The 110127-nt window shown below is 47.3% G+C and overlaps 1 protein-coding gene across 3 annotated transcripts; it reads left to right on the forward strand.

Moving 5' to 3' along the window:
- Positions 1-14581: 14581 nt before the first annotated feature.
- On the forward strand, positions 14582-87229 carry CEP350 (centrosomal protein 350). Of its 3 annotated transcripts, XM_040408473.1 has the most exons (39): positions 14582-14667; positions 22397-22479; positions 28545-28588; positions 29781-29895; positions 30169-30334; positions 37409-37854; positions 43266-43379; positions 43592-43699; positions 43788-44096; positions 45600-46210; positions 47672-47793; positions 49292-50214; positions 50292-50439; positions 59840-59979; positions 60098-60281; positions 60386-60519; positions 60644-60807; positions 61299-61409; positions 61529-61606; positions 62956-63047; positions 63180-63257; positions 63344-63495; positions 63580-63728; positions 63818-64002; positions 65328-65415; positions 65494-65640; positions 65836-65993; positions 66523-66645; positions 66882-67072; positions 68542-68735; positions 69931-70078; positions 72370-72530; positions 73362-73489; positions 73613-73680; positions 79942-81203; positions 82539-82949; positions 83042-83188; positions 83287-83409; positions 86804-87229. In XM_040408473.1, the coding sequence occupies exons 2-39, from the start codon at positions 22401-22403 to the stop codon at positions 86966-86968; spliced, it is 8166 nt and encodes a 2721-aa protein (XP_040264407.1). In that variant the 5' UTR covers positions 14582-14667; positions 22397-22400; the 3' UTR covers positions 86969-87229. The 3 variants fall into 3 exon arrangements, with proteins under 3 accessions (XP_040264407.1, XP_040264409.1, XP_040264408.1); XM_040408475.1 differs by lacking the exon at positions 66523-66645 and having other exon boundaries at positions 86804-86988; XM_040408474.1 differs by lacking the exon at positions 43266-43379 and having other exon boundaries at positions 86804-86988.
- The last annotated feature ends 22898 nt before the right edge of the window (positions 87230-110127 follow it).

Raw genomic sequence — 110127 nt, forward strand, 5'->3', positions numbered from 1 at the left:
CCGAGGCTACCACAGTGATGTTCCTGTGGAGCCCTGCCCATAGGGACATATTTATTAAGACCAGCGTTTTAGATGCCAATCTTAAAAATGCCCTAGGGGTACTTTCACACTAGCGTTATTTTTTTACGGTATTGAAATCCAGTAAAGGGTCTCAATACCGGAAAAAAATGCATCAGTTTTGTCCCTTATGCATTCTGAATGGAAAGCAATGCGTTCAGTATGCATCAGGATGTCTTCCATTCTGTCCCTTGTACGGTATTTGACTGGACAAAATACCGCAGCAAGTATTTTTTCCGGCCATAATCCCGGAACAATAAAACACTTACAGGATCAGGCAATCATTTCCATAGAGATGTATTAATGCCGGATGCGGTACCAAGTGTTCCGGAAATTGCCTGATCCGGTTTTCCGGTCTGCGCATGCACCGGGATATAGGAGGCGCTGGTTTCGCTTTTGATCTTTGAAAAAATGAGATTTTTGTTAAACTTACCAGTAAAATCTTTCTCGCTCTTCATTGGGGGACATAGAAACCGTGGTATAGCTATGTCCTCTAGGAGGCGTTGACACTAGTAAAGGCTGTTAGCTCCTCCCCTGGCAGCTATACCCCCTCCAGCCTGGAGAGAGACCTTCAGTTTGTGTACAAGCAGTAGGAGAAGCAAGTAAACCAACGAAAAAATAACGTGGAACACCAACAATGCCAAGAACCCAACTAGGTTCTAACCAGCAACTGCCGCAGAACAACAATACTGGGTGGGTGTTGTGTCCCCCAATGAAGAGCGAGAAAGAGATTTTACTGGTAAGTTTGACAAAAATCTAGTTTTCTCGCCCATATTAACTGGGGGACAGAAACCGCGGGACATCCAAAACCAGTCCATGGGAAAAACCACAGACCCATGGAGCAAGCGTCTCTGCAGGCAACTAAGAAACTTCTGCCTGCAAGACCATGCGGCCCAAGGCAGCACCCGCCGATGCATAAGTATGCACCTGGCAAAATTTTGTAAATGTGTGTAAGGAGGACAGTAGCCGCCTTGCACAACTGCGTGGCCGAACCTTGAATCCTCCGAGCCCAAGAGCGCCCACCGCTCTGGTGGAGTGACCCTTGACACCGAAGGGCGGAACCCTGCCCCAGGTGCAATATGTTTCAGCAATTGCAGACGTGCAATTGCCACCCTGGAGGCTGCCAATCCCTTGGGAGGACCCTCCGGGGTGACAAAAAAGGGAGTCCGTACGCCGGAAGGAACTGGATGCTGGCAAATAAATCTCCAGAGCCCTGACAACGTCCAAATGGTGTAACTCCCTTTCCCTAGGGTGTGAAGGGGAGGGACAAGAGAGCGCCCCGACTCGGAAACCCGTCTGATGGATGTGATAGCCACAAGAAAAAACTACCTTCCAGGACAGGAGTCGGAGTGACATCTCCCGCAAGGGTTCAAGGGGAGAAGTCCGGAGCGCTGAAAGAACTAAGTTCAGATCCCAAGGCGGTAAAGGAGGACGGTACGGGGGAACCGTATGTGCCATTCCCTGAAGAAAGGTTATGGGCCCCGGGTGAGTCGGAGGACGCTGGAAAAGGATAGAAAGCACCGAACCTGACCCTTCAAGGAACCAAGGGCTAAACCAAAAACCCAGGACCGCAGTATCCACCTCTGCTAAAGGGAAGCGCTCCACGGAAACGGTAATTGGTCCACCAATGTCCCCAGAGCCGAAGAGGCTTGTGGGGAGACTGAGAAGCTGGCTGATAAACTACCGAGAAAAAAACGCCTGAATGTGGGGACTTATTCAGATTATCTGGGCTAGGGGTAGCCCGAGACTAGCTAGATCTCTCTTACACATCCCGAGGGACAAAGGAGGGTTAGGAGTACCTGACTTACATAAATATTACTCAGCCTCCTTGCTTCAAAGGATAGTGGACTGGTGCCGACACATACTGTTCAAACAGCGGGTCTCGATCGAACTGTGCTCGAGCTCTCCTCTGGCCTCCTTGCCCTGGGTAGATATGAAACTCCCTTCAGCTCTTTCTAACCACCCTACAATCGGTCCCACCATTGCACAATTTCATAAGGTCAAAGAAAATCCCTTGATCTCACCCTCTCCCTCACCGTTGTTCCCCGTTATAGGAAATCCCAGTTTCCCGGCGAGTTGTCGGGGAGGAGCGTTTTTGCAATGGCGGGTAAATGGTAGGTCCCGCGCTCCCTTTTTTTTAGAACCTCGGGCAGATGGCTTACATATGACGAGATATTGAAATTGACAGATCCCTGCCCCCTGGGATTTTGGAGATCCAGACAACTGGCACATTTTCTATCCTCTATTCCGGCTTCCGCAGGGTATGGCAGGTCACTTACCTTTTTTGAGAAAGCATGTGTTGGGTCGGGCGCATATAGACATTCCCTATCTGAGTGTTACCAGTCCTTGGTTCCTCCTCGACAGGACTACCTGCCCCCATATGTGACGAAGTGGTCTCAAGACCTGGGAGTAGACGTCCCCCCTGACCAATGGTCAAAACCATTCTGTCTTCTCTACAGGTCATCCATGGCAAGTAGGTTCCAGGAAGCGGCATATAAAATAATGTCCAGATGGTACTATGTTCCGGTCAGATTACAGAAAATGTTCCCGTCCACGTCCCCTGTTTGCTGGCGCTGTGACTCAGCCATGGGTTCAATGCTACACATTTTTTGGGAATGCCCAAAAATCAGCCCTTTTTGGCAGTCGTCAAAGCGCTGTAAAGCGCAGTCCTCAATTTTTCAGATTACGGTACCAAATACACCTGGTTTCTATTTATTATTCTTATCGGATCTGCCAATGAGTGTATTTCGTAAGTCTTGTCTGTGCTCCTTGGTGATAGCGGCTAGGTCGTGCATCCCTGCGAGGTTGAAGCTCTCTTTGCCTCCGACAATTGGCTGCTGGATCCAAAAGGTGGAGGAGATCCGGAGAATGGAGGAACTTACTTCGCAGTTACGAGCTAAGCATAAAGCTTTCCTTGATGCTTGGGCCCCGTGGTTTTCCTTCCAGGAATCCCAGGAATTTTGGAGCCTGTCGTGAGAAGCTGGGCGTTTCAATCTTTGTATTCTTCTGTGCCCCCCCCCCCCCCCCCCTCGCTCTTGTGTTCATTATCCGTCAGTTTTGTTTTGCCAGTTTCCCCATATGTTTGTTGAATGCACCTTTCAATATGTTTACGAGTGTGTCAATACATTCTTCCTGGTCATTTTCGTTTCTGGTGCAAGGATTACATATCAATCAGTATCTCCCTGCAGGGTACTTGTTTAGGCAAATCCGATCCGTTTTCAATGTGGTACTTCACCCCACACTGCAGTTACCATTATACTTTATTAGGATGACTGTAACATGATGACCTCTCATTGTAGTGCATTGTCTTTGAAGTACGCAATGTATTTTGTCTACTTTGCTGATGCACGGTTTGTTATTCGTATATACTTAAATTATTAAAGAATTTAAAAAAAAAAACGCCTGAATGAGGCATGTCCAACCGCAATCCAAGGAATCAATACATTGGATAGGTAAAAGTAGAGAAGATTATGAGAATCACCGGCGGTGAGGAGTTCCGTCAGCGACCGTGTATGGACGGTGTAGCAACGCTGCTCGACGGAAATTTCGACCAGACCAAGATGGGAGAAAACCGGAATTAGTACTCACCGGTAATTCTTTTTCCATGAGATCACCACGACGGCAACACAAGGAGATTGACCCCTGACCTCTGTAGGGGCAGGAAGCAGAGAAAGGTTTAAATACCCACCACCAACACCAGTGATTCCAAAATACAAGAGTAGAAGGGTGGTGGAAACCCCGTGATTTTATAACATCCGAATAAAACCAAAACAAGGGAAAGTATTACTCCATAACCATCCCAAAAAACAAGAAGAACATAATGGGAGGGAATTTATATGCCGTCGTGATCTCATGGAAAAAGAATTACCGGTTTTCCATAGCATCACCACGACGGCAACACAAGAAGATATACAAAATATGATCAAGGGGGGAGCCTGAAGGACTTTTTGTCCAAAAGACATGTCTGATTCTTTGAAAAGGTCTAGTCTATAGTGTTTTTAATGAAGGTATGGATACTAGACCAAGTAGCGGCTTTACAAATTTCCTCTAAGGAAACACCCGCTCTCTCCGCTTGGGAGGAAGACATCGCTCTGGTAGAGTGAGTCTTCAGATTATCTGGGCAAGAGAGATTCTGAATAGTATAGCAAGTAGTGATAGCGTTCTTAATCCATCTAGCGATTGAGTATTTGGAAATTTTCTGTCCTCTGTTTTTGCCCCCAAACTGAACAAAGAGACAGTCGGACCTCCTAATCTCTTTGGTAGAGTCTATGTAGTCCAGTATAGCTCGTCTAACGTCTAGGGAATGGAAGGATAGTTCTGTCGCCGGAAGGGTTATCGTAAAAGGAGGGGAGCGTAATTTCCTGATCTTTGTGGAATTTAGACACTACCTTTGGCATGAATTCTGGGTCTAGCCACAGGATTAATCTATTGTTTTTGACCTGTAGGTAAGGTTCCCTTGTGGATAATGCTTGTAGTTCACTAATTCTTCTGGCGGAAGTGATGGCCACTAGGAAAGCTGTCTTGAACGATTTTAGTTTCAAAGAGCATTCACTCAACGGTTCGAAGGGGGGACGTGATAATCCTGTGAGAACTATGTTTAGGTCCCAAGTAGGGATACGAGATTTTAACGTTGGACGTATTCTGGTAACCGCTCTCATAAATCTTTTGATCCATTTATGGTTCGCTAATTCAGTTTCGTAGAAGCTACTTAAAGCGGATTTTTGAACCCTGAGGGTAGCAGGTCTTAACCCCATATCGAAACCATTTTGTAAGAAATCTAGAATTGATTGTATATTAGGAGCGGATTTGTTAGGAGAGGGTGATCCTGACCAAGAACAAAATTTCTTCCAGATCTTTAAATAAATGGTGAAGGTGACTTTCTTCCTGGAGGCCTTTAGAGTAGAGATCACTGGATCCGAAAGACCCTGTGATTTCAGGATTTGGGTTTCAGGATACAAGCTGTCAAATTTAGAAAGACCGGGTCCGGATGAAGAATTGGACCTTGATGTAGAAGGTCCCTCCTCCTTGGAAGGGGCCAAGGACCTTCGATGGCCACCTTCCGAATAATGGGAAACCAGCTCTTTTTCGGCCAACAAGGTGTTATCAGTATGACATTTGCTCCGTCCTGATGGATCTTCTGTACCACTTTTGGTATTATTGGAAGTGGCGGGAAGGCATAGTACAGCCCTTGGTCCCACGTGAAAGAGAAGGCGTCTAGGATCCACGGATTGTCCCTGGGGTATAGGGAACAAAATGTTGGGACTTTTGAATTTTTCCCGAGAGGCGAACAGGTCCACTTCCGGTGTGCCCCATTTGTCTGTTTATCATCTGGAAGATTTCTTTGTTCAAGGACCATTCCGATTGGTCTATCTTTTCCCTGCTTAAGTAGTCGGCTTCTATATTCAGGGATCCTTTTAGGTGAACCGCTGAAATGGATTTTATGTTTATTTCTGCCCAACTGAATATTTCCGAGGATAGTTTTAGCAGACTCATAGATTTTGTACCTCCTTGATGGTTTAGGTATTTTATTGTCGTTGTGTTGTCTGATAGTATTTTTAAATGACGACCCCGGAGCTGTGATTCTGCAATTCTTAGTTTCCCAAACCGCTCTCAGCGCTCGGTAATTCGACGAGTGACCCCTGATTGAACTTGGCCAAGGTCCCTGGTAATACATTTTTCCGACTTTCGACCCCCAGCCCCACTGGCTTGCATCTGTGGTGATTTGGGTGTGAGGTGTCTTCTTCCAAGTTTTCCTGAATCCTTCACCACTGAAGTGAGGATTTTATCCTCTGAGGTATGGTAACCATGTGATCTAACGAGAAAACTTTTTTGTCCCATACTCTGAGTACCCACATTTGAAGAGGTCTGAAGTGAATTTGACACCATTGAACTGCTGGGATGCAGGAAGTGAGGACACCTAGAAGACTCAGAGTTTCTGATGGAATAGGTTCGTTTGGATGAAAATACCTTGATCTTCCGTTGGATGTTGGATATCTTGTCCCGAGGTAGACTGGTCAGCTGTTTTTGAGAGTCCAGGATAACTCCTAGGAACCTGATCTTAGTTGATGGTACAAGGTTTGATTTTTTTCCTGTTGACCATCCATCCCAGTCTGTCCAATGTTAATAGAAACACTTCCAGGTCTTTCTGTAGTTGGGAAGGAGAATTGTTGGTTATTAAGAAATCGTCCAGATACGGAAAGATTGTTAATCCTTTTTTCCTCAGATATGCTACAACTTCTATTATCAGTTTTGTGAACACCCGAGGTGCTGAGGATATGCCGAAAGGGAGAGAGGTAAATTTGTAGCGGAGAACAACTTTCCTGTGATCCTTTATTGCAAACTTAAGAAATTGCTGGGAATTGTGGTATATTGGGACATGGTAGTAAGCGTCGCTTAAATCCACCGTGCACGTCACTGATTCTCTTTGTAAGAGGGGAATGATTGAGTTTAATGTCTCCATACGAAACCTCTGATAAGAAATAAATCTGTTTAGGAGCTTTTAAGTTTATAATGGTTTGAAAGGAACCCTCTTTCTTTTTCACCAGAAAGAGAGTCGAATAGAAACTTATCCCTCTTTCCAATGGGGGTACCTCTGTTATTACGTGTTTGGATAATAATTCCTGAACCCCTTCCCAAATTGGACTTGGATATGCTGGAGAAGGGAGTTTTGAGACTACAAATCTTTTTGGGGGGAGGGAAAAAAAGTGAATTCTGTAGCCTGTTTTGATGATCTTTAGCGCCCATGGGTTTGAAGAGATTTCCTCCCAGAAGGGAAAAAATTCCTTCAATCTTCCCCCCACTCTGGCGTCACTGATTTTCGTTACCTTTCTGGGATGGGGCGAGGAACCCTCTTCCCCTTCCTCCCTTGGGGTAACTATAACACCCCGTTTTTCCTTTACCGCTGTAAGGACTGCTCTGATTAGTGGGGGCACGAAAGGGGTATTTCCTTTTGTAGGACTTTTCTTCTGGGAAACCTTCTTATTTTTCTAAGTATTTTATCCAACTCTGGCCCGAATATATATACTCCCCCGAGAAAGGTATAGAACAAAGTCTCGATTTAGATACCTTGTCTCCAGACCAACTTTTGACCCATAGGGCTCTCCGAGCCGCATTTAAGAGTCCTGCGTCTTTAGCCGCAAACCGAACAGACTCTGCTGAGGCATCAGCAAGAAATGCCGTGGCAGATTTTAAGAGTGGGAGCGCACTTAGGAGCTCCTCATCATCTGATGCATGATTTTCAAACTCTGAAAGCCATACAAACATGGATCTGGCTACAGAGGTAGCAGCTATGTTAGATTTCAAATTGTACATAGCTGCCTCCCAGGACCTTCGTAATAGACCATCGGCCTTCCTGTCCATAGGGTCTTTTAGTTGTGATGCGTCTTCAAAGGGTAGAGAGGTTTTTTTTGTTGACTTTCGCTACCTGAGCATCTATTTTAGGAATCATATTAAATATTTTGGCCTCCTCTTGATCAAAGAGTAGACTGCTCGGATATGCTCTGGAGATTCCTAGGCGTTTTTCGGATCAGACCATTCATCTAATATCAAACTTATAGATGTGTGTGTGTGTGTGTGTGTATATATATATGTATGTATATATATGTATGTATATATATATATATATATATATATATATATATATATAGAGCAAAAAAGTTCAGTGGCAGCACCGTCAAAGAAAAAGAAAAAAATACGGGTGCAGCTGGCCCAGCGTGGATGAAAGCCAATCCAAATAGACAGAAATAACAAAAAGGGCAGCACTCCAAAAAGTAAAAGAAGAAAAAATCTTTAATTACCCATGCGGGACAAGCGACGTTTCGGCTCAATGTGTGAGCCTTTCTCAAGCTAAGTGTACAGACAAAATACTGGGTATATATACCAGTGAGAGTGAATACAATCAATGTGCAATCCAGGTGTGTTCAATCATAACAATTGAGATAATCAAAATACAGTACATATGACATAATCGCAATGGGTCACATGATAAAAATCAGTGCATAATCATATGGTGAATAATCAATTAAAAAATTCATATAACATACAATAAAAATGTGCAAATACATAAGAATACTGCATGATTATCAATCATACAGTAAGTGGTGTCAGCTGTATATGCTGATAAAGTGCTAAGTGCTTACTGCGTGGGTCAGGCAAACGGAGGGTGAAGGAGGATTCAGGACACAGACGGCTGTCATAGAACATGCGGTTTCGGCGTGCCTGTAGTGTGACTGCGCATGTCACAATGACGTATGTAACATACTTCCGGGTTACGATGTGCTTGTGGTACCGCAAATGCGCATTGGCCTTCTGATGTCTCTTGTGCCATCTTGAATCAGGGCATATTGCCTGCAATGCCAGGGACCTCTGTTGGTAACAGCCGATGTATAACAAATAAGGTGAGGGCACATCATAGTGCTCCTATAGCCTATAATGGTGGCTGAGTGAGTGCAGAAACAGGACGCAACAAAATCAAAGCTGCAGCCCCCATCTGTGATCCCAGATCCATTGCGCACCCACACGTTAGTGTGAGGTCACACAGTATCTGCGAACAATGCCCACTCATTACCACCCCATAGGGGAGGGATCTCCTCATATACACCTCTAGTGTAAACAACAGACTGTGGTCACAGAGGCACCAAAAAGCATCTACAAGCATAAGAATGCACTGACAAAGAAAGACTATCCTTGATATACAAGGATAGTCTTTCTTTGTCAGTGCATTCTTATGCTTTTTAGAAATCTAAGGGCAGAGGAAAAGCTCCATTAGAAAGATAAAGAAACCCAATATACTCCACAAAAGGCCAGAGCCAGAAAAAAATAACATAGGATTAAATCTCCCCCACAGGGGCACTTACGGAAGGCGGCGCAGGGGCTTCTGAGTGCTCTGGTGCGGACATTCTGGAGGGATAGAGAACACACAACTCACCGCAACCAGGAACGCTAGGGGAAGGAGAGAAATTCAAATTCACTTCCGGTCCCGCCGAATATGCGCCGCCTTCGCCACTTCCGGTGATGTAATCCCGGTGCCGGAAGTGACCTAACTTATATAGCGCCCAGCTGGAACTACCGGAGCCCAGGCGGGAGACAGCAGCCCCGGGAGCAGGCCCCAGATAAGACCGGAGCGAGGCCTCCCAATCCGCTCCCTGCCCAGCATTTGTACGGGGACTGCGGGAGGGCAGGGATCCACCATGTGGAAATGGTGTTCCAGGTGCGTATTATCTTCATCTCCCCGGCGCGAGGCACACAAGGAGACCTTTCTCCACCCCTGTCCTCTGTAGGGACAGGAAACACTGGTGTTGGGAGGGGGGTATTTAAACCTTTCTCTGCTTCCTGCCCCTACAGAGGTCAGGGGTCAATCTCCTTGTGTTGCCGTCGTGGTGATGCTATGGAAAAACTCCTGCCTCGAGGAGGAAGAAGAATAGAAGGGGTGTTCCGTTCCAGGAATGAAACTCCATCAACGGTGGTGAGGCGTGACAGCACCCCCACTCCGCCTGGTGTGGTGAGTCTCATAGTCTAGCCACGGAATGTGCAGTGAAAAGGCATGACTACCATCAGACTGACATGGCAGTCATTAGTAAAGTCTTAAGAGAGGTAGTTGTAGATACTGGTAGTACACCCAGAACCAACGGGTAGGATTCACCTGTAGAAGGAGAATATGGAAAACGTCACAGCCCAACAGTCGGTCTGGAACAAGACTGGAAGGAAAAAAAAAACCACAGAAGCAATACCCTACATCAACGTAGATGAGGGGAAGTAGTAACGTAGGAGCTACCAAGGTTTGCGGAGTGGCCGTGAACCCTGAGCCAGAGAAGGAAAAGACGGAAGGAAAAACGAGCAGGGCGAAGCCCATTCCCCATCTGAGACTGGCACTACACAGAAGTAGCCATCGGATGATGGTGGCGGTGTCATAGTCCGCCTAAGAAGGAGGCCATGCCGCGTACACCACCGAATTCGGCTTTAGAAGAATCCGTCACCTGACGAAGGAGCTGTGCAGGAGGAGCCAGAGTATGTAATGGCTACTGGCGTGCCCCGCCAGCACAAACTGAGGGGGAGGCTAGAGGAATCCGGTAGAAGCCATGGTACCATACTGCCCCAGGGAAGGAGAGCTAACCTTAAACACTCCACCTGGGAAGGGCGTTGAACAGGAACAACCGCCAAAGCCAGCGTCAGGGTAGAACCCCTACCTGAGGGAATGCCCCCACTGTAGCAACTGTGAACGCTAGTAACAGCGTAAAATCCGCACCAGCGGAGGAGAACACGCTGCAAAAGCTAAACCAGAGTGCCAGCACAACCACATCAGGAATGGTGGATACAAAAAATAGAGTCAGTGTAACACTCGACTTGCTGGTACGTAATCACAATATTATGTGCCATGGTGTACGCACTACATATTGTTGAAGACACATATTGGAACAGTGGAAGACCATGGAGATGGGGGACGCTAGGACACATGTGTGACGCTGGGCAACCCCCTGAGGAGAGAGGTTGTCATATTCATGCCCCAAACCGGCACCGAAGGAAAAGAACACAATGTGGAAACAGCCACAGTATCTACTGGCGGCACCAAAATACCGCAAGAAGAAGAGTACAGGGCACCAGCGTGTATCGATACTCACTAGGCTCCACTTGTAGAAGAAGCTAAGGCATCTATAGCCGTGGCGTAGTTGAAGTGCAGCATCCAAGATGTGTACTCATTCCCCACGGTAGTGGATCACTTGTGGAAGGGGCAATGTTGCAATTATCCCACCAATGAAAGGGGGTAATGCTTACGGCAAGCACTGCCCTCAGTAGTAGTGCAAGTACTCCACCATGAAGGGTGGCAATGCATTAATGCATCTAGCAGGAACTGAATCCAAGTAGAGAGAATACGCTTCTTACGGAAAAGGCAAGGCATATGGAGAGTCCCGTATCAATACCCCACCTACGTAAGGGGGTAAGACATATAGTAAACACTGAACCAGGGATAATGCCATAGCGCCACCTATAGAAGAGGTTAATGCATACAGTAAGTACTGTCCCCAGTGGGAATACAGTTCCGCCACCTACAAAAGGGAGACGCCTACTGCCGGCAGTGAAACAGTTCTAGTGCGGTTAGACCCCAATGGAGGGAGGTAATATCCAAGGGAAGTACTGCATCCAGTAGTAGTGCAAATACTCAGCCTAAGGAAGGGGGCAATGCATACTACAAGTACTGCTGTCTACCTTGGACGCCATTTTGGAAGATCGCATCGGAATCATGGCAAAGACCGAACCACTGATCCCCCCCCTTCGGACCGAACCTCTCCAGGGAGGGAGGGTGCGTCTGAGCTTGACCCTAGGGAGGAAGGGTGGGGGTGTGGAGGTGACCGAGGAGGAATATATGCTGCTCTAGCCCGCTGTGTGCAGTCTTACCTCTCAGAATCTTGCCCATGGCAGTCGCAGGCTCGTCGGTGGGAGTTATCAACCAAACTATCCGGGGGTGGAATGGGAACTTCTAGAGGTTCACTCACCGGATTGCGCAGGCGGTGCTTTATCAACCAAACGACCCCGGAGGGTGATCGGGAAGGTCCAGAGGTCCACCATTGCATTTCGCAGGTGGAAAATATCAATCAAACGACCCCGGAGGGTGATTGGGAAGGTCCAGAGGTCCATCAGTGGATTTTGCAGGTAGTGTTTTATCAACCAAACAACCCCGGAGGGTGATTGGGAAGGTCCAGAGGTCCACCAGTGGATTGCGCAGGTAGTGCTTTATCAACCAAACGACCCCGGAAGGTGATTGGAAAGGTCCAGAGGTCCACCAGTGGATTGCGCAGGTAGTGCCATATCACCCAACGACCCCAGAGGGTGATTGGTATTCTCCACCTGCGTAATCCAATGGTGGACCTCCGGACCTTCCCAATCAAGCGACCCCGGAGGGTGGCTTGGGAACTGAGAGGTCCTCCTCTGTCCGTGCTAGGACACGGGCCCAGTCTGACACAGACAGGGCAGTCCTGCGGCGATGAGCCTGAGGGGGCAGGACCCGAATGGACTTTTTAAAAAAAATAAAACTGGGATGCCCAGCCTCAGGTGACAAGAGGCAGGAAGGGGTTAAATTAGCAGCAATAAAACCCATTGCCTTGCAGATAGACATAATCCTGTGCCAGCCTCAAGAGATGGCTGGCCAGGAAGGGTTCACTGCCTTGAGAACCGGGGGCGGGGCTCTGCAGGCTACTGGGGAGTAAGGCGGGAAGAATTTGCGCCAGACTGAAGCCCCCCTTCCTCATACCCGGGGATGAAAGTTATGGAAGCCGGGGCCTAAGTTATGGACACGGCCGACTGGAATGCACCCCTGCTCTACTGTCAGGCCGGCCGGGGCACAGAGGGGTGTGAAGTGACATTAGAATGCTCCCCCCCCGACCGTGGAGAACGCCGCGCGGGCCAGAGGAAGAAAGGAATGGGTAGGCCCAAAGTGAAACCATGGCCTAAATTTGACGGCGCCCGGACACAGTGCTGGCGTTACACTTCTGGAGCAGCGGGCTTGGCGCCCGCTCCCTAGAAGGGCAGATTATGGCGCTGGGGAGCGGGAGCCTCCTCCGCTCCCCTCCTGTAGTGATGTAAAAAAACTCAGAGCACAGCGGTGCGCTTGGCCGCCCGCTGTGCTTAACAATGCCTGCGGGAGATAAGGTCATTAACCCCCTATGTGCCCGTGTAGTGTTGGTACAGAGGGAGAGGGGAGGGAATCCACCAGAGGTCCAGGGCTAGGATAAATGAAGCCCTGTCTGGCCCAGGGGGAAGCAGGGAGCTCAGTGCTTTGCCAAATAGGGAGGGAGAGGGTTAACATACTTACCTAGTCCCGTGTACTCACCTATCTTCCTCCTCTTCTCTTCACCCTCCCTAAGTGGGCCCTTCTCCAGCAGGGTCACCTCCTCAGCAGCTGGCATCGGAGTGGCAGGAGTCTGGTATGGCGGGAGGGTCTTCTCTTTGGTGGACCTAGGTGACCCCTTGGCTGGCGAGATGCAGGGGAGCGAGGCTGCCCTGGTCCACCTTGTCTTCTTGTGGGGGGGAGGCAGCGTGGCGAACTAACGCTGGCATGCTCCCCCAGGAGAACAGGGAGGCTAGGCGACCACTGTTTCCCACCTGAAAGAAGAAAGGGAGGTCTTGCCTCCTATTGACACAAAAAAAAACTGAAGCTCTCTCTCCAGGCTGGAGGGGGTATAGCTGCCAGGGGAGGAGCTAACAGCTTTATCTAGTGTCAGCGCCTCCTAGAGGACATAGCTATACCCACGGTTTCTGTGTCCCCCAATGAATATGGGCGAGAAAATGTAAATACCGGATCCGTTATTCTGGATGAGATGGATCCGGTATTTCACCGGATCCGTCTAACGGATCTGGAAAAACAGGATATCAGTTTACATACTGTTTGCCAGCAACGGAACTGCCTGCCGAATTCTAACAACGCTAGTCTGAAAGCAGCCTAAGCTGGCGGAGGATCCGCTGAAGTTATGAAAAGGCGCCGACCTCTCCATAACTTCGGCACATCCAGTGCCAGTCTAAATGAAAGCCAGCTTCCTAGACCCTGTTAAGCCACGCCCCCACAACCACACCCCTCTTTGGGGTGTGGCTTAACTTTGCTGCATTTTTTGTTGGGAAAGGTGGCAACCAGGACGAGCGAATTTACTTCGGATAGTACATCCGAAGTTGATTCGCAAAAGTCTTTGTAATACTGTACAGAGTTCTCGCTCCATACCGTATTAGAATGTATTGGCTTCGATTGGGCCGAAGTTATTACTTTGCGCAGTCGCGCCAGACTTCGTGTAGTAACTTTGAGAATTAATACTGTAAAAAAACCTTGGTACCGAACTCTGGTTCCATTTCAAGGTACCACTAGGAACCAAACCCAAGTTTTTTTACAGTAATTATTAATAACCAAAGTTATTACACGAAGTCTCGCGCTACTACACAACGTAATCACTTCGGCTCATCGGAGCCAATGCATTCTAATACTGTACGGAGCGGGAACTGCATACAGAATTACAGCAAAGCTTTTTTACAAATCAACTTCGGATGTTCTATCCCTAGTGGCAACCCTACCTTTACATCGTACGCTACGTAAAATGGTGCCATCACAAAGTGCAACTTGTCCTGCAGAAACAAGCCCTCATACTTCTATGTAAAGGGGGAGGGGAGTTATAGCTCTGGGAAGGCAGGGAGTAAAAACGAAAACGGAAAACGGCTGGGTCCTGAAGTGGTTAACCTGTCAAAAAATCCCTTTAAGGAATTCTGCTGCAAAAGATAGAAAGTAAATAAAAATTTCAGCATAGAAAAGGTCATAAATACTTTCAATTAGCAAAACATTCTAGTTTTGAAATACTGGCATGCGCATTCTGAAACAGGACGGCGGCCTGCCTCAACCAAAATGGCGCCCTCAGCCGTGACGTCAACGAGACGTCTGCGTTCTCGCGAGAATTGTACACCCTCCCGCTTGCTGTGGCGCTCCTGGAATGTCTGTTGTAACTGCGTCCTGACGTCCTTTCCCTGCCGACCAATGAGAGCGCAGGACGCGACCCCGGAAGCGGAAGTAGTCAGTTTACCTGGAGCCGACGAGAGCTAGACTAGAAGTGGAACGGAGACGCTTGCGGACCGAGGGATGAGGTCAGTGTGTGAATGGGCGCTGTGCGCGGTTCTGGAGCTCTCCAGCTTCCCTGCTGCGGTGTCACTGCTCCCTGCGCCTCGTTCTGTGGTGGGACTATAAGTACCAGCATGCCTGGCATCCGCAGCCCGTATAAGAAGCCCTGCTCGTTGTCAGGCGGTGGCTGTCTTCTCCCATTAGTCAGTATGGTCCCCGGTGACAGCTCCTTTACCGCAGGAGGCGCTGGTCTGGTGGCTGCAGGGTCTGTTATCTGTTACCATGGAGACGCCTGGCTCTGCATAGGAGCTGCAGGGTAGACCGGTTGGCTAGCTCTATGCATTCTCTTTGCTTTATTATTTATTTTATGTTGATACTTTTGTTGCTCTTGTGGAAGTAACACTTTCTATTTCCAATACTCCTATGTAATAAGCAGTGAAACTCTCCGGAGATGCTGCTTGACCGCCATAGGATGTCTAGGGGGCATGTTTACGGTCGCACATTTCGCCATGGATTTGCATGCAGGATTTTTTTGTGTTCTAAAAAAGCAGACACTTGAACGGGAACCAAACCGACCTCCGTTATAGTCAGAGAGGTCTGTCCAGCTCCGTTGGTTTACGTTCTCTGCGGCTCTTCTAATGAAAATGACTAGCACACCTGTGCATGTGGCCTTTAGTGAGGCACAGTATTCCCTCCTAGACTTGCCTGTGCCTCTCCCTAATATCTGAGGTACAGTATGGGCTCATGGTAGGCTATGCTGTTCTAATATGAATCCTTAATGCTGCTGTGTGCATGAGACTTTAGGAAAATTAGGCAAAATGTATTAGGGAGCTGCCTGCTGACTGTTTCCCATCCCTGGAGACTGTCGCTAGTAGTTTTTGTGAGATCCGTTCAGGGCTCTCACACACGGTCCAAAACTGATCAGTTTTGCCTTAATGCATTCTGAATGGATAAGGATCCGCTCAGAATGCATCAGTTTGCCTCCGATCAGTCGCCATTCCGCTCTGGAGGCGGACACCAAAACACTGCATGCAGCATTTTGCTGTCCGTCTAACGAAACTGAGGCAAACGGATCTGTCCTGACACACGATGTAAGTCAATGGGGACGGATCCATTTTCTCTGACACAATCTGGCACAATAGAAAACGGATCCGTCCTGACACACAATGTTAGGCTATTTTCACACTTGTAGCAGTGTGATCCGGCAAGCAGTTCCGTCGTCGGAACTCCCTGCCGGATCCGACGATCTGGATGTGACTGAAAGCATTTGTGAGACGCATCTGGATGTGGATCCATCTCACAAATGCATTGTAAGAACGGATCCGTCTCTCCGCTTGTCATGCGGACAGACGGATCCGTCTTGTATCTTTTTTCACATTTTTACCGGTCTGCGCAGACCGGAAGGATCTGGTATTCCGGTATTTTGAATTCCGGATCCGGCATTCAGGCAAGTCTTCAGTTTTTTTTAGCCGGAGATAAAATCGTAGCATGCTACGGTTTTATCTTTTGCCTGATCAGTCAAAAAGAGCGAACTGAAGACATCCTGATGCAAACTGAACGGATTACTCTCCATTCAGAATGCATGGGGATAAAACTGATCAGTTCTTTTCCGCTATAGAGCCCCTGTGACAGAACTCTATGCCGGAATAGAAAAACACTTGTGTGAAAGTACAAGTCAATGGGGATGGATCCGTTTTTTATGACACAATCTGGCACAATAGAAAACAGATCCGTCCCCCATTGACTTTCAATCTGTCTTGGCTATGTTAATGATAATACAACGGATCCATTCTGAACGGATGCAGACTGTTGTATTATCTGAACAGATCCGTCTGTGCAGATCCATGACGTATCCGCACCAAACGCGAGTGTGACAGTCGCCTAAGGGCCTGCGTTCAGTGTCCTTATCAAGGTAGTGTCGCTTCCCGGATGGCATGGTTGGGATTGCGGACATCCAGGAAGCTAAGCAGCTTGATAGGTGGAGCACATATGTAACTAAAGCACACGGGTGGTGGTTGAAAATCAAGAATAAAACAATTGCATGACATTCACAGAGGGCTGGTCTTTTAATATATGAAGTTTTGGAATTCTGACCCTATGGCTGAAAGGGTTAATTTGGATACGCCCCAATCTCCTCTATCTAGACGGTGTCGTTGCCCTTCTTTTTGAAGGTGGCTTATAGCAGATCAGGGGGCACCTGACTACAGGGTGCCGCAACATTGGCAGTCTACAGTTGGGAAACAAGGGTAGAGGTGGAATTTTTCGCAACATTAAAGGATCACTGGACTTTCACAAATCTTTTGATACGTCAAAGGTATTGATCATGGTCTGAGCGCTGAGACCCCCAGCAAGGAGAGAGAAGGGCTCACGCAGTGGGCTCTCTATGCTTGCTGCAGGAGACTGAATCGAGATGGGTCTGGAGACTTTCTGTTGAGCCTGTCTCCTGCCACGAGGATTTTTTATTTATTTATTTTTTCCCCTGAGACTTTTATACTGATGCTCACCTGGATAAGGCATCAATATCTGATTGGTGGGGGCCTGGGACCCCCGCTGATCAGCTGTTTGAGAAGGCATCGGTGCTGTGGCCTTCTCCCTCCTCACCAGCGCCGTCCATTTGGTAGTGGCTGTGCTTGTGACCGATGAACATGGCTTCACATTCATTCCACAGGCTAGGTCATCCATATTAAAGTCTTGGAAAACCACTTTAAGGCCTCATGCACACGACCGTTGTTTTGGTCCGCATCCGAGCGGCAGTTTTTGCGGCTCGGGTGCGGACCCATTCACTTCAATGGCTGCCGCAAACAATGTGGACAGCACTCCGTGTGCTGTCCACATCCGTTGCTCCGTTCCGTGGTCCGCCAAAAAAATATAACCTGTCCTATTCTTGTTCGTTTTGTGGACAAGAATAGGCAGTTATATCAATGACTGTCCGTGCCATTCCGCAAATTGCGGAACACAAACGGCCGCCATCTGTGTTTTGCGGATCTGCAATTTGCAGACCGCAAAACACACAACAGTCGTGTGCATGAGGCCTAAAGCTGTAGGAATCCTGTGATTTTTGCCATGACTCGCCTGTGACTGCATGTCGCCCTGGAGCCCATAAAAACTGTTTGACAGTTGGACCGAAGTATTTGTTTGCTAGCAACTTAAGCTTATACAGTAGATTGCATTAGATTGACCACGAGGCTACCACAACCCCTTTCTATATACCTTTTATTATCATCGTCATGTTAGCCCCTCTATTAGCCAGGGAGAAGGAAGGAATAATGCAAGTCACCCGTACATACTAAATGGAAAAGGACCTAGGCATTTTAGCTGGGGCTGGGCTGCATCAAAAGGGGCATAGATGCCCGTGATGAGAACATAGTCCTACCACTTTACAAATCACTAGTCAGACCACACACGGAGGACTGTGTACAGTTCTGGGCTCCTGTGAACAAGGCAGACATAGCAGAGCTGGAGAGGGTACAGAGGAGGGCAACTAAAGTAATAACTGGAATGGGGCAACTACAGTACCCTGAAAGATTATCAACATTAGGGTTATTCACTTTAGAAAAAAGACGACTAAGGGAGATCTAATAACTATGTATAAATATATCAGGGGTCAGTACAGAGATCTCTCCCATCATCTATTTATCCTATTTATCCCCGTGACTGTGACGAGGGGACATCCTCTGCGTCTGGAGGAAAGAAGGTTTGTACACAAACATAGAAGAGGATTCTTTACGGTAAGGCCTCTTTCACACGGGTGTTGCGGGAAAATGTGCGGGTGCGTTCTGGGAACACCCGTGATTTTTCCGCGCGAGTGCAAAACATTGTAATGCGTTTTGCACTCGCGTGAGAAAAATCGCGCATGTTTGGTACCCAAACCTGAACTTCTTCACAGAAGTTCGGGTTTGGGTTAGGTGTTGTGTAGATGTTATTATTTTCCCTTATAACATGGTTATAAGGGAAAATAATAGCATTCTGAATACAGAATGTTTAGTAGGTGATCAATTGAGGGTTAAAAAAATAAATAAAAATTAACTCGCCTTCTCCTCTTGTTCGCGTAGTTCCCGGTCTCTTCTTTACTTCTTTAATGATGAGCTGTGGGCTAAAGGACCTGTGGTGACGTCAGATCACATGCTCCATCACCGTGCTGATGGACCATGTGATTGGAGCATGTGATCTGACGTCACCACAGGTCCTAGCCGGTAGTTCATCTTTTAAGAAGTAAAGAAGAGACCAGGAACTATGCGAACAAGAGGAGAAGGCGAGTTAATTATTTTTATTTTTTTACCCTCAATTGATCACCTACTAAGCATTCTGTATTCAGAATGCTATTATTTTCCCTTATAACCATGTTATAAGGGAAAATAATACAGTGAATAGACTGTCACCTAGCAACCATGCGTGAAAATCGCACCGCATCCGCATTTGCTTGCGGATGCTTGCGATTTTCACGCAACCCCATTCACTTCTATGGGGCCTGCGTTCCGTGAAAAACGCAGAATATAGAGCATGCTGCGATTTTCACGCAACGCACAAGTGATGCGTGAAAATCACCGCTCATGTGCACAGCCCCATAGAAATGAATGGGTCGGTATTCAGTGCGGGTGCAATGCGTTCACCTCACGCATCACATCCGCGCGGAATACTCGCCCGTGTGAAAGGGGCATAAGGGCAGTGAGACTATGGAACTCTCTGCCTGAGGAGGTGGTGATGGGAAGGATTTTTCCCCCTAAAATTAGGAAAATTGGCTTCTACCTCCGTTTTTTTTTTTTTTTTACTTCCTCTGGATCAACTTGCAGGATAACAGGCCGAACTGGATGGACAAATGTCTTTCTTCAGCCTTATAAACAGTTACTAGAAGAGGTGCTCACACCGACCTGGTCTGTCCATGTATTACACAGCTGTTCATTTCTATGGCCGTAGTCCTAAATTTCTGCTGCGCTGTTAAGCCAATCGCTGGGCTGGCTTTAGTTTAAAAGGGGCTTTTATGAAGAGAACCCTGCTTTCTATCACAGTGTCAGCAGGGAAATTAAACAGATATGTTGTTGCCCCGCTTGAGGTGTGACTACAGTATAAACTGTAGTCATTTCAGGCCCTTTCATGTGCAGCAGGATGAGGCTGATCTGTTAAAATATAATTGCGCGTCCTTTCATTTGCTCATCATTGTGATCGGCTTCTTCTTCTCCTGTCTGTCAACATCACAGATCCGTTGTCCTCTGCCGCTGTGAATTATACAGGATCAATGGCTCGCACTGCTTGTTTGTTGTGGATTCATTTTATAATATCCGTAGATTTTAGAGCCCGCCTGTGTAATAACTCAGATTCTAGAACTTATTATGCTGTTTTCTTGCACTTTTTAAAGTGTTGTCCCAAAATTTGCGCATGCTTCTCCTGACGAAGAAAAACTGCTACAAGACGTAACCTAGGATAGAATGGTAAAAACAAACCAATAGGAGAGGGATTTTTTTATTTTTTAGGGGGGGGGGGGGGCTGATAACTTCAGACACACTCATTTCCATTTATTAGTCTTAATTGCCAACGTTGATTTTTAAACATTGACACAATGGGCTATATATGGCTTAGGCTATTTTCACACTTGCGTTGTTAATTCCGGTATTGACATGCGGCAGAAGATCTCGGTACCAGAATTTAACTGATCTGTTTTGATTTTGCACATCAGGATGCATTTGTTCCGTTAAAACGTGTTTGTTTGAAATCAAAACGGGTAAAAAAAAAGGATCTGGCACTAAATACATTGAAAGTCAATGGGCGACGGATCAGTTTGTTTTTTTTTGACTGGACACAAAACGGAATGCTGCCCGAACGGAAGACATCCTTAACGGATATCTTTCCATTCAGAATGCATGAGGACCAAACGGAAAAGTTTTTTTCCGGTATTGAGATCCGCTGCCGGATTTCAATACCGGAATATAACAGGGCAAGTTCTCCTGACAGGTCTGTTTTAGCAAATACTTGTATTCCTCTGGAAACAGTAGTGCTGGAATATTTTTTCTGACATCTGATACTAAGGGTACTTTCACACTTGCGGCAGAGGATTCCGGCAGACAGTTCCACTGTCGGAACGTCCTGCAAGTTCCAGCAATCCGGATGCGGATTCGTCTGACAAATGCATTGCAATACCGGATCCGTCTTTCTGGTTGTCATCCGGATTTCCGGAACACTTAGTACCAGATTTTTGTTTTGCGGACAAGAATAGGCAGTTATATCAATGGCTATCCGTGGCGTTCCGCAAATTGCGGAATGCACGCGGATGCCATCCACGTTTTGCGGACATACCCTTAAAGGTGTTGTCTAGAACTAAAAACACCCCCACAGCCATCCATGGGTTTTGCCTGGTATTGCAGCTCAGCTCTGCTGAAGTGAATGAGGCTGGGCTGTAATACCACACCTGTGGTCAAGTGTGGTGCTGTTTTTGGAAGAAAGCAGCCATCTTTAGTTGTGGACAACCCCCTTTAATCTGTTTACTTGCATTGAGATGAGAGCAGGGACTGTCTCAATGCACAATGGCGCCAGTCGACTTCGTACTTCTCTAGGACAGCCCTAGTGACCCTCTCTATGGTAGCTCTTACTGGCCATATTGGTTTCCCTGCAACTTTCTCAAAAACATAGGGGGCGCATTTATCATTTATCATTTACGTTTTTTGTCGCAGTTATTTTTTTAATTACACACATGGTAAAGAAATTTGCTGAAGGAGCAATGTGGTTTTGACTTTGTCACTAAAAGTACAGCATGGGGGGGGCCTAGCGTGGAGTTATGACTTTTTATGCAACTTCTGCAGAAGTCACAAATAGTAAATGCCCCAGAAAACATTTCTAAACTCAAAATTTGCGCTAAAACAAAGGACTTTGAAAAGTAGTGTGAAGTGACGTAGGGGGACAAAAATCACAGGGTTTACAAAACATGCAATTTTTTTACTGCCAAAAAACAGGCATACACGGAAAGATAAGTTAGGCTACTTTCACACTGGTGTTTGGTGCGGATCCGTCATGGATCTGCACAGACGTATCCGTTCAGAACGGATCTGTTTGTATCATCTTTAACATAGCCAAGACGGATCCGTCTTGAACACCATTGTAAGTCAATAGAGGACGGATCCGTTTTCTATTGTGCCAGATTGTGTCAGTGAAAACGGATCCCGTCCCCATTGACTTACATTGTGTGTCAGGACGGATCCGTTTGGCTCAGTTTCGTCAGACGGACAGCAAAACGCTGCAGGCAGCGTTTTGGTGTCCGCCTCCAAAGCGGAATGGAGACTGAACGGAGGCAAACAGATACATTCTGAGCGGATCCTTTTCCATTCAGAATGCATTAGGGCAAAACTGATCCGTTTTGGACCGCTTGTGAGAGCCCTGAACGGATCTCACAAACTGAAACCAAAATGCCAGTGTGAAAGTATCCTTACCCCCCAATATACTTTAGTTTAGTAGGAAATGCTCTTCCTCTTCACTGCTTAAATGTCAGTGGTGCCATTTATATTTTTGCATGCTGGCATAAGCATAGCCCTCAGCCTGTTATGTTACCCAGTTGCTGGCTGCTGTCCCTCACTAACCCTCCTGCATCTGATCCATGGCTGTCGCAGCTGTCACCTAGAGCCTCGAACCCCATGGATCTTATGACAAATTGGCCAGGGCTCTGCTTTTGAAGTGTGGGGGTTGTGTGGCTGGACGGCAAATTATAACTCTCACTTTCTGCCATTAGAAGTTTGTTCATTTGCCTGCGGTTTTTTATTCTGTCCCTTGTAGATGAATGGCTGAGAAGACTTTGTGGAGGACATCAACCTTTTACCAGGATCCACCACATCAGCCGTCTTGGGAGACTGTTCAAGGTAAGCGGTAATGCAGTCGTCGTATCCCTTCTGACGCCTACAGTGCTCTACAGAGATTTTTAGGACTTCTTCTATAGATGCAGAATATTAAATCTGCAGGTAGGTAATGTCTGATCACGTTTCTACCAGCTACAGATTGGATGCAGGATTATAATCAGCGGGCAGACACGGTAGTGTATTTCTTAGCTCTATGCACTCCTACTCAGATGTACAAGTTGCAATGAACATTGGATGTATAATGCCTATTTCTCGTGCATGGCATTGGGGGACACAGCACCATGGGTATATGTCCAACTACCACTAGGAGGCACTAGACACAAAAAGTGTTGGCTCCTCCCCGTTGGGCTATACCCTCTCCACAGGCACAAGGCTATTCAGTTTTTGTCTAGTGTCCGTAGGAGGCAGACCTGTCCTGCTTTTTTTGCAGGTCCTGCTGTTTATTTTTTTTTTTTTTTTTTTTTCTCTCTTCTGCAGGTCTAGGTGATCTCCACCGTTATACCTGCTGCAGGCTGGGGCTCCATCGTGTTCCACTTTAGTTGCCCCCCCTGCGGGCGCGTACTTCTGTACCATCGCCGGTCACTGAGTCCCCACAGACTGCATCTGCAGTGGCTTGCCGGCATTCCCACGGTTCCCGTGTTGAGTCTGCCGAAGGGGTGACCCTGCGGCGCCCGAAGACATCAGATGGTGAGTAGCCCTGTCCCTACCTGCCCCAGGGTTAGGTTCCCTCCTGTGGCCAGGGGGGTGGGATCCACCTTAGCTGGGGGTCCTGGGAAGCTTCCATCTTCCTCCACCTTTCTCTTCCCCCTTGGTTGGTTTTTTTTCTCTCCTCCCTGGCCACACAGTCTTCTCCTGGGCCTTCCCCGCTACTTTAGTCCCCGGCTTTTGCAGGGACTAGGCCTCATCTTCCATGGCCCGTTCCCGGCTCCCAAGTGCTCTGTTTGCCCTGTTCCGCCCACCCCCAGGCGTCGCTCCCCCCCTCCTACCCTCCTCACCTAGTTTTGTGGGTCCGGAAGCCCCCTCGGTCGGCCGCGATTCGCCCCGCCCCCCTTGCTCCATTCCCGGCCGCCTCATAAATCGAGGCCCCGGCTTTTGGGCCTGCTAGGCCGCGATCTTCCCGGCCCCTCCTCCTTGCTTCCCGGGCTTTTCTGACCCCGCCCGGCCCTCGGGAGGGGCTATCTCCTCCACCCTTTACTGGTCTCTTGTGGGTTATCTATCCAGTGGATAGATCCTCAGTTTTAAAGGAACTGCAGACCCCCTAATTGTCCTATGTACTGTGTGAAGGCAGCTAAAGCTGTACATAGGGATCACTCAAGTCGTTCCCCCCCCCCCCACCCCTCCTCAATTGCTTCATTTCTCCTGCAGCCTCTATAGCTGCTGCAGCACCTCTTTGGGGAACATGGCATCCGGGTCCAGAATGACAGCCTCTGCTGGCTGCTCTATGAGGGTCTCCTCGGATCGCCACGTGTTGTCACGTGCGTCCGCTGTCTACGAAGCCTGCCATACGGTCGGCCTGTCCCTGCTTGTGTGCAGTACCTCTTCCCAGACCCCTTTGTGTCCCCTGACCAAATCCTTTTGTGTAGGTCCCTTCTGAATGGTCTCCCTCTTTGTCAACATGGGAACCTTGTCCGACTCTCCCAATCTCTGGCGGAGTCGCTGGACCGCTACCTATCCAATTGCGGCCACCTATGCCCTCCCAGGGTCCTCCCTGCAGATGAGGAATGCTCAGATACCGGGTCCGGCAAGGGGTAGCTCACAGTACAACCTCGGGTGGTCTCAACAGGATTCCACCCCTCCTCGGCATCCTCGGGTCCTCCCCAGGACAGGCCTGAGGCTGGTGACGAATCCTTTCCTGTCACCCCATCCGTTGCCTCTGGGGACACCTCTGCACCGATTCCCTCGGAACAGAGCATCAGGCGGTCTTCCTCCATACAGAAGCCCTCTGGGAGGTCAAGACTAACGTGCACGGAGGAACCTCTCCTACCCAGGGTTGGTATCCCCTCTAGTGGATTTTCGGATGGCGCTCCCCTGACTGCACAGGTATTCAACCGCACAGGTAAGGCAGCCGTCCCCGTGTTTAGCATAATGAGTCACCTACTTGGTGTCTCTGGTACGTACGCCTTCTCCTTAACAGGGGGGTACCTGCACCACTGCCATAGGCTGTACCTGACAAGCCTTCCTGGTTCCCCTATACCAGGGGCTATGCTCTACACATTTGAGTGTGTTTCCACCGGATCCCCATCCTGGTGCTGGTGTTCGCCACTCTACCTCATAACAGGGAGTCCCTGTTCTAGGCAAGCGCCTCCTGTAGGTTGGTAAGGAAAAGCAATTACATCTGGCTGTTTCCATCCGCCTTGCTCCTTTTCATAGGTAGAGTACCTACACCTACTCCAGATGCTGAAGCCATTACTCCTGGCTGGCTCTATGGTGTTCCATGCGGCACTATTTCTCCCTTCCGGGCGAGATACACAGGCCGCCTTCAATTGCCGTGGCGATTGCACCTGTCTGTTCCCAGCCACTGTGCTCCTTTCATAGGTAGAGTACCTACACCATCTCCTGATGCTGTAGCCGATACATCTGGCTGGCGCTATGGTGTTCCATGCGGCACTATTTCTCCCTTCTGGGCGGGATATACAGGCCTCCTTTAATTGCCGTAGCAATTGCTCCTGTCTGTTCCCAGACTTTTTTGCTCCTTTTCATGGGGAGTACCTACACCATCTCCGATGCTGTAGCCAATACCCCTGGCGGGCTCTATTGTGTTCCATGCGGCAACATTTCTCCCTACGGGCGAGATATAGAGGCCACTTTCTATTGCCGTAGAATTGCCTCTGTCTGGTTCTAGTCGGCACCAAGCTGCCACCTTGGTCCCTTCATGGGTAGAGTACCTGCACCATCTCCTGATGCTGTTGCTCCTGTCTGGCTTTATGGTGTACCATGTGGCATTTTGTCTCCCTTACCGGACGAGATATTGAGGCCTCCTCCAATTGCCGTGGTCATTGCACCTACCTCATCATAGTGTGCACCAAACAGCCATCTTACTCCCTTCATAGGTAGAGTTCCTGCACCGCCTCTGATGCTGCAGCCGTTACACCTGTCCGGCTCTATGGTGTACTATGCGGCCCTGTTTCCCTTTTTTTTTTTTTTTCAGGCGAAATAGAGGGCCTCCTTCAGTTGCCATTTCACCTACCTGATTGTAGTGTGCACCTGTCTTGTTCTTTGTGGTACCGTGCGGCCCTATTTTCCGCTTCCCGGGCGGAATATAGGTACCATTGCTAACGCGGTAGCTGTTGCACCTCCCTGGTTCTAGGGTGCACCATGTGGCCACATTGCTCCGATCTTAAAGGTAGTACCTCTACCATCTCAGATGCTGTAACCATTACACCTTTCTGGTCATATCTGCACTACGCAGCCATATTTCTACTTTACAGGTTGAGTACCTGTACCCTCCAAATGCTGTTGCATTCCCAGATTCTGTGGCTATGTTTCCACTCTCCTTAGACATGCAGCCACTTTCCCTATATTTTAGGCGTGTGGTTGTATTACTCAAAGTGCTGGGCCCTATGGTGCAATCTGTGGCCCATACAGTTTCTGTATTACTGGGTGTTTTCTGCCCCAGGTTCTGATCTGTGCTGCGGATGTTGGTTTCACCCTTTTGGTTCTTCCATACATCTCCACTCCGTTATCTGTCGTGCTCAATGGTCTCCTTGTACTTCTCAGGGCACTGTCTACAACAGGCCATCCTGGTTCTGCATATGCATGGTTACCATATCTGGCAGGGGTGGGCCAGCCCAACCCCCACCTTGTCGGTCTAGTGCCACTTATTGTAGCTCCAGTATATGGCTGATCTGTTCTGATCTGCATGGTGGTCCACATACAACCATGCTCCCTACACCATGGCCATGTGGTTGTTGGCATTTGTGCTCTTGCCATCTCTATAGGGTACTACGGTATGCTGCGCTTCGCGTTACCCCATGTTATAGAGGAGTACTCGCGTTGTTTCCTATTACAGAGTGGCCCATTCCTGGTGGAGTACAGGGATCTCCACTGGATCTTCTACCTTGTTGGGGCACGTCGCTGGTGAGCATCGGCTGCTGCAGCAGTTTTTCGGTCATCGCTGGATGTCCTCCGCCACATGGAATCCTTCCGGGGTCATCGGCATTTTTCGTCGCTGGACGTCCTCCCTGACGGGTCAGGGACAGGACCACTGAGCGCCACACACCTGCCTGGCAGGTAACTTTTCAGCTGATTGCTCTGGCATCGGACAGGGTCCCGTAGTTCCTTCTGGGTCCAGGTGTTCTCGGTATTCCCTTATATTCTCTGCTTAGTTGTACTACATGTCAGAGGGGCAGTCCCCTTGGACCTTGCCGTCGTTTGCACCTGTCAGGTACTTTCTCCCCCCTGGGAGTTTTCAGTATGCCGGTCGCAGCTGGTTTCTACATTTCTGTGTAGTCTCTCCCGGCTTTTTCATGGCGACTTCTGCATTCCTTATGCATATGGATGTCTGTCAATTTAGTGGTACATCCCGAGCTGCTGTACTTGCCCTCTCCATGGCCAATGTCCCTTCCCCTATGGAAGTTTCATTTCGCCTTTCCTGGATATTCTGGCTTGTGTTGTCTTCTGGTGGTTCAGCTCCTGGTTCCTTGTGAGCCCATTCCGGGTACTCCTTTCTGGAGTCCCTGTCCCCGTTCATTTGACCACTCAGGTTCTGCATGACAATCGTTTTTTTTTTTTTTGGAGGGGTCGGGGCCTGGGTTGATTGTTCCCTTTTTGGGTCCCAATAGCCTTGTGGTCTTCTTGGGATTCGTGTCTCTTTTCCCATCCTCCCACGTCAAGTACCTGGTATTGAGTGGTTTAGCGCTACGGTTTGCAATTCCGCCGTATAGTCTCCTTCGGGAGGGACCTCCGCCTGTTGTAGAACCTTTCCTCCTTAGGCTGTTGGGAGTACTCTCCTTCTAGTTCCATGTCTTTCAGTCCAGTGTGTCCTGCTGAGATTTCCTGGGCCTGTATCTGGTTCCTTTTTTCCCTGATGCGTCACATGCCCAGAGTTTCCTCTGGTCTTACGCTTCACAGTGATATCTTGTTTTCAGAGGCTCGTGCCTCGTCTCCTGTTTTTGGAACGCAGGTCTTACTCTTTTTTCCTGGCTTTTTACCTACAACCCCCTCCTTCTCCAAGGGTTGGCGGTTTGCCTTTTTAATAGGGCACTTAACTTCATCACCTGCCTTGCGGTGAGGGGAGACCTGCTCCCTTCACATGTGAGCCTTGCTATGGCTTCACTCACTCATTTGGCTTCCAGTACTTCCTTGTTAGCTTTCTCCCCTGGCCTATCAGGGGTTGGCCACAGGTTTTTTTCGCTCTTTGGGTCTGAGACAATTTAGAGCGTTAGGTAGTCCCAACACGCGGTGCTGTCCTAATTTTTTCTCCAGCCCTTGGCTGAGCTCGGTGTTCCCTTTTGCCGCCTTCTTGCATTTGGGATTTTCTTCCAGGCTTTTCTCCTGGGGTGCTGACAGTCTTCACTGACTCTTCCTTGAGGTTTCTTCCTTGTTATGGAACCTCTTGCCCATTCCGTGTTTTCTCCTGTTGGGTCACGTGGTTCTCTTGCACCTGTTTACCCAACCGGTGGCATGGCTGTTCTTTTCCCACCCTCGGGGACTGCTTTGGGACGTCCCATGGTGCTGTGTCCCCCAATGCCATGCACGAGAAAATTGGATTTTTTGTACTCACCGTAAAATCCTTTTCTCGTAGTAGGCATTGGGGGACACAGATCCCACCCTATGTTTTTACTTCCGATTTTCCGGGCTGGTTTCTTGATCTTTCCCGGTACGGGAGTTGTTGGTTCCTTGCTTTTTTTCTCTCTCCTACTGCTTTTGGTACAAACTGAATAGCCTTGTGCCTGTGGAGAGGGTATAGCCCAACGGGGAGGAGCCAACACTTTTTGTGTCTAGTGCCTCCTAGTGGTAGTTGGACATATACCCATGGTGCTGTGTCCCCCAATGCCTACTACGAGAAAAGGATTTTACGGTGAGTACAAAAAATCCAATTTTTTATATATTTTTTTATTTCATCACAGAAATAAGCAAAGTCTGGAAGACGATATCTAATACAAAAGCCGCTGTGAGTATGACGTTTGATTGCCGCTGCTGCAGTGGTTCTCGGTATGAAGTGTTCGGTCACAGGTCCTGCAACTTTGTCATATATTTTGTATTTCAATTCACTTGCTGTCAGAGAAAGGAAAGCTGAAAACTCGTACAGACCTAAGACTTCTCTTGGGTGGAGGTTTGCTAGAATTATATTTAGTCTAAGCAATCCTCTGTGCTTTTTCTCCATTGTAGCTCCCAGAGGACTTGAGAGAGAGAAATACTGCAAGTGGATTTGAAACCCTTCCAAATGACTGAGGGGCACGGACCATTATAAAAGAGATGCACTTAAAGGGAGCCTGTCACCATATAAATGCAATGTAAGCAGCAGGCAGCATGTGATAGAGCAGGAGGAGCTGAGCAGATTGATCTATAGTTTTGCAGGTTAAGATTCTGTAAAACTTGCATTTTACTCATTTAAATCCCTGCTCCTTCTGGGCTTTAAAGTCCAGGAGGCGGTCCTATTAGTGATGGACAGCCTTCCCTTTATGACTGTGTATACAGAGATAGCTGTCAATCACTGATAGCACCGCCTCCTGGACTTTAAAGCCCAGAAGGAGCAGGAATTTATATGACTAAAATACAAGTTTTACAGAATCTTTACCAACAAAACTATAGATCTATCACCTGCTGCCAGTAGCTTATGTTGCATTTTCATGGTGACGAGTTCCCTTTAACAAGCCCTGCCCATATGTCAGTTGGAAAAGATCTGTAGGGGGAAGGGTTAGCCTCTGCATATTAACTAGAGGGTTTCCGTGTTGAAATGGTGGGGAATTGAAAAGTTGCACAAATATATTAGCAAGTTTCAGAACATATTTACCCCCTAACACGGCTGTTCAGGCTGAATTCATTCTGCATTTGCTGTATCCTTTTGACTTATGCACCTGTACAGCTCCTGGCAGAGACTAAAAGTGTGTTCTTATTCACATTTATATTTTTGAGGATGGTGTATGTTGGTATAACTTCCTTCAGCTCTAAGGAATAGCACATCCCTTTTTTTTTTTTTTTTAAAGCATGGGGCACTATATAGGCATACAGTGGCATGCTTTGCTTATAGGTTCCTGGAATCATGTGTCGACATTTCCTCTAACCTGCACTGCAGTCTGAATAGACCCTTAGATGTTCATTGCTGCGGTGTTGATTCTGAGTTTGCACTTGTCATCCCTCAGCTTAGGCACACTGAATATAAGCTGGATGTGGCCCCCACGAGCAGTGCAACGTTGGACCCCATCATGGATACCAAAAGAGCAGGAAGCAGTGCTACCCGGAAGATAAGCAGAAAGGGTAGGTGCACGCATCTTGTCAGAAGATTATCACATTTGGGAGCACATTTATTAAGACTAGCATCTTGGATGTCAGTCTTAATAAAGCCCCATAGCTGGCGTGGATCCAGAGGAGTTATGAAGAGGCAAGGTGCATCCTGCGCCAGTTCTAAATGTAAGACCGCTTCCGAGCTGCCTTACATTTAGACCACTTTCTACGCCTAAAATAGGTCAGCTGAACTACTATGTTGTAGCTAGGGAAAAGTGTAATTTTTTTATTGTTGCATTTCTATAGATGGTCGATACCACGAGGATTCAAATGCTCACCACGGAAAACATTCCCACCCAGCCAAATCTGGCAGAGAGGGGTCTTCTCGTAGTCCATTACGTGCCACTACACTGGACAGCAATGTTAAAAGCTCCTGTCGTGTGGGTTTCCGGGAACCTCTGGCCTCATATAGGTAAGGACAGCATACTGTAGAATGCTGTAATGCAATGTTTCTGCAGGTTCATGTTGTATGAATTTTCTTTATGGCTCTATGAACTACTAAAGTGATGAAAATATGTGAAACTATGCAAAATATAGAGGAAATGAATGTAACAAAACTCAAGGGAGCATCACTTCAGTTACCAACTCTGTCCACTGCACAGTGGACGGCGCTGGAGCTACCTTAAAGCAGGTGATATTGGGTCTGGGGTGTTGGACCCCTGCTGCTGTGACCTCTCCAGAGAAATATCCTTTTAAAGCATAGCACCGTAATTTTACGGTGCAGTGAAGATGTGAGTTCAGGAGCTGTTCCCACGCCATCCCTTGTGGGTGTGAGCTGGGTTATACGCCTGGCACCCTGCTGTAACCAATTCCAGTAGTTTAACGCCTCATATGCCTGTCAGTCAGTCTGTGCCCAAGCCATGTGACCAATGAACGTGACCACTGGCCAGAGCGCCACAGCCTCTTCAAACAGTTGATCAGTGTTGGTCACAACAGTTAAACCCTGCCAATTTCATATTGATGACCTTTCCTAATGATAGGTCATCAATATGATAATCCTGAAAAACCTCCAGGTATAGTTTCCCGTTCTTAGACCCTGCATGGCAAGAGGCAACTGCTCGCCGAGTGTGATACATGGCGGGTGTTGTTCGGCTTCCCTGCCAGCAGTCCAGCTCAGCAAGAGTATGCATAGAGGGACACTTTATATGTAGTGCAACTCTGTAAAAAAAAAATAAAATCTTTTTTGTTAATTTTTGTCTTCCAAGTCTTGACAGGAGAATTTTGGCATTGTCTTTTTTTTTTACAGCATGCAGTGGATTTTGTCCGGCCGCCTCTCGGCATGTTTGCCCTGCTGCAGCCGGATCTCCGACCGGTCCCTATTATAGTGAATGGGGCCAGCGGACATCTGGCAGCACACGTGTGCAAAAGGTAGTACGGCTTAACGCCAGTGTGAAAGTAGGCCTAAGGTGATGCTTACTGGTTATTTGGTGACATTAACTCAGTCCCTTCTTCTAGTGTTTCTTTGTTATTACCTCACACGACAAGGATACTACTTAGTACGTTCACTATATATATTATTGTCACACTGCCTGAAGAACGTACTTAAAAGAAAATAATAAAGTGTTTATTAATATCTGGTTAAAACGGGAAATAACTGTACATCACTTTCGTGACTATCAGGCTCCAGACTCAGGTGATGTAGTTCAGGAAATAAATATACCCACTACGTAACATAAAGTCTGGACTAAATCCTTATCCTGCTGACACGTTGGTGCCAATATACGCTGGAGAAGGAATCAGGACACGGTTCTTATATTTGAACCCGGCACAGGTGCGTTTAGTAGCAGTCCTACCTAGCGTAAATTGCAGAGCAGCTGCAAGTGAAACAAAAGCTGGAAGCGATATTATCTTCCAATCTCATAATCTAGTCGTGTGTGAAACACGTCACACACCATATCAGGGCATTCCAGCATAAAGCATCCACACAGTATTGTTTGATTCTATAGACGCTCACTCGGCTGCCTACATCTGCCTACCCATTCATGCAAGACAGCACTGGGTCTCGGTATCAGACCGCATTCACACTACCAGGTCAGCTGTTGCGCTGCCTGACACTTAGGACACGGCTCCATAGGCAGGGTGCAGACTAAGTGGAGATCACCGGCTCAACGCGTTTCAACATGACATGGTCTGCCACGTATCATCAGGAGCATAAGTCTCTCAATAGAGGTAAGCCTGTAGAGCAAAGAATGCCTCACACTTTTGCGTGTCAAGGCTCCAGCGCTATGATGGCCGTACGCAGCCGCACGAACGCCGAAAAGATATCCGACAAGCCCCGCCTATAGGGGAGGTGTGTGCTAGTCCTCCGCGAATCATGGAGAGGCAAGTCATCCGACGTTCGCCTCCTGATCCGCCCAGCACTCTCGTCACTACACACGCCTCCTCATACTTGCGCAACCTGCGCTAATGTATTAGGGGAACCGAAAGTTGCGGCTACACATATGTCATATAAACGCCTCGTTCCGATGTGGGCATAGTAGAGAACCTTTACAGGTGACAGATCAGTGTCCATATACATCAGTTCTAGAACCATTATATAAAGGATACACAAACCGGACCTACAACACTGTGTCACCTATCGTCCCTGCGTGTCAATCACCATACCTGTTCTCTGCAATTACATACCTGTCGCAGTGAAAAGGGTAAGGCTTTAAGGGAGACAAGCAGGGGAGAGCAACAACACACTTCTGTGTCTGTCTGTCTACTTAGTAAACAACAGTGGAAGAAACCTTAGTTGTGTCAAGCGGTTGGATTAAATGAAGCAAGCATATGAAATAGCTTCATTCAGACCTCTTGGGTGGATAGTTTGTAACTTAAAAATCCACATTGCTTCTTTCCGGAGTAACAATGTATCAATATCTCCACCACATATGGATCTATTGATCAGAACGATCCCCTGAACCCGCAAAACATCTGGATTACCGTCATGTGCTTCACGTACATGACGTGACACAGTTGTGTCCCATGAGTTGCAGATATCTGATAGGTGTTCACCTATTCTCCTCCTAAGCTCGCGCTTTGGTCTTGCCTACGTACTGTAGGCCGCATTTACAGGTGATCAGGTACACTAAACCCACTGAGGTACATCTAATGAAGGACCGGATATTATATCTCTCCCCAGTTGAAAAACTGGCAAAGGAGTCTCCTTTCATGATGTGTTTGCATATAATACAGGAACCACAGGGGAAGTTACCTTTCGCTGTATTTTTAAGCCATGTCCCAGGCGTAGGACGTGTATAGAGGCTTGCACCAATCGATCACGTAAGTTGGAGCCACGTCGATACGTAACAGATGGACGATCAGATATAGATGATCCAATGTCTGGATCAGACTGGAGGATAGACCAACTATTCTGCAGAATCTCACGGACCTGTTGATGGGCCTTGTCAAAAGTAGCTAGGATACGAGGGGTGGAATCAATATTGGTCCTACTTTTTGGGACCAGCAATTCACTCTGATTCGCACTCACGGCATGATGGTATGCCTTTTTCAGAGTGTGCTGTGGGTACCCTCGATTTTTTTTTTTTTTTTTTTTAAACCTAGATCTCCGATCCGAGGCCGCTGCCTTGAACTCACCAACCTCAGAACAATTCCTCCTGGCCCTGAGGTACTGTCCTTTCAGAATGCCACTTCTTCTCAGGGCCAGGGGATGTCCACTCTCCCAATGCAGGAGACTATTGGTGGAAGTTTGTTTTCTTAATAATTTGATGGTAATTCTCCTGTCCCTACCTATTAAAATTGTAAGGTCCAGGAATGTAATTTGGCTCTCTTGCATTTCAGATGTAAAGAATAGACCTACTTGGTTCGTGTTCAAGGTTTCCACAAAGTGCACGAAGCTAGTTCTAGTGCCATTCCACAGTATCAGCACATCATCTATATATATAATCCATAATTGGATACAAGATGTGTATTGTTCCATCATGTCAGTAAACACCACCTCCTTCTCCCACCAGCCCAGGAAGAGGTTTGCGAACGTTGGGGCACAGGGACTGCCCATCGCAATCCCCCTGAGCTAGTGGTAGATACGTGGTCATCTTCCTCTTTGACCAACGTATCTACCACCAACTCAGGGGGGTTGCGATGGGCAGTCCCTGTGCCCCGACGTTCGCAAACCTCTTCCTGGGCTGGTGGGAGAAGGAGGTGGTGTTTACTGACATGATGGAACAATACACATCTTGTATCCAATTATGGATTATATATATATAGATGATGTGCTGATACTGTGAAATGGCACTAGAACTAGCTTCGTGCACTTTGTGGAAACCTTGAACACGAACCAAGTAGGTCTATTCTTTACATCTGAAATGCAAGAGAGCCAAATTACCTTACCATTTTAATAGGTAGGGACAGGAGAATTACCACCAAATTATTCGGAAAACAAACTTCCACCAATAGTATCCTGCATTGGGAGAGTGGACATCCCCTGGCCCTGAGAAGTGGCATTCTGAAAGGACAGTACCTCAGGGCCAGGAGGAATTGTTCTGAGGTTGGTGAGTTCAAGGCAGCGGCCTCGGATCTGAGATCTAGGTTTAAAAAAAAATCGAGGGTACCCACAGCACACTCTGAAAAAGGCATACCATCATGCCATGAGTGCGAATCGGAGTGAATTACTGGTCCTATCGACAGGTCCGTGAGATTCTGCAGAATCATTGGTCTATCCTCCAGTCTGATCCAGACATTGGATCTTCTATATCTGATCGTCCATCTGTTACGTATCAACGTGGCTCCAACTTACGTGATCGATTGGTGCACAGCCTCTATACACGTCCTACGCCTGGGACATGGCTTAAAAATACAGCGAAAGGTAAAGGGTTTCTATCACTTCGTTTGACATATTTAGCTGTCAGACACTAGCGATCCGCAAGTGTCTGCTCTAACAAACCATCCTAATATAACAGTTTATTGTCCTGCCGTTTCGCTAAAAAAAAGAACTTATATCTATATGCTAATGAGCCTCTAGGTGCTATGGGGCCGTCATTAGCACCTAGAGGCTCGGTCTACCTTCACAAAATACCGCCACCCAGCGCGTCCCTGCAGCCCGTCCCTCCAGCCCGCCCATCTCCTGCTGAATGCGATCCTCCCCGTGCTCGTCTTTATTCTGCGCATGCGCAGTGAATGTCTGACCGCTTCCCTGCTTAGACATCTCCACTGCGCCTGCGACGATGACATCATAGTGCTCCGAGGAACAGGCGCAGTGGAGATGTCTGTGCAGGGAAGCGGTCAGACATTCACTGCGCATGCGCAGAATAGAGACGCGCACGGGGAGGATCGCATTCAGCAGGAGATGGGCGGGCTGGAGGGACGCGCTGGGCGGCGGTATTTTGTGAAGGTAGACCGAGCCTCTAGGTGCTAATGACGCCCCCATAGCACCTAGAGGCTCATTAGCATATAGATATAAGTTCTTTTTTTAGCGAAACGGCAGGACAATAAACTGTTATATTAGGATGGTTTGTTAGAGCAGACACTAGCGGATCGCTAGTGTCTGACAGCTAAATATGTCAAACGAAGCGATAGAAACCCTTAACTTCCCCTGTGGTTCCTGTATTATATGCAAACGCATCATGAAAGGAGACTCCTTTGCCAGTTTTTCAACTGGGGAGAGATATAATATCCGGTCCTTCATTAGATGTACCTCAGTGGGTTTAGTGTACCTGATCACCTGTAAATGCGGCCTACAGTACGTAGGCAAGACCAGGCGCGAGCTTAGGAGGAGAATAGGTGAACACCTATCAGATATCTGCAACTCATGGGACACAACTGTGTCACGTCATGTACATGAAGCACATGACGGTAATCCAGATGTTTTGCGGGTTCAGGGGATTGTTCTGATCAATAGATCCATACGTGGTGGAGATATTGATACATTGTTACTCCGGAAAGAAGCAATGTGGATTTTTAAGTTACAAACTATCCACCCAAGAGTTCTGAATGAAGCTATTTCATATGCTTGCTTCATTTAATCCAACCGCTTGACACAACTAAGGTTTCTTCCACTGTTGTTTACTAAGTAGACAGACAGACACAGAAGTGTGTTGTTGCTCTCCCCTGCTTGTCTCCCTTAAAGCCTTACCCTTTTCACTGCGACAGGTATGTAATTGCAGAGAACAGGTATGGTGATTGACACGCAGGGACGATAGGTGACACAGTGTTGTAGGTCCGGTTTGGGTATCCTTTATATAATGGTTCTAGAACTGATGTATATGGACACTGATCTGTCACCTGTGACGGTTCTCTACTATGCCCACATCGGAACGAGGCGTTTATATGACATATGTGTAGCCGCAACTTTCGGTTCCCCTAATACATTAGCGCAGGTTGCGCAAGTATGAGGAGGCGTGTGTAGTGACGAGAGTGCTGGGCGGATCAGGAGGCGAACGTCGGATGACTCGCCTCTCCATGATTCGCGGAGGACTAGCACACACTTCCCCTATGGGCGGGGCTTGTCTAATATCTTTTCGGCGTTCGTACGGCCATCTTAGCGCTGGAGCCTTGACACGCAAAAGTGTGAGGCATTCTTTGCTCTACAGGCTTACCTTTATTGAGAGACTTATGCTCCTGATGATACGTGGCAGACCATGTCATGTTGAAACGCGTTGAGCCGGTGATCTGCACTCAGGACACGGCTCCATAGGCAGGGTGCAGACTAAGGGTCCATTCACACGTCCGTTGTTTCTTTCCTGATCTGTTCCGTTTTTTGCTGAACAGATCTGGACCAGATCTGGACCCATTCATTTTCAATGGGTCCTGAAAAAAATCAGACATTGAGCTGTCCGTTTTTTTCCAGGACCCATTGAAAATGAATGGGTCCAGATCTGGTCCAGATCTGTTCAGCAAAAAACGGAACAGATCAGGAAAGAAACAACGGACGTGTGAATGGACCCTTAGTGTCAGGCAGCGCAACAGCTGACCTGGTAGTGTGAATGCGGTCTGATACCGAGACCCAGTGCTGTCTTGCATGAATGGGTAGGCAGATGTAGGCAGCCGAGTGAGCGTCTATAGAATCAAACAATACTGTGTGGATGCTTTATGCTGGAATGCCCTGATATGGTGTGTGACGTGTTTCACACACGACTAGATTATGAGATTGGAAGATAATATCGCTTCCAGCTTTTGATTCACTTGCAGCTGCTCTGCAATTTACGCTAGGTAGGACTGCTACTAAACGCACCTGTGCCGGGTTCAAATATAAGAACAGTGTCCTGATTCCTTCTCCAGCATATATTGGCACCAACGTGTCAGCAGGATAAGGATTTAGTCCAGACTTTATGTTATGTAGTGGGTATATTTATTTCCTGAACTACATCACCTGAGTCTGGAGCCTGATAGTCACGAAAGTGATGTACAGTTATTTCCTGTTTTAACCAGATATTAATAAACACTTTATTTTCTTTTAAGTACGTTCTTCAGGCAGTGTGACAATTTCTTTATTACTTTATATTAATTTGACAGATTTTTCTAGTAATCATTTTGTTTTTTGTTTGTTTAGGGAAGTCTTGTCTTCAGAAGAGAAAAGTCCAGGATTCCGACTAAAGAACTTTTGTCAAGGCGAGAAGGACTTTGATAGCACACGTTCTTCTGCTGTGGACGAGACCACTGTGCGCTACCTGAACGACAGATCAGCCATTGACAGTTTGCATTGGCAATTACATCGGTCTCAAAGTGACCTCAGCAGTGATTACAGAGATATGACACCAACAGAACCTTCACAGCACCACCCTACAGTCAGCCCATTGAGTAACAGACTAGAGACCTTAAAAAAGAGGCAACCTGATGCCAAACTAGAGAAGCTGAAAGAGCGAATCCGCAGACAGTGGGAACTTTCAGAGGAACGGGATAACAGAGAACGTCTTCCAGAAACTAAAAATGTCACAGACAATACAAATGCAAAAACAAGGAAAGTAACATCTGCTCCACCAGCTCCATCCTATCGAGGTAAGATTCCCTAAAGCCATGCTTCTGTTGTATTGTACTGCTTAGCAATATAACTGAGCCAACTGAACTACAGTTCATTGAACATGCCTCCTGTAGAAATATAACTGACTAGTATGGTCTCTATTCTAAAACTATGTGATGACTTCTTTTCCATACTATGTAAAAAAACAAAGTTAGACCAGCATCTTCAATAAATGGGAAAAATGGTTCCGGAGCAAGTTACCATGGCTGTAATATAAAAGCAAACAAGGACTACAAGTAGCAGCACACTGTCATGTGCAAAGACCCATGCAAACACTGGAAACATGATTAAATGTAAATAGCATTACTGCTATACTTACTATGTGAAAACTATAAGCACATTTTAAAGGGCTTCTGTCACCCCTCAAGTCTTTTTTTTTTTTTTTTGGGTAGTTAAATTACTTATCCTGCGATATATGAAAATATAATGGTGTTACTTACTTTGATCCAGCAGTTTCTTGTAAAAACGAACTTTTATAATATGTAAATTAGGTCTCTACCAGCAAGTAGGGCGGCTACTTGCTGGTAGCTGCTGCAGAAAACCGCCCCCTCCTCTTGTTGATTGACAGGGCCAGCCGGGATCTCCTCCTCCGGCCAGCCCTGTCGGCATTTCAAAAATAGCGCGCCTGTGTTCATTCGTCTTCTATTTCGGTGATGTCATCGGCGCATGCGCACTGAGGGAGTTCTGAGGAGGCGAGCCTCCTCATCTCAGAGCGCCTGCGCCGAATGAACACAGGCGCGCGATTTTTGAAATGCCGACAGGGCCGGCCGGAGGAGGAGATCCCGGCTGGCCCTGTCAATCAACACGACGAGGGGGCGGTTTTCTGCAGCAGCTACCAGCAAGTAGCCGCCCTACTTGCTGGTAGAGACCTAATTTACATATTATAAAAGTTTTTACAAGAAACTGCTGGATCAAAGTAAGTAACGCCATTATATTTTCATATATCGCAGGATAAGTAATTTAACTACCCCAAAAAAAAATGACTTTAGTGGGGTGACAGAAGCCCTTTAAGTTGAAATTGTGTATAATGATGAGTCTGAAGCGCTCAGCCGAGTGCTGTCTCTCCTCCCTGCTGAGTGTGGTACTGAAGACGGCCTCAATAGAAGGTCTAGGGGTCCGTCTTCACTACAGCGCTCAGCAGTGAGGAAAAGTGGCGGAGCGCTTCAGTCTCCTGCTTATAGAAGTCAGCGAGGGTCTCTGCGCTGGACACGCCAACAGGAGACCTCCATAATGGACAGACCGGTCACCCGTAGACCTCTACCTATGTCACCTGTCAGCTTTCCTATGAATCCATCAAGGATTATTCATTGCAGCATGTTCCATCAGACGCTGAACTAGAGATATTGTTTGCTATAAGGATTTCTTATGTAATGCGGCGCCGCATGGCGGCACGTGGTGCTACAAGGACTTCATGTGGCCATTTTCAGCCTCCAGGACATACAGACCCTCTGCCAAGCGCATGAAGTCTTCGATGTAAAATTGTAAAATCCAATAACCACAGCGGTAGTGGCAATTATGTGGCATTATCTGGTGGCATGAGATAGGGCAACCGGGTCATGGAAGACTAACTTACCTTTATAGCAAGATCAAGCATAACACAAAATGACAGCCTCTAGATCAGGGATCAGCAACCTCCGGCACTCCAGCTGTTCAGAAACTACAACTCCCAGTATCCTCCTTTAACTTCTTTGGGAAAAGAGTTACAAGAACAGCTGAGCAAGTGTGCATGCTGGGTGTTGTAGCTTCACAGCAGCTGGAGTGCCAAAGGTTGCTGCACCCTAGATCTACAGGCGAGCCTGGTGGTTATCACTGCGTGATGACCTCATCCAGATCCACAACAAGTGACTGTGGCGGTGCGAGCACCTGGCACCAGAGGTATGTGCCCGGGTCTTTCGCTTGTGTCCATGGCACCAGTATGCACCACCATCCATTGTGCCGGTGTCCTGCTCCGCCAGTGCCTCAGGTCTCTTCAGTGTCTACCAACAGCCCCGGTGGCACCGACATACCCATCTGAGAGCTCGTCTACAAGAACGTAACTTTGGTGGGCAGCAATGGCCACATGATGAATGGCAAACCCCAGTGACCAGATGCACAGAAACAGTAGCAAAAATTTAAGGGATTGTCCCAAGATCAACACTATTTACCTATACATACTTGACCCAGAGAACACTAGAACATGATAACCAAGGAAGGACCCCCAGCTACCATGTACTTGAAGGGGAGATGTCTGTTTTAGTAACGACTTGCATTTCCCATGCAATAACAATTCTGAGGAATAAATTCGTGTGACTCTATATTGTACCATTCCTCTAATATTACTACTAGAACTTATGAACAAATTGCTAGTAGTCTGCAATAAAAGTCCAGCTGGGTGTTACCAGTTGACAGCACTGATTGAATAATTTCAGGCTGTGCAGGGACATCCCCCATCTGGACCTTCACTGCATGCTGCTAGCAAGTCATTCATAACTAATAGCAGGAATAACAGAGGAATGGTGCAACATAAGGTCATAAGAATAGATGCTCCAAGATTGTTATTACATGGGGGGTGCAAGTAGTTACCAAAACAGACAAATCGGGAGAGGTGAAGGGTCCTCTTTAACGACAGGTGATAAATATCGATCTTAGAACAAACCCTTTAAACCTCATAAAATCACTATAACAGTGACCTCAGTGGTGCTGACCCCCTCAGAGCAACAGTGACCTCAGTGGTGCTGACCCCCCCTCAGCGCAACAGTGACCTCAGTGGTGCTGACCCCCTCAGCGCAACAGTGACCTCAGTGGTGCCGACCCCCTCAGCGCAACAGTGACCTCAGTGGCGCCGACCCCCTCAGCGCAACAGTGACCTCAGTGGCGCCGACCCCCTCAGCGCAACAGTGACCTCAGTGGCGCCGACCCCCTCAGCGCAACAGTGACCTCAGTGGCGCCGACCCCCTCAGCGCAACAGTGACCTCAGTGGCGCCGACCCCCTCAGCGCAACAGTGACCTCAGTGGCGCCGACCCCCTCAGCGCAACAGTGACCTCAGTGGCGCCGACCCCCTCAGCGCAACAGTGACCTCAGTGGCGCCGACCCCCTCAGCGCAACAGTGACCTCAGTGGCGCCGACCCCCTCAGCGCAACAGTGACCTCAGTGGCGCCGACCCCCTCAGCGCAACAGTGACCTCAGTGGCGCCGACCCCCTCAGCGCAACAGTGACCTCAGTGGCGCCGACCCCCTCAGCGCAACAGTGACCTCAGTGGCGCCGACCCCCTCAGCGCAACAGTGACCTCAGTGGCGCCGACCCCCTCAGCGCAACAGTGACCTCAGTGGCGCCGACCCCCTCAGCGCAACAGTGACCTCAGTGGCGCCGACCCCCTCAGCGCAACAGTGACCTCAGTGGCGCCGACCCCCTCAGCGCAACAGTGACCTCAGTGGCGCCGACCCCCTCAGCGCAACAGTGACCTCAGTGGCGCCGACCCCCCTCAGCGCAACAGTGACCTCAGTGGCGCCGACCCCCTCAGCGCAACAGTGACCTCAGTGGCGCCGACCCCCTCAGCGCAACAGTGACCTCAGTGGCGCCGACCCCCTCAGCGCAACAGTGACCTCAGTGGCGCCGACCCCCTCAGCGCAACAGTGACCTCAGTGGCGCCGACCCCCTCAGCGCAACAGTGACCTCAGCGGCGCCGACCCCCTCAGCGCAACAGTGACCTCAGTGGCGCCGACCCCCTCAGCGCAACAGTGACCTCAGTGGCGCCGACCCCCTCAGCGCAACAGTGACCTCAGTGGCGCCGACCCCCTCAGCGCAACAGTGACCTCAGTGGCGCCGACCCCCTCAGCGCAACAGTGACCTCAGTGGCGCCGACCCCCTCAGCGCAACAGTGACCTCAGTGGCGCCGACCCCCTCAGCGCAACAGTGACCTCAGTGGCGCCGACCCCCTCAGCGCAACAGTGACCTCAGTGGCGCCGACCCCCTCAGCGCAACAGTGACCTCAGTGGCGCCGACCCCCTCAGCGCAACAGTGACCTCAGTGGCGCCGACCCCCTCAGCGCAACAGTGACCTCAGTGGCGCCGACCCCCTCAGCGCAACAGTGACCTCAGTGGCGCCGACCCCCTCAGCGCAACAGTGACCTCAGCGGCGCCGACCCCCTCAGCGCAACAGTGACCTCAGCGGCGCCGACCCCCTCAGCGCAACAGTGACCTCAGCGGCGCCGACCCCCTCAGCGCAACAGTGACCTCAGCGGCGCCGACCCCCTCAGCGCAACAGTGACCTCAGCGGCGCCGACCCCCTCAGCGCAACAGTGACCTCAGCGGCGCCGACCCCCTCAGCGCAACAGTGACCTCAGTGGCGCCGACCCCCTCAGCGCAACAGTGACCTCAGTGGCGCCGACCCCCTCAGCGCAACAGTGACCTCAGTGGCGCCGACCCGCTCAGCGCAACAGTGACCTCAGTGGCGCCGACCCCCTCAGCGCAACAGTGACCTCAGTGGCGCCGACCCCCTCAGCGCAACAGTGACCTCAGTGGCGCCGACCCCCTCAGCGCAACAGTGACATCAGCTAAATTTAAAATTGTCTAAATTTGCTATTTATGCATTGTAGACAGTTCTAGATACTTGTAATGGTTTCCCTGCATAAATAGCAACTCCTTAATGTTATGTAGGCCTTCGTATTAACTATCTGAATTACTGTCACTTTCGTACTCCTCATCGGCTAAAAATACTCCTCAAAAATGGTAAGAGGAGTATTTTTACTCTTCCAGAAAAAATGTAGCGCAACCTCTACCCAGGACCCATTCACAGGACATGTTGGGTCCTCCTGAATGAGAGAAATTTTTGTAAAACTCCCCATGATAGATGCCCTAAATACTTAAGATGGATTTTCTAAACCAGACCAAATAGTAAATGAAAATCGAAACTCACCAGGGGAAGGGTTCAGGGCTGTTCTCCAGCAGCATTAGGCATATGCACACTGTGCTGATGAAACAAAGGACCATAAGACGCACCTAGGATTTAGAAGAGGAAAATAAGAAAAAAAAAATAATCAGGCCTTAAATCAAACCCCCAATCCTCATCATATCTCAGATCAGACTCTCAGATCGTATCCCCAAGCCTCATCAGACCTCACATCAGACCCCCATTCCTCATCAGACCTCAGATCAGACATAAAATAAAAGATCTTACCTCTCCTGCTTCGGATGAGATGGCACCTCCACTCGCAACATCCAGCAAGCTTTTCCTGCTCTTCTGCTAGTGCCACGCTGCACTGTGACCTGATGGAGTGCGTCTTGTGGAGCAAAAAATAGGGTAATTCACCTGATATTAATGTATAACTGTCATGGCCTTTTCTGGTGATGATTGTATTTTATATTGGAGGATAAGGATTCATTTTCAATTTATTCCATTTTATTTTCATAGGTTTTAACCCTCCAGAAACAAAAATTCGTACCCCAGATGGCAAAGTTTGGCAGGAAGCTGAATTTCAGAACTTAAGTGTGCAGTTGCATGGCACATTGCCAGCTTCATGCCAGGGTGAGTGTCTGTGGCAGGTGTATTCACAGGAATTATCAGGGAAAGATTGTCATGAGCAGTGTTTGCAGGGAAGGAAAGAAGTTAAGAAATGTCTAAGAAGATGAGTGCTTAGTGTTTCTACAGGAGCATTTAATAAGACGGACAGAGCAAATCATTTTTGAGGTGGGTTATAGATGGGCATTGTGATGTTTTAAGTTAATCTTTACCCACAGAAGGAATTCCGTCCAATGAGAAGTCACAGGCAAAGAGAACATCCAGACCAGTGCGGAAAGTTCAGAGATTGGCAGAAGATGGTGGAGCAAGTCCTGATGGGAAGACTGGTAAAAAGAAATGCATCTTAAGTGTGTTTTATAAATCTGTCTCTAGCTGGAATTTAAAGTGTAATTCTTCATTCTATGAACCTTACAGGACACATAATCAGCACATCGTCATGGAGGGATGGACAGAAATTGATCAAGCAGATCTTAGGCCCTGCACCCAAGGTTGAGAGAGAATCAAAGTCTCAATCTAATGACCGTCAAGCATTGAAAGTGGCCTCATCGACTGATGGTCAGGACGCCAAGAGACCAGGATCAAAAGAGAAAAACACTGACAAAAGGACTGCGCCCAGTGAGCGACAGAAGGAAAAGCGTTCCAAGTCAAGTGAGCGCCTAATACAAGAAAAAGGCCGGTCCAGAGAGGCGCCTAGAGAAGATATTGACAGGCTCATTAAACCAGGTTTGGAAACCACCTGTAGGAATCTTCCTCTTTGTATATTATATTGCTGTAGCTTCTTCCAGTCCCATTTCTTTTAGTGCCCAACCTCCCAGGTCAGATATAGCTTTTAGCCTACAGTTTATCTAGTTTGTTTTAACAAATATAACTTTTTCAATGTAATTTCACCATCATTTTGTAGTGTAGTGGCTTTATTTTATTAGCTTTATATACAAAATGAAAGTGTTTTCACGTAATGCAGCCCTAAGGCCAGTTTCTCACTTGAGTGTAATAAATAATGGAGCGTTGTTGCACCCATAATATGACTTCAGGTCCTGCTTTGACTGCTGGTGAAATGACCTGTACTAGTAGCATCTCAGATTCCTTTAATGCTGTTCTTTTGTGTTATTAGATCCTTACTTGCGGCCTAATTGTGGACCCACATAGTGAAACTGGCCTTAAATAGACTTCATATTTGTGCCATCAATATGAAGAGTACTTATTCTCATCTCAGACAATGGGGGCATATCGCTAGGATATGCCCCCATTGTTTTAGAAGTGCGGGTCCCACCGCTGGGATCCGCACCTATATCGAGAACGGAGCCCCAAAAGTGAAGGAGAGCGTACTGCGCATGCGCAGCCTCCCTCCATTCATTTCTATGGGGCCGCCGAAAATAGCCGAGCGCTGGTTCGGCTATTGCCGCCTGCCCCATAGAAATGAATAGGAGCATGGGCCGCGCATGCGCGGCACACTCCCATTCACTTCTATGGGAGAGGCGGGGATTAGCGCTTGGTGGTGGACCGACCCCGGGAAATCTGTGGTCCTCCAGCCACAACACTCCCTGCTCCGTTCTAGTTATAGGTGCAGGTCCCAGCGGTGGGACCCGCACCTATCAGACAATGATATGCCCCCATTGTCTAAGATGGGAATACCCCTTTAAGCTGTAGCTATTGCCATGAATGGTGTGGACCATATTTACTTTTTAACTTTTTTTTTTTTTTTTCCTTACGTTGTGTGTCTCCTTAAAAAAGACCCCTATTATTAAAACTCTACTTGGTCTAATGTGATCACCAACATCCCTTCTGTCACCAACATCCTGGCAATTAGGGTGATCACCATTGACCTCTGTATATGTAAAAACGAAACCTAAACTTTATGATCGTTCAGGCTACCACCCACTGGAAGTTTACAGTAGGCAACACTTGGGGTCCATTCAGACGTCCACAGTGTGCTGTCCGCATCCGCATTTCCGAAGCGCACTCCCGATCTTCCGGTCCGTGGCTCCGGAAAAAAATAGAACATGTCCTATTCTTGTCCACAATTGCGGACAAGAATAGGCAGTTCTATGGGGGGGGGGGGGCGCCCGGGTGTATTGCGGATCCACAATACACTACGGACGTGTGAATGGACCCTTAAGTGGTAAAACTGACAGTCAAAAACATCAGTTTGTCCTCTTGTCTTTCCATCATTAATTCCATTTCGGGTACCAGCCACGTCTTGATTTTTAATGTTTTTATTGTATGCAGGAAGCTCCTCAAGCCACTCAGATTCACGTCAAGCTCAAAAGTCTACTAGAAGCCAAATGGACACTACAAGCAAAAACAGAAATTCCCACTCTGTGGAGGAGCCCAACCATGAGGATTTGTCTACAGAAGTGAAGAAAGATTTCCTGCCACTTGAAATCAGAGGCATTTTAGACGATCTGCAGTTAGATAGTAGTTTAGATGGTTCAAAGCAAACCCAAAAGAGAAGTCACAGTCCAACCAAAAGGAAGTCTCAGAAGAGACAGGTCTCTGAGGAACCCCACAGTTCTTCTAAAAGGAGACACTATGACTCTGAACAGGTCCGGCTGTATATTATGCGCCAGCAGGAAGAAAGGAAAAAGAAGCAGAATGAGCAGAGAGCGGCTCAGCGGCAGGCAGAGGAACAGAAGAATAAACGCCTGCAAGAGCTTTATCAGAAACAAAGAGAGGCTTTCAGCAAAGCAAAAAATGTTGCACCCGTTTCAAGAGAAAAGGAAACCGAAGAACCAGTTTCAAGCAAATCTGTGGATTTGAATTTACCTCGACCACAGGACACTTATAGCAAATTGCTACTAGGTGAAACTTGGCCTCCACAGACAGAGCAAGGGAAACAGGTAAATTGTCATGCCTGGCCTCAGTCCATTTCAGCTGATTCCACCATAACCTTGCTGTGCCAAGCATGCATTTTTATTTCAGTGGGGAATATGCCACTCCTGGCAGTAGCTTAAAGGGGTTTTCCTGGATTTTAATATTGATGACCTATCCTCAATATCAGATCATCAGGGGTCCTACACCCGGCAACCCCGCCGATCAGCTGTTTGAAGAGAAGGCTGTCCCTGGACGAGCGCTGATTTCGCTTACTTGTTTACCTTTTCGCTGTCGACATTGCAACAGTGAGATGGTCTAATTACGAGAAGCTGTCCCATTCACTTCTATGGGAGGGCTCCTTCCTATTTAAGTGTAATAGAAAGTGAATGGGACGGCTTGTAATTACACTTGCTCGCCGCTGCAATGTCGACAGGGAGCAGGTAAACAATGAAGGGAAGGCAGCACTCGCCCAAGCACAGCTTCCTCTTCAAACAGTTGATCGATGGGGGTGCCAGGTGTCAGACCCCCGCCAATCTCATTTTAATGACCTATGCGGAGGATAGGTAATCAATATTAAAATCCCAAAAACCACTATCTCAAAAGGGAACAATACATGTTAGGGCAGGGATGCCCAACCTGCGGCCCTTCAGCTGTTGCAAAACTAGAAATCCCAGCATGCCCGGACAGCCTACAGCAATCAGAGCAAGTTGGGAGTTGTAGTTTTGCAACAGCTGGAGGGCTGGAGATTGGGCATCCCTGTGTTAGAGGGCAGCCAGCCGGTCCTCTACACGTGAAATTGCTGACGCAGCTTGCATATATTGGTGAGTTCAGACTAGGGCTGGGCGATATGGCCTAAAATCTATATCGCAATATAATTTGAAGCATGTGCGATATAACGATATATCATGATATATTATTTTCTTCTGTATGTGTACAAATTACATGGCCATCATCATCCATGTCCCCCAGCCAGCGCCATCAGCCCCATATCATTGCCACCATCATCATGTCCCCCAGCCAGCACCATCAGCCCCATGCCATAGCCATCCACCCTCCCACCCCCCCGGTAGATTTGGGCCCCTGCTAATATACTTACCTTTCCTGCAGGGTGCATGGCTGGCTGATGGAGTTTGCAGGGGACGGACCGCGTCTTCTTCCCAGCATGTACTGGGAGGGACCTGACATCTCACACAGCGTCAGGCCGCGTGCTGACTATGTGTGCACGCAAGGCCCTGCCCAGTGCAGCGCGGTGCAGAGTCTGGAGGCCACGGAGCAGTGAGTGAGAAGCTTCTTCAATTCACTACCGCTCCGTGGTCACCTACCACGATATGGCGATATAGCTAAAATCTATATCGTTGCCCGAATTTATTGGCGATAATATCATATATCGTTTATATCGCCCACCCCTAGTTCAGACTACTTTTTTGATTTTATATGGTCAACTGCAGTCTTGCAAACTTTAAACACTAACTTTTCTTCTTTTTAAGATTAAACCATTGTATCAGCCTTCTGGTGAATCTGACAAAGAGAACAAGGGCCAAGAGAGACCACCTAGTGCCTCTTCCAGTAGTGACCTCTCTCTCTCTGAGCCTCTACAGCCTCTTCTCAGGTGAGACTTTACACATGCAGTTTGGAAAAACTGAAATTCCTAGTGTTTTTCTTAATCCTTCTTAAAGGGGTTGTCCACGATTTGCTTATTTTTCAAATCCCCACCCTACCTTGCATTTCATGTTAAGGGAACTATGCTTACCTGCCATTCAGGCTTCATGGGTCCTGGGCTGTCTTAACTGCCCTTCCGGTCCCAGCATGTTCACTTTCTGCAAGGACGGGATCACATGCACCGCTGCAGCCGACTGGCCTCAGTGGTTGTTACCTAGTGGCATGTCTCTGCTCAGTCGCATATTGCTTTGGGATACATCACCACTTCGGTGCATGAAGATTATATGCGGGGACTGAAAGTGTAGTGAAGACAGCCCTAGGACCCACGGACCTGGAAAAGAGCGACTGGGAGCAGGCAAGTATAGTTCTCTTCACTGGAACTATACTTAAATTGTGGACAACCCCTTTAAATATTAAAGGCTGACTTTTCATAAGAGAAAAACGCACATACAAAGTTTGGGGCATTTGGTGAGTCATGTAACTTCTATTAGCATACTTATACTCTATCGCCATTAACTTCCTGGGTGCAGTATATACCAGATGCAGAGCATATAAATACATAAACGAACCATAAACACATGGCCTTTACAGAGTGGTAGATTTTTGCCGAAAGAGAGATCGCAATGTCCATGAGGGTTTACAATCGAGGAGGGGAGAGAGAGAGAGATAGTAGGTGGAACTAGTAGCTTATGTAGATAATGTGTGAACCTTTGTTACTTCCCGAATTGGAAAACACAGTGAAATATGTTGGAGCTATTAATATTGTAGACAGGGTGTGTGCAGGTTGTAAGCTTCAGGTTGCTTTTTGAAAGATGTGAGAGAGTCTGGAGTGTCCAGGTAGTTAGGTTCCAAATTTTGTGATCATTATTTTAAAAGAATTTAAAATCCCCAAAAATCATTCCCAATTGAAGTTGATGCTTGTTTGCACATTGATACTCTGCATGCCCTTTTATCCTTCGTATAGGTAATCAGTCTTAGACTAGTGGGGCTGACGCTGGACTTCCCAGCAAATTAGCAGTTTTCAGCAGGTGGAAGCACAACAGTGGACGGAGCTGGACGCAGTAAGGTCTGTCCACTGTATAGTGGCCATGCCGACGTACGACATCTCGGCTCCCAATCTAAGCTGCAGCACGGCCCCTACACAGTGGACGCAGTCTGCTGCTTCCTGATCCATCCACTGTTTAGTTTTCGTCACTGGCAGCTGCCGAAAACTTCTGATTGGTTGGGGGTCCTGGGTGTTGAACCCTCACCGATCTGATATCAATAACCTATCTGGAGGATAGGTCTTCAGTGTCTAAAAGTTGGAATATCTCTTCATAGAAAACACTTGGTAGCAATATGAAACATGAGGACAACTCTTTATTTTATACATTTATGTTCATTTCTTGTAGTTTTTTTATGTTGCTAATGATCTGATGAACTTCATAGCAATGCCTATATCATTTCAGGAGTGACCTTATGGAGGCATACTGTCCTCAACCAGACAAGCTGGCACCAAAGGGCACATTACCTCAATCTCAGTTTCTTGCTCTTCCTAAGGACTTGGAATCTCTGCTCAACCCAAGGAAAAATGCTGTGAATATGTTTCCAGCGAGTCAGAGGACAAATGTACAGTTCAAGACATCCAGTGATTTTAAGAGCAATTTGAATCGTATAGAGTCTTTAAAGGCGACAGCAATGTCTCTGTCGTCTAGAATTGAAAATGAAGCTAAAAAGTTGGCTGGTGGGTCGCTAACCTTGCCAATAGCTTGGTCCTCTGAACCTGACTTAAAACCATTGGTAAGAACAGCATGGCAAAAACCAGACAGTCCTCCAGAAAAAGAGAGCAGAGTGGATGCATTCTCTAATAGGATTCAGAAAATGCTCAGTACATGTTCTAGTCATTTCTCCCAGGATGACCTTCCTGGGGCTAGCCATCTATACAGGAAGCTTCCTGAGGAGTTACCTGCGCACCCGTCTGCTTCACTTGAGAGGTATGATGACAAGGAGGAAAAAAGCAGGGCACAACAACATGAACAGAGCTTGATGCCCTCAGGATCTCAGAGGAAAGCAACCCCTACTCCTAATTCCAGTACTAGCTCCATCAGTGAAGGGCCCATTTTGAGTGAAGACAGCTTCTCTGAAGGAGAAGGTCAACCTAGACACGCATCACTTCTTCCCCCAGCAGAAACTCTTAAAAGTAAGGAGTATTGTATCAAGGATTACAAGTCTTTTGCTCCACTTGCTGAATTCCAGAGGGAAGCCAATAAATATTCTCCACTGGCTTCCAATGTGAGACCTGATTTCCAAGGTTCGTGGGAAGAGTTGACTAAAGGAAGTACTTATAGCGTTATCAATATCTTTACCAGGACTCTACAGCAACAAGGAAGAGGTGAGCGGAGAGGTGCAAGGTTTAAGCATTACCCATTGCTTTACCAAAGAAAGATTTAAAATGTTTGTCTTTTATAGATCTTAATGGATATGAAGAAAATGAGCCAGGTGTCCAGTCTGCATCGTCAGCCGGTAGTCCTCAGAACAGTCTCTCCTATGCTGATGACTTTATTTCATCCCAAGTTAGCGAGTCAGCAACAGATTCTCGGAAAGAGGCTCATCAAAGGTTACTTTTATTCAAGTTTACAATGACATCCCTTGTCTGAAAGGTCAAAGGGCTTCTGTCAGCAGATTTGTAGCTATGAAACGGGCCGATCTACAGTACAGACCAAAAGTTTGGACACACCTTCTCATTCAAAGAGTTTTCTTTATTTTCATGACTATGAAAAATTGTAGATTCACACTGAAGGCATCAAAACTATGAATTAACACATGTGGAATTATATACATAACAAACAAGTGTGAAACAACTGAAAATATGTCATATTCTAGGTTCTTCAAAGTAGCCACCTTTTGCTTTGATTACTGCTTTGCACACTCTTGGAATTGTCTTGATGAGCTTCAAGAGGTAGTTCCCTGAAATGGTTTTCACTTCACAGGTGTGCCCTGTCAGGTTTAATAAGTGGGATTTCTTGCCTTAAATGGGGTTGGGACCATCAGTTGCGTTGAGGAGAAGTCAGGTGGATACACAGCTGATAGTCCTACTGAATAGACTGTTAGAATTTGTATTATGGAAGAAAAAAGCAGCTAAGTAAATAAAAATGAGTGGCCATCATTACTTTTAAGAAATGAAAGTCAGTCAGCCGAAAAATTGGGAAAAACTTTGAAAGTAAGGGCTATTTGACCATGAAGGAGAGTGATGGGGTGCTGCGCCAGATGACTTGGCCTCCACAGTCACCGGACCTGAACCCAATCGAGATGGTTTGGGGTGAGCTGGACCGCAGAGTGAAGGCAAAAGGGCCAACAAGTGCTAAGCATCTCTGGGAACTCCTTCAAGACTGTTGGAAGACCATTTCAGGGGACTACCTCTTGAAGCTCATCAAGTGAATGCCAAGAGTGTGCAAAGCAGTAATCAAAGCAAAAGGTGGCTACTTTGAAGAACCTAGAATATGACATATTTTCAGTTGTTTCACACTTGTTTGTTATGTATATAATTCCACATGTGTTAATTCATAGTTTTGATGCCTTCATAGTGATGAAAATAAAGAAAACTCTTTGAATGAGGTGGTGTGTCCAAACTTTTGGTCTGTACTGTATGCGCATAGGAAGGCATCTGTGTTGGTTCCGTGTTCATACGTGTCCGCATTGCTGAGAAAAATTATGTTTTAATATATGCAAAGGAGCCTTGGGCGAGTTGCTGTTACACTTAGAGGCTCCGCTCTCTCTGGAACTGCCATACCCTCTTCATTTGATTGACAGGGCCAGGTGTGATGACATTTCCACTGCTGTCCCCGTCAATCAAAGTCCAGAGGGTGCGGCAGTTACAGAGAGAACTGAGCCTCTCGATGTAACCTCAAAGCCCCCCATTGCTCCTAGAGGCTGATTTGCATATATTCAAACATCATTTTCCTCAGCAATGCGGGCAGATATGAACATGGGACCAACACAGATGTCTTCAGCTGCCAAGCGCACATGTAACAGGTCAGCTAGTTACATACAGTTGCAAGAAAAAGTATGTGAACCCTTTGGAATGATATGGATTTCTGCACAAATTGGTCATAAAATGTGATCTGATCTTCATCTAAGTCACAACAATAGACAATGTCACAGTCTGCTTAAACTAATAACACATAAAGAATTAAATGTTACCATGTTTTTATTGAACACACCATGTAAACATTCACAGTGCAGGTGGAAAAAGTATGTGAACCCTTGGATTTAATAACTGGTTGAACCTCCTTTGGCAGCAATAACTTCAACCAAACGTTTCCTGTAGTTGCAGATCAGACGTGCACAACGGTCAGGAATAATTCTTGACCATTCCTCTTTACAGAACTGTTTCAGTTCAGCAATATTCTTGGGATGTCTGGTGTGAATCGCTTTCTTGAGGTCATGCCACAGCATCTCAATCAGGTTGAGGTCAGGACTCTGGGCCACTCCAGAAGGTGTACTTTCTTCTGTTTAAGCCATTCTGTTGTTGATTTACTTCTATGCTTTGGGTCGTTGTCCTGTTGCAACACACATCTTCTGTTGAGCTTCAGCTGGTGGACAGATGGCCTTAAGTTCTCCTGCAAAATGTCTTGATAAACTTGGGAATTCATTTTTCCTTCGATGATAGCAATCTGTCCAGGCCCAGACGCAGCAAACCAGCCCCAAACCATGATGCCCCCACCACCATACTTCACAGTTGGGATGAGGTTTTGATGTTGGTGTGCTGTGCCTCTTTATCTCCACACATAGTGTTGTGTGTTTCTTCCAAACAACTCCACTTTGGTTTCATCTGTCCACAGAATATTTTGCCAGTACTGCTGTGGAACATCCAGGTGCTCTTGTGCAAACTGTAAATGTGCAGCAATGTTTTTTTTGGACAGCAGTGGCTTCCTTTTCTCTCCCATTTTCCTTGGGGGACACAGAAGACCTTGGGTATAGCTCAGCTCCCTAGGAGGCGAGACACTAAGTGAAAACTGTTAAGCCCCTCCTCCATCAGCTATACCCTCAGCCTGGAGAGAGAGACTGCCAGTTTTTGCTTAGTGTCCAAGGAGGCAAGACACTCCCTGCTCTGCAGGGCTGCGCCAGTGCTGGTCATCCGCACTGCTGCCTCCCCCACAGAAGGCAAGGTGGACCAGGGCAGCCTAGCTCCCCTGCATCCCGCCAGTGCAAGGGTCGCCTACACGGCAAGTACCTCTTCCAGCGTCCTACCACTACGGTGCCAGTAGCTGAAGGGGGCGACCCTGCTGGAACGGACCGAGGGTGACGACGGCTGATGGTGAGAGAGTGGCTTCTCCAGCCCAACGCCCCCCCCCCCCCCCCCTTCCCCTTACCCGGTCTCCTACGTGACTGACCCCCATACTCGGTAACAGGGGGCATACTCGGGCAGGCTGGCTCCTGGGGTGTCGCAAGGGCTGCAATCCATGCTCCTAGCTCCCCCCCCCCCCCCCTCCTTCCACTCCTGCCCTCTACCTCCATGGGACATTGGCGGTCACCTCACCGCTCCTCCGCGGCAGCCATGGTATAGCCACTCTGCCTCTTTTCACTGCGGCAGGGCCGGGAGGCCCGCGCCAAGCTGCTCCAGACCCTCCTCTGCCCGCCCCTGCAATGGGGATTCACGGGCTCCCAGTCGCCTGACTCTTCCGGCCGCGGGGTGAGCTCCCACGGCCGGCATGTACATGCGTGCGCCTTCTCGCTGCTCTGGGTCCATCCTGACCCCGGCCGACTGTCGGTACTTTCCGGTCGGCCGGGCGCCACAAATTTAGGCCCCGGCTTTGCGGCCTACTAGGCCGCAATTCCGGCCCCTTCTTCTCTGGGCCCCCTGACTCTTCCGACCTGCGGGGTGGGCACCCGCGGCCAGCATGTACATGCGGAAGCCTTCGCGCCGCTCCTGGTCTCTCCAGGTCCCGGCCGACGGCCGGTTGGCCTTAATTGCAGGGGGAGGGACATTCTCCCAGGTGCGAATTCTTCCCGCCTGGGGGTTCCTCCTCCCCCAGGGGATCGCTGCGCCGCCCCCAGGCCCGGATCCCAGTTAACCCTTAGGTACCGGCCATCTCCATGGGCCGGCTCCCGTATAGAGGAGGCCCTCTGAGATCCGGGCCTTCCTCATGGGCCTGTATGGTGGCCCCTTCCTACCTCTCAGAGAGGCTGTGTCATTTTCCCAAAAAATGGACGCTGGACACTGCAGCCTGATCTCGGTAGAGCTGGCCATGTGCATGCCCCCCTTCCATAGGCGGCATGTTGCGCTCCCCGGACACGGCGCTGGCCAAAGTACATGCCCCCTTCCCTGGGAGGAATCTTGCAACCCCCGAGTACAGTGTCGACCGGGTGCATGACCCCTTTCTATAGGCGGAATTCCGCACTCTCACCGGTTACGGTACTGGCCTTGTGCATGACCCCCTTCCTAGCCGGAATACTGCACTTTCACCGGCTACGGTGCTGGCCATGTACACGACCTCCTTCCATAGGCGGAATTCTGCACTCTCACTGGAGGTGCTGGCCACGTGCACAACCTCCTTCCATAGGCGGAATTATGCATGCTCACTGGCTTCGCTGCCGGCCATGGGCATGCCTCCTTTCCTTAGGCGGCATAATGCGCTCACTGCCTGTGGTTGTTTTCTCGCTGGTACGTTGCTGGCCATTTGTATGACCCCCTTTCATCGGCGGGGTGCTTGCACTCTCACTGGATGCGGTGCTGGCCACGTGCATGACCCCCTTCCCTGGGTGGAATACTTGCACTCCCACTGGATGCTGTGCTGGCCATGTGCATGACCGCCCCTCATTCCATAGGCGGAATTTTGCACACTCACGGGACTCAAGGCTGACCTTGTACATGCTGTGCTAGCCTCGTGCATGTCCCCCTTCATTGGCGGGGTAGTTGCACTCTCACGGGATACGGTGTTAGGTGGATTATTACACTATCACTTAATGCGATGGTATCCATGTGCATGTCCCCCTTCCCTAGGCGGACTTCCTGCGTTCCTACTGGATTCAGTGCGGCCATGTGCATGACCCCCTTCTGGGCGTAATATGGTATGCCCTACTTCTCTGAAGTCGGTACTAGTCTTGGGCATCACCCCCTTCTTAGGCGGGCCTTTACACTCTTGCCGAATGCAGTGTTTGCCAGGTGCATATCCCCCTTTTCTAGGCGGACTGCTTGCGTTCCATCGCATACTGTACTAGTCCCTTCCAGGCGGCACTTCTGTAGATACTGTGGGGCTCTCTCGATGGCCCCCTTCCCAGAGTGAATATTTACAGTGGGTGAACATTCATGCGCGCTCTGTGATTTGTATGGGTCGTATATGCCTTCTCTATTTTCATATAGTGCAATACTACTAATTGCCTACTCTTGACATGTGTAATTAATCATGATTAATTACACATGTCAAGAGTAGGCAATTAGTAGTATTGCACTATATGAAAATAGAATCATTAATGCCTCTACATGTGTATGGTATCTCTTTGGAACAAGTGTATATGCCTTCTCCACCCGTAGTTGGGTTGGCATTCTCACTGCTTACGGGGCTGACCGTACGCATGTCCTCCTGCGACATATGTGTTTCTCTTGGGATACGATGCTAGCCACACGCCTTACACTCTTCTCCGAAGAGATCATTCTGCTTTCACCTGGTCCGGACGTGGTCTACTTGCTCTCTGCCTGCACCGAGCTAGGCGGTGCTCATTCTCGGGTTTGGACAGTATTTTGCGGTTCCGCTTGTGGCAGTATCCACCATGCTCGTTGGCCCTTCCACCCGTGGAGTGTTCATGGCTCCTGGATGCGTACCCATTTCGTCCTCCTGCTTTGCTTCCCTGCGCAAGCGGTCTCATGGACGAGAGGGCTGTCTGCAGCGCCCTTCGAATTCTACATTGGCTCTGGCGGGACTACGGTTCCCTCACCTACTACCATTCCCTCCTCTTCGGATGTGGTGTGGTATGAGTTGTTCCTATGGGCGCCTTCTGCACTTTAGTGCCGCTCTGCTGCCAGGTTTGGGTCGTTCTCCTTTAGAGGGTCTCCCAACTTCTCTCGGGTGCTTCGGTTATGCCAGGTCCGGGGGACCTCCACCTTGGGTTCTTCAGGATGTTCGCCTTCTGCGAGGCTGTGAGCCGGGCGACACGGAGTATCGGGTGTTTTGCCTTTGAGCTGTCCTACTCTGACTACCCTGTTACCCACTCCTCCTTTCGGTTAGGAGGGGTTATGCCGGCGTCTGCCTCGACTGCTTCTTCTCGCCGGCTCTGTTTTGGCTCCTGCTCAGGGCATATCCTCCGATGTGGCTTCTGCCCTGGTCAGGCTTCAGAGGCTGTTCCTTCACAGCCCTCTCCTCGGGAGAGTATGGTTGTTGACTTGGATGGTTCCGGAGTTCCTGTTGTTACCTCGGACAGACTCCCTCGTTCACACTAGCTGTACTTGCCGTGTGCCCACTTAACGTGCCTACTGCATTCTGTCCTCACACTTAGGTGACAGGTTGCGTTTTTCCGTTCTAGGTGGGGGTCCTGCTGTAAACTTACCTTCTCGGTAAGTTGACCCCCAGGCTTCAATCTGGGTCTCTACAGTAGTAACGGTAGCGCTTCCGGCACTTACCTTCTATTCCTGCCATATTGGCCCTTAACTGGTAGGCCGTAGTCTCTCACTCCCTGTACTGGTAATCCGTTCGCTCGGGTCTGAGGTAGTGATGGTGCCCTCAATTTATACCTCATCCGTCTCGAGGTTAGTTGCCTTACCCGCCGTTTTTTTGTTCCGCGACTACTATCTTCCTGTTTTACTGGGGGTAGCTGCATTGCGTTCTACAGCAACGCCATCTTCATCCCTTCCTGCTGTTGTCCCTGCTTGAGGACTACTCTTCAGTCAATGATTGTCCTTAAATCTCCCTCACAGGAATGGTAGAACCCCTTCCTCCGGTTGCACCATCGACATGGACTTTAGCCTGACTTGTCCTGGCATCTGTCGGTTACTGGACGGACCCCTTCGGTTCCTTCCGTCCGCTCTTCTACTCCCCCACTCCAGGTGCTACGGGACGAAGTTGCTCGTGGGCCGATGGACCAGCTTTGCTGGACTCTTCCGCCCGTGCTACTGGTCTGCGCCTGATCACGTTGTTTTTTTTCTTCTCTCGCTTGCCTAGGCGATTTCCAGCGAGCTCTCTGGTTTTCGCTCTCAGCCGTGCTTCGTCCAGGATCTATTATCGGACTTGGAGATCTTACCTGCGGTTCTGTGGGAAGCTGGGTGTTCCCCCACTCCGCCTTTCTCTCCCCACGGTTCAGTCCTTTCTCCAGTCCGGCCTGGACCTGGGACTGGGACTCTGTTCCTTGAAGGGTCAAGTGTCGGCGCTATCCATCCTCCTCCGGTATCCCCTGGCCCCTCTCGGGCCTGTCAAGACCTTCATCCACGGGGTGGCTCCTTGGTTCCTCTGAACTGCCCCCCGTTACCGTCCTGGGAACTAAATACTGTGCTCTCGGCGCTCCAAGCTTCCCCCTTCGAGCCGTTACAGAAGATCTCTCTTCTGTCCTGTAGGTCCTGTTCTTCGTAGCCATCATGTCTCTCAGACTGGTGTCTGAATTAGCGGCCTTTTTTTTTCTTGTTCCGAGCCTGTTCTCCATCCCGTCCCTTCCTTCCTTCTGACGGTGGTATCTGCCTTTGTTCTCGACGAGGCCATCGTTCTCCCCTTCCCACCCCTGGAAACGGACACTGCGCTGCTTGGACGTTGTTCGGGCCTTGAAGATTTACTTGGAGATCACCGGCTCCTTTCGGCGCTCGGACTCTTTGTGGTAATGGAAGGTCTGCGCATAGGGTTGCTGGCCTCCAAGGTGGCTTTCGCCCGCTTCATCAATTGGCTATTGTTGAGGTTACCGCACCAGGGGCAAGGTTCCGCCTTTCGGTGTCGCTGCTCATTCCACCAGAGCGGTCAGTGCCTCTTGGGCCCAGAGACATCGGGCTCTGGCTGAACATTTGTGCACGGCGGCCACTGGTCTTTCTTGCATGCCTTTACCAAGTTCTACAGGGTGCATACTCCATGCATCGGCGGATGCTGCCTTGGGCCGCCTGGTTTTTGCAGGTGTCGGTTCCTTGATGCCTACGGGTGCTTCGCCTTGGAGCTGTGGTCCCTCCCCTCTTAGACTGCTCTCGGACGTCCCAAGGTCCCCTGTGTCCCCCAAGGAAAATGGGCGAGTAAACGAGATTTTTGTATAACTTACCAGTAAAATCTTTCTCGCTCTTCCTTGGGGGACACAGCACCCACCCATTCATTTGTTTTTTTTCTACACGGTTAACGACTTGGTTTACCCCGTTGGGTAGTTGGCTGGTTGGTTCCACGTTGTTGGTCATTGCCTTTTCTCACTACTTGGACACTCAACTGGCAATCTCTCTCTCTCCAGGCTGAGGGTATAGCTGCTGGAGGAGGGGATTAACAGTTTTCACTTAGTGTCACACCTCCTAGGGAGCTGAGCTATACCCAAGGTCTCCTGTGTCCCCCAAGGAAGAGTGAGAAAGAGATTTTACTGGTAAGTTATACAAAAATCTCGTTTTTGGTATCCTCCCATTAAATCCGTTCTTGTTTAGTGTTTTATGTATCGTAGATTCGCTAACAGAGATGTTAGCATACGCCAGAGACTTTTGTAAGTCTTTAGCTGACACTCTAGGATTCTTCTTCACCTCATTGAGCAGTCTGCGCTGTGCTCTTGCAGTCATCTTTACAGGATGGCCACTCCTAGGGAGAGTAGCAGCAGTGCTGAACTTTCTCCATTTATAGACAATTTGTCTTACCGTGGACTGATGAACAGCAAGGCTTTTGGAGATACTTTTATAACCCTTTCCAGCTTTATGCAAGTCAACAATTCTTAATTGTAGGTCTGAGAGCTCTTTTATGCGAGGCATCATTCACATCAGGCAATGCTTCTTGTGAAAAGCAAACCCAGAACTGGTGTGTGTTTTTTATAGGGCAGGGCAGCTGTAACCAACACCTCCAATCTCATCTCATTGATTGGACTCCAGTTGGCTGACACCTCACTCCAATTAGCTCTTAGAGATGTCATTAGTCTAGGGGTTCACATACTTTTTCCACCTGCACTGTGAATGTTTACATGGTGTGTTCAATAAAAACATGGTAACATTTAATTCTTTGTGTGTTATTAGTTTAAGCAGACTGTGATTGTCTATTGTTGTGACTTGGATGAAGATCAGATCACATTTTATGACCAATTTGTGCAGAAATCCATATCATTCCAAAGAGTTCATACTTTTTCTTGCAACTGTAGGTACAAATCTGCTGACAGATGGCGTTTAAAGACTATATACACCTTCTGAGGCTTTTTTTAACTGCATTCTACTCATTTTGGGCTACCAATAATTTTTTCAGTTGGTCTTTAAAAATGTTCAGCCGTTTCTGAGATACAAGAGTTCAAATCAGTCTGTGAGCAAGCTTTGTGTTTTCTTTAAATCCCGTCGTCTGACTGCTCATGTGTAGTTCTTATCTTTGATCTCCTGGCACTCTTTTTAGCTCAATTCTTATCAAACTGATAAGTATTTGGCTTAAATAAGTGTTTATGAGGTCATTAGGTCAGAGATAAGAGCACTACATGAGCCGTCAGCTGACAGGATTCAAAGAAAACTTGCAAGCAGCTTTCACACAGACTGAGTTTTATTTATTTTTTATTAATTTTTTTACTCCTGTATCTCAAAAACGGCTGACCATTTTTAATAAAGACCAATAAAAAAAAAAAATTGTCGCCCAAAATGAGTAAAATTCAATCCTAAAAATAAAAATGCCTCCGAAGGCGTACATAGCTTTAAAAGAGGTTGTCCGCTCCTTTTCAAGTGATGACTTATCCTCAGCATGCTGCGCTATTCCCCACATCAAATTTGACAACCTGCTTCTCAAGGAGACTGACGCAGATGTGAATGTAGCCTAGAACCTAGGAAATACAGTCAGTATAGTTCTCATTTAGTTTTCCCAGAGATTGATAATACTTTTTTTTTTCTTATTGCACAGTGAGGATACCAGTGCCTCCAGCGCCAAGGAAGAACTAACTCTTGTGCATTCTAGAAGTGATGTTTCACCACAGTCTTCACGAACTCCCTCTGCTGCTTCATCTCCTTTATCTGCTTCATCTCAGAGAGGCAGCACAAAACGTAAGATTTGCACATGGGCTTCAGAGGTGCACTGTGAAGGGGCAGATCTACTGCAGTTGAAAAACTTTTTTTTTCTTGAGTAAAAAAAAAATAATAACTTCTCTCTTTTGCGATGTAGGAAAGGTTTGGCATAGTAATAACTCTCCGCTCTCTGTGAAAGTGGAGCAAAACTCATCTGGTTCTGAAAACAAAAGCCAAGGGAGCAAACGGACATCTCCAGTTCTGTCTGCTAGCAAAGATCGTTCCGCAGGCTCTGACTCGGATAGCACAATGGGTGACGTTTCTTTTCATTCTATGGCAAGGTGAGAGGCTTAGATTGCAGTTAATCAAGCCCTAAAAGAACAAGGCTGCATTTTATAATTAGGAAATCTTTCCTCTGCTTCTTACTTTTTCCTCTTTGTTACAGCCTCACGTCTGACACTGGAAAAGACTTAAGGAGTCAGCAGCCCAGCTTCAAGGATGTAGGGGGACAAGAGCCACCTCCATCTGGACACCAACTGGGATCGCAAGCACCAATTTCCAGAACAGAAACTGGGCAAAGTACACAGATTATTTTGTTTTTCTTGTACATGTAAACCTTATCCTAAAATGTGTACAACTAGATCAAAGGTTGAACTTTGTAACCCCAGGTCTTCTTTTGAACATGCTATTTTGTGTACTGCAGGTGCTATGCGATTTTCTCCGGCTGGCTTACACCAACGGCTCTCAGCTGAACTCAACTATCTTGGTGCCATGGAGGAATCTGTTCGGCAGCTGTGTGATGTTGAGCGTGTGCGTGGAATTTCTTTGGCGCAACAGGAAACCGTTTCACTTGCCCAAATACTAAAGGTACAATAATATATGTTGGTCACATTTTTAGGGGAAACACTTCAGAAAATGCAATTATACAATTTGTATTCCCAAATGTTTCAAATCTTTCTTGCATACACACGATTTAGAATAGTGGTATCCAAACTGTCACTGTCTAGCTGTTGCAGAGCAACAACTCCCACAATGTGATATGTACAGCGCCATGGAATGAATGGCGCTTTAATAATAAATAATAACAATGTTCTAGCAGACGTATGCTGAGAGTTGTAGTTTCATAACACTGGTTGGAAACCACACCTGTCAGACAAGGTGGCCACCGCTCGGGAGTCAGGTGTATCTTGCAGTTTTCTTGGGTTTATTAAAGGGGTTATCCGGTATTGAATATCCATGACCTATCCTGACCTATCTTGAATTATAGTTGTGCATCATAACTCTTGATTAGTTATTTGACATTTTCATCTTAGTTGTATGTAAAAATAAATAAATAATGTGTTGCATTATATTTATAGGCTCAGCAGCAACGGCATGAACAAAATATGGCAGCACTGAGGCAGCAGGCTGAACAGGAGGCACAAGAAAGCATGAGACAGCTGGAGGAGGCGCGACAGATAGCGGCAAAGGTGACTGCTCATATATTGCGATGAGACGTGATCAGATTGCAGTCTGTAGAAATATCTCTAGTGTAGTGTAAGTAATATTACCATGTGCTGACTTTGTGCTGTTTTTTACTCTCTTCCAGACACAGGCAGAAATGCTGCAACGCTTCCAAAAGTCCAAAGAGCCGTGTGCCACCCAGAATGTGAACAGGCTACACGAGGTGAGCGGGATCCATCAGATTTTATACAAGTTTGTATTCTACTCTGTGCTGATAAACAGTTCTGCTTTCTTGATGTCCTTAATTTCCAAGGAAGGGAGTACATGAGACACTGAGCTTGGGATACAAGATCAGCCTTAGTATGCTTTACAGATGAGATGCTTAGCATGAAAACCACCTGGTTAAAGAGATTTTTCTGGTTTAGGGAATCTTGAGTTGTATAGTGGACACCCTTATTCACGACTGCCGTATATTAGTTAGTGGACAGCTGTCACATAGTCTCCTGCTTTGGAGTACCCTGCATGTTCATGCATTGCATGGACACTGATCTTAAAGGCGTTTGTGTAATGCGTCATTCGCACTGTGATAGCGCTACTGGGAAATTAACACTTGTGACCATGTCACCGCCAAAGCCGGTTATTGGCTGCAGCAGAGCATGTGACCGCGCCCATGCACCGCCGGATGTAAATAGTCTGGGAATTGGAACATGGACATGCCGGATCCAGCACGGAGGACTGGGAAGTATGAATCTTCTACTTACTGAGGCAGGCAGCGGGAATTAGATTTAAAAAAAAAAAAAAAAAACTTTATTCACAAAGAACTCATTTAAAGGGGTCGTCTCACTTGACGTTTATCATGTAGACAAAGTTAATACAAGACACTTTCTAATGTATTGTGATTGCCCATATTGCTTCCTTTGCTGGCTTGAATAATTTATCCATCACATTATATACTGCTCGTTTCCATGGTTACGACCATCCTACATTCTATCAGTGGTGGTCGTTCTTGCACACTATAGGAAAAGGCGCCAGCTTCTCTAGTGGCTGGTACCATGGGTGTGTGCATAGGCCGGTGCTTTTTCCTATAGTGTGCAAGCACGGCCACCTCTGCTGGATTGCAGGACGGTTGTAACCATGGAAACGAGCAGTGTATAATGTAATGGAAAAATGAATCAAGCCAGCAAAGGAGGCGATATGGCAGTATGCCTTGTATTAATAACTTTCTCCACATGATTAAAGCCATTTGCCAAAGTGAGACAACACATTTAAGGTGAAGGAATTGGATACAGGTTAAGCCTGACCCTAATGGGGTCTGTCTGTTTTCTATATTCTGTCAAGAATAATGTTGTAGACTGCACGATTCTTGCTGTTAAAAATACTGGAAAGGCCAAAGGAAGCACCAGTGGATCCCATTAACACAAATAGTACCAGAACCTTAGGGTGCTAATGATATATTGTCTGGGCATTTACAAACTGGTATGATTTAGTTAATCTTTTTGGTATATAAGTATGTGAAAATATGAGTGGCTTTTAGGTGTCCAAGTTATGTTACATTATTTTTCCTCATATTAGGAGCCAGACCGTGGTTACTTATCTCCAGCCAGCTCAGATCATGCGATTACATCATCAGACCAGGAAAAACAGCAACGTTCCCATGCAGCCAGGTATTTCATACTTTTCTGTGTGTTTTATTTAATTTTTTTTTTTTTAAATCTTGCAACCCTGACAGATAAAATAGCAGGCTGCAGTTTAGAGATTTATTTTTCACACACAAGGATTTTTTTTTTCTTTTCCAGGAAAAAAGGGTCTCGTTCTGCCTCTCCATCTTCTCTACCACCCAGTAGTGTGTCCAGCTTCATAGAGCGATCGCACAGGTACGGTGTGGTCAATTAGGGGCGGGGAGGGCAAATTATCTTCTGTAAACCGAAGTTAAGTTCTTGTCTGTTTTAATGTTTTGCAGTAGCAGTAGTGAGCAGGACAGTCAACCAGCGTCATCAATAAAAGAAGAAACCGCAAGTCACAGGACACTGGGGGAGAGCATCTCTGAGGACCTGCCAACTCCAGACCGGAGTACAACAAAGGACGACGTCAGCTTGTCCATTGATGAAAAAGGTTTGTATAGTTTATGAACTAGACTACTAAAGCTTGGTAATTACAAAGATTTTCATTGACCCTCTTTAATACTCTTTCTCGAAGGTGCAAGTTCTGCAGAACCTAGAAATGAAGATGGCAATGAGGAATTATCGTTCCGTTCCCTGCTTCCCTCTGAAGCCCACCGGCGAGGTAGTTTAGAGAGACAGCGGAGCCGTCGACATGAATCTGATGAAGAAAGTACTCCTGAAAAGGTAAAGCCGAATGACTGCTGAAGAATATAAATGATTGTCCTTTTTTTCCCCCACCTTTTAGTTTAATATTGATATTGTCTTTTACACAGGAGGTTAGTGGTCCTTTTTCCAGTGGGCAGGACAGTTTCTGGAAATTCACCATGGAGATGGTTCGTCAGTACATGCAAGAAGGAGAGATGCGCTCAGCCCACCAAGCTGCCCTTCTCCGTCTTCGTCAGAAAGCACTTAAAGACAAGACAAAAGCAGAACTTGCATGGTTGGAACACCAAAAGAGGTAGAAATAAGCAATTGTTTATCAGGAGAAGTAGTTTTATATAATGAATCGACATACTGTCTTGTATACCCATGTGTGCAGACTGCTAAAAGTGCTTTCAGTTTATGAAATGAGCTGAAAAGCTCTGGGGGTTCATGTTAGTGCGGGTTATAACTGATTTTCCATTATTTGTTCTTTCATCCTGCTGTTGTGCTAGTTATACAACGCATTTATATTGCACCACCACATTTTCAGCATTGTCACTGATTGTGGTGGTAAAGCTGGAAGCTGTGGCCACCACACATATCCCCTGTAGAAGTAATGTGAAGTAAATATTGGCAATAAGTCTTCCATATCGGAGCCACTACCATACAGAGGATGTCCACATTATTCATAAGGGCATATGAGAACAGAATCTCATAACAAGATGTCCTCTGTAATGAGGACGACCCTAGGCCATATAGTGGTGGCCCTATAATAAACTAAGGGGCACATTTATGAAGACCGGCGTTTTAGACTTCATAAACCCCTAAGCTGGTGTTGGATCAACCGAAGTTATGAAGAGGCGCCGGCCCCTTAATGACTTCAGCGGATCCTCTACCAGTTCTAAATGTAAGACCGTTTCCTACCTGTCTTACATTTAGACCATTTTCTACACATGAAACAGGCTTAATAAATGGTAAATGAGACGGGCCTGCCGGCCTATCCCCTTCCCCGCTCCCACCACGACCACTTTTTTAGATCTGGCGTGAGTGGGGAGAAGTTTCTGACTGTGGCGCAATCTGTGCCTGATATACGCCTAATATAGGCATATTTCAGCATCGTAAATGCCCCCCCAGGTGTATTATGCCCTACCTCACTTTCTAGCATTGCCTTTTTTATAGTAAGTTTAAAGAAGTTGAGCAGTCAGTAATATTAATGACCTATTGTTAGTATCGGTGGGGGTCCGACTCTCGCCGATCTGCCGTTTGAAGAGGAGGCAGTGCTCGTGCAAGATTACACTGCATGATGTCTCGACGATGAAGTGTTATTATGAGTGCTTCCATTTACTTGAATGGAACAAGCACTTGTAAATACTCTGCTATGCCGCTGCAAGTGAGACGAGATGCAGTGTAATCTTGAAGAGGAAGTAGCGCTTGCACAAGTGGCTCCTCCCTCTTCAAGCAGGTGATCGGCGGGGGTTCCAGGAGTCAGACCCTCACCGGTCAGATATCGATTGCCTATCCTGAGGATTAGGTCATCATTATTACTGGCTGCACACCCCCTTTAACTTTTAATCTTCACAACTATCCAGTAACCTAAAATATGTTTACATGTGAAACCTGACAATTCGGTGTGCTCTGCAGACGTCTCCGCGATAAAGGGGAGGATGATAAAATGCCCCCTTTAAGGAAGCGGCAGCGTGGCCTTTTGCTGAGACTGCAGCAAGAACAGGTATGGCTGGTATTCAGTTTCCATAGTTGTTTTTAGTTGGTTCTCTACGTGATTTAATGTTTTAAATATCTTCTTCAGGCAGAGATCAAACGTCTACAGGAAGCAAATAAAGCAGCTCGTAGAGAGAGGCAGCTAATCCTGAAACATCAGGAGGAGATTCAGCGCATCCAAAACAGCACCCTGAGGCTCCAGGAGAAACTCAAGTCAGCAGAAAGTGGGCAGCTGGTGAGTCTTCTGCCGGTATATTTTTGTGTCACTTCACGCTATTCCTGTGTACAATGTTCATCTTTATATAGCTAATTTTTATTGATTATAATTATTGTTATTTTATTGATTAGAATTTATTGATTTTCTTGATATATAATTATAAAATATATGTTGGAACAAGTTGTGATAGTGTTGCTTTTTAATGTCACACAGGAGCAACCCAGTGAAGGGGACATTCAGCCTAGTCCTTTAACCAGCCATGATCCCTCCGATGCTGAGAGCCGCAGTCCATCCCCGGTGTCAGTCTCAGGCAGTGAGACTAGCAGTATCATGCAGAAGCTTCGTAAAATGCACAGCCACATGGATGCCAAGTAACTATTTTTTTCTTTTCAGATTTTCTTACTTTGTAGACTATGCATTAGTATAAACTCTTTTGTCATCAGTCATGTACTGTAGGAAGTAGAATTCATTCCCAATATGTGCTTTGCTATGCAGCTGCCATTTTTGGTGACTTTTTGTGCATTTAGCCGTATATTTTCTAGTTTTACACCTGTTTGTAGTTCATGTTTTATTTTACGATCTTCATCTCTCCATCTGAACCTTCTGTTTTTCTGTGCTGTCTCCAGTGCTTTGAATTAATTTCCTTTTCTTATCTTGGGTCCCCTTTCATCATGAAAATGTTCCTGATGTCACTGAAAGTCACAACCTACCATATTAGAAAGCAGCAATATCCATCCCCAATGAGCTACAATTTTTTTTTTATTTGCAACTTCCTTGGCTCTCTCAATTGCATTCTGCTTAAATCCTCCAGGATCCCTACTTGCGGCTTTTTGGCTGTTCCACTCTGTTACTGTCTCACTCTTTCATCTCCTTGGTAAACTCTCGCTCCTTTTCTTGTAGAGACATCTGCCCTGTTCACTGCTTCTTCTCTGTCTTTACGCCCCAGCACTGGGCCTCTCTCAGTGTGTGCTTTCCCAAACTTCACCCCAAATTCCAGCTCTATATCTGCCGCCATCTGCTCAGGTAACGGCACCACTCCCTCTGCTCTCTGCACCGTGTGAGGGGGGAGGGAAGTGCTATCATGAAGACGAATCCTGGGGGCATGACCGTGTGCTGTTGGGTGGGGCTAGTGAAAGCACCGCATGCAATTTTGTCTCTTTCCTCCTCCTCATTTCTCTGCTTGCCATCCCCTCATCCTTCCCTTTCCTGGGTAAGTTGATCCAGAAAGAGGTCTAGGTCTAATTCAGATTTATCCCCAGATTCTTGACAAAGCGGGAACAACAGCTGGTGCAGAGAAGATTGCATGCGCAGGAGCTTCTGGAGTGGAAAAGGAGATTGGATGCTGAAGAGCTGGAAATTAGGCAAATCGAAAAGCAGGCTCTAGCTGCTTGGGATAACCAAAGGGTGAAAAATGGCCAGAGTACTGAGGATCCACAAACTGTTGTAGAAGGTGAGGACTGTGGAAAGTTTACATCACATTAAGGCAGGGTTCACATCACGGTGTATTTTTCCGTTCTTCGGATCCTTTTTTTTTTTTTTTATGCTGTTGACCTACCCTCTGGATAGGTTATCAGTATCTGATCGGTGAGGATCCGACACCTGGGGCCCCTCGCCGATCACCTGTTTTGCCGTACATTGTATAGTGGCTGTGCTTGGTATCGCAGCTCGCCCCCATTTACTTGAATGGGGCTGAGCTGTTCCTAGGCCACAAGACCGATAAACGTGTTGTCGGCATAGGAAAAGCAGAGAGAACGCTGCAGTGTAAAAATCTCGGAAAACCCCTTTAAAGCATCCATATGACATGCATTTTAGCCATTTCCGTCTAAGATGCAGGGCTTTATTTCGCCTAAAATAACAGATCTTGCATGAAACGGCTAAAACAGATGTCATGTGCATAAAGGAGCATAACAGATGCTTAAAATATATGATCCGTTTTCATTATTTTTTTCTGACTGATCAGAAAATGGAAAACTAAAAGGTGATGTGAACTCGGCCATTGTTGTCTGGTTGAGATGCTGGGGCAAATGAATTTGGCTACAAGAAAGCAGCTTTATAGAAACATCCAAATAAATGAAACGCCATGCACATGGGGAATGTATTAACTTTGTACTCCAGTTGGAATATACAAAAGTTGGCCCAACTGCCACTCTGTGACAAATATTGTGACTTTTTTTCCCTGTTCCACCCCTCTTGCCACTTTTATAAAAAGTGACATATATTGGACTGGAAATCTGTGCCAGCTTACCAATTTTTTTATTTTTATGGTGCACGAAAATTTTAACAATTCACCAGTTTAATATTTCTGGCACATCCTAAAGAAGCCAGGTTTGCTATTAAGATTGACGTGCAAAACACAAGTCTAAATACATTCCTCCCCATAGATTTTATATTTATTTTGTGTCAGATTATTCAAAAAAATGATTCAAGCCGGCTTTATTAGCAGTTACTGGAGCTTACCTTTTGTAGACATGTCTCTTAAAAGTCATTCATGTGAAATTGGTGGAGATCTAATCGATGTGACCCTTGATGATTGTAAGAATGAAATGGAAGATAGACCGGTCAGGCCTCTGGCTGCTGTGTCCTCTGCTCCTTTATTGGGAATTCCCTTTATGGGTAATGGACTTCCATGGGCAGATCATGCAGAGTAAAGCCAACAAAGGCTGAAGTGGCACTGCATCTTCTGGTGCTGTTGCCAGTTCATTTTAGGAATTGGCGTGGTCAGGGTGCACCGCTGCCCCCAGCTTTAACCATGCAACACAGTGAGCGGGTGCGAGAATTATAGGTCAGAACATAACTTCTGATATACCAGTGAAAGCATTTTTTATTTTTTATTCTTAAGGAAATATTAGTCCTTTTCATTGCAGTTTATATTTTCAACATGGTTTCATGCTAAATAGGGTCATTTTCTTTCATCTTCAGACAAGAGAGTCAGGGATGGCTCCTCAGCCCAACCAAGTCCAACCATCCAGACCAGGACCTCTGTGAGTCCTCCTCCAGAGTATTTGTCTTCAGAAAGCATTGATCCATCAACCATTGCTGAACAAATCCATGAGCAGAGTGGGGAGCACGGTAGTATCTCTGAAGAGTTGAGTACATCTGGACCCAGCAAAATGGTAATTACGTTCTGCTAGTATTGTGGACACGGCCTGTCCATATGCGACTAATGGTCTACCTACACAGTGTCTGAAATAGAGAAGAAAGCCCTAGATGGATATCCTCCTGTAGATCCAGAGCTATGCCAATCAGCCTCTTAGGCACCCAAATTCTAGTGACATGGTTAAACAAGACAGTTTGCTTCACTTTAGTATGTGTTTCCTACATATTATTATATTCACACCTTCTTTTGTAAGTTAATCAGTTGCTAATGATCTGCAGCTACCAGTGTTGTTGAAACTTTTTTTTCAGCCTAAAACTCACATAACGCTCATCCCTTGTGGTGCTTTTTTGCATAACCATATGGCTTGTTTGCCATAGTGCTCTATATAATATTTTTTTTACAATTCAGCAGGGAAGAGCTCCTTTGGTACTACAATTAGACACACTTTTTAGCAAGAACAAGTGTCAGTCTCCCCGACTGCTTCTTTAATAGTGTGGCTCATACTGTGCTTTACCCAATCAATGAGAAAAGAGACACTTTTTAGCAAGGAAAAATCTTGCAAAAAAAAAAGTGCCTGCATCTTATAGTCTGCAGGAAGATGATACATTGGGTACCAGTGTACAGAAATGTTACTTTAAAGATGATAATGTGTTTGTGGTATGTGTATCAACTGTGCATGCAGCATGTGTGTTGCAGAGCTGTGTGTTTGTATCATGCGTGTGCTGCAGAGCTGTGTGTGCTTTTATAATGTCATGGACTTGGTAAAACAAATACTTAAAAATACATAAATAATATAGATAACACGTGACAGGAGACACCATTTACTTGGATAGATACATTTAATGAGGTAACAACATGCATTATTGCTGTTTGTTTCAGTGGTCAGAACATGACGCTAAAAGTAACGGTAGCTGACTATAAACTAAACACTCTCTACACTGCACAACCAAGGTTAGAGATCTTGACCCCTCCACTTCATTAAACTACCTGGGAAATTTTATTAAGTAGAAAATATATTTTTAAATTTGCTGTTGTCTAAACCTGATGTGCGTCTTATCATCCGATGAATCTTACAGTCGGAAAAATGTTCAGTTTGCCTAGTCCTGGCAGTAGACTGCTTGATCAGCAAGGCTTCTAGACTGTCTGCTTATAAAAATATATGTGAAGATAAAATGCTTTATAAAAGAAATTGTCTATGTATTTCTTTACAGTCTCCTCCAAGAACCAGCAAATCACCAGCCGACTTTGAGTCCAGCAAGGAAAGTATTAAAGCTGGGCGTCAGAAAATTCACATTACCCTTAGACCTCACCAGCTCTCTCACACCTGGTCTGAAGAATCGCTGTCCATGACACATTCAGGTAAGTGTCTTATCAGTTGCTTGGAGCTATTTACTGCTATTCACCACAGAAATTGCATTCATTAGTTCTGAAACCCACTGTTATCTTAAGGGTCTAATTCAAACCTTGTGGTTAATGGTCCCTTTACACGGGACAATGATCTAGCAGAATGTCGCGAAGGAAGCGTTCCTTCCCAACAATCTGCTTATCATTAGGGGAGGATATCTGTCCCCTCACATGCACTGATCGCTCCTGCCCATACTCTGGAGGAGATCGCTAATGCCATCGCTTTTCCCCATACTGTCTCCTTGTTTCCCGGCAGCAGATCGTGTTTACACAGCATGATCTGCTACTGGGAAACAATGATTTTTTGTACTGCACAAAAGATACAATTACCCTGATGAAGTGGTGGTGCATTTACACCGCAAGATCATCGCTAACGAGCATTAATAATAATGCTGGTTAGCGATGATCGTTTCAATTGTTGTCCTGTGTAAAGGGCCCATAAGGTGGGGTTAACCATACAAGATGATTAAAAATTAAAAAAACACATTTGAAGACCGCTTATGGCAGGTGTTTTTCCTATTGGTCAAACTTTAAATAAAGTATTTCCTCTGCAAAAGGCATGCATTTTGAATAATGACAAACCTCTGTTCAAACCTAGTTTTTGGCTGTGTCAGGAGTATTGTCTAATGTAGCACCCAGCACATACCAGTAGTGGTCTTTTGGCATACACTGTGCAGGTATATAATATACTACATAGTAAATCATAGTTCATATGCTTTTGTATGCAGACGTAAAGAAAAATATACTGTGCTGTCAGTGGCTGATGTAAAACACCAAGCATGCCTATACAGTTGTAAATATCAGAGGCTTTCATCGGAGGTATACGTCGAGGAATACTTCTGACTTGTACCTTTTGATGCAGCCAAAAACAAGATGTGAATAGGGCTTTTAAAATGGATTGCCAGATTCAGTAGTCTTTGACATTCTAGTAGGGTCCCCCACTCCACCAGTGCCGTCAGACCAGCCCTTCCATGTCCCCCGCTGCCGTCAGACCAGCCCTTCCATGTCCCCCGCTGCCGTCAGACCAGCCCCTCCATGTCCCCCGCTGCCGGCTGTCCCCCCTTCAGTGCCATGTCCCCCCTTCAGTGCCATGTCCCCAGCACCAGTGAAATAAAATACTTACCTTTCCTGTAGGGGTGCCGCTCCACAGTTCCTTCCTCTTCTTCTCTGCGCGCACACAGCGTCAGATCATAGTGCACGCTTATGTGCACTATGACCTGACGATGTATCAGGATCCAGTGCAGCGCGGTACGGGCTGGCAGGTGACCACGGAGCGGTAAGTAATAGCAAGCGCTTCACTCCCGCTCCGTGGTCACATGACACAAACGAATCCTTGATCCCAAAAATTTGCACTGAGGATTTTTTTGTGTCGAATTACTCGATTCAATGGTAATCGTTTCAGCCCTACACCAGTGTAAATATCCATTTATAGCAGCAAAAAAGTTGCTTCATCATTAACCCCATCCGCTCTGCATGTCCTTTATTTGACGGCGGTTGTCCCTGAGTACAGTGGGTGCCTTATCCGCCGAGTTTCTGCTGTTTTAAACAGCAGACACCAGTAACGCCGATCAGACATTTGCCCAAATAGCTCCCCCAGACTAAGATCAGGAGAGCTGTTCATACCTTGTGATAACCTCGGTCCCTCTGAAGGATCTGCAGCTACCACAGCTGTAGTTCTTATGGAGGCATGTGGGTGGCAGGGCTCCCTAGGAACATAGTGCAACTCTTATAGGCTGCAGTGGTAATTCATTGCAGTCTGTGGGACTTAAATGTCTAAAAGTAAAAAAATAAAAAAAATCTAATCTTCCCCCTTTCCCCATAATAAAAATCACTTATACCGCCACAACAAAACGCTTGTACTATTAAAATTTAAACATCTTTATCCCAAATGGAGAACGTTGTAAAGGAGGGGTTCAATTCCACCCCTTTTTTTTTTCCAGCTTCCCACTACATTATATCCAATATAAAATTACCGTATGCCTTTAGATAGTACAACTTTCAAAAAAAAAAAAAAAAAAAGCCTTCATACGGATATGTGAACCGAAAATCAAAAAAGCTATGGCTCCTGGATGGCAGGGAGTATGAAACAAAAATGCAAAAACTGAAAATTGTGTTGTCTTCAAGGGGTTAAAAAAATAAATAACATCCTTTTACTTTAAAATGTGTTTTGCTGGAAAATATATACCGTAGATATGCAGTCATGGGACAGAGAAAATACGTTTACACCTGACATTCGTATTTTTCAGAGGCTACATCAGATCAAAGTGACATTGAAGGCCGCATACGTGCACTAAAAGAAGAGCTTAAAAAACGTAAGTCTGTAGTGGAGAACTTAAAGAGGGAGCAAAGGAGAAGACAAAAAGAGAGACTGCGAGCACAGGAAGCCATATTACTTCAGCAACTTCAGGTAATGGCAAGTTCTGTCAAATAGTGGATATTAATTCTCATATGTTCGCTTTTCACTCATGTCAGTTGACAGAGGGCCTATAATGTGCATAAGGGTGGGTTCACACTTGCGTTAGGGTATTCCATTAACAGGGTTATAACGGAATATAATGTGATTCGTAAGACGGAATGCAAAACGGAAGCCCTTAAGAGGCATTCCATTTTGATCCGTCATTATAGAAGTCTATGGGCAGCATAACGGATCCATCTGGTTTCTATTATGCAGGATGGAAAGCAAAGTCCTGTCGACAGGAAACCAGACGGATCCGTTATGCTTTCCCATAGACTTCTATTATGATGGATCAAAACGGAATGCCTCTTAAAGTCATTTACGAATTCCGTTATAATCTGTTATAACGGAACCTATCACTGAATACCCTAACGCAAGTGGGAACCCGCCTTTAGTGATAAAAGTGAAGTTTTTTTATGAATACTTTGATGCGGAGACCTGATCTCTTGGAGCTACAAGCCCAGAGAAAACCTATACGGTGAAAAGTAGCCTGCGCTCCTCTCCATAGCACACTGGTCTTGGTGACGAATCAATTTTTTTAGGATCCTAAAAAAACCGGATCAGTCACCCATTGACTTTCAATGTATTTAGTGACCCGGTTTGTTCCGTTTCAATTTCACACAACCGCATCCTGATGTGTAATCAAAACTGAACCATTTTGGTCAGGGTTTGACCTCCTCTGCTGAATCTCAAAACCTGAAACCTAAACACATATGTGAAAGTAGCCTAATTGTGATATTATTGCACTCTTTTAATCCTCATTGTTTTTTCAACCACTTGCAGTCATATGATGAGTACATCCAGAAGACGCAAGCAGAACTGAGCGGTGAACAAGGCACAGTACCCAGTGTTAAAGGTGTGCAGAAACCATTCAGAGAGACAGTCCCCATAGGATCTGATTCTTTCCAGAGGTAAACAGTGATCAGTTGTTGTTTTTTTTTTTTTTCTTTACCTATGTTTGACTCCGGACCTAGGGTCTGTGTGTGTTCAGTGCACTTTTACTACATTGATACGACATTTTGATCTTTTCTTAGGACTGACAGCACACCATCCGATAAGGCTGAAAGTGAGCATATAGCAGAGATCAGCTCCAGGTCCAGGGGTAAGACATGTTCTGTGTATGATGTAGCGTTTCGTATCCACTATCATATTCTTTTTCTCGCCCATTTTCCTTGGGGGACACAGAAGACCTTGGGTATAGCTCATCTCCCTAGGAGGCGTGACACTAAGTGAAAACTGTTAAGCCCCTCCTCCACAGCTATACCCTCAGCCTGGAGAGAGAGACTGCCAGTTTTTGCTTAGTGTCCAAGGAGGCAAGAGACTGTTTTCTCCTTGTTGTTTAAATTTAGATTTTTACTTTTTTCTTTTTCTTCCAGACCATCAGGGACAACAGAGACGTACTAGACCTCTCTGTTTCTCCCGGGGTTGAGCTGCGCCAGTGCCGGTCATCCGCACTGCTGCCTCCCCCACAGAAGGCAAGGAGGACCAGGGCAGCCTAGCTCTCCCGCCAGCGCAAGGGTCGCCCGCACGCCAAGTCCCTCTTCCAGCGTCCTGCCACTACGGTGCCAGTAGCTGAAGGGGCGACCCTGCTGGAACGGACCGAGGGTGAAGACGGCTGATGGTGAGAGAGTGGCTCCTCCAGCCCTACGTTCGTCCCCCCCATCCCCGATCTCCTGCGTGCCTGACCCCCATACTGGTGCCTCTGGACCCTTCTGTCCCTGCTGGACCTACGCTGGCCCCTGGGGTGTCGCAGGGCGGCAATCTGCTCCCTCTCCTCCCCTCCTGGCCTCCATAGGACATTGCAGCTGGCCGTCTCCCCACCGCTAACTGCAGAATGCTGCAACATAGGTTCAGCCGCATTGCCTCCCTTCTGCCGGCATCCCTCCTCTATCCTCACGGGCACCCGGTCTCAGGGTCCCCCCCCCCCCCCCATCCCCTTACCGGTGCGCTGCTCAGGGCCAGGGGCCCGCTCCTGACGGCCGAGGCGTAGGGCCTCGCCTCCTGCCCGCAGAGTGGGCACCTGCGGCCGGCATGGACTTGAGCGCGATGCTCCAACATGCCCCGGCCGACCGTCGGTGCATTGTGGTCGACAGGGCGCCGCAAATTTTGGCCCAGGCTTCGCGGCTTGCTGGACCGCAATTCCGACGCTCCTTCCCGGGCCCCTGACTCTTCTGGCCCACAGGGTGGGCACCCGCGGCCGGTATGTACATGCTCCCTCTAGGTCCCGCCCGGTACCTCCCGGTCGGCCGGGCGACGCAAAAATTTAGGGCCCCGGCTTCGCGGCCTACTAGGCCGCAAAATTCCAGCCTCGGTTGGAGGGGGCGGGAACTTCTCCAGGCAGCGCCGACCCCCCCAGGCCGGATCTCTGTTAACCTTTTGGGTACAGGCCGGCTCCCATCTAGAGTAGACCCTCTAAGATCTGGGCTTCCTCATGGGCCTGTATGGCTGGCCCCTTTCCTGCCTCTCAGAGAGGCTGTGCCCCTGTATGGTGGCCCCCTTCCTGCCTCAGAGAGGCTGTGTTTAAAAAAAAATAACGAAATTCTTGTTGGCTGCGCAGGACGCTGCAGCCTGATCTCAGTAGTGCTGGCCGTATGTATGCCTCTTTCCATAGGCGGCATGTCGCGCTCCCCGGCTGCGGTGCTGGCCAGGTGCATGTTCCCCTTCTAGGCGGATTCTTGCCCTCTCCCGGGATACGGCGCTGGCCAAGTGCATGCCGCCCTTCCTATAGGCAGAATTCGTCACCCTCCAGTTACGGTGCTGGCCATGTGCATGACCCCCCTTCCTAGGCGGAATACTGCACTCTCCCTGGCTGCGGGCTGGCCTTGTGCATGACCCCCTTCTATAGGCGGAATACTGCACTCTCACCGGATACGGTGCTGGCCATGTGCACGACCCCCTTCCATAGGCGGAACGCTGCACTCACTGGATTCGCTGCCGGCTATATGCATGACCCCCTTCCGTAGGCGGAATTCTGCACTCTCGCTGGATTCGCTGCCGGCCATGTGCACGACCCCCTTCCATAGGCGGTATGCTGCACTCTCACTGGATTCGCTGCCGGCCTTGGGCATGCCTCCTTCCCTCAGGCGGCATACATACACTCACTGACTGGGGTTGTTCTCTCGCCGGTAAGTTGCTGGCCATGTGCATGACCCCCTTCCATGGCGGGGTGCGTGCACTCTCACTGGATCCGCTGCCAGCCATGTGCATGACCCCCCCCCCCCTTCCTTCCATGGGCGGTGTGCTGCACTCACTCGATTCGCTGCCAGCCATGGGCATGCCTCCTTTCCTCAGGCGGCATACATACACTCTCACTGACTGTGGTTGTTCTCTCGCCAGTATGTTGCTGGACATGTGCATGACCCCCATCCATGGCAGGGTGCTTGCACTCTCACTGGATGCGATGCTGGACATGTGCATGACCCCCCTTTCTGGCCGGAATACTGCACTCACCGGATACGTTGCTGGCCATGAGCATGGCCCTCTTCCATGGGTGGAATGCTTGCACTCCCATTGGATACGGTGCTGGTTTTGTGCATGACCACCCCTCATTCCATGGGCAGAATTTTGCACGCTCACGAGACTCACGGCTGTCCTTGTATATGCTGTGCTGGACTCGTACATGTCCCCCTTCATTGGCGGAGTAGTTGCACTCTCAGGGGGACATGCACAGGGTTATCCTAGCATTGTGATTGTGCAATAATCCACCCAACACCGAAATTCGGTGTTGGGTGGATTATTGCACAATCACTTAATGCTAGGATAACCCTGTCCATGTCCCCCTTTCACTAGGCGGACCTCCTGCGTTCCTGCTGGATACTGTGCTGCCATGTGCATGGCCCCCTTCTGGGCGGAATATGGGATGTCCTACTTCTCTGAAGTTGGTACTGGCCTTGGGCATCACCCCCTTTTGGGGCGGGCCTTTGCACTCTTGCCGACTGCAGTGTTTGCCAGGTACATTTCCCCCCTTTCTTGGCGGACTGCTTGCGTTCCATCGCATACCGTACTAGTCTTGTGCATAACTCCCTTCCAGGCTGCACTTTGCACTTCCGTAGATACTGTGGGACTCTGTGGCTGGCCCCCTTCGCTGAGTGACTATTTTGCAGTGAGCGGACGTTCTTGTGCGCTCTGTGCGTTTTTTGGGCCGTGTATGCCTTCTCCTCCCGTAGGTGGGTTGGCCTTCTCACTGCTTACGGGGCTGCTCGTACGTATGCCTCCCTTCCTCCTGCGACATACTTGTTTCTCTTGGGATACGATGCTTGCCGCATGCCTTGCACTCTTCTCTGAAGAGATCATTCTGCTTCCACCTGACCCGGACGGGCTCTACTTGCTCTCTACTGCACCGAGCTAGGCGGTACTCATTCTCGGGTTTGGATTGTATATTGCGGTTCCGTTGTGACGGTATCCACCATGTTCGTTGGCCCTTCCACCTGGGGAGTGTTCGTGGTTCCTAGATGCGTACCCATTCGTCCTCCCACAGCATTGCTTCCCTGCGCAAGCGGTCACATGGACGAGAGTGCTGTCTGCAGCGCCCCTCGAATTCTACGTTGGCTCTGGTGGGACTACGGTTCCCTCACCTACTACCATTCTCTCATCTTCGGATGTGGTGTGATATGAGTCCTTCCTATGGGCGCCCTCTGCACTTTAGTGCCGCTCTGCTGCCAAGTTCGGGCCGCTCTTCTTTGGCGGGTCACCCAACTTCTCTTGGGTGCTTCGGTTATGCCAGGTCCGGGGGACCTCCACCTTGGGTTCTTCAGGGTATTCGCCTTCTGCGAGGCGGTGAGCCGGGCGTCTCACAGAGTAGCAGGTGTTCTGCTTTTGAGCTGTCCTACTATGACTTCCCTGTTACCCACTCCTCCTTTCGTTTGGATGGTGTTATACCGGCCTCTCTCGACTGCTTTTTCTCGCCGGCTTTGTTTTGGCTCCCACTCGGGGCATATCACTCCGATGTGGCTTCTGCCCCGGCCAGGCTTCAGAGGCTGTTCCTTCACTGCCCTCCCCTCTGGGGAGAGCATGGTTGTTCACTTGGATGGTTCCGGTGTTCCTTGTGGCCTCGGACCGTCTCCCTCGTTCACACTGGCTGTACTAGCTGTGTGCCTATTTACCGGGTCTACCGCGTTCTGTCCTCCCGCTGGGTGCAGATTGCTGGAGGTTGGTTTTAAAGTCAGTATAAAACGGAGTCTGCTTATATAGAACCTACCAGTAGCCATTTGGCTCCAGGAGAAGTATATGGTGGGCTCAGCATGCATGTTGGTACTTGTATCCCTGGATCCGATGAAAGCTGTAATGGCTGTGTGGCTATCATGGCCCATAAACAGGTAGGAAATAGTGTTAGCGACCACTCCATAGAGGCGACCTTGACGTGGTGAGTGGCTTATTACGCTTTGGCCAAAATGTACACCAATGCCTCATCCAGCATAGAGTCAGGGCAGAATGCTGGTTGCAGAGTGCTATCACATTTGTATTTTGCGTTTGTATATGTATTTCGCCATAGTGATGTGCACCACATACAGGGTTGTGCTGACTCAATCACCCACATTTTTTTTGGGGTGCAGATTGCGTTTTCCATTCTAGGCGATGGTCCTGTTGTGGACTTACCTTCTCGGTAACTTGGGAGAACTACACTTCGGTCAAGATTGTCCATAGATCTCACACACCGGGACTGTAGAACCCCTTCCTCTGGTGGCAACATCAACATGGACTTTAGCCTGTCTTGTCCTGGCATCTGTCGGATGCTGGGCGGACCCCTTCGGTTCCTTCCGTCTGTCCTTCTGCTCCCCCAATCCGGGTGGATACGGGACGACGTTGCTCGGGGGGCCGACGGGACCAGTTTTGCCGGACTCTTCTGCCCGTGTTGCTGGTCTGCGTCTGATCACATTGTTTTTTTTTCTTTCTTTCTTTTCCCGCTTGCCCAGGCGATTTCAGCGGGCAGGCTAGTGTTCGCTCCCGGCCATGCTTCGTCCAGGATCTATTGTCGGACTTGGAGTTCTTACCTGGGGTTCTGTGGGAAGCTGGGCATTCCCCCACTATGCGTTTCTCTCCCCATGGTTCTGTCCTTCTCCAGTCCAGGCCTGGACCTGGGACTGGGACTCTGTTCCTTCAAGTGTCGGCGCTGTCATCCTCTTCCAGCTTTCCCTGGCCCCTCTTGGGCCTGTCAAGACCTTCTTCCACGGAGTGGCTCTTTGGTTCTTCTGTACCGTCCCCCGGTACCGCCCTGGGAACTACATACTGAGCTCTCGGCGCTCCAAGCTTTGCCTTGGAGCCGTTACAGAAGTTCTCTCTACTTCCTCTGTCCTGTACGGTTGTGTTTCTGTAGCCATCGTGTCTCTCAGACGGGTGTCTGAATGGCGGCCCTTCTTGTTCCGAGCCTTCTGTCCTTCCCCAGGACAGGGCTGTTCTCCATGCCGTCCCTTCGTTCCTTCTGCAGGTGGTATCTGCTTTGCATCTCAACGAGGCTATCGTCCTCCCCTTTCCACCCCCGGGAACGGACACTTCACCGATTGGACTTTGTTTGGGCCTTGCAGTTTTACTTGGAGATCACCGACTCTTGTCGACGCTCGGACTCTTGTGGTTCCAGGAGGTCCGCGCAAAGGTTTGACGGCCTCCAGGGTGGCTTTCCTCCGCTTCATCAGAATGGCTATTGCTGAGGTTACCGCACCAAGGGCAGGGTTCCGCTTTTGGTGTCACCGTTCATTTCACCAGAGCGGTCGGTGCCTCCTGGGCCGGAGGCATTGGGCTTCGGACGCGCAATTGTGCAAGGCGGCCACCGGTCTTCCTTGCACGCCTTACCAAGTTCTACAGGGTGCATACTCGGGCTCCGGCTGATGCTGCCTTGGGCCGCCTGGGTTTGCAGGCGGCGGTTCATTGATGCCTTCGGGTGCTTCGCCTTGGAGCTGTGGTCCCCCGCCCCCGCCCCCCTCCTTAGACTGCTCCAAGGTCTTCTGTGTCCCCCAAGGAAAATGGGCGAGAAAACTAGATTTTTGTATAACTTACCAGTAAAATCTCTTTCTCGCTCTTCCTTGGGGGACACAGCACCCACCCATTCATTGTTTTTTTTTCTACACGGTTTCCAGACTTGGTTTACCCCGTTGGGTAGTTGGCTTGTTGGTTCCACTTGTTGGACATTGCCTTTTCTCACTACTTGGACACGCAACTGGCAGTCTCTCTCTCCAGGCTGAGGGTATAGCCGTGGAGGATGGGCTTAACAGTTTTCACTTAGTGTCACGCCTCCTATGGAGATGAGCTATACCCAAGGTCTTCTGTGTCCCCCAAGGAAAGAGCGAGAAAGAGATTTTACTGGTAAGTTATACAAAAATCTCTTTTTTTGTGTCCTTTTTTTAAAAATGTTTTCTGTTTTGTCCAACAGAAAGCACAAAACCTGAAAAATCTGTGGCCAGTAGAAAGGAAGATGGGACTGAGAGTGTCCATGATAAATATGTCCCTTTCTCGGCCAAAGAAGATTCCCCCAGTGCTGTTCCTCCTTCTCCCACAGTCAGGGAGGCTTTATTATCAGCACAGGACAGTCCTGCGTCAAGCATCCAATCGGAGATCCCTGAAGACATGTTGGACGCTCAGAGCTATAGATCTGTCTCACCACTTCCAGCCTTGGACCTTAAAATATTGAGTGAAACCCCAGAGGAAAATGTTTCTCCTCATAGGGATCTCTCTTACTCTGAAGATTTTGAGACGTCTACAGCCTTTAAATATTCAATGTCTGAAACGCCTCGTGAAGAATTAGATGTTTCGTACTCTACTACACCAGGAAGGGATATACCTGGCGAGGGGTTTTATGAGCAAGAGGATGAACGCAGGGAGTTTAAATCACCAAGTCCTACTCTCCAAGCAATCACAGAATTGAAGCCTCCCTCACAAGAAATTCATTATGTTAATGAAACCAGTGACCCTCTTGCAGAATTTAAGCTAGGAGATAGAGTCTTGGTGAGTGGAGTGCAGCCTGGCACGCTTCGTTTTAAAGGGGAAACCTTGTTTGCTGATGGTGTGTGGGCTGGGGTGGAGCTTGACAAGGCCGAAGGCAACAATGATGGATCACTCGGAGGCAGTCGTTATTTTGTTTGTTCACCCCTACATGGAATATTTGCACCACCTCAAAAGATTGCATTGCATTTACTTGAGGAACATGAACCTCCAGTAGAAGACACACACAACGTGGAAACCTCTCTTAAACCCAAGGAACAGTTTGATGACGAAACCCCCTTAATTGATGACTTTGAACCAAACGGCTCAACGAGGACCCCTTTAAAAAGCACTGAGTCTAGTGTTTCCGAGTCACACAGTACATTGATAGAACAAGAGTTGCAGGAGGGTCTGCCCACAGACACCCCTCTTCCTGATGAAGGAACCCACAAGTCAAGAACACCTCTACTGGAGCAGACTGAAAAGTATAGCGAGGCTAGATTTAAAAAACGAGCACCAGAAGAAGTAAGCACACTGACGGACAGTCTTCTACAAGTCTGTTTGAAGGATACAGTTTCTTACCTCCAAAGTATACAGAAACAAAGGGCACAGAAAATTCAACAAAGCAATCAGGAGCTGCACAGCGCTGAAGTCGTTAGTGGCCTGCACAAAGAGGGAGACGCAAGCGCAAAACAGAATGAATGCCAAAAGCTGGTCAGTAGTTCGAGAGATTTATGGGAGCCTATGACACAACATTTAGATGTGGGGTATCTGAGGAAGTGAATAAAGCTGCTTAAAAAACATAAAATTAAAATAAAATTTAGCCAAGAAGGTAAAACACTCAAACAGTTAAAGGGGTTATCCTTCAAAAAGTAATGACCTATCCTCAGGATAGCTGTTTCAAGGAGCCTTGATGCTCACCGGTGCTCTGGTGAGTGTTATGGCCTCCCGGGCGCTTACCAAGCACAGCTTGAATGGAGCTGAGCTGCAACTAGGCCATGTGACCGATATACGGTGGCGTCACTGTCCAACAGCTGATCTCCTGGGGGTCGGACCCCTGCAGATGTGATATTGATGACCTATCCGGAGATAGGTCATCAATATCTTCTCCTGGGTTTCCCCTTTAAGTTTCAGCATGATAGACTATATTTGCTAACTAGCTCAAAACTTTTAAAGCAACCAATCACAGTGGTGCATTCTTTTATTCATTTTTAGTCTACCTGCACACAATGCAGTTTTTCTGTGCAGATTCTCATGCTGAAAAAAACACCACGTAATATGGTACCAGAAATTTCACAAATTTCATGTGCACTATGCCTCTTCCTTCCGTGTGGAAATTAACCTGCCATGCAGATTTTGAAATCCACAGAATGTCAATTCTGTGTGCACATTACACCCTTCCAATGAGAGGGTGAGATCTGCAGCAAAACAAGATCAAATGCACACAAAAAAACGCAAATAACACATGCGTTTTGTTTGTGCAGAAATCCACAAGGCCCTCGTGTGCAGGTAGCCTGAATGGGTGTTCCAACACCATGAAAATTTTGTTTTGTTTTTTACAAACAAGAGAAAATGGTATAAAATAACAAACTGAGTAACACCTTTCCAGTCCCCTGCTGATCCCCTGCCAACGCATCCTTGGTCGCCCGCCAGTCTTGGTTTACCAGCTCCAGCAATGACATGGCAGGTTGACATTTGACTACTGCAGGCACTGAACAGAGACTGGCAGAGGACCAAGGAGTCCTCTGCATGGGAGGGGCAGAGGATTGTTAAGCTGAGTATTCCTCCTTTTTGATTTTGATTTTATTTCTCTTGTCAACTTTTTGTAAAAAGAACATTTAATGGGGTTGGAAAAAGATGAGTTAAGCTGTGATTAGTTGCTATGGGCAACAAGACTAGTTCTCTTTTAAGACCTATGTATATCATGGCCAAATGGGTTCCTTTTGTCTTTCGGAATGTGATAATAGTGTAAAATGCTGGGGATTTGTTTTCTACTCCGTCTAATATTGCTGCTCGTTAAATGTCTTCTTTTTTTTTTTTTTTATATAGCTATCTTTACAAGAATCATTTGGTGAAAACCGTGTGACCGAATTTGAGCCAAGCCGTAACATCTTTTCCATCCTCGGGGATGAACCGGATTGGTTTGATGAGGATTTTGGACTGAGCAGTCGTAAAAGCCAACAGCTTGAACTGGAACGTGCTCTATCCTCCGGTCCGGTGTCAGAGCTCCAAACGTTGGCATCTCACCCTGAACCATCACCAAAGTCTGTTCAACCAGTGTCCCCACCAGAGCCCATCTTTGCTGTTCCTCACACTGTGGCAGAGGTGGAGCAGCTGGTGGAGGTGGCAGCGGATAAGTTGTGGGAATGGAAGCAGCTGAGTGGAGACCTTGAGGGGATCCGAAACGCGTTCATCCTTAACGAGGAGGAAGAGAGCCTAGCATACTGTGCCTATAAAGAAGTATGCCTTCATAATCAGTTTCCAGTCAAATCCAGCTAAGTTTTTAAATGGTATCATATACATTTATGCTGTTTTTTCTTTCTTCTCTACAGATGTTGTTTGACCTGACTTTGTATATATTTGAAGAGGTATGTTCTCCAGATCCTCGAGGTTCTCAGCCTCCATGGAAGAAACCGCTTAGGGTTACTCCGTCTTACTCTCGCCGAGTTAGAGATCACAGTAACATAAAGGAAGTAAAGGTAATAATCTTGGATTTGGAAGTTGATGTCTAATTATGTTTTATAGTATTTTTCTTGTTCATGATCCAAACTGAGTTGTTTTTTTTTGTTTTCTTTAGGCATTTCTAACAAGCGAAGTTCTTAATCTCTTAAACCTAAGGAAAGAGGATAACCCTAAAACAGACTGGCAGAGGATGATGAAGTTTGGAAGGAAAAAGAGAGACAGAGTAGATCATATATTGGTAAAGTACTAAATATCAAAACATTACATGCAATTGGTTTTGCTGTCACAAAAGCACCTTTGGCTACTTTCACACTAGCGTCGGGGCTCTGCTTGTGAGCTCCGTTTGAAGGCTCTCACAAGCGGCCCCCGAACGCATCCATCCAGCTACCAATGCATTCTGAGTGGATGCGGATCCGCTGAGAATGCATCAGTCTGGCAGCGTTCAGCCTCCGCTCAGCTTGCAGCATTTGCTCCTGATGAAATGCATATTTAATGCATAGAAACGCGTAGAGCTTAGACCATCAAGGATAGGGGAGGACTATCATAGCTCCAGACACACCAAGTGGAGCTAACTGGTTGCCCGCACCTTATCCTGCACCTGTACTATGTTAGTGCAGTGAATGTCTGCGCGCTGACATTCACTGTTAGAAGAGATACCTGGTGTTTCGGTACCAGGCATATACCTTGATAGTACTAGTTACCCAGGCTCAACCTCCTGCACCTGTGGTATCTTAGCCCCCTTAGTGTTGGTGGGTTTTATTATGGGATTCACCGTTCGCCACATGGTGGCTTTTGTGCCGCCTGTGTGGCTGTTCTAGGTGAGGCCCCACAAATGAGTGTAGATTTACGTTGCTGCTTTTTGCAGTGATCTAGTAGATACCCCTTTATTCTAACAAAATAAGTTAATAAAATATTTATTATTTTGTTTTAGCGTCCTATTCTCACTTATATTTGTGAAATAAACGTTTTCACCATATCCTTTTGTTCACCTGGGAGATAAGCCACCGCCTCAAGTGCCGGGCAGCATCTTTCTTAACTCTTCCTATTAAATACACATTCGGCCGAGCAAAACGTGTATGTTTGAGAGAGTCAGGAGAGATGGCGCTCGGCCAAACGATCATTGGGCCTACAGCTATTGAATGTGTGTGACCGCCATATGTCATCAGAGATTATACCGTACAAGTCTACGAGATACATGGATTGCCACATGCTACATAGTAGCTCTTAGACGCAAACGTTCAAGACAATGTTTACTATACAATTGTGACATAAAAAAAGTTGACTTTTTGCTTCAATTGCCACTTTTAAAAAGTGGTGTGAAAATTGGGCTGGGCTTAACGGGAGGGATGTGGCCTCCTGAGGCCCACCAGATTTACTATCGATTAGGGCTCATGCACATGAACGTATTTTTTGCGGGTCAGATGCTGGACCAAGTGACTTCAATGGGGCCAGCACACCGTGTGCAATCCGCATCTGTATGTCCGTTCCTTGGCATCTGCAAAAATATAGACTATGTCCTGTTCTTGTCCGCATTACAGACAATGATGGGACTGTTCTGTTATGGGCCAGCCGTTCCGTTCCACAAAATGTGGAATGTACACAGACGGTCCGTGTTTTGCGGATCGCAAAACGGGCTACAGTCATGTGCATGAGCCCTTACGCCGATAGTTCAGATCTACACCAGACTGGAGTTTGTAACGCTAGTCTTGGTGTATCTCCCCCAGTATCTCTCAAGGGAGTATCCCTTTTTTTTTTTTTTTTTTTTTTTTTTTTTTTCAGCCAGGAGTTGATAATTGTACTTCTCCTTTTATGTGTCTATAAAGTAGGTCACTTAGAAGTAATTACAGCGGGTGCACACTAGTAAATGTTGTTTGAAAACATTTGTAGCATTGTAATGTGATTATATCATCCGTAAAGGTTTCGCTGTGGGCAGGGATTCCACGTTTTCCTGCATGGGGAATTGAGCCTATAAAAGCTGCTTTATGTAACTGGGTGCTGTTGATATGATGTAAATGCAGATGTAACCTCTACATTAAAGCAGATCTGTTATCAGATGATGCTGTCCTTTTAATTGGCAGCATGTTATCATTACTGTTCCAATGAAGCATTATGCACAATAGCAGAAAAATATATTGTAGAAGAAACAAATATAGTTGGTGGGTGTGCGATATTTAAGGGGATAACCAGATTTACTGTATTTCCTTTCATTGGCTACCGTACAAACGGCACTATTTTTTGTGCCCTTTGTTCTAATAGCCCATCAGACCTGTCATGTTGTTATGCCTCCCTTGAATAGGGCCACATACTTGGGAGACAGATTTGCGTTAAGGTCCCCTTTGCACATTAGGTACTTGTGGACTGATGTAAGGTGTTTAACAAACTTGCATATCAAAAGGAAGGCAGTATCTATTCATTCCTATGAGACTGACCTCTTCTAGGAATGAACAGAGATACTGGCCTCCTGTCCGCAAACGAGACGCTGTCCTGGGTGCTAGGTAAACCAACTTTACATGAGTTAAAGGGGTTGTGCAGTGTCTGGATATTGATGACCTATCCTCATGATAGGTCATTAATATCAGATTGGTGGGGGTCCACCTCCTAGCAGCCCCACCGGTCAGCTGTTTGAAGGGCCGTGTCGCTGGTGTGAGCGCTGCGTCCTCTTCATTGTTTACCTGCACACCCTGAAAATGCAAAATAAGGCCCAATTAACATGACCAAATTTTTTGTCCGCATCCGAGCCACATTTTACGCTGATCGAATGCAGACCCGTTCTTTTCTATGGGGCCACAAGAATAATGTCCATTCCGCGGCCCCACGAAAAAACATAGAACATGTTACAATAGGTCTACAAAAAAACGCATGCCATACGGACGTGTTCTGTATTTTTTTGTGGACCACAAAGTACATATGGCTGTGTGAATGCACTCTAATTTGCAGGCAGCATGTTAAAGCGCAGGAGGAACTGAACAGATTGATTATATACAGGAAAAACGTGGATGGATCCGGCACTCGGATAAACACAAATTCCTTTATTGACTCAGAACATAGTACAAAAATATTAAAACCACTCTCGCATACGTGTTTCGGGCATGAGGAAGGACTTGCATGCCCGAAGCGCATAAGCAACTGTAGAAAAAAAAATGTTAAAAACCACTATGTTCTGAGTCGATAAAGGAATTCATTTTTATGAGTGTGGAATCCATCCACGTTTTTTATGCATTGTTCCGGGTTGCCAGCCCAGATCGTGTGCACCATACCTGCATGGAGGTGAGCTGATCCAAATCTCTCTCAGATTGATATGTAGTTTTTTGTGGAAACAAAAATTCAGTAAAACTTCTAGCCTTTGAAGTCCAGGAGGCGGTCCTCTCAGTGATTGACAGCTATCTCTATATACAGTCATAGAGGGAAGACTGTCTGTCAATCACTGATAGGACCGCCTCCTGGACTTCAAAGCCTAGAAGGAGCAGGAATTTAAATGAATGAAATACAAGTTTTACTGAATCTTCTCCCAGAAAACTTTGTCAATCTGATCTGTAACCTGCTGCCCATCAGCCCAGACACCATGTTCAGCGTGACGGGTTCCTCTTAGGCATTTTGCATACTGAGACTTTTATTTTTTTTCTCTTTGACAGGTACAAGAACTGCATGAGGAAGAGGCACAGTGGGTGAACTATGATGAAGATGAGCTGTTTGTAAAAATGCAGTTGGCTGATGGAATATTTGAGGCCTTAATACGTGACACCATACAGGTTCTCCAGGGTATCCAGAACAAGAAGAATCCAACCCTCCATGTGTGAATGAATGAACGCTTGCCAGGTCCCAATGGCTACAGTAATGCTGGAGGCACAAGGGAAAAGAGGCACTGGCCTGGACTGCCCCTGAAAAAGCAAGCCAGACTCTGACACGTAAACCTTGTCCTCTGATCAGAGAAAGTAAGAAAAGAAGTAGATCTGCAACCAGAAAGGAAAGGTCTGGACTCTGCTTCAGCCAACCTTTTACTGTTGGTCTGGACTTGGATTTTAAATTATTAATGGATTTTTACGGATCATAACTAGAAGAGGCTCACGCACATGGCCACAGTCCGTTTTTTAACCGATACGGTTCTGTACATGAGGCCTTAGCCCCATAAAAAACGTAATGGAGCAGTGCTGTGCATGTGTGGACCCCTGTTCCTTTCAAAGGGGAAACACACAGGTAAGTTCAAGGCAACTGAAGGGCTCATGCACACGGCCATTGCCAATCACTTGGCTGGGTCCGCAATCCGGAAGGTGCGGAACGGAGGCACGGAAGCACTACGGAGTGCTTCCGTGCAGTTTCTGTCCATGCCTCTGCGCCACAAAAAGTAGTGCATGCGGATCGCGAACCACATTCAAGTGAATGGGTCCTGCGTTCGCATGCGGCGGCCCTATGGTCGGTGCCCGTGCGTTGCAGACCACAATTTGCGGTCCACAGCAGGGGCCCGGACGGCACACGTTCGTGTGCATGAGCCCTAAGGATTCTAATAAATCCTTTACAGTTTCAGCCCAGCATATTATTTGCTTTTTTTCTAATGGTGAAATGGAATACTTTAGCGCTCATCAGCCGAGTGCACATTGAACTGTATGCACAACATCAACATCAGAGCTGTTGTAGAAGCAGATGCTAGGAAGGCATGCTGGTACATGTAGTCTTCACCAGCCAGAGCGACACAGGCTGCATAGTTGTTAAATCTATAATAATCTTTGTAGCAAGCGGAGTGACGTGCATTTGCATCAGCTCCCTATACCTCCAAGTGCTGGTTTCAGCTCAGGGGCCACTTGTACCCGTCACCCAAAATGCTGCATTGTAAAGTCCCTTGCTTTGTATAGCCTTGTGAATAACCTGCAGGAAAATGTACAGTAACAAAGTGAAGCTGTAAATAAATATTGATTTATACATATGACTTGGGCAGTGACTCGGGGTGTGGTTCTGTATAATCGTCAACGCTAATAACACTGGAGTAACTTGGATTTTCATTCGTTTGCAAGCTGCCTACACCCAGGCCATTGCCGGTTTAATTACTAAGGAAATGGTTTTATTTCATTCTGGGCAGTGTCATTATCTGGTGCAACAACTCTGCTGAGCACCGTGCTTCCAGGCCAACTAGGCGTGTGGAAAAGAAAATCTCTTTATATTGCAATGTAGATTACCTGGAGAAACCTGTGTAGCCCAAGAAATGTTTTACTGTATTCTTCATAGAGCTGACGTGCAGCTTCAGGAATGGAGCCTATAAACCGGAAGGGTCCAGTAAGGGCACCAAAACCGCACCTAAATCCACACTATCGCATTTTATGGTGCCGATTTGATGCAGTTTTGCCAAAATCCACACAAAAAACTATTGACATGCTGCGGATTTTAAAATCCACACAACGGGTAAACTTTCTATACCTAAGAAGAAAAAAGTGTATAGGAGATTAGTCTAATATCATACACTTTGCTGGTACTGTATTACACAAAATCTGTGGGGAAAAATTATGCATAATCCGCACAGTGTCCGGGTACCCTTAGGCCACCTGCACACAAGTACGGGTGATTATACATAAGATCTACACAAATTTCCGTGTGGATTTATGTGCGTTTCTGTGCCATATCCACAACCAATATCCGCAACTTCTAATTGAAGTGGTTTTTCCGCAGATTTCACCTTTTATTGAAAAGGGTGAAATCCTCAGCTTTAGAAAGCCGCAATGCGGGTCAATTTCCGCACGGAAACAATCCGCAGAGTGTGCATGAGATCTGTGTAATCTGATATGCTTTGCTGGTGCTGTAATATGCTGCGGATATTCCGCATTTAAAAACCACATGTATTCCACAACGTGTGCAGGCGGCCTAAAGGTATGGTCCGGGTATCCATAAATATACTTGTACTGAGCAGACCACACATAGACACTTCTATCAGAAAGTGGTATTTTGTAACTTAGCCCAAAATTTTTTTTCTATGAATGTTTTTCATTTAAAAAACCAAAGCACTGAAAATGAAATAAAAGTATGACCCTTCTGCAGCAGTCAACATAAATGCATAAACCTTTTTAATAGTCAGGTCCATAAATATTGGGACATCGACACAATTCTAAAATTTTTGGCTGTATACACCACCACAACCTGACTGTAGGTATCCCTTTGTCAGTTTGCTGCTGCAATGGAAAGATGTTATCTGAAGGGTAATCCTCGTGGTAATAGTAGGTGTAGAATTTGGGTAGCAGATTTGTTTTCTGCATTACAGACAGACCTATATGGGCAAGTTTTAGACGCTAGTCTCAATAAAACCCTATAGCTGGCAGTGGATCGACGAAGGTATGTCTTACATTTAGACCTTTTTCTATGCCTGAAACAGGCGTAGAAAATTTTAAATGAGACGGGAGTGTGAAGGTGCTCCTATTTTATCTTGGGAGTAGCATTCCTGTGCACTTTTGCCCTTCCCTGCCCACGTCACAACCACAATTTTAGACATGGCGTGAGAGGGGAAAAGTTGCAGATGGCGGCGCAACATCTGCACCTGAAAATATGCCTAATATAATAATAATGGCCTAGATAAATATGTCCACAGAAGAGCCAGTTTGCTGTTTTTTGATCACCTTGCCCACCCTCTAAAAAATGGAATACAAATTTATCAGAAAGTTATATACCCCAAAATCATACCAATAAAAACTACAGCAAAAAAACCTGCAAAAAACAAGCCCTCACCTAAGTCTATAAACAGAAATATAAAAAAAATAAAGTTATGAATTTGGTGCTAACAGACTCCCTTTAATAAATGAGTTTGGAGGTTTTACTTGACAGTCTCATGATAATCCTGCCAATTCTTATAACATGAAAAATGAATTCCAGTTTTTATAAAAAAAGTTGATGTTTTTTACTGAGCAGTCTGCGATTTTAATTTCATGCAGCAAAAATCAGCAGCCTGTCAGCCTGGAATTAGACCCAGGGTGAATTTGACGGGTTAAGCTAATGTTGACACTGTGAGGGATGTGAGAACTTTACCCGGCACTGCTGGGGAACTTTTTACCTTTTCTCCTTCTGCGATACATGTTGAAAAGATGGCAACAAGCCAATAGAAATTAATTTGCCAAATTTCCCAAACTTGTTCTCTGCTTTTTTTTTATATAGTGTTTATTTATAGAAAACATTTTTTAAAAAAACTTCTCAAATCCCGAAGGGATACAGAAACAAAGACAGCAGGACAACAATTCCAAAATCCAGTACTCCTACAAAGATCCCTGACCGGGAAATACATCAGAGTAAATAGAGGACATTGTGTTGCTAAACAAATGAGCAGTCCCGTAATACATCATGGCATATTTACGAGTACAGGACCAGACAACCACACACACACACACACACACACACACACACACATTCATACAACCTTGAGTCCCGGAATCTTGCACATAAGATCAGATAGTGCCCTGCGCACACAACCAAAGTCGCCAAATCTGATCCATCGAACCTATCAGGAGTCCCCCTTGCTGCAAAAGTGAGTTTGTACATCTGCAGGTCAGAGTTTTCTCAGTTGGATGCAAGAACCAAGGGTAGGGTCTTTGGTGGTTTTCAATTCAGAAGGATTGTTTTCTTCCCATAGAACATAAGTAAACAGAGCAACTTCCTTCCATATTTGGTAGGAACTATTTCCGACACCAATCCCAACAGACAGACCATAGGAGAGAGTATCCCCAACTTTGAGGAGATAAAATCACAAATCTCACTCCAGTACCGCCGCACAGCTGGACAAGACCAGACCATATGATATAAGGATCCTCTCGGCGCTCCACACCTGGTACAAGAAGGGTCTGGGAGCCTACACATATGATGCAGACGGACTGGAGTGAGATAAACCCTGTGTATCCACTTAAGTTGAATGAGCTGATCACGAGCGCTTATTACCGTTGTAAAGGGGGAATATTAATCACCAATATTTATGCAAATATCGATAATTAATATTCATAAATGGGAGGAGCCACCTAGTGATAACTCCGCCCATTTATGCCTTTATATAATAATAATAATACCTTTGCTATGCTTTACACTAATCACTACGCTGGCTGCAAGCGCCTTACTATCACTATACTACGGCGGCGACTACTAAAAACACCATACACTGCATTATGAACAATAAGGAATATTTATTACACAATACAATTATATCAGTCTAGCAATACGTTATATCTATATATATTCATGGATCAATGGATATGAATATATATACATATAGACGTACACACCGCAGTACAGAAACAGTACTACAATAAACACAATACAAGCCTAACTACACTACACAATCCCAAATTCCACCCCACATACTATCTATACATTACAATAATACATCATACACACAAATATCAGTAACCCACCCCACCTGACTATTCACTGTCCCTACGGGGTACGACGAGGGTTAATGGTGGCCTCACAGGGGTGTAAACCGACCACAAACACAAAGGGTTAACAATGGGGATAATATCAGAACTGTACAGCAATGCAAGGGTGAATATCCTGCAAGTGTACAGTGGGAAGGGGGGGGGGGGTGTGGCAGGGTTAGAGCAGGGGTTACCACCAGGGGTTAATCAGGGTAGGGAAAGGGTTACACGGTGGAGCAAGGGTTTGGGGGATCAGGGTGTCCAGTAACATGGCAAGGGTAAGGGGTTACAGGACCAGGGGTGATATGTGAGGGGTAGGTAGGGGCTACACAGGTATACTTAGGCCTTATCCAGGTGGTCATCATGAAGCTGCTCTCTCCCCTGCATCTCTGAATCTAGTCTGGTTGCAAGAGCCAGCACCTCTGGCCGGTTCGGGGTTTTATAGCCCAAAAGCAACCCCCTCCTCAGGGATGTGACATCATAGTGTCACTGTGACGTATGCCTGCCTACAATCCCCAGAGTCCCCCCCCCCCCTAGTCCCAAAGATGCTGGGAGTAGTGGGATGGAGTTTTAGCCATGGGCAGAGGTGTGGAAAAACAGGTTCTCAGCTTCTTGATGTCTGGTTAGAAGGTCCCCTCACAAACGGTGCCAAAGCGTCTGATTGCTTTGGGCCTGAACAAAAGGGGACTAGATGCTAATCAGCTGTTATCCTACAGGCTATAACAACTCTGTAGATAACAGTTGGAATTGCATATATGCATATATATATATCCACAGATGCTTGGGGGCTCATCTATAAACACATACAAAACCGGGGGTATGAATGGGCAGCAATAAGCCCACATACATACTGTCATGCTGACATAAGTGTATATACATAGACACGTGTGCAAATACATACACACATATCTATATATACACACACCCTCGCATATATCTGGGGCATACAGGGGACATATATAAGAGGGCACATATATTTACTAATATAAGGGGGCACAGCTTCCAGGGACCACATATTTCCCACAGGGGCCACCATGAGCCCCTGGGGATCACCATGGGCAGACGTGCGCAGATGCTGGGCACATCTGCGCACATCACCCCATGATGCGGTGGTTAATGTATGCATATATATACCATACATGCCCGCACGTGTTTGCAGGCATGCATGGATATATATGCATACGTCTCAACCGCTCCTCAACAATCCCCCTGTTGTCGGAATATAATACGACAATATAATGGGGGAACGGGTTGAGATATGTTTGCCCCCCTTCAACCCCATCTTTGGTGGAAGTTCAGGAAGAACTGTAGTGCGCACTGATCTTTAGGTACTTAGACATCCCCAATCTAGCTTCCTCCGACCTGCCCTTCTGTCTTCTTCTTGACATCTTTAGGATACCACACACCCACAGTCTCTTGGTTAGCTGGTCTTTCTTTAACAGTCTTAGTGTCGGCCACCCCCACTTTGGAGTGACCACACCCCCACAGTCTCTCGGTAATTCTGACGATCTTCAGGTATCTTCGCCCCCCCAATTCTGGAGCGGGTTCACCCTTACAGTCTTTGTCCCAACTTTCTTCTATCCAACATCTGTTTCCATCTTGATGGGTGCGGTTCTCCCGTGGACAGATTAATAGGTCTTTACAAGGCAGGTCAGACTCTTAAGCGGTGATGTCATAGTACCTAAATTCTACTGCGGAGAACACCTCCGCCACACTACACCTCCAGCCCTTCCCTTAAGAACCTCACCGTTCCAGGGTTCAAGGTGGCAAATGAATGATGCCTGTCCCTATCGTGACCTAACCTTATCCCCATTCACACAAAACACATGTCACATCCCTCCCAACACCACCAAAATCATTATATGTATGTGTACCCATAGAGACTCATGCAACCTGGCATATCTCTACACCTCCAAAGACACAGGTAGGTCGCAGACCCCTGTGTCAATGGGAAACGACTATAGGATGCAAATGTGTACAGCCGAATATAGGCTGTCACACATTTGTACCTAGAGTGTCCATGGGTACACCATCGAGCAACAAACACAATCAATCAATAAATACAATGTGCTATGGGGTTTCGAGGTAGTACAAGTTATACGTCCCGAACCCTCATAGGAAACAAAGTGTGTCCATACAATATTTGGCTACAGGAACAATGTTTGAGTTATGTCCTGAGCCTACTCCTCCGGATAGTTCTGTAAAGTTCTGTCTGGTTCTGGTGTATTTGGTCAGTAAGTCCCTTGACCCTCCGATTACGATGACCAGAACCAGAAGAAGTTTCACTGGGTGAAACAAGTGATAAGTTCTTCCACCCGAACTTCTCCCAAGTCTTCCTCCAGAGCCTTAAATAATGCTCCCGCTGGATTGTGGCAGTCTTCATTGCTATAACACCTCTAGGCAGAGGTCGCTTTGTTGCCAAAATCCAGTGGGATCCTCTGGAGCTTCACAACAGTGTCAGGGGGAATAGCTGGTCTCTTCTGTGGCGTCTCCTAGGTTTTTCTTCCGCTCCATATCCTATGGCAGAAGAAAACACCAGGCGCTCCCAGGGGAATTTCTCCCCTAACAGTGCAATTAATGTGAAAATTTCCAGCACCAATACCTTTGACCCATGGGTAGAGAAAGGTATTGGGCTGCCCTTTGTCTCACAGGACCCCTAGTCATCCCAACACTGGTGTCTGAACACCCTATCTTCAGAGGATTGAGTCCTCTGCTGCACATCCCTCTGCACCAACAGATAAGGATGGCCACCCTACTAGGTTGGGATAACTGGAGTTCTGTGGACAAAGCACCATCTTGTTATTGATGGCACCGCATCCCTGTCCACCCATGTGCACCCAGGCTGACTTCCCCCTGTGATCCCGTCCTGTGGAGGCCTGCAGAACCAATGGCATAGTCATGCCCCGGCTCCCCAGGACCCCACAACACAAGAACACAGTCCACACTCTGCTGCTAAACATTCCGCGTCCAATCCCTATCAGAGCTGTGCCGCCTGCTCGGACTAGAATTAAGTGCGCAGCACAACATTACACCAATGTTGTCTGTCCGCCTCAGTCCCCAGCGCAACACAGCCCTACCGAAAACCTTGAGCACAACAGTGTTATCCGTATCGATCTGAGACCCTGGTTGCCCAGAATAATATCACATCATCCTTTGTGTGCTGCATGGAGAAGGTCCATGCCTTCTCCCGACCAGCAGGATTTCCCGTGTGATATTATCTGCTCGCGAACCTATACGTTCTCGATCCACAGTATAACACTGTTCCACTCCAAGGGGACACAGAATGACCAAAGACAGCAGACGGGACTTACAACACTACATAAATCAGCATGGTAGAACACATCCGTAGACAAGGACTACCACCATCAACATCAAGAAAAACTTACAAACAGATAACAAAAACACACAACATGGACATACACAGCGAACACACGGTGTAACAAATAGTACAGGGGTGTCAAATGTTGCCTAGCCTAGCCTGGCCACTCTGACCCCTCAGCAGCTGGTGATGCTGCCGAGAGGTAACCCCGTTATGGCCAGACTGACTAGACCCCACTGCACAATTTGTTACCTGGCTGATACTGTTGGACGCATTGCAATTACTTGCACAAGGGCAATTCCTTGCAATGTGTCCTTTGTTCCCACACCTGAAACACGTGACTTGGTTTCCTGTCCTGTGTGTTTTGCAGTGTCTCGCTATGTGACCTAGGCCACCACATGCAAAACATCTGTAGTTTGCTCTGCATGGCCCAGGTCCATCTACACTGCATCCGTGCTCCCTTCTCCTGAATTGTTCCATCCTCAGGGACGCACTCTTCACCACAGTTGTTTTTCCCAAAGTCAGGGAAAAATCTCTGTTAGTCTGGACCGGCTTGACCTGATGATCAGACCGGTCACAGACTACTCTCCCCCCTTGTGGCCCTGCACAGGGCAACATTTTGGGAGATTCCGACACTGGCTTTACGGAAAAAGAAAGGGCCGGCACCAACTTGGTGATAACCTGTTGCATGCCAGACATTAGCTGGGACCTTACAGCAACCTGAGCCTTCAATTTGGCTACCGTCACGTCAGTAGAGGCAGCCCGCTCCTTGAAGGCATTGACTTCAGTATAAGACTGAGTCAACTTAGCCTCAATTTCCTCCTTCTGCCTCTGCAGCTCTACCAACTGTGACTCTATCCTAGCCACCTGCGCATCTCGGTCAACAGTAGACTGCACATTCTCTGCCAGCTGTGCCCGCAATGCCGAAACCTGGTCCGAATTACTAGCACAGCATTGGCAGTGAATGGCTGGAGGAATTGTCTCCGTTGACTGAGACACCAGCGCCACTTCCTTTGGCTTACAGATGCTAGCCTCAAACGTATGAACGAGTTTGGCTAGCATCCGAAGCCGTTTAGTGGCCTTGTTCAAAACTGTCCGTTTGTTAACACAAAGCTTGTCGTAACTACAAGCCTGTGCCAACAAATCGGACCACAGCATTTCTGCTGACTTGTATGTAGTGGGGAGGATGGGGTTAAATGTGCTGTGTTTGCTCAAGTGTTGCAGTGTGGGGAAGTCCATACTCACCGTTTGATGAGTGTCCATCTTCTCCCTTGCGCCGTATCTCGCAGCTGCTTGGAAGAAGTCCATTTTCCCGGATCGCCTCTTCCCGACCAGCCTGACTTGTACGCCGCTCCCACGAAGATGGATCTCCTTCAGTGACGTGTGCTCTTCTCCCTTGCAATCACTTGAGCGATGCTTGTTGGTGCTGTACTTTTCCGTGTCTTCTTACCCCCGCAACGGTGACCGTGTAAAGCAAATACAAAAATATTAATTCACAGAACAATTATAGATTCTCTGCAAAAGATTTTGTTTTAATTCTGGTACTCTAAGGGAAGTATCGCTTCTCCTGTACGAATTATCGGGTCCTAGACGCTCAGACACTCCGCTGACCGCGTCTCTCCTGCCCGCTAATTCACAGTACTAGCGACCCTCAACCTTAAGACCAAAAATAAGCACAAAATCCACGCAGTGGGCCTGGCTCTTGTTGAGGAAGGGTTGAGACGCATGCATATATATATACATACATACATGCAAACACGTGCGTGCATGTATGATATATATGCATGCATTAATCACGTTATAGGAGGATGTGCGCGGATGTTCCCAGCATCTGCGCACATCTGCCCTTAGTGGCCCACAGGGGCTCATGAAGGCCCCTGTGGGATATATGTGATCCCTTTTAATATATGTAGGGGCTTGTGCCCCCTGATGTAGGGGCTTGTGATGTGCCCCTTATTATATGTGCCCCCTTATATATATATTAATGTGGTCCCTTATATAATCCCCCTTAGAAGTATGATTAATGTATACATGTGTATGGATGTGCCCCAAGCATCGATACACATGTATATTCATATTATGCCCCCTTGTCATATCCCCATACCATATAAATCCCCCCCCCCCCCTTACATGGACACAGATGCATCAATGTAAATGTGCCCCAAGCATTTACATTGATGTAATCTGGGTGAAGGCGCCAGGATGACCGGACAAGGTCCGGTCATTCTGGTGACCTCAAAAGGATTCAAATTCAATTGAATTTGAATCCTTTTGTTCTAATTATCTGCAGTCCTGCTGGAGATAATTAAGCATAATAGAGAGAGAGGAGATACCTCCGCTCACTCTATTATGTGCATTCTGGCATCGCAATTCCCTTGCGATGTCCGGAATGCTGGGAGCTACAGGCAGGAGATCAAAGGATCTCCCGCCTGTCAGCAAGTGCACGCGGCGCGCGTGCAGGGACGCGCGGGCAGGCGCGGTGACGTCATCTCACCGCGCCGGCCCACGTGTCCTGCACTGTGGTGTGGGTGCGTGCGCGCGCGCGCCCCCTGGTGGCGCGGGAGTGCGGGCCGCCGGGGGCATAAATATCCGGCGGCCCCGGCACTCAGGAGTGAGGTTCTGGGCCCCCCACCATTGAAGAGGAGTGCGTCCTGCACTCCGGACGAAGCGGTGCGGGACCCCCCCCTGCCGCCCCCCACGTGGAGGAGAGCGCGCCCTGCGCTCAGAGCAGAGGCTTGACCTGGGCCCCCACCTGGAAGAGGAGCGCGTCCTGCGCTCCGGGAGTCGGCCTCCCACGTGGCAGCTGACCGGACCCCCCCCCTTTAGGAGAGGCCGCAGTGAGGATCGGGACCCCCCCCCCCTTCCCTCCGGCTCAAGGACAGACCAGATCCCCAAGGGCAGCGCATCCTGCGCTCCACCGGACCCGACCCGACCCCTGCAGCCCTTACCCCCCCTTCAGGAGAGCGCATCCTGCGCTAAGGAAGAGGGACCCTGCCGGACATCTCCACCCCTGGACGGACGAGCAGAACCCTAAGTATCACCCCCTTTTATCCTAACCCTGTTACCCCTGGCCTCCCCTGGTCACCCCTGGTCCCTGTGTGCCTACTCTCCCCTGGTTATATCCCCTGATCCCCTACTGACCCCTGGAACCCTAACCCTGATTAACCCCTAGTGGTTACCCTGGTCCTGTAGAGCATGCTCCTGCTCTGCAAACAAATCCTTTTAACCCTTCGTCATACCCCGTAGGGACAATGTATAGTCAGGTGGGGTGGATTATTAATATACTTGTATGTGTGAACTGTCTAGTTAGTTTATGGGTGGAATTGGGAATGTGTAGTGTAGTTTAGGATTGAATATTTAGTGCTGTATTGTAGTGTACTGCGTGCGTAGTGTATTGTAGTGTACTGCGTGCGTAGTGTATTGTAGTGTACTGCGTGCGTAGTGTATTGTAGTGTACTGCGTGCGTAGTGTATTGTAGTGTACTGCGTGCGTAGTGTATTGTAGTGTACTGCGTGCGTAGTGTATTGTAGTGTACTGCGTGCGTAGTGTATTGTAGTGTACAGCGTGCGTAGTGTATTGTAGTGTACTGCGTGCGTAGTGTATTGTAGTGTACTGCGTGCGTAGTGTATTGTTAGTGTATTGTTTGGTGTAATAAATACTGTTATATTTGTACCCTTTTGTGTAGCGTGTACTTGTTAGCGGTAGCGAGTTAGTAAGGCGCATGCAGTTAGCATAAGTGATCAGTGTAGAGCATAGCGAAAGTATTGTATTGTTATATACAGGCATAAATGGGCGGAGTTATCACTAGATGGCCCCTCCCATTTATGAATATTAATTATCGATATTTGCATAAATATTGGTGATTAATATTCCCCCTTTACATTGGCGAGCCAGGCCTACTGCGTGGATTTTGCGCTTATTTTTGGTCTTAAGGTTGAGGGTCGCTAGTACTGTGAATTAGCGGGCAGGAGAGACGCGGTCAGCGGAGTGTCTGAGCGTCTAGGACCCGATAATTCGTACAGGAGAAGCGATACTTCCCTTAGAGTACCAGAAATAGAACAAAATCTTTTGCAGAGAATCTATAATTGTTCTGTGTTACTAATATTTTTGTATTTGCTTTACACGGTCACCATTGCTGGGGTAAGAAGACACGGAAAAGTACAGCACCAACAAGCATCGCTCAATTGCAAGGGAGAAGAGCACACGTCACTGAAGGAGATCCATCTTCGTGGGAGCGGCGTACAAGTCAGGCTGGTCGGGAAGAGGCGATCCGGGAAAATGGACTTCTTCCAAGCAGCTGCGAGGTACGGCGCCAAGGAGAAGATGGACACTCATCAAACGGTGAGTATGGACTTCCCCACACTGCAACACTTGAGCAAACACAGCACATTTAACCCCATCCTCCCCACTACATACAAGTCAGCAGAAATGCTGTGGTCCGATTTGTTGGCACAGGCTTGTAGTTACGACAAGCTTTGTGTTAACAAACGGACGGTTTTGAACAAGGCCACCAAACGGCTTCGGATGCTAGCCAAACTCGTTCATACGTTTGAGGCTAGCATCTGTAAGCCAAAGGAAGTGGCGCTGGTGTCTCAGTCAACGGAGACAATTCCTCCGGCCATTCACTGCCAATGCTGTGCTAGTAATTCGGACCAGGTTTCGGCATTGCGGGCACAGCTGGCAGAGAATGTGCAGTCTACTGTTGACCGAGATGCGCAGGTGGCTAGGATAGAGTCACAGTTGGTAGAGCTGCAGAGGCAGAAGGAGGAAATTGAGGCTAAGTTGACTCAGTCTTATACTGAAGTCAATGCCTTCAAGGAGCGGGCTGCCTCTACTGACGTGACGGTAGCCAAATTGAAAGCTCAGGTTGCTGTAAGGTCCCAGCTAATGTCTGGCATGCAACAGGTTATCACCAAGTTGGTGCCGGCCCTTTCTTTTTCCGTAAAGCCAGGGTCGGAATCTCCCAAAACGTTGCCCTGTGCAGGGCCACAAGGGGGGAGAGTAGTCTGTGACCGGTCTGATCATCAGGTCAAGCCGGTCCAGACTAACAGAGATTTTTTCCTGACTTTGGGAAAAAGAACTGTGAAGAGTGCGTCCCTGAGGATGGTACAATTCAGAAGAAGGGAGCACGGCTGCAGTGTAGATGGACCTGGGCCATGCAGAGCAAACATCAGATGTTTTGCATGTGGTGGCCTAGGTCACATAGCGAGACACTGCAAAACACACAGGACAGGAAACCAAGTCACGTGTTTCAGGTGTGGGAACAAAGGACACATTGCAAGGAATTGCCCTTGTGCAAGTAATTGCAATGTGTCCAACAGTATCAGCCAGGTAACAAATTGTGCAGTGGGGTCTAGTCAGCCTGGCCATAACGGGGTTACCTCCCGGCAGCATCACCAGCTGCTGAGGGGTCAGAGTGGCCAAGCTAGGCTAGGCAACATTTGACACCCCTGTACTATTTGTTACACCGTGTGTTCCCTGTGTATGTCCATGTTGTGTGTTTTTGTTATCTGTTTGTAAGTTTTTCTTGATGTTGATGGTGGTAGTCCTTGTCTACGGATGTGTTCTACCATGCTGATTTATGTAGTGTTGTAAGTCCCGTCTGCTGTCTTTGGTTATTCTGTGTCCCCTTGGAGTGGAACAGTGTTATACTGTGGATCGAGAACGTATAGGTTTGCGAGCAGATAATATCACACGGGAAATCCTGCTGGTCGGGAGAAGGCATAAGGACCTTCTCCATGCAGCACACAAAGGATGATGTGATATTATTCTGGGCAACCAGGGTCTCAGATCGATACAGATAGCACTGTTGTGCTCCAGGTTTTCGGTGGGGCTGTGTTGCGCTGGGGACTGGGGCGGACAGACAACATTGGTGTAATGTTGTGCTGCGCACTTAATTCTAGTCCGGTCAGGCAGCACAGCTCTGATAGGGATTGGACGCAGAGTGTTTGGCAGCAGAGTGTGGACTGTGTTCTTGTGTTGTGGGGTCCTGGGGAGCCAGGGCATGACTATGCCATTGGTACTGCGGGTCCCCACAGGATGGGATCACAGGGGGAGGTCAGCCTGGGTGCACACGAGTGGACGGGGATGCGGTGCCATCAATAACAAGATGGTGCTTTGTCCACAGAACTCCAGTTATCCTAACCTAGTAGGGTGGCCATCCTTATCTGTTGGTGCAGAGGGATGTGCAGCAGAGGACTCAATCCTCTGAAGGTAGGGTGTTCAGACACCAGTGTTGGGATAATGAGGAGTCCTGTGAGACAAAGGGCAGCCCAATACCTTTCTCTACCCATGGATCAAAGGTATTGGTGCTGGAAATTTTCACATTAATTGCACTGTTAGGGGAGAAATTCCCCTGGGAGCGCCTGGTGTTTTCTTCTGCCATAGGTGTGATTTTATATGGAACGGAAGAAAAACTCAGGAGATGCCACAGAAGAGGCCAGCTATTCCCCCTGACACTTTTGTGAGGCTCCAGAGGATCCCACTGGATTTTGGCAACGAAGCGACCTCTACCTAGAGGTGTTATAGAAATGAAGACAGTGCCACAATCCAGCGGGAGCATTATTTAAAGCTCTGGAGGAAGACTTGGGAGACGTTCGGGTGGAAGAACTTATTCACTTGTTTCACCCAGTGAAACTTCTTCTGGTTCTGGTCATCGTAATATCGGAGGGTCAAGGGACTTATTGACCAAATACACCAGAACCAGACAGAACTTTACCGAACTAACTTTACCCCCCCCCCTTACATGGACACAGATGCATCAATGTAAATGTGCCCCAAGCATTTACATTGATGTAATCTGGGTGAAGGCGCCAGGATGACCGGACAAGGTCCGGTCATTCTGGTGACCTCAAAAGGATTCAAATTCAATAGAATTTGAATCCTTTTGTTCTAATTATCTGCAGTCCTGCTGGAGATAATTAAGCATAATAGAGAGAGAGGAGATACCTCCGCTCACTCTATTATGTGCATTCTGGCATCGCAATTCCCTTGCGATGTCCGGAATGCTGGGAGCTACAGGCAGGAGATCAAAGGATCTCCCGCCTGTCAGCAAGTGCACGCGGCGCGCGTGCAGGGACGCGCGGGCAGGCGCGGTGACGTCATCTCACCGCGCCGGCCCACGTGTCCTGCACTGTGGTGTGGGTGCGCGCGCGCGCCCCCTGGTGGTGCGGGAGTGCGGGCCGCCGGGGGGATAAATATCCGGCGGCCCCGGCACTCAGGAGTGAGGTTCTGGGCCCCCCACCATTGAAGAGGAGTGCGTCCTGCACTCCGGACGAAGCGGTGCGGGACCCCCCCCCTGCCGCCCCCCACGTGGAGGAGAGCGCGCCCTGCGCTCAGAGCAGAGGCTTGACCTGGGCCCCCACCTGGAAGAGGAGCGCGTCCTGCGCTCCGGGAGTCGGCCTCCCACGTGGCAGCTGACCGGGCCCCCCCCCCCCCCCTTTAGGAGAGGCCGCAGTGAGGATCGGGACCCCCCCCCCCCTTCCCTCCGGCTCAAGGACAGACCAGATCCCCAAGGGCAGCGCATCCTGCGCTCCACCGGACCCGACCCGACCCCTGCAGCCCTTACCCCCCCTTCAGGAGAGCGCATCCTGCGCTAAGGAAGAGGGACCCTGCCGGACATCTCCACCCCTGGACGGACGAGCAGAACCCTAAGTATCACCCCCTTTTATCCTAACCCTGTTACCCCTGGCCTCCCCTGGTCACCCCTGGTCCCTGTGTGCCTACTCTCCCCTGGTTATATCCCCTGATCCCCTACTGACCCCTGGAACCCTAACCCTGATTAACCCCTAGTGGTTACCCTGGTCCTGTAGAGCATGCTCCTGCTCTGCAAACAAATCCTTTTAACCCTTCGTCATACCCCGTAGGGACAATGTATAGTCAGGTGGGGTGGATTATTAATATACTTGTATGTGTGAACTGTCTAGTTAGTTTATGGGTGGAATGTGTAGTGTAGTTTAGGATTGAATATTTAGTGCTGTATTGTAGTGTACTGCGTGCGTAGTGTATTGTAGTGTACTGCGTGCGTAGTGTATTGTAGTGTACTGCGTGCGTAGTGTATTGTAGTGTACTGCGTGCGTAGTGTATTGTAGTGTACTGCGTGCGTAGTGTATTGTAGTGTACTGCGTGCGTAGTGTATTGTAGTGTACTGCGTGCGTAGTGTATTGTAGTGTACTGCGTGCGTAGTGTATTGTTAGTGTATTGTTTGGTGTAATAAATACTGTTATATTTGTACCCTTTTGTGTAGCGTGTACTTGTTAGCGGTAGCGAGTTAGTAAGGCGCATGCAGTTAGCATAAGTGATCAGTGTAGAGCATAGCGAAAGTATTGTATTGTTATATACAGGCATAAATGGGCGGAGTTATCACTAGATGGCTCCTCCCATTTATGAATATTAATTATCGATATTTGCATAAATATTGGTGATTAATATTCCCCCTTTACAACCGTGCTCTTCCAGACAGAGCTCAGTTCCACCAGGTGAGACTCCTCCAGATCTGGGATATCAACCCTCCAATGCTCGAAGGAGAGACAGAGCGGCGAATCCTGTTTCAACATAGAATGATGAAATAGGTTTATATGGTTGTTTCAACCGAGCCACAGATTCAATGGGGCCACATTTCAAACACAAGGATAAGGATTTAACCACCTCAGCTCCCCTAGCTTAAACCCCCTTAATGACCAGACCACTTTTTACAATTCTTCACTATACTACTTTCACTGTTTATTGCTCGGTCATACAACTTACCACCCAAATGAATTTTACATCCTTTTCTTCTCACTAATAGAGCTTTCATTTGGTGGTATTTCATTGCTGCTGACATTTTTACTTTTTTTGTTATTAATCGAAATTGACCGAATTTTTTGCAAAAAAATGAAATTTTTCACTTTCAGTTGTAAATTTTTTTTTTTAAATACATTTCTATATAAATTTCTCAATTTATTGTTCTACATGTCTTTGATAAAAAAAAATGCAATAAGTGTATATTTATTGGTTTGCGCAAAAGGTATAGCGTTTACAAACTATGGTACAAAAATGTGAATTTCCGCTTTTTGAAGCAGCTCTGACTTTCTGAGCACCTGTCATGTTTCCTGAGGTTCTACAATGCCCAGACAGTAGAAACACCCCACAAATGACCCTATTTCGGAAAGTAGACACCCTAAGGTATTCGATGATGGGCATAGTGAGTTCATAGAAGTTTTTCTTTTTTGTCTCATATTCCACTAACTTGTGACAAAAAATAAAAACTTCCATGAACTCACTATACCTTGCGGTGTCTTCTTTCCAAAATGGGGTCACATGTGGGGTATTTATACTGCCCTGGCATTTTAGGGGCCCTAAAGCGTGAGAAGAAGTCTGAAATATAAATGTCTAAAAAAATTTACGCATTTGGATTCCGTGAGGGGTATGGTGAGTTCATGTGAGATTTTATTTTTTGTCACAAGTTAGTGGAATATGAGACTTTGTAAGAAAAAACAATAAAAAAAAATCTATTTCAGCTAACTTGTGACAAAAAAATAAATAAATCTTCTATGAACTCGCCATGCCCCTCAAAAGTGATCTTTTTATAGCGCCGCAGCGATTTTACAGTGTTTTTGCAGTGATCAGAAAAAAAAACATTTCTGTCACTGCGGTGGGGCGGACTGAACGCAAGTGTGCGCACAAGATCAGGTGTGATCGGGCGAACACTGCGTTTTTTGTAGAGCCTATAGAACATGTCCTATTCTTGTCCGCAATTGCGGACATGAAAAGGCATTTTCTATACAGGGAGTGCAGAATTATTAGGCAAGTTGTATTTTTGAGGATTAATTTTATTATTGAACAACAACCATGTTCTCAATGAACCCAAAAAACTCTAATATCAAAGCTGAATATTTTTGGAAGTAGTTTTTAGTTTGTTTTTAGTTTTAGCTATTTTAGGGGGATATCTGTGTGTGCAGGTGACTATTACTGTGCATAATTATTAGGCAACTTGACAAAAAACAAATATACCCATTTCAATTATTTATTTTTACCAGTGAAACCAATATAACATCTCAACATTCACAAATATACATTTCTGACATTCAAAAACAAAACAAAAACAAATCAGTGACCAATATAGCCACCTTTCTTTGCAAGGACACTCAAAAGCCTGCCATCCATGGATTCTGTCAGTGTTTTGATCTGTTCACCATCAACATTGCGTGCAGCAGCAACCACAGCCTCCCAGACACTGTTCAGAGAGGTGTACTGTTTTCCCTCCTTGTAAATCTCACATTTGATGATGGACCACAGGTTCTCAATGGGGTTCAGATCAGGTGAACAAGGAGGCCATGTCATTAGATTTTCTTCTTTTATACCCTTTCTTGCCATCCACGCTGTGGAGTACTTGGACGCGTGTGATGGAGCATTGTCCTGCATGAAAATCATGTTTTTCTTGAAGGATGCAGACTTCTTCCTGTACCACTGCTTGAAGAAGGTGTCTTCCAGAAACTGGCAGTAGGACTGGGAGTTGAGCTTGACTCCATCCTCAACCCGAAAAGGCCCCACAAGCTCATCTTTGATGATACCAGCCCAAACCAGTACTCCACCTCCACCTTGCTGGCGTCTGAGTCGGACTGGAGCTCTCTGCCCTTTACCAATCCAGCCACGGGCCCATCCATCTGGCCCATCAAGACTCACTCTCATTTCATCAGTCCATAAAACCTTAGAAAAATCAGTCTTGAGATATTTCTTGGCCCAGTCTTGACGTTTCAGCTTGTGTGTCTTGTTCAGTGGTGGTTGTCTTTCAGCCTTTCTTACCTTGGCCATCTCTCTGAGTATTGCACACCTTGTGCTTTTGGGCACTCCAGTGATGTTGCAGCTCTGAAATATGGCCAAACTGGTGGCAAGTGGCATCTTGGCAGCTGCACGCTTGACTTTTCTCAGTTCATGGGCAGTTATTTTGCGCCTTGGTTTTTCCACACGCTTCTTGCGACCCTGTTGACTATTTTGAATGAAACGCTTGATTGTTCGATGATCACGCTTCAGAAGCTTTGCAATTTTAAGAGTGCTGCATCCCTCTGCAAGATATCTCACTATTTTTGACTTTTCTGCGCCTGTCAAGTCCTTCTTTTGACCCATTTTGCCAAAGGAAAGGAAGTTGCCTAATAATTATGCACACCTAATATAGGGTGTTGATGTCATTAGACCACACCCCTTCTCATTACAGAGATGCACATCACCTAATATGCTTAATTGGTAGTAGGCTTTCGAGCCTAGACAACATGCATAAAGAGGATGATGTGGTCAAAATACTCATTTGCCTAATAATTCTGCACGCAGTGTATATATAATTTTTTTTAATTTTTTATTTGTAAAATTAAACTAATATAAAGGGGAGTCCCTCTCATGCTCTGAAAACTCACTGAGGTGAGAGGGTGGCTCCACCTTTTTTAAGCTGCAGGTTTCCTGTCCTGGGAGGCGTAGCCATCTCTCTAAGGTGCTGTCGTGGGGTCAGGAAAATCCGATTACCGGTAAGTGTAATCATAATTTTCCCCCCACACAGTAGTTTCCCCCACACTGCCCCCACACAGTAGTTTCCCCCACACGGCTTCCATATAGTAATTTTCCCCCCACACAGTAATCCCTCCCATAATTATTTGCCCCCACACAGTAATCCCTCCCATAATTATTTGCCCCCACACAGTAATCCCTCCCATAATTATTTGCCCCCACACAGTAATCCCTCCCATAATTATTTGCCCCCACACAGTAATCCCTCCCATAATTATTTGCCCCCACACAGTAATCCCTCCCATAATTATTTGCCCCCACACAGTAATCCCTCCCATAATATTTTTCCCCCACATGTCCTCCTGTGTGCCATGTTGTCCCCCAAAGTTGGCACTTAAAAAAAACCTAAAAGCTAAATACTCTGCGCTTGCAGAGGCGAGGAAGGCGCGCACACGTCATCACGCACGCCTGCGCCGGGATTTCACTACTGCATAGGCCTCAGGCCTACTAGGCCTGAAACCTATGACAGTAATTGTCAGCGGGGCAGGGAACTATGCGCTCCCGTGCCCCGCCGCAGTATGTGGGCGTCAGCGCTCCAGCAATGAGCGCTTCTATCTGTATTGATGGAAGCGCTCATTGTTTCTGGCACCCCCCTGAGAGCTGGCACCCGGGGCGGACCGCACCTCCCCCCCAGGCACGCCACTGCAGAGCTATCCAGAGGAGAGGTCCTCAGTTAAAAGATCTTGGAAAGCCCCTTTAACAATCATTTTGAAAACCATGCTGTTTGGGGTAAAACCACATCAGCACAGTTTTTGCCACATCTCAGCTGCCACCGGCCACTACCACTGTGGATTTCCTCCACTGCTGCTGAGAGAAGCCGTGAAATCAGAGAAGCAATGCTTGCACATGGTTTTCTGTTTCCGGATTCCTCTTGGCTGTATTATCTTTGGGATTTACCTTACAAGTAAAACCACTGGGTGGATCCGTTCTCATAAGAAAATAACAAGAAAGATTAAAGTACTTAAGTATTCGCAATCCTGTTTTCTTTTAGATAAGACATCATGTAATACTCCTCTGTAGCACTGAGAACATTACAATACACGCCGTGCTTTGTATATGCCTAGACCTGCCATAATACCTGATAGGTGCGGGTCCCACCTCTGGGACCCTCTCCTATCTACAGAATGGGGCCCCATCACGTCCTGCTGAGAATGGAGAGGTGCCAGAGTATACACGGCTCTCTCCATTCATTTCAGGAGCACTTCTGAATATAGCCGAGCTCTAGTGCTATTAAAGTGAATGGAGAGAGACGTGTGTGCAACAACCTCTCCATTCTCAACCAGGTTCTGGAGATATGTGTGGGTCCCAGAGGTGGCACATCCTCTGAAGTTCCTCAATGATGAGTAACGTCTTGATAGACTTTGCGATTAAGGGCTTATGCACACGACCGAATGTATTTTGCGTTCCACAAAACGCAGATCTGGAAAAACAACGGATGACATTCATGTGATGTCTGTGTTACATCCGTATTTATGCAGATCTATTGTAACGATGCCTGTCCTTGTCAGCAAAACGGACAAGAATAGGACATGTTCTATTTTTTTGCGGAACGGACTTGCGGACATACTGAATGCACGTGGAGTCATTTAAATTTTTTCTGGCAAAAACGCCATCAGTGTGCCATCCGTTTAACATATACGTGGGGGGGGGGAGGATACAAAAGCACAGCATACGACGATTTTGTATCCTGCAGAGTCTGGTAAAAAAAAAAAAAAGCATACGTTAACGTAAACTCCATTGTAGGCGTAATATAGCCGCAAATCCTGTTTTCTAAATGGCTGTGCGGCAATATTTTTACGCCGTGTTCTCCAGTTTGGCGTGATGGGGGCATGGACTCCAGCCCCAGCAATTTTACTAACATTTACGCCAGGCGCAGATGTTGGCAAAAAACGACACCAGCCAGGAGCAGGGGGTAGTATGTACGTCAGAGGCACCAAATTTATAATGAGGCGCACACCTCATCATAAATTAGCTTAATCTTACAGCAGTGCAAAGGGGGAAACTAAGGGCTCTTTCACACGAGCGGATGCCGTGCGGGTAATCCGCTACGTGAAAGACAGCCAAGCCCCGTTCCGGACAGCAGAGACACATGCTCCGTGCCTCGCTGATCTTTTTACTACAAAATCACAGTGAGATAAAGTTGTTGGCTCTCTTTTACGCAGCGGATTACCCGCACGGCATCTGCTCGTGTGAAAGAGCCCTAAGACAGTCTTAATAAATGTGCCCCACTGCGCGTAGGTAAATTTTGAAGAAGCAGCAGCGCTGCTACCTTTGCAAAAAGCTGATGAAGGGGGGGTTGCCAGGAGTCGGACCCCCGACAATTTGGTATTGATGACCTATTGATATTTCTGCAGTGGTCACGCCCGTCTGAAATTAAACAATGTGGTTGGGTAATAATTAGTTAAAAGGATGCAGCTGCAACTTGTATGCCTGAGCAGTACTATGCTGCAGAGCAGTGTTCCTCAACAGTGATGGCCAGTTCGCAGTGTTCGCCCGCGAACACATGCGGGCTGCCATCTTAACTCACAAGTCCGGCGAGACACAGGTAAGTTCTTACCTGTGCCTGCGCCGCGAGCCGGTCTGAAACAAATGCGGTCAGCGGGAGCAGGCAGTTCCGAGAACAGCCCGATGAAGGCCCCCGGCAGCTGTTCTCAGAACTACCTGCTCCCGATGACCGCATTTGTTTCAGACCGGCTCGCGGCACAGGCACAGGTAAGAACTTACCTGTGTCTCGCCGGACTTGTGAGTTTAGATGGCAGCCCGCATGTGTTCGCGGGCGAACTTGCCATCACTGTTCCTCAACTCCGGTCCTCAGGACCCACCTACCGGTCAGGATTTGAGACAATCCCACAGAATGAATACCTGTGGTAAGTCCTGATGCATTGACACTAATTATATCGCCCACTAAATACTAAGGAAATCCAGAAAACATGACTGGTAGGTGGGTCCTGAGGACCGGAGTTGAGGAACCCTGCCGCAGAGGGCTGCATCCCAAATGTGGCGCAGCAGCCCTGTGTGGTCAAACCCTAATAGTAGAGTAGCATGAATAAATTAGGCTAGGGCTACACGGCGACAGTTGTCGCTCAAAAGTCACGCAATAATTTTTATAATGATAGTCTATGGAGTCGCGTTGCGACGTGACAGTCGCAGAAAATCTATCCAATGGATTGTTCTGCGACTGTCGCAGTGCAACACCATAGACTATCACTATCAAAATTGTCGCGCAACACATGTTGCAGTGTTGCCCTAGCCTTAGGGAACTGCAATTTCAGCTAAGTAATGATAGTTTAGTATTTTTCCTTTTCAAGCTTTATAGGGTTACCTATTCACGGAGGTGACCGTTTCCATGCACAATGCGCAGTGTTGAACAAGTTCTCACCGCTGTCTGGCCTATTCTGCTTGCTATGAGAGGTAATTGTGATTGAATGTGCCATTTGTCAAAGCAAATTCTATTCATGTGCCACAAATACTGTGATTACTGAAAATGTATGAATGGATACGACGCATTGTAGGGATTCGCTCTGGTAGGCAGGGTAAGCGGACGCAGTATAGAGGCACCAACCAGTTTGTAAACCAAAAGTTCAGTGTTTATTCACACGTTAGAAAGTTCACAGAACAAAAAAAAACAATTTCAAGCAAAAAAAGTCACCTTGCAGTATTGGTGTCACACCATGCGGCCTGTTGTGCCAACAAGAGTCCATCAGCAGGCTTTAGTCGGCTTGTTTCCCCTCAT

This window comes from Bufo bufo, chromosome 9 (assembly GCF_905171765.1).
Source record: "Bufo bufo chromosome 9, aBufBuf1.1, whole genome shotgun sequence".
Taxonomy (NCBI): domain Eukaryota; kingdom Metazoa; phylum Chordata; class Amphibia; order Anura; family Bufonidae; genus Bufo; species Bufo bufo.

Bases quoted from the DNA above. Each gene is read 5' to 3' on its own strand.
- CEP350 (XM_040408473.1), top strand. From the start codon at position 22,401: ATGGCTGAGAAGACTTTGTGGAGGACATCAACCTTTTACCAGGATCCA. The intron at 28,589-29,780 runs GTGAGTATGACG...GTCATCCCTCAG, and splicing joins TATCTAATACAAAAGCCGCT to CTTAGGCACACTGAATATAA. The intron at 47,794-49,291 runs GTGAGACTTTAC...ATATCATTTCAG, and splicing joins CCTCTACAGCCTCTTCTCAG to GAGTGACCTTATGGAGGCAT.